Source organism: Sorex fumeus, unplaced genomic scaffold, assembly GCF_029834395.1.
Source record: "Sorex fumeus unplaced genomic scaffold, SorFum_2.1 ptg000161l, whole genome shotgun sequence".
Lineage (NCBI taxonomy): Eukaryota > Metazoa > Chordata > Mammalia > Eulipotyphla > Soricidae > Sorex > Sorex fumeus.
The window spans coordinates 828,742-969,151 of NW_026606218.1; the positions used below are offsets into that span (position 1 = coordinate 828,742).

The following is a 140,410-nucleotide window of genomic DNA, read 5'->3' on the forward strand; positions in this document are numbered from 1 at the left end:
CCTAGCCCCACTTTTGGGGGGCCACGCCTGACAGTGCTGGGGGACCGTATGACGCGAGAGATGAAATCACCCCCCCTTGTCCACATCCTGTTTCTGCATGCCAAGGGCCTAATGCGGTGACCCCAATTTTTGGGTGGGGCCATGTTTTCAGGGGATGATGTTGGGGACTGAGCTCCGGGGGGTCCCACGCATGAAGCCTGCTCTGTGATCCCTCCGCATCTCCCCAAAGCTGAGCCCCGCCCTGCGCTCTGGGTGGGGGGGATGTGCTCTGGGCATCTTTGGGGGTCACAAGCTCCTCACGGGGCTCTGCAGTGCCACCCCAACTGGTGGGAGCCGCGGATGGTGGGGTGCCTGCCAGAGGGCCCCCTCAGGTCCCCCATGCCTCCCGCATTCTGCCCCGTGCTCTGACATGGGTCCGGAGCTGTACCCCAAGTCCAAGACTCCCCAAGAAGACGGGCTGCCCTGGTTTGTCCAGCCCCAGGAGGACTGGGGGTCCAAGAGGACATGAAGAGAGGGGAACAGTCCTGAAGCACAGGCAGAAGCTCCCCAGTTCCTTCAGCCCTGTGGGACTCTACTCAGGAGACATCTAAAGTGGGGGCAAGACCCCCCAAGACCAAAGGGACCTCTTGGGACAGCACCTCTCACTCCCCACTCACTTCTGGCCCTGACCAGGCCAAGTGCACCCCTGGACTTGGGCAGCCCACCACATTCTGGCCGGTGCCGCACTGGGCCCCTCCACACCGTCCTTGCCCCTCCCCCAACTCTTAACTGCTGGTCCCCCCCACCCCCGACCCCGGGTCCCACGTGCAATCCCAGGAAGCTGAGCCCGGGTTCAGGGCACCAGCCTTTCTCCCGATGGTCCCATCGCTGTCGGGGCTCAGACTCACACTGGCTGGCTGGCCGGATTCCCAGGGCTCCCCCCACCCCGATAGCACCCTGCTCTGTTTCACTCGGGCCTGTGCTCTCGGCCTCCCTCTGGACACTTGTCACATGGCCCCCGGGACGGGACAGAAGGAGCCGCCTTGTCTGCACGCGGGTGACCCCCAGGAGGAGCGAATAAAGGAGGCGTTTGGAACACACCCTGCGGCAGCGTCTCGTTCTTGCCTGTGGAGGATCCAGGATGGTCTTGGTTCTGCCCTGATGCCAGCTGGCACTCCCCGGTGGCCCCCAGATGTAGCCTCTGTGCCATCAGGGGTGGGGGAGACTGGGGTTGGGGCAACCCTGGGTCACGAAGGCTTTTCGGATGCCCCCAACCTTGAAGCTCTTGTGTGATGCCCGGGCCTCAGAAATGGGGTCCCTCGGGCTGGAGCGATAGCCCAGCGGGAAGGGAGTTCGCCTTGCACGCAGCCGACCCGGGTTCAATCCCCAGCATCCCATAGGGTCCCCCAAGCACCTCCAGGAATGATCCCTGAGTGCAGAGCCAGGAGTAACCCCTGTGCGATGCCAGGTGTGACCCAAAAAGAAAAAAAAAGAAATGGGGGCACTCACCTGTGTGGAGTACTTGTCAGTGGCCTGGGGGGCCAGGTCTGGGATCTGCAGACAGAGGAAGCCCACAGGGTCCCCCAAGTACCACCAGCAGAGACTCCTGAGCACGGAGCCAGGAGTGAGCCCTGAGAACCGTCAGGTGTGACCCAAAGCCCTTCCTCCCCACCCCAAAATGACAATTCCCAGTCACTAAATAACTCATAGCAGTCCTCGTCCTTAAAATGATTTGCTTTGGGGGATAGATCGATAGCACAGCGGGGAGGTTGTTGGCCTTGCACGTATCAGACCCAGGTTCGAGAACCGGCATCCCATAGGGTCCCCTGAGCACCACCAGGAGTGATTCCTGAGAGCAGAGCCAGGAGTCAGCCCTGAGCATCTCCAGTTGTGACCCAATTATATATATATATATATATATATATATATATATATATATATATACACACAAATATATGAAAAAGAAAGATTTGCTTTCAGCATTGAGGCCCAAGCTGGACTATAGTGGAAGTATGTACTGCCCTCTACTGGTCGACTGTGTATTTTTTCAAAATCTCATTATTCTGCCCCAATTCAGGTTCTCAGCGGGTTGCCTTGATCTGACACTGTTAGAGTCAAAGCTCCTGTTCTTAATACTTTTGGATTCCAGCGTGTCCTTGTTTTCCTTTATTTTTTTTCACATCTGTAGCCGCTTTCAGGAACCCTGACAACTTCACCGCCGTGAAGGCTCGTGACGTGGCTTAAGCGATTTCTAAGCGAGTTCTTGTTTCACTAATCTGCAAGAACGAATCCGATTTTCAATCCTGATTCAGATATGGGAGAAAACGACCAACAGATTCATAGTTAGGGCGATTGAGAAATGGTCCAAACAGACGAGCATGTGCTTTGGGTGCTGGAGGCCTCAGGGGATTCTCTCCCTAGCACTGAACGACACCCCCAGAATGGCCGGGAGTGACCCCCAAGCATGGAGCAGGGGAAGAACTAGCCATGCTGTGGCCCCCTCCCCACAAAATAATCCCAAAATGAAGAAATGATGTTTGATCACTGATAGTCTTCTGTCTGTGTCTGCATACTATACAATATCAGGATCAGGATCATCCTGTTGTTCGTCAATTTCCTTGAGCAGGCACCAGTAATGTCTCCTTCTTCCTAGCCCTGAGATTTTAAAAGAGCCATTTCAATGCTCTTTCAGGATTAGGAGAATGAGACCCATCATGGTTACTGGTATTTGGCATATTGAGTACGACACGGGAAGTTTGCCAGACTCTGCCGTGCGGGCAGGATACTTTTGGTAGCCTGCTAGGTTCTCCAAAGGAAAAATAAGATAATAAGATGTCGTGCGGCCGCATTTGTGGCCACGCGCTTCCGGCAGCTGGGTTTTATAGTCTCTGCGTCTTGGCCATTGATGGGACCAACCTGGCGCTGGCAGCAGCTAGTGGGTGTGACGTTTACCTACTGGAAGATGGGGGGTCTGGGTGGAGAAGGCCCAGTCCCAATCCGAGTAGGCTTGGAGACCTCAGCCCTGGTACCCGCATGCCTGGGTTCTTCTGCCAGTTCTTTCATGCATGAGGCCCGTCCGGACGTGTGGAGAGTGGTCCCAGCATGGCCATGGTTGGCTCCGGAGGTCCTCAGCTCCTGGGGCTCTGCTTGGGGCGGGGGGGAGGGGAGAGAAACTCAACCCTCCCCACTCCAAGGGGCCCCGGTGAGGACAGCCAGGCGCAGAGGCAGGAGACTCTATATATTATATACCATATATAAACGGGCTGGAGTGATAGCACAGCGGTGGGCGTTCGCCTTACAAGCGGCCAACATGGCCGACCCGAGTTCGATTCCTCCGCCCCTCTCGGAGAGTCCGGCAAGCTACCGAGAGTATTCGATATGCCAGACACAGTAACAACAAGGTCTCCAATGAAGACGTTACTGGGCCCGCTCGAGCAAATCGACGATCAACAGGAGGGCCTTTACTTTTCCGGAGAGCCCGGCAAGCTACCGAGAGTATTCGATATGCCAAACACAGTAACAACAAAGTCTCCAATGGAGACGTTACTGCGCCCGCTCGAGCAAATCGACGATCAACGGGAGGGCCTTTACTTTACTTACTTACTTATATATAAACAATTATTCCTATGGAATGAGTAATAGTGTTCAAAGTACTTTAATTTTGAAAGCAGCAATGAAAAAAGAAAACGATTTTTAATATAGAAAACTATATTTCAAATAGAATACATTTTGCTCAAACTGGCAAACAAAACATCAAAATGAAGATTAGCATTTTCCATAGTCTACATGATATTGATTAAAAATCGCTTCTGTGAAGGAATCACAAAGGTGTTTTCTGGTCCATTTTTCCAAATGATTCTTATTTTCGGGGGACAAAAGGGCAAAGTCAGATCTTGCTTTCTGAAAGTATTTTTCTACAAATCAACTGGAAAAACCTACCTTTATTCGCATTAAATGCTACGCCTAGTGAGGTGAAATAATTCTTTTCTCTTTAATATTCACTTAGGTTTGCTGGGGATTTTTTTTGGAGGAGGGCCACACCTGGCAATGCTCAGGGCTTACTTCTGGTGATGCTCAGGGGACCAAATGGGATGCTGGGAATCGAACCTGGGTCGGCCGCGTGGCAGGCAAACGCCCTACTGCTGTGCTATCGCTCCAGCCCCCCAATCACTGTTTGAATGAGAAAGTGCTGAGATTCTGGTGAACCAAGAGTTTAGTACAGAGAGAGACATTTACCTCCATATTCAGCTTGAAAACGATTGATTGGAAAGGGCTGGTATAAAGTAATAGGCTGGACTCATCTTCTCATGAAAGTTGAACTATTAGAAGAAAAAGGAAGAAGCGGGTGGGAGGGAGAAGAGAGAAAGGAACTAAAGAAGTAAAAAACAGATGCAAAAGAGAAAACGCAGAAACTTGACACTGCTCTGAAACCAGAAATGGAACTACGAATACATTCAGACGAGATTTTAATGATCTGAAAAAAAATTTAAATACAATATAAAGTTTGGCTCTAAAAATAATCACCTTGTTCCTACGTAAATATTCTGCTTTTTTATTTTTATTTTTTAAATGACTTGGAAGTAGCAGCAGAAATACTGAAACATCGTTGCTTGGAATTACACTGAACCCTGGAGGTTTACAGAAGCGAAAACATTTTTTTAAAAAATTGGCGCTTTGAAATTTTTCTGAATCATACTGAAATGGAAAACCACATTGAATCAAACAGAGAAATTAGAAATCTTTGTTTCGACTTTGATCTGAGTTGATCGGAGCGGGCAGGAGCTGGGGTCAGCTCAAGGATGTCTCAAGGCACCTCTGGTACTAGGAGTCAACACGCTGGTATTGGGGGTCCCTGGTACTGCCAGGGGTCATTCCTGAGCACAGAGAAAGGAGCAGCCCCAGAACACTGCCAGGAGCGGCCCCCAAGCAGAACAAAATTAGTGCATCTATACAATAATCCTACATTATTTTATCTTTTTTGCTTTTGGGGTCCCACCCGGTGATGCTCAGGGCTGACTCCTGGCTCGGCACTCAGGAATCACTCCTGGTGGGGCTCGGGGGACCCTATGGGGACCTGGGGATCGAACCCGGGTTGGCCGCATGCCAGGCAAACGCCCTCCCCACTGTGCTCTCACCCTGGTCCTCCAATTTGTATTTCCTGATGGCGGTTTTGGGGGTGAAGTTTTTGGAAGACCACGTACCGCAGCACCCCCCAAAGAACAGAAGAAGATTCCTTGCAGATAAGCAGCTTTTCCAACTTAGCTCATTAACGGAATACAATCACAGTCCCTAGGGAGATTGCAGTGAAACACTGCGTTTCCTATTTCCTCATCATTCAAAAGTGCAAATCAACACCCGATTCCTTCCAGCCTGCAGGTTATCCAGGTGCCTTCTGAAAAACCACCTAGCATGCGCGAGAGCCTTTCCTCCCTCAAAATCAGCCTTGGCGTTGATGACAGGCCTGTGACAGCTCTGCCCACTGTCCCCCTCAGCCCCTAAGGCAAGGAGGGTGCGCTCTGTGCGATTACAGCCTCCCGGGGCTACGCCGGCTTTTGCTGACGTGAGTTCGGGGAAACTGCAAGGAAGGGTGGAGGTGCTCGGGGAAACTGCAAGGAAGGGTAGAGGCGCTCGGGGAAACTGCAAGGAAGGGTGGAGGTGCTCCCTGAACACCGGCGAGGAAAACGATCAGCTTTGAACTCGGTTCAGGGGCATCCTTCCCGTGCTTTCTCCCGCTGTCCCCCGAGTCTTAGGCTCCTGGGTGCCCCCCCCACGGGGGCCTAGCTGAGGGTCACGGGGCAGCCGTGCTCCTCAATGCCCGCCACGGGCTGGACGGGCAGCACCAGGTGGGAGATGCGACTCCAGAGGCCGCTCAGCTTGTCCGCGTCCATGCGGTCGTGGGAGCTGGGGGCGCCGGCGTCGGTGAAACGGGCCCAGAGCAGGTCCCGCACCTTCTCCTCCGTCTCCCGGGGGCCCAGGCTGGCCACCAAGCTCTCCTCGTCCAGCAGGACGGTGAGCACCAGCGCCACGTCCTTGAAGGCCGCGTGCTCGTGGTCGCAGTACTTGTAGAAGATGAGGGTGGCGCCGGCGGGCAGGGACTCGAACCGGTGGACCACGGCCGCCTTCTGGCCGCCCTCGAAGCCCCGGCTGAGCTCCAGGTCCACCCACAGCTTCACTGTGTCGCTGTCCTGCGCCCCGCGGGCTGCGCCGTCCAGGCGGATGGATGCTACCTTCTGGGCGGCCGTGTAGGCGTCGGCCACTTGGTGGCCCAGACAGCGGAGGGTCTCACGGCCGTCGCGGGCGGCGGCCAGCAGGATGGTGGCGGGCTCCGTGGGCCTGGAGGCGTTGAGGTGTTTCTGGAGGAACTTGCGGCCTCTCTGCCACAGGTAGGGGCTCTGGCCCGGGTACTTCTCCGGCAAGCGGCTGAACTGCATCAGGAAGGCGTCCAGGGCTGGTTTCCTCTCGGCCTGCTGGGCCGAAGACGAATAGAAGCTACTGAGAGGAAAGAAGACGACCAGAGCCACCATGGAGAGAAAGACGACGCCTGGTAGAGGGGATGAAAGACACAATTAGGGGCTGGAGCGACAGCATGGCAGGTAGGGTGTTCTTTGCCTCGCATGCGGCCTACCCGGGTTCGATTCCCGGCATCCCATATGGCCCCCCAGCACTGCCAGGAGTAATTGCTGAGTGCGGAGCCAGGAGTGACCCCTGTGCATCGCTGGGTGTGACCCAAAAAGCAAAATAAATAAATAAAAGACCCAATTAGGGACTGGAGCCATAACACAGTGGGGAGGGCGCTGGCCTTGCACGCAGCCGACCCGGGTTCGAGCCCCCGCATCCCATAGGGTCCCCCGAGCACCACCAGGAGTGATTCCTGAGTGCAGAGCCAGGAGGAACCCCTGAGCATCACTGGGTGGGACCCAAAAAGCAAAAAATTTAAAAATTTAAAAAAGACAGAGGGGCTGGAGCAATAGCACTGCGGGTAGGGCGTTTGCCTTGCATGCGGCCGACCCGGGTTCAATTCTCAGCATCCCATAGGGTCCCCTGAGCACCGCCAGGGGTAATTCCTGAGTGCAGAGCCAGGAGGAACCCCTGTGCATCGCCGGGTGTGACCCAAAAAGCAAAAATAAATAAATAAATAAATAAAATAAAAAAGAAAGAAAGAAAGAAAAAGGTTTATAAAAGAAAGATACAATTAGGGACTGGAGCGATGGCACATTAGGGAAGGCAGTGGCCTTGCACAAGGCCAATCCGGGTTCGATCCCTGGCATCCCATATGTGACCCAAAAAGACACAGTTAGGAACTGGACTGATAGCACAGCAGGGAGGGTGCTGGCCTTGCATGCAGCTGACCTGGGTTTGATTCCCAGCATCCCATAGGGTCCCCCGAGCACCGCCAGGAGTGATTCCTGAGCACAGAGCAAGGAGTCAGCCCTGAGTACTGCCAGGTGTGGCTACAACAAAATGTGAACTGTTATGGAGATGCTGACTATCAGTGATGACAAAGATATTCACACCTGTGGGGCTGGAGCGATAGCACAGCGGATAGGGCGTTTGCCTTGCATGTGGCCAACCCGGGTTCGATTCCCGGCATCCCATAGGGTCTCCTGAGCCACTGCCAGGAGTAATTCCTGAGTGCATGAGCCAGGAGTAACCCCTGTGCATTGCCAGGCAGGTCTGACCCAAAAAGAAAAAAAAAATATTCACGCCTCCTCCTCTGGTGCTTTGGGGAAAGTCTTCCTCTCCTTGTCTACCAAGGTGAGAAGGGCCATTTTTGCCTAAAGAGCAAAGCATTAAAAAAAAAAGAAAGAAAAAAAGGCCATTGGAACAGTCAAAACTGAAAAGGCAATATTTGGGTATTTTTTTCTGATTTATTAAAAGTCCTCCCTCTTTGGAATTCTCATTTTCACTCAGGATAGCCAAATATTAGCATCCCCATAAGAACAATGCCTAAATCTCAACTATTCCATTTCTAATTGGACTTTTTGTTTTTTAAATGATATGAAGGGGCTGGAGTGATAGCACAGCGGGTAGGGCACTTGCCTTGCACCCGGCCAACCCGGGTTCGATTCCCAGCATCCCATATGGTCCCCTGAGCACCACCAGGAGTAATTCCTGAGTGCAGAGCCAGGAGTAACCCCTGTGCATTGCCAGGTGTGACCCAAAAACAAAACAAAAAAATGATATGAATACCAAGTCAAAAATACTTAAGTCAGGGCCAGAGTGATAGCACAGTGGGGAGGGAATTTGCCTTGCACGTGGCTGACTAGGGTTCGAGCCCCAGCATCCCATAGAGTCCCCCAAGCACCGGCAGGAGTGAGCCCTGAGTGCAGAGCTGGGAGTCAGCCCTGAGCACTGACGGGTGTGACCCCGAAACCAACAAAAACCAAAGCTAGTCTACTCGCTCTGTTCTCTGTGGGCTTCTGAGCGTAAATCCACATGGTAGGAAAACCCTTCTGGTTCTCACCCCAGCTCAAAATACCCTTGGGACTGCTCTTCCTCACAGTGTCCTGGCCGGATTCTCTCTTTTCTTCCAGTCGCTGTGGCTCTTGGCGCTGACCTTCAGCTTCTGGTGGGGATAAAAATCAAACAGATTGTTATATTTAGATGTGAGAACGTGTCTGTCTCTCATTGGAGGTCTTCCCTGCACTGGAGAATTTTCTCTGATAGAACTGTGAGGCGGGGCTTGAGCGATAGCACAGCGGGGAGGGCATTTACCTTGCAGCGTCAGAGTTAAGAAAGTCGAATTCTCTAGCCAGAATCTGGAAAAAACCTGAGTGCCCGAGAACAGATGACTGGTTAAAGAAACTTTGGTACATCCACACAATGGAGTACTATGCAGCTGTTAGAAAAGATGAAGTCATGAAATTTACATACAAGTGGTACTACATGAAAAGTATCGTATTAAGTGAAATGACTCAGAAAGAAAGGGATAGACATAGAAAGATTGCATTCATCTGGGGAACATAAAGTAACAAAATAGGAGACTAACACCCAAGAGTGGCCGAGATTAGTACCAGGAATTTTATTCCATAACTTGGAGGCCAGACGCACACTCTAGGGGAAAAGGCAGCTCAGATAGAGAAGGGAGCACCAAGTAAAGGGTGTTGGGAGGATCCTCCCAGGATGGGAGAAGCACGCTGAAAGTAGACTATAGACTGAAGAGGATTGCCACTCAATGCCTCTTTTGCAAACCACAACACCCAAAAGGAGAGAGAGAACAGAAGGGAATGCCCTGCCACAGAGGCAGGGTGGGATGGGGGGATGGGGGGTGGGAGGGATACTGGGACCCGTGGTGGTGGGAAATGGGCACCGGTGGAGGGATGGGTATTTGATCACTGTATAATTGAAACCCAAGCACAAAAATTTGTAAGTCTACAACTGTACCTCATGGTGTCTCACTAATAGAAATTTTTAAAAATAATAATAAAATAAAAGAAACAGATACGATAAAAAAAAAAGAAAGAAAGAAAGAAAGAAAGAAAGTCGAATTCTCAAATCTCTGCGACCCTGGGGAGGCCCAAGGGCCTTCACACTCCTCTCCCTGGCCTGACATTCTTCTCAGCCAGTTGGCATTCTGGAACATTCTCTCACCTGATATCGGTGGCAGCCGCCGATGCCTCACTGTCTCCCAGGACTCCTGGGCAGCGGGCACTTCTGTGGGGGAGTCCCCTACTTGCTTGGGGGCTGTCTCGGCCCTGCCGACCTCTTCAGAGGGAAAGGCCTGGGGGTCTTCCAGCCTCTCGGCCCGGCCTGCCTCGTCATGGAGAGGACGGGGAGCCTCCCCAGGCTTGGACAGCTCCGGGCCCAGATTTTTTGAGGTGCTTCGAGGTTCGCGATCCTTTGGGGATTCTGCATCGTTGATTCCGGCCGGACCTTCTGACCGGTTCTCTGGGTCTACACTCTCGGAGTCTATATAGAGAGAAAAATCACCCTTGGAAAAGCTGAACCCAGATTGGTCTATTTTTTTTGGGGGGGGGGTGTTACACCTGGCCCTGCATTCAGGAATCACTCCTGGCAGTGCTCAGGGGAACCATATGGGATGCTGGAAATCGAACCCGGGTCGGCCGTGTGCAAGGCAAATGCCCTCTCCGCTGTGCTATCTCTCCAGCCCCCGATTGGTGTATTTTTAAAGGGCTTCCGACTGCTAGTAATTCCGTGTATTTTTGGGGCATCCAAGGTCCCCAAATATTATTTTTCTTGACTACCCCGCAGGTGGGCAGGAGCGATAGCACAGCGGGTAGGACGTTTGCCTTGCACGCAGCCGACCCGGGTTCGATTCCCTGCATCCCATAGGGTCCCCGAGCACCGCTAGAGGTTAATTCCTGAGCGCAGAGCCAGGAGTAACCCCTGAGCATTGCCGGGTGTGACCCAAAAAGCAAAATAAATAAATAAATAAATAAAAGATGATGATGATAAAATTCTGGGAGAGCTGCCCGCTCCCCACAGCCTTTTATAGAGTCCAGCAGTGGGCCAGGGGAGGGTGTTTGTCTTGCCTGTGGCTGACCTGGGTTCGATCCCCGGCATCCCATAGGGTCCCCTGAGCACTGCCAGGAGCTGGGTGTGACCCAAAAAGAAAATAAAAAAAGGAAGTCGAGTTCTCAAATCTCTGCGACTCGGGAGAGGCCCAACGGCCTTCATGCTCCGCCTCTCCCCGGCCTGACTTTCTTCTCAGCCATTCTGGCATTCTGGAACATTCTCTCACCTGATACCGGTGGCAGCCGCCGTTGCCTCACTGTCTCCCAGGACTCCTGGGCGGCGGGCACTTCTGCGGGGGGGTCCCCTGCTTGCTTCGGGGATGTTTCACAGCTGCTCTCTGAGGGGCCCTCAGCCCAGCCGACCTCTTCACGGAGACAGGCCTGGGGGTCTTCCAGCCCCTCGACCCGGCCTGCCTCGTCATGGAGAGGACGGGGAGCCTCCCCCTGCCTGGACAGCTCCGGGCCCAGATTTTCTAAGGTGCTTCGAGGTTCGCCATCCTTTGGGGATTCTGCATCGTTGGTTCCGGTCGGACCTTCTGACCCGATCTCTGGATCTACACTCGCGGGGCCTATTTCCTCCACTTCCACGTGGCCCAGGTGGGGATCAGAGTTGGGGTCCCCCAGCTGAGCTGCTTCCCCGGTGCTGGCGGGGGCTGGGGCCTCCTGGGCCATTGGGCGGGTCGCTGACTCTTTCTCCAAATCCTCGGAGTCTACGGAGAGAAAAATCACCGTTGGAAAAGCTGAACCCAGGGACTGGAGCAATAGCACAGCGGGGAGGGCGTTTGCCTTGCACGCAGCCGACCCAGGTTCGATTCCCAGCATCCTATATGGTCCCCCGAGCACCACCAGGAGTATTTCCTGAGTGCATGAACTCCTGTGCATCGCCGGGTGTGACCCAAAAAGAAAAAAAAAATGATGAACCCAGATTGGTGGTATTTTTTGTTTTGTTCTGTTTCGGTTTTTTGCTTTTTGGTCACACCTGGCGATGTTCAAGGTTTACTCCTGGTTATGTGGCTCTGCGCTCAGGAATCATGCCTGGTGGTGCTTGGGGGACCCTATGGGATGCCGGGGATTGAACTTCGGTCGACTACATGCAAGGCAAACGCGCTCCCCGCTGTACAATGGCTCTGACCCAGATCGGTGTAGTTTTAAAGGTCTTCTGACTGGTAGTAAATCGTGTATTTGGGGGGGCATATCTTGACTACCCCTACAGGTGATTTTAAAAATCTTAACCCTTTGGGCTGGAGCGATAGCACAGCAGGGAGGACGTTGGCCTGGCACGTGGCTGACCCGGGTTCGATTCCCGGCATCTCATAGGGTCCCCCGAGCACCGCCAGGAGTAATTCCCGAGTGCAGAGCCAGGAATCAGCCCTGAGCATCACCGGGTGGGACCAAAAAAGCCAACCATCCCCCGCAAGATATCCCCAAACAATTCCCATTTCTTTTATTGATACAGCTAAGAAATAACACAGCTGACACTGTGTTGGAAATCAACTTTTCCTTGTGTGAAATATATCTTCGTTTCTTATTTTTTGGTTTTGGGCCACAAACTGGCAATGCTCGGGGCTGACACCTGGCTCTGTGCTTAGGGCTCACTCCTGGCGGGGCTTGAGGGATCCTATGGGATGCCAGAGCTCAAACCTGGATCAGCTGTGAGCAAGGCAAGCGCCCTCGCTGCTGTGCTACCTCTCCAGGCCCCTAGGTCTGGTTTTTTTTTTTTTTTTTTGCTTTTTTTGAGGCTGGAGTGATAGCACAGCGGTAGGGCGTTTGCCTTGCACGCAGCCAACATGGCCGACCCGAGTTCGATTCCTCCGCCCCTCTCGGAGCTACCGAGAGTATCTCGCCCACACGGCAGGGCCTGGCAAGCTCCCCGTGACGTATTCGATATGCCAGACACAGTAACAACAAAGTCTCCAATGGAGACGTTACTGGGCCCGCGCGAGCAAATCGATGATCAACGGGAGGGCCTTTACTTTACTTTTTTTGGGTCACACCCAGCGATGCACAGGGGTTACTCCTGGCTCTGTGCTCAGGAATCACCCTTGGCAGTGCTCAGGGGACCATATGGGATGCTGGGAATCGAACCTGGGTTGGCCGCGTGCAAGGCAAATGCCCTCCCCGCTGTGCTATCGCTCCAGCGCGTTTTTTTTTTTAATTAATCTTTTTCTTTTTGGTATTTTGGGGTCATAGCCGGTGATACGCAGGGGTTCCTCCTGGCTCTTCACTCAGGAATCACTCCTGGCGATGCTTGGGGGACCCTATGGGATGCCGGGGATCGAACCCGGGTCAGCCGTGTGCAAGGCCAACACCCTCCCTGCTGTGCTATCCCTCTGGCCCCTAGGTCTGGTTTTGAACAAACCAATGGATATAAAGATATTGATGAGGTAAATCTGAAAAATATACATGCCAGATAGTTGATACTAAGGAATGACTCACATCTTTACATATGCTTAAGGTACTGTGTTGTATACATGTGTGTTTGTATATAATATATATGTATATATTTGTTGTTTGGTTTTTGGACCACTCCTGGCAGTGTGGGCTTCCCCCTCGTCCTGTGCTTGTGGGTCACTCCTGGCTCTACTTGGACAACTTTCATTCTATGCTATTTTTACGTTACTTTTGCTGGAATTCTCCCAAGCGTGCTCAGGAGTCCCCTCGTAGTGGTCCATGCCAGGGTTCAAGGACGTGGTGCTGCCAGGCGATGTGGTGGCCTGGATCACATAGCCACCAAGAATATAGCAGGGCCCCAGGGTGCACCAGGCGATGCTCAGGGCCGTATGAGACAGCGCTGAGTAGACCGATGCGCAGGGCCGACTCAGTTCGCCCTGGACTATCTTTCCAGCCCTGGTTGTGTTTGTTCTGTTTTAGGGCCACACCTGGTGATGCTCAGGCCTGAGTCCTGGCTCAGCCTCAGGGATCACTCCTAGCAGGGCCTGGAGCACAATAAGGGGTGCCGGGGATCGAACCTGGGTCGGCAACATGCAAGGCAAATGCCAGAAGGTGAGAGGATGAAGGAGCCGCCATCGGTTTCAGATGCAGTTCCCCTCCCCCGCACCATTATCTTTAAGAGACGTCCAGGAGAGGCTAGAGATGCATCTCAGTGCAGAGACAGGGCCTGCAGTTGGACAGTCCTGGGTTGGATCCCCAAAACTGCCTGTCTCCAAGCACCCCAGGACTAAATGGTGGCTTCAGACACTGCCCAGTATGTGCTCCCCACAACCGAGAGAGAGAGAGAGAGAGAGAGAGAGAGAGAGAGAGAGAGATAACTCAACTAAAAAATTTACAAATTGGGGGCCGGAGCGATAGCACAGCGGGAGGGCATTTGCCTTGCACATGACCGACCCAGCGTCCCATAGGGTCTCCCGAGCACCACCAGGAGTAAACTCTGAGCATCACTAGGTGGGGTCCAAATAAAAAGAAAAAAGAATTTACAAACTGGTGAAGGGATAGGTGTTGGAACATTATATGTCTGAAACCCAATCACAAACAGCTTTGTAACTATGAAAAAAAAAGAATAATTGAACTTAGAAAGAAATACAGAATTTACAAATAGACTGATAGATCAGATCTGCATTTCTGGGCTGAGGCCAACAGGAAAATCAGCATTCTGGAGGGACAGGCAAGGCAGGTTCTAAGCACTCAGGATTTTGTTGTATTGTTTTACTTTGGTGCATTTAAAAGACATCCTAGGGGCTGGAGCGATAGCAAAAAGCAAAACAAAAACAAAAACAAAAAATCCTAAAGTATGTATGTTACATAATAGATACATATAGGTGTACTGGTTTGGGAGTCACACAAGGCTGGTTTTGGGGGCTGCTCCCACAAGTGCTCAGGAAACAGTTAGGGACAGAACCCGGGCCTTCTGCAAGACATAGTTTTTTGGGTTTTTTTGTTTTGTTTTGTTTGGTTTGGTCATACCCGGCGATGCTCAGGGGTTCCTCCTGACTCTACACTCAGGAATTACTCCTGGCGGTGCTTAGAGGACCCTATGGGATGTCGGGGATCGAACCCAGGTCAGCCGTGTGCAAGGCAAACGTCATACATGCTGTAGTATCTCTCTGGCCCATAAATGATATTTTATTTTATTTTTATTTATTTATTTATTTATTTTGCTTTTTGGGTCACACCCGGCAATGCACAGGGTTACTCCTGGCTCTGCACACAGGAATTACCCCTGGTGGTGCTCAGGGGACCCTATGGGATGCTGGGAATTGAACCCGGGTTGGCCGCGTGCAAGTCAAACGCCCTACCCGCTGTGCTATTGCTCCAGCTCCCATAAACGGTATTTTAAATATTTATTTGTTGGGGTACTGGGAAAGAAACCCAGGGCCTCAGGTGAGGAAGGAGAGGGCTTTATTGCTAAGTCATATCCTCACGATGAAGAATTTATTATTATTTGTGGCACGGGGTGGGGGGAGGGCACACCCCGTTATGCTCAGGACTGACTCCTGGCTCTGCACTCAGGGATCACTCCTGGTGGTGCTTGGGAGAACCTCTGGCATGCCGGGGATCGAACCCGGGTCAGCTGTGTGCAAGGCCAGCACTTTCCTCGCTGTCCAATCTCTCCAGCCCCGGGATGAACAATTTAAATTTCATCTCTCCTGTCATTAGAAGATCCTCTCTAAGTATATAGCACGTCTCTTTTACTGGCATAAAAAAAAAGTAACTAAACTGTGTTTCCTGCCCAAGTTTGAAAGATGCACTGTAGAGTTACAAGCTAAAGGTTCCTACATCAAAGTCTGGAAGGATTTCTTTTTTTTTTTTGGATCACACTCAGTGATGCTTAGGGGTCTACTCCTGGCTCTGCACTCAGGAATCACTCCTGGTGGTGCTTGGGGGACCCTATGGGATGCTGGGAATTGGACCCAGGTTGGCCATGTGCAAGGCAAACGCCCTCCCACTGTGCTATTGCTCCGGCCTCCAGGATTCCATTTCTTTATGACTAGGGCTGGCACTGCATAAGATGTGGCAAGTATGAAGAAGTAAAATAGAGCCAATGGAAGCGGTTAGTTTTTTACCATATTTCACCAAGTAACCGTCAACCATCTGGGTGTCTGTTTTCAGTAATACCTGCAATAGTATTATTATAATTTTTTTTTGCAATATTATTTTTTAAGCTTCACGGAATGGGTGCACCCCACTTTTGGGGGCAAAATAATTTGGCATCAAATCGGTGGCAGTCACGCAGTGAAATACGGTATCTCCCAGCCTCGGGTGCAAAGCTGGTGGCAGGCTGGTCTTACCCTCCGGGTGTCCCCTAAGTCCTTCTCTGCCGGCCATGGCTGTGGGCTGCTAGCTCTTCGGGCTGCTCTGAGTTTAGTGCTCGCTTAGATCTTGCTGTCTTCAGGGCCCCTGTCCCAATATAGTCATGCTCCCCGCGGACCCAGCGCCAAGATGCTAACGGTGGCTGGAATGAAAGGGAGAAACGTGAAATGACTTTCCGTTCTCGGCACCAGGCGGGAAGTGCCCCGTTTCCGCTTCGTCGGTGATGCCAGCCAGCTGAACCCCTCTGACGCTGGACTAAAGAGAAAACCCAAAACCGGTCCTTGGGCTTCAGCGGGGGAGCCTGTTCCACATCCGAGAGAGAGCGTGACCTTGACACAGGTGCTGTGACCTGCCCCCTCTCCCCAGGTGCCAGGGTGAGGGATGGAGAGAACCCCAGAGCCCCCAAGGATAGGAATAAGTGCGATTCTCAGCGGAAATGGAAGCTGTACCCAGGTCATCACCCCCGTTTCTGCCCTCACTTTTTGTTGGTTTGTTTTATGGGTCCCACCTGGTGATGCTCAGGGCTGACTCCTGGCTCTGCACTCAGGAATCACTCTTGGAGGTGCTCGGGGGACCCTAGGGGATGCTGGGGATCGAACCCGGGTCGGTCACGTGCAACGCAAATGCCCGCCCTGCTGGACTAAAATTTCGTTGTAGAAGACAAAGGTTACCGTCTCTAGACACGCTCTTTTTATAAAAGCACCAGCAATTTATAAATAATATTTTTTTTCGGGAGGTCAGAGAGCATGCGGAGGGTCTAAGACTTGCCTTGCATGCAGGCAACCCAGGTTCGATCCCCGACATCCCATAGGGTTGCTGAGCACTGCCAGGAGAGATTCCTGAGTGCAGAGTCAGGTGTAAACCCTGAGCATTGCTGGGTGTGGCCCCCAAACAGAAAATAAAATTCCTTAAAAAGAATTAAGACGAGGGGCTGGAGCGATAGCACAGCGGGGAGGGCGTTTGCCTTGCATGCAGCCAGTTTGAGTTCGATCCCCGGCATCCCCTAGGGTCCCCCAAGCACTGCCAGGAGCGATTCCTGAGTGCCGAGCCAGGAGTCAGCCCTGAGCATCGCCGGGTGCGACCCAGAAAGAAAAATTAAATTTGGTTTTATAATTCAATCTTATTTGGGGGAAGAGTCAAAATAACAGTCACCCAAAGCTACTAAACCGTGTCTGGGAAAATGATGAAGTGGGCGGCGAGGATTGGATAGAACCAGCCAGGAAAGGGTTTTGTCAAGTGTTTGATGATCTGGTTGAGTGGCAATATCAGAGGTTCTGGAACTTTCTGTCCTGCGACCAGAGCGCTAGTACTGTGGGTAAGGCCACTGGACCGGGGTTTAAAACCACAAAAATCCCCCAAACACATCTGGCCTTCTGCCCGTTTGCAGGAAATCACAGGCCTGAGAGGACACTGTGCATTCAGGTGATGGGGGGCTCACAGAGCCCTGGGCAGAGGGAGCTGCTCTCGCTTTGGGACAATTGCTGCCTCTGGCGGGAACTGCCTTGAGGGCTGCAAACTGGTTTAAGCAGGAAGTCTTCTTGTGTGAGGATGGGGACCTCACTTCATTCTAAAGGGGGCTGGGGAGGGTACAATTCCCGGAGACACTGTCCTCCCATTGTTCACAGATTTGCTTAAGTCTCCACTTTGAGACTTGTTACTGTGTTTGGCATTAACGAATACGTCATGGGTAGCTTGCCAGGCTTTGCCATGCGAGCGAGATACTTTCGGTAGCTTGCCTGGCTCTCCGAGAGGGGCGGAGGAATCGAACCCGGCTCGGCCAGGTTGGCTGTGTGCAAGGCAAACGCCCTACCGCTGTACTACTGCTCCATCCCGGAGACACAAAACACAAAGTAAAAGGGACACCAATTGGTCCTATGCCTCAGGTCACTCAGGGTTGGATTTCCAGAACTTTCTGTTCTATCTCCTCCCACTGGGTGATACCCTGGTGCGTTTCACGCTCTGGGACGCTGATAGAACTGGAGTCCCACAGCATGGTCACTGCTTCCAGGAAACAGAACCCCAAGCTCTGTAGGGGGTGGGGGTGGGGGGGTGCGGTGCAGGGAGGGGGGAGTGAGGGAGCCAGGCTATCTGTGCCCTGGGCACTGAGCTGTGATGTTCAGAAACTTTGGCCTTTTAAAAATTATTACACTGCATTCTTTGCACACAAGGAAAAAGGGGTTTCGTTCTTTTAGGCCACACCCGGCGATGCTCAGGGTTTACCCCTGGCTCTGCACTCAGCTCCTGGCAGTGCTCGGGGGACCCTATGGGATGCTGGGGATCGAACCCGGGTCGGCTGCGTGCAAGACAAACACCATCCCCGCTGTGTTATCGCTCTGCATAGAAAAAGACTTAAAATGAACATGAGGGCTTAAAGGATGGGCCGATGTCATCAACCCTAAGGGCCCGGGGTTCGGGCATGTGGTGGGTGCCGGAAGTCTTGGGGTCCCTAATTTCCACCAGGGGTGCTCGCAGTGAGCCCCGGCAGAGGAACCAAGCAACACTGCATCCGTGGACTGAGGCTGACCTGCCCCAACCCAACTGGCTCAAGAATAGCCCCTGAGCACTGCTTAAGGAGTCTTCCAACCCAGCCCCCACCACCTCCAACCCATAAAGATCTGTGACGTGAAAATAGACTCTTCACCTTCCGTTTGGCGCTTGCCCTGTACAGAGGGGTTGGGGGGAGGGGGAAATAGCAGAACGGGGCAGGTGGCAGGTGGGGACTCACCTTGACGCATAGAAGCTTCGAGAAAGAACAGGTGTGTGCTCGAGGGCCTTACACCTGGGCACACAGGCCAGCGCTGCTTGCTGACTTGGGGCATTTTGTTGGGTGGGCAGTGGACACACTCACTTGCAGCCCAGTGCCCAGTCCAGTCCTGGCAGCGTTTAGGAGACCCCCATGTGGTGTCTGCACCCCTGTACTCCCTCCTTTATTTTTTTTTGCTTTTTGGGTCCCACCCGGTGATACTCAGGGCTGACTCCTGGCTCTGCACTCAGGAATCACTCCTGGCGGTGCTTGGTGGACCCTATGGGATGCCAGAGATCGAACCCAGGTCGACCGCGTGCAAGGTAACGCCCTCCCCGTTGTACTGTCGCTCTGGCCCTCGCTCCTGCTCTTGGGATCAAGGCTCGAGAGTCTTAATTTCTGAAAATGGTCCTAAGTCGGCTTCTACCAAAACACCAGGCTTGCCCTGAATTTTGGTCCAAGGTCTTTGTCGACCACCATCTCCCCTCCATATGGACAAAAACGAGGCTTGTTGAGTCCCAACCTTCACTGCATCCTCACCCTGACAGTTCTGAAGTCTCCAGAGACCAGGAAGAGCCGGACATGAACCCCGGCAGGGAGGCAAGGAGCAAGAAGGGCTGGAATCTGCCCTCAGATGCCAATTCAAGAACCAGCCTGAAGGTCAGGGGCCTCAGCTGGGACAAGGCCCTGCCGAGTCCCTTGATGATTTGTTTGTCACTGCATGGTGGGCCAGATGCAACTATTATGACCAGTGCACGGTCGTCAGACCCAACCGACGCTTTGTCTGCTTAAAAGCGTCCCACACTTATTATTTTGTGCCCGACGTCATCTTTTAGGTTCCTGAGAGCAAAGGGGGTTGCTCTGGTGGCCCTCAAAGCACCGTCCCGCTGGGGAGACGCAAGGAAACAGACGCAGCTGTGAGCCTTTATTAAGCGCCTTGTTTTGTGCTGGGACCACACCTTGGCGATGCTCAGGAGTTACTCCTTGCTCTGTGCTCAGGGATCACTCCTGGCAGTGCTCTGCGTACCATATGGGACGCTGGAGTTCGAGTCGGGGTGGGTTGTGTGCAAAGGAAGTACCCTCCCCTCCAGTCCATAACCCTCAGTCTTAGGGAGGCGCCTGGTCCTTCCCACCATATACATGAGGAAAAGTGGGTGCAGAGAGAGGGTGAGAATCTTGCCCAGGAATACACCAGGGCACCAGGCGTTAGGATTTGAACTCTGCCGGCTGTGTGCCCTGCAGACTTGGAACCAAGATGCCACACAGCTGATAGCAAACCTATTTTGGAGCGCCGAGTCTGGGTTTTTGCTTTGTTTTGGGGTGCCCCTGGAGATACTCAGGCTCTGCGCTCAGGAATTACTCCTGGCGGTACTCCGGGATACGGGATGCCTGGGATCGAACTCAGGTCAGCAGCTGTGCTAGTGCTGTGCCTCCGAGTCTGAGCTTGACGCGAGTCTCCAGACATCTGGGCTGGGTGGCTCCTCCCAGGGCACCCACTGGCCTCCCAACGTTACAGATTTCCGTGCTGTCGACACGCCCCTTTTCCTAAGCGAGACTGAAGTCATTCATCACGTCGGGCCACTTAGGCTAACACCGACTCCAAAGGCCCAGCCGAGGGGCACTGTGCTTTCGGGGAAGGTTTGGCTCTCCCTGACAAACCTCGAATCCTTCTCAGACACTCCCTGGCCTGTAGCTCTGACCTGTGCTGTGTCGCCCTGCACCTAACTTTCAGTGTTACCAAGCCGGAGGCAAGTTGGGGCACCCCAGTGTCACTGGATAGAGGTCCAGATAACAGAGCCAGTCTGTCTCCCTCTGCAGTGCATGGGTCGCAACTGCATCCCCGGGTTCTAGGGACCCCAAGGTCTAAAGACGGACAAAACGGGGCAGGTGGGACCCCGTGGAACTGTGGGTTGCGGTGCCAAGAAACGGTTTTCCTTCTGGGCCTGCCAGGTGAGGTCCCGTGGGCCTTTTCCTTCTCAGCCAGCCCGGCATGATTTCATCTGTTCTCGCTCCCTCCGGAGAGAAACAGCAAAGTCCTCTGAGGAACGGCCCCGCCGACAGGCCGCTGAACGAGAAGCCCTTCCGGTCTAGTCTCCCAAAGCAGTGTGTCCCCACGGGCCCAACAGCCGCCCACCCTCCAGACCTCCAGATCACTCGTGGTGAGGATTAAGAACAAGCCTTGGGGCCTTGAAGCTGGTTATTTGTACCGAGGACGACAGGGTGGGTTGGGGTAACCCAGTCCCGCTGGCTGCCTGTGCTCCTACGGTCCAGGGCTGGGCGGAGGAGCGCATCCTTGATCCGTGGGATGAACACGATGTGACTGCTGGGTGCTGGCCGACAGCAGGCAAGGAGTTAACCCACCTGAAGGCAAAGCGGCCCCTCTACTCCCATCTCCTGCCTTTTTGAGGTGCTGGAATCAAACACAGGAGTGTAATGCAGAAGTCTTACCTCGACAGCTCCCAAGTACCTTCCTACAAGTAACATGAAAAACGAGTGGGTTTTATTCCTTTATTTGGCCCAGAGGTCACGTCCATCGTTCATCTATGTTGGGGCCACATCTGGCGGTACTCAGGGCTGGCTCCTGGCTCTGTGCTCAGGCATCACTCCTGGCGGGGCTCAGCGGGCCAATGTGGGGTGCCGGGGATTGAACCCGGGTTGGCTGTGTTCCAGGCCAACGCCCTCCCCGTGGGCTCAGGATGATTTAAATGGGAACACTGAACAGAACTGTCTGGGAGGAGCATTAGAACTAGAATTCATTAGTCCTGAATATTGGAATAAACGAGAGAAAGGCAAGTTATCTGGAAACAGCGGCACAAGCGAAGTCTGACGTCAATAGCAAGGCCTGGTCATTGTCACCACCTGTACCTTTCTGTCCTATAACCAGACTTTGGGGTTCTCAAGCTAGAGTCTCTATATGACTTTTTTTCTTTCTGGGTCCCACCCGGCGATGCTCAGAGTTCCTGGCTCCACACTCAGGAATCACTCCTGGCGGTGCTCAGGGGACCTTATGGGATGCTGGGGATTGAACCTGGGCCGGCCACATGCAAGGAAAATGTCCTCCACGCTGTGCTATCACTCTGGCCCTTGAGATTCGAAACGAGAATCATCTACGGGACTATTTATAGAATGCAGATTCCTGGGTCCCCAGCGCAACCTTATGAAACAAGCCCCAAAGCATCAACCTTTCTAGAGAGCCAGGCATATGCACTGTTCGCCAAGCCCTGCCAGGGAAACACCAAAGCTCTCCTTCACTCAAAGGAGCGATGAGAGGCTGGTCTGGGGGGGATCAGAACCCCCCTCTCCTCTAGGGGGTGACGGCTCTGAGGCTTCTGCAGGTGCTGACGCCGTGGAATCCCCACGCCGCACCACCAATGGGCGTTTTCCCCCACTTGTCTGACAACGGACGCAGTGCATTGCTGGGCGCTCGCGAGAACACTGAGGGGTCTTAGGCAAGTCTGCAGTGCACACCGTTTATTGAGCAATTACAACAGCGTGAGACACGGGGTGGGCGCAGGGGAACAAGCGGCCGAGGGGCCACAGCACGGGGCAGGCGTGGACGGGTGACACACCGGCCAGTGGCTCCCCGCGCCTCACCTCTGCCAGGTCACCCAGCATCCTCCCTGCACCGGACTTTCTAACAAGACGCTGGAAGCAATCGGAGGCGTGCTTGGGGGTCTTCCACCCCGCTCCCAGCGCGGGCCAAGGACGGCGTCGAAAGAAAAGCCCCCTGCCCTCCACTTTGAGCTTTTTGCATGGAAGAACTGCAGAGAAAGCCATAAGCCACACGGGGGTCAGCAGGGAAACTGGATCCCGGGAGGAAGGGGGGGAAGGGCAGAAAGATCTGGGGCTTTGATAACAACTTGGGACTGAAAACCGGCCAGTGAGCTGCCAACACTTCCTGCTTCTCAGGCCTGCGTCTCCTTCCGGGATTCTCAGAAACGGGGGACAGGCTGGGTTTTGGGGAAGGCGTTAGTCGCCCCCTAGAGCTGCATCTTACATGCAGAGCCCAGCACGGGGACCCGCTGAGGTTCTCAGGGAAGCTGTTGGCTCCGGGAGTCCCAGAAGTCGGGTTGGCAGCCATCCTGCGGGTTCTGGTGGCACCTCTGGGGTGCCAACGGACAAAATGCCGATTCTCGGACGGGGACCAGTTCGCAAGAATGTCACGGCCACACTGAGAATGGGCCAGAGCCGATGAGATTAAACGTTACAGGGGGGAAAATTATACATACATTAATATACGTATCATTATCACTAATGTATAAAGGAAGGAGAATTTTTTCTTTTTTATTTTTTTTGGTTTTTGGGTCACACCCAGCAATGCTCAGGAGTTATTCCTGGGTGCTTCTGGGGACCCTCTGGGATGCCGGGGATGGAAACCAGGTTGGCCACACACCAGGCAAACCCCCTTCTTTCTGTACTATCGCTCCAGCCCCAAAGGGAGAATTTCTAACAGTGTTATTATTTGGGGACTTAAGAGTTTGGGCCACACCGGGCAGAGCTTGGGGGGTCCTATGCGCTGCCGGGGACCAACCCGGGGTTGGTCACGTGCCAGGCAAGGGTTTTAATCCCCGTCCGATTTCTCTGGCCCCACAAAGTCATCTGTTTGCTGGAATAACCTAGAAGCCAGCTATTATAAGGATGCTTCCCCATCAGAGTCAGGGGCCAGAGAGACCGTTGTCAAGACGAAGCACCCGGGAGGGGACTCTGCTGGGACCGCCTTGCCAGTGTGCCAATCGGGTTGCGGGGCTTTTTAGGCAGGCAAACGCTTAACGGTTCTGGGGGGGGGGGGGGTGGGTGGGGCGCAGCCCGGCTGGGATCCGCTCATCCGAGCCGAGCTGTGCCACCCACATGGGGACAGTCCCCGCACGTGCGCGGACAGGCCTTCCTCCCGCCAGGAACCGTCTCCCCAGCTGCCCCCAGCCCCGAGACGGCTCCGGGGCCGGGACCGGTCGCGCACAGACTCATTTGCTCTGGCCCAACTTTTTGTTCAAGGTTTTGTCCGTCCTGGTCAAGACCAGCTGCAGCGCGGGGTTGAGCCCGGCCAGCCTGGAGTCGTGGATGCGTTTCCGCACCAGGGGGGGCCCCAGCAGGAAGGGGTGGCAGGCCTTCTCAAAGGTCCACCTGGTGAGGTTCTGGGGCGCCCATTCCAGGGGGAAGGACCACGGGAGGACCAGGCTGCGGTTGGCGGGGTTGTCGGGGTAGCACTCGGGGCAGTAGTCGGCCCGGTTAATGCGGTCGAGGAAGACCTGGTAACACTCGTTCTCCACCAGCTCCGTCTGGTACAGCCAGTGGCCCAGCTCGAGGCTCGGGAACCACTGCTGGCCGCAGTCGGGGCAGTGGGAGTTATCGGAGAACATCGGGCCGGCGGGGGCGCGCGCGCACACACACACAGAGAGCGACAAGGCAGTGGGGACCGTGACAGAGCGACTCGGAGGGGCCCGCGGCAGGGCGGGCCTTAGCGACGCCCCAGTCCCGACATGACTCTGCTGCGGTCCCTCTGCCTCGGATCTTCACGACCCCCGCGGGGCCGCGTCTCACTCAGTGGCCGCTCAAGTCTCTGCCACCGCCTACAGCCCCGCGGCGCAGGACACGGGCCCTCTCAGGCTACGTGACGCCCGGGGTCTGGTGGCAGCAGCCGGTGGCGCCTTCTGGGTGTCCTGCGCTGGCGCTGGCGCGCTTGGCCGCTGTTAATGCACGTACCCAAGTCCCAAGGCCTCCGGTGGTTCTTCTAGACGGACGTTCGCTCGGGACCCGGATGCGGTGGCAGCTGGTGGCGGCGGGCGGGAAGGCAGCGGACACCTGCGGACGACAAGGCTTCAGACACGGCACCGTTTCCTTTCTGTTTTGGGGTCACAGCCGGTGATGCTCGGGGGTCACTCCTAGCGGTGCTCAGGGGACCACATGTGAGGCCGGGGATCGAACCTGGGTCGGCCGCATGCAAGGCAAATGCCCTCCCTGCTGTGCTACCTCTCTGGCTCCACAGCTTTTCTTCTTTTGGGGGTAGATTTTGGGGCTCCCCCCAGCTGTGCTCAGGGCCTACTTCTGTCTCTGAGGCCAGGGGGCCCGGACGGAGTGGCAGGAATTGAACCTGACGCTGCGTGCCAGGCCAGGGCCCACCCCTACGGCACTGTGGGCTGGTCTGTCGGGGTTTATTCTTACGCTTCTTCGGGAACTACAAAAGGCTTCACTTTAGATGCATAAACATCAATTTTTATAAAATTCGCTTTTTAAGTGAGGGGGGAAGATTTCTCTTGTTCTGCTTCTTTGCACCACAGAAATAACAAGATGCGTAAGATGCCGTTTTTTTTGGTTTGGCTTGGATTTTCTTTGGCGGTGCTCAGGGGACCCTGTGGGATGCCGGGAATCGAACCCGGGTTAGCCAGGTGCAAGGTAACCGACCAGCTGTACTACTGCTCTGGCCATAAGTGAATAGTCTAAGTGAATAATGTTAACAGCTAAGCCCAGCCCCTGACCTCTCATCCCCTCAAGCAAAAAAAAAAAAATTTAAAGCATCTTCCCTTTACAGAATAAGCCGAGGGGCTGAGTGCATGCCCAGTGAGTCCGGCACCCAATGGTCCCCAAAGCACCCCGAGGACTCGCCCCGCTTAGCATGGGCATGGCCAGGGAAATTCCTGGGGACAGAGGCCAGGCTGGTTTGTGCAGGGGTGCTGTTCCTTCACAGGGAGCCGGGGAGGGGTGCAAAAAACTCGCCCTCCAAGGGGGCCACTGCCCGGAGCCATGCCTGGCCAGGTCAGTTGATGAACCTGCACCCCCCCAGCAGCGAGGGGCTGAGTGCCCCTTTGTTTTTTTTCTTTTTGGGTCACACTCAGCGATGCTCAGGGGTTATTCCTGGCGGTGCTTGGGGGACCATATGGGATGCCGGGGATTGAACCTAGGTCGGCCGCGTGCCAGGCAAACGCCCTCCCCGCTGTGCTATCACTCCGGCCCCGAGTGCCCCTTTGAACCCTAACTCTCTCCACCTCCCGGCTACTGCTCAGGGCTCTGGAGAGGCTGCAGCCACCCACAGTCTGAGCTCACGGGGTGATTTATTACTCAGGCAGGGCCAGCCAAGTGGGGGTGCATCCAAGCCTGGACGCCAACACCCGGGTGGCCCGGAGGGAGCCGGGCGACTCAGGCTTGGCTGGGGCACAGAGATGCTTAAAGGCCCTTTCACAAACCGCCTGCAAAGCAGTTTCGATTCTGTGTGAGTGAACTGGGGGGGGGGGCGGGGGGGGGGGATCAGAGCTATTTCCCACTTCCGGGTGGCCTGGATGCCTTGGAATTTCATCGATCTCTCCTTCACGAAAGCTACGCGCCCCCCGCCGGTGCTCAGTGCTCATCCCTCCTGGGCAAGGGGGAGTACAGGGTGCAAGGCCTCCCCACTGTTATCTGTCGGGCCCCAGATCGCAGTTTCTAAAAGGAAGAAGCTGCAACCTGTCTCTCTAGCCCTGGGTCGGGCTTCTCAGGGGCTCCAGTTACAGATAACACGCAGTATGCTGATGTCAAAGCAAAGGAGCTTAATTTTGGGTGATCAGAGGTCAAACAGGCAATGCTGAGCCTTAAGAGAAATTCTGGGTGATTTTGTGATGAAGTTTTTGGTGATCTGAGGCAAATATACAATTATGAGAAATGCTGCAAAAATAACAACAACAACAAAACCCAAATCACCATTATTCTAATGACGAGGAAACAATGATTTAAATGACTGTGAAGACCATCATCACATATACTCTAAGGCCCAAAGCTAAGCATTAGGGGCACAGAGAAGAACTGGATTGGTCTTCTTCGGGAAATTCAGACCGAGACTGTGTATTTCAGGGCAAGGACTTATGATGAATATTAAAAAGAGATCACAGGAAATTCGGGAAGGTCCAAAAATTAAGGGGGAGGGGGCCGAAGTGATGGGACAGAGGGCAGGCGTTCACTTGCACGTGGCAGACCCCGGTTCGATTCCCGGCATCCCGTCTGGTCCCCCAGCACCACCAGGAGTGATTCCTGAGTGCAGAGAGTAATTGCCAGCGGTTAGCAAACAAATACTATTTCCTTCCCTGGAGTGTTCTATCCTTCAAAATTCTGGGTTCTGATCAGTATCTTTGGCCAGTTTCATACCGGGTAGGAATCTTAAGGGTTTTCTGTCACAGCAACTAGTTCTGAAGGGAGATGATGGGAAATTAAGTGTAACCACAGAGTCCCTCTTCTTTCTGAGCTCACCTCACCCAAAATAAATCTTTGGGAAAATAAGTCTAAAAATACGTACTCCTGGGGACGACCCGGATTTGATCCCGGCATCCCATAGAGTCCCTCAAGTACTGCCAGGAGATTCCTGAGTGCCGAGCTGAAGTAATCCCCAAGCGCTGTCGGGTGTGGACTCCTCCCCAAAATAAAACAAAAAAATGAAAAAATGAAAACTAAGCACCGGGGGTGGGGAAGAGTCTCCAGTCTGTTTTGTGAGGAACTACTTTTAAATTGGCCACCCTGAATGCCAGGGGGAGAAGGCAGGCGCTTCTCTTCTGCACAATTGTACATCACGGACAGATGCCCGCGTGCACACGCTGTCCCCACCAAGGGACAGATAAACCCGGGGGGAAGCAGACCGAGGCAGGAACAGCTGCAGGGTCCTCGGGCTGGAACTGTGGGCACAGGTGATGTCGGGCTTGGCTGGCAGCCCACAGCGAGAACAAGAGCCGAGAGATTTATGGGCGTATTTCAGGCCACCTTGCTTCCACGTCCCAAGTCCAAAGTGCACACTCCACCAAGTTTCGATTTAGCCTTGGGGCCACACCCAGTGATGCTCCTGGCTCTGTGCTCAGGAATCACTCCTGAGCGCCCTCCCCGCTGGACTGTCCCTGCGTCCCTAGCTGCAGATTTTCTTTTTGCTTTTGGGGGCCAACCCCAGCGATGCTCAGGGGTTCCTCCTGGCGCATGCACTTAAGAACCACTCCTGGCGGTGCTCGGGGGACCCTAGGGGATGCCGGGAATCGAACCCGGGTCGGCCACGTGCCAGGCCAGCGCCCTCCCCGCTGTGCTATGGCTCTAGTCCTCCTAGTTTCAGATTAAAACAAAACCCAGCAAGCTATTCTTGATGGTCGACAGACAGCGGCCAAGAGCGCGTTCTCCCCAAGCCCGAGTAATCCGTGAGCAGCCCAGACCCCTGGTCTTCGGGCTTGAAAACTGGACTTCTAGCTCGCACCCGCTGTCAGATCCCCAGTTTTATTGGCGCCCCAAGTTCCCGTGCATTGGAAACCGTCTCACAAAACTTGAACCCGAAAGGCCCCGCCCTGGTTCCTTCTGGGAGTTGCAGTTTAGGGACTGGACATCTCGAGTCCTTCCGGTACGACAAAAGGCACTTCCTCCAGGCTACTATTATTTTCATAATTTGATTTTTTTCTCTTTCTTTGGCAGGGGGGCGCAGTGAAACCCAGGTCTTGTCCATGCAAGACATGCGCCCTGCCACCTCTGGCCTTGGTTTTAGGGACAAAAATAACACCCCAGAGGGGGGCGGGCACTGGGGGTTTCAGAGCTGGTGCCCCGCGGTCTTACAAAGTACAGATAGCGCAGGAAAGGCTGCCCGACGGCCGGCAGGGCTTGGAAGTTTCTGGAATGGGGAAGCCAGAATGGCGCACTGTGGCATTCAAAGTGGACCTGGGGCGAGGCTGCAGAGAGCACAGCAGCTAAGTGCTTACTTTGCGTGCAGCCGACCTGGGTTCAATTCCCGCTACCCCCCTCAACCCCCCAGGAGTGAGTCCTAAGCGTAGAGTCAGAAGTCAGCCCTGAGCGTCGCCGGGTGTGGCCCCCCTCCCCCAACAAACCAAAGCAACACAAAAGTCAATTTGCAATGAGCCTAGCACATCACGTCTTTTTACATGCCGTCTGCCAAGGGTTCAACCCAGAGATCAAAACGACCTGATGTGTTGAGGTAGTGGAAGCGAAGGGGTTAATTCCCCCCCTTTCTAGTGAAAGGGGAAGGAGCCCAATTAAGTCATTAGCTTCCCTTTATGGAGCCCCTGGACTCTGCCTTTAGAAACTCCAATTAGGGACTGGAGCATAGCGGGTAGGGCATTTGCCTTGCACGCGGCCAACCCAGGTTCGATTCCCAGCACCCCTTAGGGTCCCCTGAGGGCAGAGCCAGGAGTAACCCCTGTGCATCGCTGGGCGTGACCCAAAAAAAAAACAAAAACAAAAAAACCTCCAATTAACTCCATGAAGCTCCGTTTCAGAGGCGACCGGGCAACCTGAGTCAGAGGCCAGAAAAATCCAATTTGGCTCTAGTCCCGAAATCGCCGCTTTAAATCCAGGCACGGGGCTTTTCGCCTGCTTTCCTGTGTTGGGGTGGGGGCTGGGGGTAGCACCAGCCCCAGTTATGGCCCGTCACAAACAACATATACCGAGTGCTTCTTGGGGGACACGGCCTAACAAGTCGATACCAAGATACAGAAATATTGACAAGAATCTGGGGACGGAGACAGGGGATTTGATTGCAGGCAGCGTGTATGGTTCCCCATCAGCATCGGTGAGGCCAGAAAAAAATTTTTTTTCTTTTAACACAATTCAAATTCCAAATGCAAATAAATAAATAAATAATCAGCTTATCTCTTTTTTCCCCCTAAGCTTCTAGGGGAAAAAAAAGTTCATCTGTTTTTTTCTAAGCTTCTTAGAAAAAACAACCAACCAACAACAACAACACAGTTGATTTCTCTTGCTTTCTAAGCTTTAACCCGAGGAATCGAAAGGACAAGGTCCCTTTGAGTAAACTTTGCTTTTAGAAATTTCAAGTGCCTTTTCGGGGAAACTGTGGATTTTCCTGGAAGACCAAATCAACGCTAAGCTCTAGGCCGACAGCAATCCTATGCATGTCATATGAGGCGCGGGCCCCAGACCCCTCCAATCGTGGGCCAAGGTCCAGGGTTGCCGCTGGGCTGGCGGCGGACCTCCAGCTCGTTCCTGGAGAAGGAAAGTGAAATAGCGTTTCCATGAGTCACTCCCTGGCGAGATAAGCCAGCGGCGGGGATGGGAACCCCATGGACTCTGCATCACACTCGCGAACAGAAAACTACCACTGTCAGTTGCTCCCACCAGGTACACGAAAACCTTCCCAGCCTGTTTTGTCGGGGGTCGCTTGCAGAATCCTCCCAGCCCGTGTTCGGGGGCTCTGACTTGCAGAATCCACCAAAGCCTGTTTCCAGGGGCTCTAGCCTGGAGAATCTCCCTCCCCCCAAATAAACTCATTTTATTCGAATAAACTGGCCGGTTACAAACTAATTCAGGACTGGGCTGGGGTGTGTGTGTGTAGGGGGAATGAGTGTGTGTGTGTGTTATAAACTAATTCAGGACTGGGCCGAGGTGTGTGTGTGTGTGTGTAGGGAGAATGAGTGTGTGTGTGTGTGTGTTATAAACTAATTCAGGACTGGGCCGGAGTGTGTGTGTGTCTGTGTGTGTGTGTGTGTTATAAACGAATTCAGGACTGGGTCGGGGTGTGTGTGTGTGTGTGTGTGTGTGTGTGTAGGGGGAATGAGTGTGTGTGCATGTGTGTGTACGGGGAATGTGTGTGTGTTATAACTAATTCAGGGCTGGGCAGATGTGTGTGTGTGTGTGTGTGTGTGTAGGGGGAATGAGTGTGTGTGTGTGTGTGTGTGTGTGCGTGTTATAAATTAATTCAGGGCTGGGCCGGTGCGTGTGTGTTTGTGTGTGTGTGTGTAGGAGGAATGAGTGTGTGTTATAAACTAATTCAAGGCTGGGCCGGTTTGTGTGTTGTGTGTGTGTAGGAGGAATGTGTGTGTGTGTTGTGTGTGTATAGGAGGAATGTGTGTGTGTGTGTAGGGAGAATGTGTGTGTGTTGTGTTATAAACTAATTCAGGGCTGGGCCGGTGTGTGTGTGTGTGTTGTGTGTGTATAGGGGGAATGTGTGTGTGTGTAGGGAGAATGTGTGTGTGTGTTATAAACTAATTCAGGGCTGTGTGTGGAGGAGAGAGAGAGAGAGAGAGACAGAGAGAGTGTGAGTGTGAGTGTGAGTGTGTGTGTGTGTGTGTGTGTAGAGGGGTGAATCCAGGCCCAAGGGCCTGAAGTCTTTGCAAAAAAAAAAAAAATCAGAAGAAATCCTCCTGCTTTAAACCCATTTATTTTCAACCCACTCCAAAAGATGCGGGTTAAAAACGAAATAAATGAATGGAAAAAGACAAGCGGCCGCGCTGGATCCGACGCAGGGCGCCGGGGCAGGGGTGCGGCCGGGCCTCGGGCGGGCCTGCGCGTCGAGTCCAAGCGGGCCCGGCGGTTCCGACGGAGGGCAAGGCCCGGGGACCCTTCTGGAAAGGGGCCCGGAGACCCTTCTGGAAGGCGAAATTCGGGGAAACCGGCTCGGGCAGCTCGCGGATGCGCCGCGGAGGCCGAACGGGCATCGCGCTGCAAACCTTTGCCCCCGAGGGGGTCGCGGACCTGGGAAATGGCACCAGGCGAGGATGTTTGTAATTAAAAATTTTTTTTTAAATAATAAAAAAGCGAGGCGGGGTCGCCGCCCCGAGGCCCGGCCCGCCCTCGCCCTCCCGCAGCGTCTTTTCTTTCTTTTTATTTTTTAACCAAACGCGGCCTCGCGCTGGGCTGCGTCTCGGGGGGTCGCGGGGCGCCCCGGTACTCACAGAGGCCGGCGAGGGGTCCACGGCCCGGCTGGGGGGGGTCCGCGGGGTCCTGCGGCGGCGGCGGCGGCCGATCGCGGCGTCGCCCCGAGCCCGCCCACGTGACCGCCCCGCGGAGGGCGGGCGGCGCGCGGGGCATGCCGGGACAGGCCGCGCCAGGCCCCGCCCCTCCGGGCCTGCGCCACGCCCCTCCGCGCCTGCGCCGCGGGGAGGGCGCGGCGAGCATGCGCAGTGGGGCCTCAAAGCCCCGCCCGGCGGCCGGGCCCGGCGGGGACCTGCTTTGATGGACAGACGTCCCGCCTCCCGCTGCCTCTGGGACGTGCAAGTCCCGGAGAGCCCGGGAGGGGGCGTCCCCGGCGAGCAAGGGGACCAGGCTGCGGTCCTGGGCCAAGAGGAGGGGAAAATTAGCTTTTGTAGATTATTTTTTTGGGGGGTCACACCCGGCGATGCTCAGGGCTGAGTCCTGGCTCTGCACTCAGGGATCACTCCTGGCGGTGCTCAGGGGACCCTATGGGATGCTGGGAATCGAACCCGGGTCGGCCGCGTGCAAGGCCAACGCCCTAACCGCTGTGCTACCGCACCAGCCCCCCATCATGAAAAATTTTAAGTCAAAAAAATCCTAAATCATATCCAGACAACACGGGAAACACCTGTTTCTTTTCTTTTTTTTTCTTTTTTGCTTTTAGGGCCATACCCAGCGATGCAAAGGGGTTACTCCTGGCTCATGCATTAAGGAATTACTCCTGGCAGTGCTCAGGGGACCCTATGGGATGCTAGGAATCGAACCCGGGTCGGCATTGTGCAAGGCAAACGCCCTACCCGCTGTGCTATCGCTCCAGCCACAGGAAACACCTGTTTCTATAAAGTCCCTCCCTCTCCTCCCCCTTTCCCCCCTCCACCCAGTATACAAATTATTTGTTTTCTTTTGGGGCCACGTCATAGTGCTGAGGTCTTTTTCTTGGTTCTGCCCTCAGGGATCACTCCTGGGGGTCCTTGGGGACCATCTGGGCTATGGGGGATTGAACCCAGGTGGGTCGTGTGCTGGGGAAGGTCACTTCAGTCCCTATTTAGACTTTTAGCTAGCTCCCAAAAAGCGTGTAAAGCCAAAAAAGGGGCAAGAAGGGTTTTCCTTTTCTTTTTTTTTTCCTATCCATTCATCCACTGCTGTATTTTCAGCGCCTAGCATGGGATGACGGGTACACAGAAGCTCAAGTATTTTTTGCAGTTCCCGTCACGTAAGCAGTGACCATGAATAGAACCTTCACCTCTGTTATCTGCCCTCTTTTGCCAGAAGGATTTGAGGACACTGTTAGGCGCTCTTTGATAACAGACCGATTTCCAGCACGTGTTATATTCCATGAGAAGACTATATATACTCAATTCACTTATTAAACATATTCTCGCCCGCGCAGCAAAGCCTGGCAAGCTACCCGTGACGTATTCAATATGCCAAACACAGTAACAGCAAGTCTCACAATTTGTTGTGAGATGTTACTGGTGCCCGCTAGAGCAAATTGAAGAACAATGGGAGGACAGTGCTACAGTGCTATATTCTGTGCCAAAATAAATGTTTAATTAAAAAAATTAGTAGGGGCCTGGAGCGATAGCACAGCGAGTAGGGCGTTTGCCTTGCACGCGGCCAATCCGGGTTCGATTCCCTGCATCCCATAGGGTCCCCTGAGTACCGCCAGGAGTAGTTCCTGAGTGCATGAGACAGGAGGAACCCCTGTGCATCGCCGGGTGTGACCCAAAAAGCAAAAATAAATAAATAAAAATGGTGTATTCTGTTGCTATCGTTTTAACATTTTTGTTTTGGGCTACAGCCAACGGTGCTCAGGAATCATTCCTGGTGGGCTTGGGGGGTCATATGTGGTGCTGAGGATTACAACTGATCAGCCGCCTGTCCAGCAAGCACCCTGCCCACTGTTCTATCACTTCAGCCCCTAACCCTTGTTTTGAGTCACTGATTTGCTTCAGACATCTCAAACTTCCACAGTAACATCTAAGGCCCTCATGCCTCTGCTGGGCTCAGGAGCCTGGCGATTCGCTTTCACCATTGTTTAGTCCCTACAAGGTGGTTGGAAACCGCAGAGAGCGGAGTAGCTGGTCTGACAGGTGTTTTGTATTTCGCCGCCGTTTGAGTTTGGTATTTGTGAGGTTGCTAGGTGTGGGAGCCGCTGAGAAATTAGGATTATGCATTATTACCTGCTCAAGGGGCGGGAGAAATCCTCCCATGGTCCAAATTGTTACCATACCTCTCCTATTTGAGGATCCTCAGGACCTATTTGAAAAGGCCATTCTGAGCCTTGCAGGCATTTTATTTTTTATTTGGAGGGGACACCTGGATTGAAGTTTTCTTCTTTTATTAAAGCGACACACTTATTTAATAATTAAAAACCATCTCATCTTCTCTGATCTTTAATGTCTATTGACCTTTTTTTATATTCCAATAATGTTATATAACCTCTTGTCCTTTTTTTTACAAGTGTGTATTCAAGTTTACCACCTATGCGGCCTGTGTTTTAAAGAGGCTCTTAAAATACACGTGAATTTAGGAGTAATATAAACGTTGTATATTAATGACTATTAGCTTCTTTAGTAATTGTTCTGTGTTATAGAAAGTAGAAAGTTTTATAAAACGGAAGTTAGGAATGAACACTTTTCAAAACTTTATCTGCTAAGTCCTCTGTTTCCAAATCATATTATTAAAAGGACCCCCAGGAAGTCCAGCAAGTAAGGTGTTAACCTTGCATTCATGCAGCCCACCGACTTCCACCCCAAATATCCTATAGGGTCTCTTGAGACCCGCTGACCCGCTGGGCTTGACCCTTACTCTTGATTAGGACCCGGGAGTTAGGGGCTGGAGCGATAGCACATTGGCGAGGGCATTTGCCTTGCATGCAGCTGACCCGGGTTCGATTCCAAGCATCCCATATGATCCCCTGAGCACCGCCAGGAGTGATTCCTGAGTGCAGAACCAGGAGTAAGCCCTGTGCATCGCCAGGTGTGACCCAAAAAAAGGCAAGAAAAAAAAAAGGACCTGGGAGTTAGCCCTGAGTATAGCCAGAAGCGGCCCCAAAATCTATTTTAAATTTTTATTATTTTGGTTTTGGGGCCACACCCGGCAATGCTCAGGGCTGACTCCTGGCTCTACACTCAGGAATTATTCCTGGCGGTGCTCTGGGGACCCAATGGGATGCTGTGGACTGAACCCGGGTCTGCTGAGAGCCAGGCAAATGCCTCACCCGCTCTACTGCTGCTCCAAACCCCTAATTTTATAGGATCCCCAGTTAAAAATAACAGTTCTGCCTTTATTATTATTTATGATATATTTTGATTCTGTTGAGATGGAAGCGGTCATAGAAGCCCTAGCCAATCAGGGCGTACAAACTCAATAAATACATCAGGATCCTTCGTGAGCTCTATTGCGGATTCACTACCAAGATCTCACCATTCTACAAAGAAGTAATCATCCATATCAAGAGAGGGGTTCGGCAGGGTGATACCATTTCACCAAAACTCTTCAGTGCCACCCTCGAGAACATCATGCGACGACTGGAATGGGAAAACATGGGAGTGAAGATAGATGGTCGGCAACTACACCACCTCCGCTTTGCTGATGACATCGTTCTAATAACACCAAACATCAACCAAGCGGCACAAATGCTGAACGACTTTGACCGTGAATGTGGAAAGGTCGGACTACAGCTGAATCTTGCGAAGACAATGTTTATGAGAAACAGCCTTGTTCCTGACGCTCCATTCGCTCTCAACGGAACCACCATCTCCGAATGCAACAGTTATATATACCTAGGTCGAGAAATCAACATGATGAATGACCTGGTACCTGAGTTGCGCAGGAAGAAGAGAGCGACTTGGAATGCCTTCAAGAGCATTGAAGAAATAACTAAAAGGACAAAGAACCTCCAGCTACGAGCACATCTCTTTGATTCCACTATTCTTCCTGCATTAACATATGCCTCAGAGACCTGGACCCTACGAAAACAGGATGAGAACACTATTCGGATCTCTCAAAGAGGAATCGAAAGAACTATGCTTGGAATATCACGATTCACTCAAATGAGAGATAGAATCCGGAGTTCTGATCTTCGTCAATGCTCAAGAATCAGGGACGCTGTCTCATTTGCCAAGACATCAAAAATCAGATGGGCTGGACACGTAATGAGGTTTACAGACAACCGCTGGACTAGAGCCATTACTGATTGGATTCCACGAGACATCAAAAGATCACGTGGACGCCCACCTATAAGATGGTCAGACTTCTTCGTCAAGACCCTAAATGATCGGTTTGAGGCTCTACATGTTCCTAAAACGAACAGATACCATTGGGCTACGCTAGCACGCAACCGGGATGAATGGAGACGTTACTGGCACCCGCTCGAATAAATCGATGAATAACGGGGATTAAGTGATTAAGTGATTGATATATTTTATATATATTTTTTTGCTTTTTGGGTCACACCCGGCAATGCACAGGGGTTCCTCCTGGCTCTGCGCTCAGGAATTACCCCTGGCGGTGCTCAGGGGACCATATGGGATCCTGGGAATCGAACCCGGGTTGGCTGCGTGCAAGGCAAACGCCCTACCCGCTGTGCTATTGCTCCAGCCCCTAGATTATTATATTTTATACTATTATTTTTTTGGCTTTTGGGGCCACACCCGGCGATGCACAGGGGTTCCTCCTGGCTCATCCGTTCAGGAATTACTCCTGGCGGTGCTCAGGGGCCCATATGGAATGCTGGGGGAATCGAACCGGGTCGGCCGCGTGCCAGGCCAACGCCCTCTCCGCTGTGCTATCGCCCCAGCCCCAATATATTTTATATTATTATTATAAATAATATATCTCGGCGAGGAGTGCATGCTGGGGAGGGGGGGTCGGACCCAGGGCCAGCGCGCAGCCTCCTCCAAGGATCCACCTGCATTCCTCCGGGCGGTGGGGGGGGGCGGGGGGAACTGCAACGCGAGAGGAGCTCGCTCCGCGCTCCCTGGCAGGTGCACAGCCGGGCAGCGGGCCCAGCAGGGGCGTGAGCGGCTCGGACCTTGCACGGGGGCGCGGCGTCGCCGGACCGCGCCGTCCTCCGCCCCCGGCGGCCGCGGGCCAGGAGGCGGGAGTGGCCGCGACAGCTGACCCGGCGCTGGCCCGGCCGCGCCCACAGCCCGCGGGACGCAGCGCGGGCCCAGATGCGCGCGGGCAGCGCGGCCGCGAGGACGCGGGCGGAGGCCTCCGGGGCTGCCGGCCGCCGCGCCGACCGCCGCGCGCCGCGCCCGACGCCCGCCAGCAGCGCAGCGAGCCCCGCGGGACGCGCCCGGGACCCCCAGCGCCGGCGACCCAAGTGCGTCAGCAGCGATGGCGGGCGAGGGGCGGTGGGCGGGGCCGGGGCCGGAAGCCCGGGGGGAGGTCCGCGTCGCCACGCCCCGACCTCCTCTGCGCCGCGCCGCCGCGCAGCCGGGCGCCGGCAGTGACGCACTTCCGGCCGCGCCGGCCTCCCCGGCGCCCCGCCCCGCCCGGCGGGAAGTGAGGTTCTCGGACGCGCCGCCGGAAGTGTACGGCGACGACGACGAGCCGCCGGGGGGCGGCGGGGATTGGCTTCCGGGCGGAACGCGAAGCCCGCGAGAAGAGTTCCGGGCCGAGGCCGCGCCGGAGCCAGTGCCCGAGAGCACCTATTACCTGCGCTCGCTGCGGAGCCCGCCGCGACCCCCGGAGCCCGCCGAGATGACGACGCGCCGGGTCACCCGCCGGCAGCAGCAGCAGCCGCTGACCTCGGCCCCGGCTCGCAGGGGGCTCCGGGACTCCCGCTTCTCCGACGGTGAGCGAGGCCGAGCGAGGGTCCCCGGGAAGGCGCCCCCCCCGCCCCCGCTTGGGGCCGAGCCTGGGGGGCTGCGGGCTCGGACCCCTCTGGCTTCCCCCCCATCGCCCAGCGCTTGCAGGGCACCCCCAGGGTCACGCGTGCTCGCGATCCCGCCTCCCCCCCCCCCAGCGTGGGCGGTGCGCGCCCAGTTTGCGAATGAATGAACTTGAAACCCCGCCCCCGCAATCGGGACCCCCCACCCCCCTCAAGAGGGCTAGACCCCCGCACCCCGCCTCCCGCATCCTCCCACGTGTCTGATAAAATCCCTCCACGGTCCTCTTTCTGGTCTGCGATGGCCTCAGGCAGCCACCGGGCGCCCCCTCCCCCCCAGCGCCCCCCACTGTGACATCGGGGTGGTCAGCGACCCCCACCCCCCACAGCAGGACAAGCGGGTCGTCGCTGGGGGGCTCTTGGTGGGGGTCGGCCTGGAGAGCAGGGTGAGGGGATGCCCCAGAGGGTGGGCCACGGAGCTGGGGGTCTTGCAGGCTGGGGCTGGGTGACACGTGGGACATTGTGTCAGTGGCTGAAACTGTTACTCATGTCGCTGTCCCATCTTTTATCTCATGAGAGGGTTAAACTACCGACGATCAGACATCCCAGGCTGCGCCTTTGAAGGACCCTAGTCCACCTTGGGGGGGCTGCAAGTGGCCTTGCCCTGGATAGGCGACAGATTTGTCACACCGATTTATTACACCTCATCTTCTCCATCCAGTACATTTGCATCAACTCAATGTTTCTGGTTGGATTCACTGCCACACCCATCAGCGTTCAGCCCTTACTCTTGTTTTTTATTTTATTTTTTTGCTTTTTGGGTCACACCCGGCAGAGCTCAGGGGTTACTCCTGGCTCTGCACTCAGGAATCACTCCTGGCAGTGCTCAAGGGGACCCTATGGGATGCTGGGGGTCGAACCCGGGTTGGCTGTGTGCCAGGCAAACGCCCTCCCCACTGTGCTATCGCTCCAGCCCCTCACCCCTGACTCTTGGATCTGCACTTAGGGGTCACTCCTAGTGGTCCCAGGGCACCCTATGGGGTACCAGGAATTAGAACCCTTATCTTCCACATGCAAGGAAAATGCCCTCCCCAGTAGACTATCCTCAGCTATAATAATTTTTTTTTCCTTTTGGGTCACACCCGGTGATGCTCAGGGATTCCTCCTGGCTTTGTACTCAGGAGTCATTCCTGGCAGTGCTTGGGGGACCCTATGGGATGCTGTGGATTAAACCCAGTTTGGCCACGTACAAGGCAAATGCCCTACCCGCTGTACTTTCGCTCCAGCCCCACAGCTAGAATTTTTAAGGAACAGGAAGGGGTTGCCTCTATTTTAGTGAACCTCTAAGGGGCTAACCGTGATTCACGCTGAGAGCTGCTTTCTTCCACATCGTCACCTTTTTTTTTCTCTTTGAGTCACACCTGGCAATGCACAGGGGTTACTCCTCACTCATGCACTCAGGAATTACACCTGGCAGTGCTCAGTGGAACATTGTGGGATGCTAGGAATTGAACCCGGGTCGGCCGCGTGCAAGGCAAATGCCCTCCCCGTTGTGCTATCGCTTCAGCCTCACACATCATCTCTTAAGAAGTGTCAATGTTGAGTAATAGATTTGCTCTTGAGGGTTCTAGCAGTGAAAGTCCTAAATTTCTTCCTAAATTTGCGTCTGAGGAAGTGAACTGTGATTCTGCTTATATACTGCTGTGAAAGTTTCTATTCTCTGCCTTCCCAATATGTTCTGAATTTGCACAATTTTTGTCATTCTTTAGAGGACGAGCCATCTCCACAACGTGCGTTAAGCCCAAGAGGCACAAGGAAAAGTATGAGGTCGCCCAAGGAGGTTCCGGGTAAGATCCATGAGTTTCTTCTGTTCATTTGCTGCCATTCTATATGTGCTTTTTGGGTTTTTGGTTTTTAAATATTGGGCCGCACCTATGATTCTAAGGGCTGACTCCTGGCTCTGTGCTCAGGAATTACTCCTGGCGCTGCTTGGGGAACCCGGTGCAATGTTGGGAATTAAACCTGGGTTGGCCACATGCAAGGCAAGCACCATCCCTGCTGTGCTATTATTCCAGCTCCTATATATACATACATGTATATAATATATGTATTTTTATGTGTTCACTGTGATAGTCTGATTCCTCAAAGCCCCACATCATACCCACATCACAGTTCCTGCATCTCATCCCAGTGGATGATCTTTGTCATTTACTTCTGGAATGCAGTGATCGCATCTAGGCCCGGGTTAAGGGAAGTGGGGCAGGGAGGACAGAGGGACAGGTCCCCGGGTAGCAGCCAGCGCGATGGCATAGTTCATACAACTGCAGGACAGAGATCCCACCCATCTTGGAGATGAGGAAACTGTGATTCTCAGTAGCTGTGGCACTTCCCAGGGAACACAGGAGACAGGTGACTGAGCTAAGCATCAGATGCAGGGTGGTCTTCTCCAAAACCCTTTCGTTTCCCCCCAGGACTGCACTGTTCTTGCCTCAGACTAGCCTGTCTGCGAAATCTGGAGAGGCAGAGGCCAGTGTCCTTCTGTCTTGAGGTTTCAGTGGGTATCACAGACCGCAAGGTCCAGCCGCGCTGTAATCTAGCCAGTGCCATCAAGTTTGTGATCAGACAGGTGGCTGACCCGTGGATGGATGGCTAGTGACAACCGATCTACTATACACATGGCTGGCGGAAGATGCCCAAAGGCTACCGAACAGTCGTGACAACGCCCTCTCCTATGCAGTGCCCTGGGTGAAGGAAACTTATCTGCATGTCCATGTCATTTTCTGGGTGCTGACACATTTACAGTGAGGCAGGGCGAATCACATACATCGAGGCCCAAGGTCCGAGACGGCTGGTGACACAACCAAAATCCAATGGTTTGTGCCTGCTCTCGTCGGTGAGCAGACAGGCTGAATACGAACCCCCCCCCCCCCCCCATGCTCCAGATCGTCTACCATAGAGCAGTTCTAGAATGTTCTATAGAAGCATTTTCTCAACTGGGGCCATATGGTCCTCTGTGCATCTCTGGGAGAGTTGAAGGGGGTTAATCTGAAGTTTTTACGTTGGTAGGGGGCACAGGAGGGAAACAGGGCTAGATGGGGTTCAAGGCTGGGAAAATGTTGAAAAATTAAGAAACAGCGGCCTGTAGGGTGGTGCACTTCTTACATCATTTTACTCAAACTCTGTGATTTTTTTTTGTTTTGTTTTGTTTTTGGGTCATACCCAGCGATGCTCAGGAATTACTCCTGGCAGTGCTTGGGGTACCCTATGGGATGCTGGGGATCGAACCTGGGCCAGCCGTGTGCAAGGCAAAACACCCTCCCTGCTGGACTGTTGCTCCAGCCCCTCCATGATTGTCATAAATCGCCTCTTCCACATTTACAATGCGGTAACTCTCTGCGTCTCCAGGTTAAATATACTGTGAACAAAACTTGGCAGCCAGGACTTTCCCGAACAGTCTGGACAATTCGATTTTAGTATCTGCTACTCAGAGAAGCATTCGATTGGTTTGTCGTTGGCCGTGCCAGGGATCAAACTTGGGGCCTCACCAGATGAGTCGTTATCCTGCTACTGGACATCTCTGGCTGGCTTCTGGGTATTGAGCGGCCTTTCAACTGTGGCCCATTTCCCTGGTACAAGGATGCAACTCTTTTAGCTTTGAAACGGGGACCCAAAACCATCTCAAAGGGAGATACTCTTTCTGTTTGTTTTGGGGCCTTATCCATCAATGCTCAGGGCTTCCTCCTGGCTCTAACACTCAGGGATCACTCTGGCGGTGCTCGGAGGACCCTATGGGATGCTGGGGATCGAACCCAGGTCGGCTGCGTGCCTAGGAAAACGCCCTCCCGGCTGTGCTATATCCGGCCCCAGGATATGCTGTTTATAGGGCCGCATTTTTGCCTTTTGGATGGGACTAGGAAAACTCAGCTAGTATTTCCTAGGACTGGCATCTTAGGTTCGACACCTGCCCACAGATCAGTGTGGGTCCGTGGGTGTAGAAAACTTAAAGACAGCTGGTCTCCGACTGTGGTTCTAACTGCCTGTTCCTGCTATGTACAGCAGTGGGACACTTGCCTTGCAATGTCCAGCCTGGGTTTGGTCCCCAGCATCCCATAGGGTCTCCAGAGCCTTATCAGGGGTGATTCCTGGTCAGTCTGTTTTTGTTTTTGTTTTGTTTTTTTTTTGGGGGGGGGGTCACACCCAGTAAAGCTCAGTGCTGACTCCTGGCTCTATACTCAGGAATTACTCCTGGCAGTGCTCGGGGGACTCTGTGGGATGACAGGGATTGAACCTGGGTCGGCTACGTGCAAGGCAAACGCCCTCTCCACTATACTTCTTTTTTTTTTTTCTCTTTTTGCTTTTTGGGTCCCACCTGGCGATGCTCAGGGGTTCCTCCTGGCTTTGCACTCAGGAATCACTCCTGGCAGTGATCAGGGAACCATATGGGATGTGGGAATCGAACTCGGGTCGTCCGCGTACAAGGCAAATGCCCTACCCGCTGTGCTATCACTCCAGCCCCTCTCCACTATACTATTGCTCTTGCCCATAAACACAGTCTGAAGTAAGCCCTGAGCACAGCCAGGCGTGACCCCAAACCAGGTATCTCTAGAGAATATATAACAAAGCTTCTAACATGAAAAGATGGGGCCTGGGATAGTCTGAGATTAAGTGAGAGGTTTTCATTTACCCTGTAAAGGGACAGAGCATAGAAAAAATTTTTTTTTCCTTAAGGAAGGTGAGTAAGAATGGGAGTAGTGATGAGTAATCGGGTGCCTTCATTAGTCAACCTAGGGGTTGATTTAAGACTTCAGTTGGGGCCTGGAGCGATAGCACAACTGGTAGGGCGTTTGCCTTGCCTGTGGCCCACCCGGGTTCAATTCCCAGCATCCCATATGGTCCGCTGAGCACCGCCAGGGATAATTCCTGAGTGCAGAGCCAGGAGTGACCCCTGTGCATCCCCGGGTGTGACCCAAAAAGCAAAAAAAACAAAACACTACAGTTGGGAGTTCTCAATAACCAATGCTAAACTCAAGCACCAACTCCAATTCTTTTCATTGTTGTCTTTTTTGTTTCAGGGCCATACTAGGACTGACTCCTGGCACTGCATTCAATAATCACTCCTTCCAGTGCTCAGGGGACCCTATGGGGTGCCAGGAATCGAACCCGGGTTGGCCGCATGCAAGGCAAATGCCCTCCCCACTGTACTATCGCTCCAGCCCAATGGACTTTAATTCTCTCTCAGACTCCTTGGGCTGACAGACCCAGGTAGAATTGCTGCCCTCGTTCCAGTTGTGCGGGCGACCTTCTGTTCAGGCCTTTTGGGTCTCTGTGTGACTCCAGGGGTTTGTAAACTATCCCCTCACTCATGCCCATCCGAACTGAGCACTGCCAGTTTGAGTCTTCCGACGTGTGAGGTTAAAACTTTTTTGTCTTGATCTGCATAGTAAATGAACCCGTTTGACGTCGTATCCTTTCAATTTAATTGATTGTGTTAACTGTGTGTGTGTGTGTGTGTGTTTTGTGTATTTTTTAAGACTCTTTTTTCTTTCTATATAGTTTTGATTGACGATCCCATCTCTGAGCTCCGAAGACCCCCGCTAAGGAGTCCGAGACTTGGTAAGAGGTTGTTTCTGTCTATTGGTTGGACATTGCAGGAAAGAGTCTTAGTGGTAATCCACGTGCTCACATGGTCCCAGGGTCGCAGGATACGCCCACAGGGACAGTCCCCGCACGTCCCTGCCTTTGCCCCGTCACACACTCCCCATCCTTTCTCGGGTCTTCTTTCCCAGAGAGAGTCATAATGCTAGAAAGGAATTCATGGCGGGGCTGGAGCGATAGCACAGCGGGGAGGGCGTTTGCCTGGCACGCGGCCGACCTGGGTTTGATTCCCAGCATCCCATAGGGTCCCCTGAGCATAGAGCTAGGAGTCAGCCCTGAGAATCGCCAGGTGGGACCCAAAAAGCAATCAATCAATCAATCAATAAAGAGTGATGAACCAGGGACTTGGGCAATATCACAGCAGATAGAGCATTGGCCTTGCATGCAGCCGACCTGGGTTCGATTCCCGGCATCCCCTAGGGTCCCCTGAGCACCGCCAGGAGTGATTCCTGAGTGCAGAGCTGGGAGTCAGCCCTGAGCATCGCCAGGTGAGACCTAAAAAGAAAAAGAAAAAAAAAAAAGAAATTCATGAGGGCTGAGAGATGGTGCGGCAGACAGGCCGTTGTCCTGTCTCCGGGTTCTGTCTCTGTCAGTCCACTCGTCCCCTGGTCCCTGCCAAGAGTGAGCCCTGGGCACATCTGGCTCCCAGACAACACAAAAATCCAAATTCATGGTCCTTTTCTCCGTTTCTAACACAAAATTGGAGCTGATACTCTTTTTGACCTGGTTTATATTTACTTGGCCTGTGTGCCTTCCTGCAGAAAGGACTTTGTCCCTTTTCTGCTCTTTTTAAAATTCTTTAAATTCTTTTTGGCTTTTTGGGTCATACTCGGCGATGCTCAGGGCTGACTCCTGGCTCTACACTCAGGAATTGCTCCTGGCAGTGCTCGGGGAACCATATGGGATGCTGGGGACCAAACCTGGATCGGCCTCGTGCAAGGCAAACGCCCTCCCCGCTGTGCTGTCGCTCCAGCCGCTAAAGTTCTTTTTTTTTTTTTTTTTTTTGGTCAGGGCACATTTTTTAATTCTTCAGCAGTATTATATTAATTAAATATTCACAACTGATGTTTGTTAGCTCAGAGGCATAATAATATTTCCCTTCAATTCCTTTTTTTTCCCTTTTTTTTGGGTACTCCTGCCTTAAGGATTAACACTGATATGGTCACAAAATGATACCAGAGTTGTTCTGTGCTCTGACTCTGACTTAATTCTGGGTCCGAGGTCCCACCAGGAAGCTTTAACCTGGCAGCCGAAGAGGCAGCTGACTGGTCTTCCCGTTAGGTTTTCGTTCCTCATTCTCTTTCAGAAAGAGTCACGTGGGGGCCAGAGAGGTGGTTCAGTGGTCTGAGTCCAGCTTGCTCGCAGAAAGGACCAGGGTCGATTCCAACACTGTGTGGTTCCTTGAGCCCCCCCCAGGAGCGACCACCCTGGGCACTGCTTGGTCAGCCTCTAGCTTCAAAATGAAAAAGAAGGGGCTGGAGCGATAGCACAGCGGGAAGGGCATTTGCCTTGCACACGGCTGACCCAGGTTCGATTCCCAGCATCCCACATGGTCCCCCGAGCACCGCCAGGAGTAATTCCTGAGTGCATGAGTCAGGAGTAATCCCTGTGCATCGCTGGGTGTGACCCAAAGAGAAAAAAAAATGACAAAGAAAAGAGTCATATTCAAATGTGTGGGCCCAGCCTGGGACATACCTCAGTAGGACTTTCTCAGCAGAGGTGATGCCCTGGGTTCAGGCCGCAACTGTGCAAAAAACTCAGATTAGACACCCGCCCTCCCCCACTCCCCTGAATCTTTTTTTACTTTTGTAATTTCTTTTATTAAATTTTTTTTTCTTTTTGGGTCACACCCAGTGGTGCACAGGGGTTCCTCCTGGCTCTGCACTCAGGAATTACCCCTGGCAGTGCTCAGGGGACCCTATGGGATGCTGGGAATCGAACCCGGGTCGGCCGCATGCAAGGCAAACGCCCTACCTGCTGTGCTCTCTCTTCAGCCCCTAAATTAAAATTTTTTTTATTATTATTATTTTTTTTTATTTCCGTGAGATACAGTTATAAAGCTCTCCTGTTTGAGTTCCTGTCATACAATGATCAATCACCCAACCTCCGCCCCTGCACATCTTCCACCACCAGGGTCCCCAATTCACCCCTCCCCCCTGCCTCTATGGCAGACAATGCCCCCCATACCCTCTTTTGTGTTGCTTGTTATGAATAGCGTAAAATGATCTCTGGCAGCGCTCTCCTGGAATTCTAAAATTTTAGATGGTCAGGGTCTGGAGAAATGGTTTGGAGATTCTTTTGTGTCTCTGGATCATGGCTATTAAGGAGTTTAAGTAGGGCGAGACCTCCAGGGTCCCTTGGAATGAGGAGATGAGAAGGACCGACCCGTTCCCTATCCCTTGGGGCCTGGAGTTTGCTGTCACTGAACCGCATAACTCCCCTGACTCTTGACCAACTCTTGGTTCTAGGCCCTTTCAAGCAGCCCTAGGATAAAGATCTGGTTCTGGGCTTGACGTGGCCTCGGGGCCGAGAACCAGGCGATGCATTTCCTTGTTCTGGCTAATCTCCTTCCTGTCTCTCTTTACAGGTTCGCCTTTCAAACCAAACGGAAATTCTAACCCCAGTGAACTAGGTTTGTGGATTATTTGTGGATTATTTCTTCTTCCTGCTTTCCTTCGAGAATGCCACTTCTTGCTGGCATCCCAAGCTCACCTCTGGTCTCTGGCCGAAGGAAATGTGACAGTTTCATGATTTCTTTTTTTTCTGGGTCACACCCGGCGAGGCGGTGCTCAGGGGACCTTATGGGATGCTGGGAATCGAACCTGGGTCGGCTGCGTGCCAGGCAAATGCCTTACCCGCTGTGCTATCTCTCCAGCCCCAACAGTTTCATGATTTCAAGCTGCCAGGACACAGGTCACTGCGGCCAGGGACTGTCCCGAGCGAGCGCCGGGGTTTCTGCCGTCTAAAAAATCAGGCCCTTCCCTGTCTTACCGTTTCCGTTCACGGCAGCGGGCCTGTTGCACATTGTTTTGATTGATTTGGATTTGGAGTGTGACTCTGTTAAACAGAGTCACGCCAGAGAGAAAAAGGAGACGCCAAATTAGCTCTGAAGGTTTCCCTTCGCTTAGAAAGTGAGTTTGAGGGAATGTGCCATCGTACAGCGGGGCGGGCGTTGGCCTTGCATGTGGCCGACCCGGGTTCGATTCCCGGCATCCCATAGAGTCCCCTGAGAACCGCCAGAAGTGATTTCTGAGTGCAAAGCCAGGAATAACCCCTGTGCATCGCTGGGTATGACCCCCCTCCCAAAAAAAAAAATTGAAAATGAGTTTGAGGGAATAGTACAGCGGGTAGGGTGTTAGCCTTGTACTTGGCCGATCCGGGTTCGATTCCCAGCATCCCATAGGATCCCCCCAGCACTGCCAGGAGTAATATTCCTGAGTGCCGCCCCAGGAGTGACCCTGGAGCATTGCCGGGTGTGACCCAAAAAGCCAAAAGTGAATTTGCGATGTTTGTCACCATTTGCCCTTCGCTCTGGGTCTCAGACTGGTCTGAATTCTTCTTCGTGTTTCACCGTGTGGAGGGCACAGGTGTGGTAAGGTCTGTGGCTGGCTGTGAGCCAGCGGCTGTGGTGAGACCTAGTTTGGGGCCAGGGTCCTTTTCTAAATTTGGAGATGAGTCGAAAGAGGGAAGCTTCTCTTGTCAGTCTACACAGCTGCCACTTCGCCTGCGACAGGCTTCTATCCCTTCCTCAGGCTTCTGGCTCTAGACTTGGGATTCCAAACATCTGAGCTCTGAACTGAACCTTGCAATTCGCGGCTTACCCCACCATTGACCTTGTTGAGAAACTTCATGGGATCGAACCCGGGTTAGCCATGTGCAAGGCAAACGCCCTCCCTGCTGTACTATCGCTCCAGCCCCTGCCTGTCACTGTTTTTTGTTTGTTTGTTTGTTTTTTGCTTTTTGGGTCACACCTGGCGATGCACAGAGGTTGCTCCTGGCTCTTCACTCAGGAATTACTCCTGGTGGTGCTCGGGGGACCCTATGGGATGCTGGGAATTGAACATTGAACCCAGGTCAGCCACATGCAAGGCGGACGCCCTCCCCGTTGTGCTATCGCTCCAGCCCTGTTTTTATTTTGTTTTAATTCACGGTCTTGGTCCTCCCGTTGTTCATCGATTTGCTCGAGCGGACCCAGTAACGTCTCCATTGTGACACTTGTTACTGTGTTTTAATTAAAAATTATTAATCATGAAAAAAATCTGCACAATCACCAGAATCTGCAGAATCTTTTTTTTTTTTTTGCTTTTTGGGTCACACCCAGCGGCAATGCACAGGGGTTCCTCCTGGCTCTGCGCTCAGGAATTACCCCTGGCGGTGCTCAGGGGACCATATGGGATGCTGGGAATCGAACCCGGGTCGGCCGCGTGCAAGGCCAACGCCCTCCCCGCTGTGCTATCACTCCAGCCCTCTGCAGAATCTTTTTACTCCTTCTGTTCTTCAGTCTCCAGCTCACTTTTTTGCCAGCGCCAACGTTGGCCTTGGCGGCCCCCCTGACTTCCTTCATTCTGTTCTTCCGTTCTTTTCTCTGTTGGCGTGAGGTCTTTTTCTTCTCATACAGGCCAGGTCTTGCCAGTCTGTGTTTGGGCTCATTTTTCTTCGCATGATCCAAAAGAATCGTAAATCATGCCAAAGCCCGTTGTCTTGCCGCCACCGAAATGGGTTCTGAAGCCAGACACGAAAATGACATCTGGAGTGGTCTTGCACATTTTTGGCAAGTTTCTCTCGGATTTCTGTCTTGGGTACCGTGGCCTTCGCAGGGTGAAGGACATCGATGACCATCTGCTTGCGCTGGAGCAGTTGGTTGGTCGTGAACTTCCTGGTGCGGATGGTGACTGTGTCGTTCGTGATGGCGGCACGGCTGCAGGAGGCCAGGGAGGAAGCTGCCTGTCACTCTTTTTTTTTTTTTTTGGTGTCACAGCCGGCGATGCTCAGGGGTTCCTCCTGGCTCTGCACTCAGGAGTCACTCCGGGCGGTGCTCGGGGGACCCTAGGGGATGCTGGGAATCGAACCTGAGTCGGCCGCGTGCAAGGCAAACGCCCTCCCCACTGTGCTATTGCTCCAGCCCTGCGTGTCACTCTTGAGCCTAGCATTATTCTAATCTGGTTCCATTGTGGCAATAGCGGCCGTTTTTCAACGGTGTCGTTCATACCTTTTGAAAGAGTTTTGCTCTCTTGCTCGCTCGCTCTCTCTCGGATACACACACACACACACACACACACACACACACACGTCACACACACACACACGTTTGGAAGACAAATTCAAACCAATAAAGGCAAAGGGCGGAATGCATCTCATTCCCATGGCTTCCCCTTTTCTGTTTACTCAGCACTATTTGGGCCTCTTGTGCAATGTTGGAATGGGCCTTCCTTTATTTTTTTAAAAAAAAAAAGGAAATTCAGAAAAGCTACTGTCCTCCACACCAAGACTCAGGCCCCTCACCCCAGTTTCCTGCCTCGAGAAGCCACGGGTGTGTGACCCTGCTGGAATGAGGAAACTTTCTTTTTCTCTGTTTTTTCTTTTCCTTTTTTTTTGCGGGTGCGTTTCATTTTTGCATCACTTCCGGCAACGCCCAGGGAGAACTTATAACTGGGTGCCGGGGGACCGTTTGGTGCCGGGACCGAATCCGGGGTTCCCACATGCACGTACCACGTGCCCGCCAGTGGTGCCGCCTCTCACAGGCACAAGCAGGCAGGCGACTTCCTTCTGGGCTGCAGCAATGCGTTTGAGAACCGTCTTGCCAGCTGGGCGTGGTAGGACTTTCGGGCGGAGTGGAGGGGCGCCTGGCAAGTTGGGGTGGGGTGAGACCAGAGTAAACCCTGCAGGATGGGGGCGTCCTGATTTTCAGTTTTGTTTTGTTTTGCTTTTTGGACCACACCCGGTGACACTCAGGGCTGACTCCTGCCTCATGCACTCAGGGATCACTCCTGGCGGTGCTCAGGGGACCCTATGGGATGCCGGGGATCGAACCCGGGTCGGCCACGTGCAAGGCAAATGCCCTACCCAATTATATTATCACTTCGATCCCTTGATTTTTATTTGTTTTTATTTTATTTTATTTTATTTTATTTTTGCTTTTTGTGTCATATCTGGCTTTTCACAGGGGTCCCTCCAGGCTCATGCACTCAGGAATTACTCCTGGTGGTGCTCAGGGGACCATATGGGATGCTGGGAATCGAACCTGGGCCAGCCGGGTGCAAGGCAAACGCCCTCCCCGCTGTGCTGTCGCTCCAGCCCCAAAGGTGGTGGGGGCGGGCGTCATGTTTTCTACAAACTCAGCTTCTCTGCGAGGGCAGACAGGCCCATGATGGTTTGTCTCTCTGACTCAAGTCCGTGTCTGACTTCCTGGTGGAATAATCTAGAACAGTGTCGCCTAGAGAGGGAGTTCTGGGACATTGGGGTGGGGGTGAGGGGGGATGAGGTGTGGGCTTGGAGGACAGTTGGGGGCTGCTTTCTTGGAAGGTGGACTTCTGGGGGGCGCCCAGTGCTGTGTATCTTCTGAAAAGGGTGTGGTAAACCACACTAGTTTTGAGGCCACGAAAGTTTCGGGGCCTTCTCTGCTCTAGAAGGAAGTAGTGATTTTGCTCATGATAGCGGGGGGGGAGGGGAGCATCTTTTTTGGAAACTTTATTATTATTATTTAATCATCATGAAATACACAGTTCCAGAGTTGTTCATGGTTTGGTTTCAGTCATGTAATGTTCCAACATCCGTCAGTTCACCAGTGCGCATGCCCCAATGCCAGTGTCCTGTTCCCTCCTGTCCCTGCCCCTGCCTCTGTGACAGGCACTTTTTTTTCCTCTCTCTCTCTCTTTCTCCCTCCCTCCCTCTTTCTCCCTCGCTCTCTCTCTCCTCTTCTTGACTCCAGTGCATTCCCTTTTGCCGTGCATAATGTGTGTGTGTTTAACGTTCTAGAAGCCGCCAGCGCCCAGCAGGGGCCCAGTTCTCCTGAAGGTACTTTTCTCTGAAAAAGCGCGCGGGGTATTTTGGGGTTCAGGGGCGCGGGGAAAGATGGGTGCCCCGAGTGGAAATCAGTACCCCTTGCCTCAGACAAAATCGGCTTCTGCAAACCCCCGCATGGATGGGTACGTGCAGGCCCAAGCAGGAAGGGGTCCCCTCACCCTGGTCCCCAGCGCCTGGCCTTGGTCAGTGGTGCTTAGTCCAGCAAAGGCTCAGTGTCACTGATGCCGACCTTTGATTGTGGCATTAAAATTGTTCCTTTTTGATAAAGAATATTTTTTGCTTTACCTTAGCAGTGATACAAAAATGTGGAATGTGGGACCAGAGCGATAGCACAGCGGGGAGGGCGTTTTCCTGGCACGCCGCTGACCCGGGTTCGATCCCCGGCATCCCATAGAGTCCCCTGTGCACTGCCGGGAGTGATTCCTGAGGTCAGAGCTGGGAGTCAGCTGTGAGCACCACCAGGAGTGATCCAAAAGACCAAAATAATAATAATAATAATAATAATAATAATAATAAATAAATAATAAGAGTCACAGGACTAGACAGATAGTTCCACAGGAAGGGTGTTTGCTTTGCATGCAGCTGACCGGGGTTTGATCCCATAGGGTCCCCCGAGCACCGCCAGGAGTGATTCCTGAGTGCAGAGCCAGGATTAACCCCTGAGCATCACCGGGTTGGTCCAGAAGAGCTCCCCTAAAAAAAATTTATTGCCATTTTATGGGGTTTTTTTGTAATAGTGAAAAATAAAGCAGTGTTCTGCCCACTTTTCCGCAACTAGTGGGCTTGATGCAGTACAATCTCATCATTTGTTAGTTCTTGAAATCTGGACCCCTGAATTTGGCATTTTTCAGGGCCGACGTTGCTCTCTCGCTGCTTCAGTTTTAGTAAACGTGTGAACCAGGAAGCACAAATTTTGTCTATTTTTTTAAAATTTTTATTTTATTTATTTTTGCTTTTTGGGTCACACCGGGCAATGCACAGGGGTTCCTCCTGGCTCTGCGCTCAGGAATTACCCCTGGCGGTGCTCAGGGGACCCTATGGGATGCTGGGAATCGAACCCGGGTCGGCCGCGTGCAAGGCAAACGCCCTACCTGCTGTGCTATTGCTCCAGCCCCGATTTTTGTCCATTTTTAACCTCTCCGTCATCCTAGATTAGTCCCGTCATAGAGGAAAGGGGCGAGCGTCAAGTGTTGTGAGCACACGCGCCCTGGCTGGTCCACAAGGCCGTAGCCGGGTCAGTCTGAACACGCTGTGTGTATCTCCTCCCGCCCGTCACGGGAACCTCTCCACCCTCTCACTCTCCCTTAAAGCCTGAGAACATTCTAGAATTTGCTTTGGGATACAGTTATGTGCTTTGGAGGTAGATCAATGAGTTCAATTTGAAGTTTGCTGAGAGTCACGTGATTCAAAATAGGAAGCTTAGCAAGGAAGTCACAGTTCTGGGTCTCACTTTTATTTTTATTTTTTGCTTATTGGGTCCCACCTGGTGATGCTCAGGGCTGACTCCTGGCTCTGCACTCAAGGAATCACTCCTGGCAGTGCTCAGGGGACCCTCTGGGATGCCGGGAATTGAACCCGGGTTGGCCACATGCAAGGCAAACGCCCTTCCTGTTGTGCTATCGCTCCGGCCCCTGGTTCTTACTTTTAAATTTTTTTCGATTTATTTGCTCGAGCGGGCCCAGTAACGTCTCCATTGGAGACTTTGTTGTTACTGTGTCTGGCATATCGAATACTCTCGGTAGCTTGCCGGGCTCTCCGAGGGGGGCGGAGGAATCGAACTCGGGTCGGCCATGTTGGCCGCTTGTAAGGCGAACGCCCTACCCGCTGTGCTATCGCTCCAGCCCCGATTTATTTACATTTTTTTTTAATTACCGTGAATGACGTATCCCAGAGTTACTTGCAGTGACGTTCCAGGCGTGCAGTGTCCCCAAGCTCATCCCTCCACCCATGTCCCCTTGCCTCTGCCCATGTCCCAGTGTCACTCCCACCCCCTCCTGACCCCTAAGTCAAACACTTTTTTTTTTCCTTTTTCTGTTTTGCTTCACTCTCATTTTTTTGGAGACAGTTTCATTGTCCTGCCAAGTCACCTCATTTGGGTTTGGGTATTAGATTGGGTGTCCAGATGTTCAAGGCCAGCCGTGCCCACCTGTTCTTTGCTTCTTTGCAGGCGACGAGGAGGAGGAGGAGGAGGAAGAGGCTGAGGAGGAGGAGGAAGAACCGGAAAGCTCCGACAGTGAGGCCTCGTCACCCCAGCTCCGTTCAAGGGAGGCTCTGGAATCTGCAGGTAACCAGGCGGAGACCCCAGGACCTTGGCATGAGCTGCCCCTTAGCTCATAGAGATGGGGGTTTGTGTGCTTGTATTCTGAAGAACGACTTAAAGGGGACAGAGAAAGGGTGAGGCACGTGCCCTGCACGCTGCTGACCCCAGTTCAGTCCCTGCCACCGTGTGGTCCCCTGAGCACCACCAGAAGTGATCACTGAGGGGCAAGAGCGATAGCACAGCGTGGAGGTTGTTAGTCTTGCACCCAGCCGTCCCAAGTTTGATCCCCGGCATCCCATAGGGGCCCCCCGAGCACTGCCAGGAGGGATCCTTGAGTGCAGAGCCAGGAGTCAGCCCTGAGCACTGTAGGGTGTGGCCCAAAAACAAACCAAAAAAGTGCTTGGCTCATAGTATACACTCACTTAGTTGCTTTTCCTGTATATGTATATTTTTTATATATATGCCTCAGACTAAACACAGTGAACTAATTCATATCGTCAGTAGTTTTTGTGCCGTGGCTCTTTGATCTTCCAGTAAATTCTTGGAGCCCATTGAGACGTGCACGACCAAATGCTGAGGACAGCTGCGCTAAGGGAGAGCCAGAGAACATTGTAAACGTGACAAGTGAGCTAGAATTTAAAACACTTTTTAAACAGTGGTTTTTTTAAACACTGAGATGTGGGGCTGGAGCAATAGCACAGCAGGAAGGGCGTTTGCCTTGCACGCAGCCAACCCGGGTTTGATTCCCAGCATCCCATAGGGTCCCCTGAGCACCGCCAAGAGTGAGTCCTGAGTGCAGAGGCAGGAGGAACCCCTGTGCGTCGCCAGGTGTGACCCAAAAAGCAAATAAATAAACAAATATTGAGATGTGTTTAGTACTCTTTGAAAAAGAGCAATTTGGGGCTGGCAGGAGTGATACTACAGCAGGGAGGACATTTGCCTTGCACGTGGCCAACCCGGGTTTGATTCCAAGCATCCCATAGGGTTCCCTGAACACCACCAGCAGTGATTCCTGAGTGCAGAGCCAGGGTCACACCCAGGGTTTCTCAGGGCTGACTCCTGGCTCTGCACTGAGGAATCACTCCTGGCGGTACTGCCAGTTTGTCCAAAGTAGGAATGAGATAATAAGATGTTATAATAAGATGTTGTGCGGCCACAAATGCGGCCGCGCGGTTCCAGGAGCTGGTTTTTATAGTCTCTGAGTCTTGGCCATTGATGGGATTACACGGCGCCAGGGGGCCAGTTGGTGGGTGTGACCCCCGCCTACTGGAATTTGGAGGATCTGGGTGGAGGATGCTCGGCCCAGATCCGAGTAGGCTTGGAGATCTCGGCCCCGGAACCCGCGTGGCTTTGTCCCTCTGCCAGTACCTTCATGTGTGCGGAGAGTGGTCTCAGCATGGTGGTGGCTGGTCCTGGAGGTCTTCGGCTGCCGGAGCCCTGGTCGGGGCGGGGAGGAAAGCTCAACCCGCTCCCCTCCAAGGGGCCCCGGCGAGGGCAGCCAGGTGCGGGGGCAGGAGACTGCACTGTTCTCTTCTGGGAGCTGGTTTTTCTAGTAAAGATTAAATTAAAAAAATTAAAAAATTTAAAAAAAGCTCAGGAGCAGTGTGATCACTTAAACAAGCTAGCTTAATTCAAATGTTGCTGTTTTTTTTTATTTTTGGGTCACACCCTGCGATGCACAGGGATTACTCCTGGCTCTGCACTCAGGAGTTACTCCTGGCAGTGCTCAGGGGACCCTATGGGATGCTGGGGATCGAACCCGGGTCGGCCGCGTGCGAGGCAAACGCCCTCCCCGCTGTGCTATCGCTCCAGCTCCCAAATGTTGACTTTTCTATGAAGAACACACAAACAAAAAATAAGAGGCCTAGATCAAAATACCTAATAGATTGACCATTTAAAAGAAACATTTAAGGCAAAAGTGGGATATTAATGATTTCAAGAAGATTCATCATTGTAAATTAAAAAAAAAAAGATTTTCCCCCTACCTTTTTGGTTTTGTTCTCTCCTTTACCTCATAGTATGCTTAATCTCTCTCTGTCTCTCTCTCTCAGTTCTTTCTCTCAGTTCTCTCTCTCATTCTCTTTCTCTCTGTCTTTCTCAGTCTCTCCCGTTTTTCAATAAGTGGTTAGAAGAATGACAGTTTGTTTTAGCTATAACATAACTTTTTTTTTTTTTTTTGCTTTTTGGGTCACCCCAGCGATGCTCAGAGGTTACTGCTGGCGGTGGCCAGGGAACCTTATGGGATGCCGGGGATTGTTCCCAGGTTGACTGCGTGCAAGGCTAATGCCTTCTCCACTGTGATATCGCTCCAGTCCCTAACATGAGACTCATTAGAAAGAGTTTTGCTGTTGTTGTTTGGGGCCATACTCAAGTTTCTCGGAGGTAGCACCTGTCTCTGTGCTCAGGAGCGAGCCTGGGGCGCGGGAAGGGGGTGCCCAGATGGAACCCCTCAGCTTCCAGACAACTGTCTTGCCTCTCTGGTATCCAGCCCCAGGAAGGGTTTTTCTAGATAACTAATGCACCTGTGTTTAATTCCCAGGAGTTAATTTGAGTATTTTTCCCCCTTTTGAAGACTCAGATTAGCCTATTGGAAAATGTGCGTTTTAATAGTTAAGAATGCTTTAGCGTGGACTGTATTTAAATTTCAGACCCGATCCCCAGATCAAGTCACTATGCAGATCGGCAGTCATCACAGTGTAAGTAAACCTATTTTTTTTGTTTGCTTTTTGGGTCCCACCTGGCAGTGCTCACAACTGACTCCTGGCTCTGCACTCAGGAATCACTCCTGGTGGTGCTCGGGGGACCCTATGGGATGCAAGCTCTGAGAACCACCAGGTGTGGCCCAAAACAGTTGGACCCACAAACTAAAAAGTCTTGGACATAGTTTTATACCACAGGGTAATTATCACATATAATACCCAAAGCGTCAGAGATTAAAAGGGCAAGAGAGAAAAATGACTTAACATCTCAATTTGGCTGGAAAGATAGGACAGTTGGGAAGTCTTACACATGACTGACCCAGGTTCGAATCCTGAGCACCGCCAGGAGTGATCCCTGAGCACGACCTGGCGTTAATTTGGTGGTTCTCAGATCTCGGGGATCAAACCCTGGTCAGCTGCATGCAAGGCAAACGCCCTTCCCCTGTGCAATCACTCCGGCCCTGTATTTGGTGTCTTGGTGTCCACGTACTCTGTCCCTCATTTCTGTTCTCTGTTGCAGATCAAGACTTTACAACCCGTGATCATCAACCTTCGGGGCTGAGTAAGTGGCTGGTTATTTGTTCTTTTTTCTTTTTCTTTTTTTTTTTTTTTATTTTGCTTTTTGGGTCACGCCCGGCGATGCTCAGGGGTTCCTCCTGGCTCTGCACTCAGGAATTACCCCTGGCGGTGCTCAGGGAACCATATGGGATGCTGGGATTCGAACCTGGGTTGGCTGCGTGCAAGGCAAACGCCCTCCCCGCTGTGCTATCGCTCCAGCCCCAATTTGTTCTTTTTTCAGTCATTTCGTGCCCTGCCTTATTTGACCCACAAGAAGTTCCACTAGGTGGGACCTGAGCGATAGTCAGCGGGGAGGAGGGTGTTTGCCTTGCACACGGCCGACCCGGGTTCGATCCCCGGCATCCCGTAGGGTTCCATAAGCACCACCAGGAGTGATTCCTGAGTGCAGAGCCAGGAGTCAGCCCTGAGCATCGCCGGGTGTGACCCAAAAAAGAAAAAAAAAATAAAATTTTGACTAGGACTTTTATTGCAGAGGTGGAGGGCACACACCGGGCCGTGCACAGGGATCACTCCTGGTGGTGCTCAGGATTTGAACCTAGGTCAGTCATGTGTAAGGCTTCCCAACTGTCCTCTCTTTACAGCCAAATTGAGGTGTTAAGTCATTTTTCTCTCTTGCCCTTTTAATCTCTTGACCTTTGGGTATCATATGTGATAATTACCCTGTGGTGTAAAAATATGTCCAAGACTTTTTTGTTTGTTGCCACACCTGGTCATTCTCAGAGCTTGCTCCTGGCTCTGTGCTCAGGCGTCACTCCTGGTGCGCTTGGGGGATCAGATTGGGGTGCTGGGGACGGAACAGGGGTCACTGCGTGCAAGGCAGGTGAAACCAGCGCGCAGGTTCGTTTTTGTTTTTATTTTCTTTTTGGGTCCCACCCGGCGATGCTCAGGGCTGACTCCTGGCTCTGCACTCAGGAATCACTCCTGGCAGGCTCAGGGGACCCTATGGGATGCCGGGGATTGAACCCGGGTCGGCCACGTGCAAGGCAGATGCCCTCCCTGCTGTGCTATTGCTTCAGCCCCATGTTTAAGACTTTTAATTTTATTTCTTTTTTTCTTTTTGGGTCACACCCGGCGATGCACAGGAGTTACTCCTGGTTCGTGTACTCAGGAATTATTCCTGGTGGTGCTCGGGCGAACCATATGGGATGCTGGGGATCGAACCCGGGTCGATTGCATGCAAGGCAAACGCCCTACTTGCTGTGCTATCGCTCCGGCCCCCTCACCTGTCCCTCTTGGCCTGTGAGAAATAGTCGTCTGCTCTACCCTTTCACATTCACTTGTACTTTGAAACTAAATGATTTTGTTATTTCACCCCCAACCCCTGCTCCCCATTTGATCTTTCTGTTGCATTTACCTTCTCTTTTATTTATTTATTTATTTATTTTGCTTTTTGGGTCACACCCGGTGATGCACAGGGGTTACTTCTGGCTCATGCCCTCAGGAATCCCTCCTGACGGTGCTCGGGGGACCCTAGGGGATGCCGGGGATCGAACCTGGGTCGGCCACATGCAAGGGAAACACCCTCTCCGCTGTGCTATCGCTCTAGCCCCCTGAATTTACCTTCTGATTTTGGGCTGGAGCGATAGCACAGCAGGGAGGGCGTTTGCTTTGCACGCTGCCAACCCGGCCGACCCAGGTTCGATTCCTCCGCCCCTCTCAGAGAGCCTGGTAAGTTACCTAGAGTATCTTGCCCGAATGGCAAAGCCTGGCAAGCTACCTGTGAAGCATTCAATATTCCAAACACAGTAACTACAATTCTTATGGGGCTCGAGTGATAGCACAGCGGGTAGGGCTTTTGCCTTGCGTGCGGCCGACCTGGGTTCGATTCCCAGCATCCCATATGGTCCCCTGAGCACCGCCAGGAGTAGTTCCTGAGTGCAGAGCCAGGAGTAACCCCTGTGCATTGCCGGGTGTGACCCAAAAAGCAGAATAAAAAAAAACACAAGTCTCACGATAGAGACGTTACTGGGCCTGCTCAAGCAAATCGATGAACAACGGGAGGACAGTGCTACAGTGCTACTTTGGAATACTGTGCACGTTTTTAAAAGTCCATGAAATGATCTCTCTGCATTTTCGTTTCAGGCTCAGGATATCCAAAAGTATCTCAGGAATGGAACGAACGGATTGGAGGGATAAGATCGCGGAGGCCAAGTAAGTGATCAACCTGTTGCAGAAATCGTCTTAAGTTTATTTACGTTTTTTTTCTTCGAGTACCTAACATATAAAAATATTCCAGTGTCCCAGTGAGCATTTAGATGTCTTCAATTATTCCATTAAGGAAAGTCAGCCAAGCTTCGCTAGTGGGGTAATTTCTATCATCTTGTACTGCAGAGATGGGCTAGTATAAAATACAGATAATGTTGTTTGAAGATCAACGAATTTTGGAGCATGTGGGGGGTGGTTTGTGGGGCTGGTGTAAAAGAGGGATCATTTTTCTGAAAAATCAATGAACTTTGGAGAGAGTCAGAGTGTGTGTGTGTGTGTGTGTGTGTGTGTGTGTGTGTGTGTGTGTATACGCGCGTGCTTTTCTTGGATTACACTCAGCAGTGCTCAGGGCTGACTCCTGGCTCTGCGTTGAGGGACCCTGTGCATTGTTGGGGTCAAGCAGGTACCCCACCTGCTGTGTGTCTTTCCAGCCTTGTTTAAAATAGCTACCTATAGCACTTGTTTTTTGAGGGGGGTTTTGTTGTTGTTGTTGTTGTTTGGTTTTTTTTTTGCTTTTTGTAGCATTGTATCACTGTCCTCCCGTTGTTCATCGATTTGCTCGAGCGGGCCCAGAAACGTCTCCATTGGAGATTTTGTTGTTACTGTGTTTGGCATATCGAATACGTCACGGGGAGCTTGCCAGGCTCTGCTGTGCGGGCGCGATTCTCTCGGTAGCTTGCTGGGCTCTCCAAGAGGGGCAGAGGAATCGAACCCGGCTCGGCCAGGCCGGCTGCACACAAGGCAAACGCCCTACCACTGTGCTATTGCTCCAGCCCATATATTTTTATATAATAATAATATTTTGAGATGAAGAATCGCACTGTCCTCCCGTTGTTCATTGATTTGCTCGAGCGGGCCCAGTAACGTCTCCATTGGAGACTTTGTTGTTACTGTGTCTGGCATATCGAATACTCTCGGTGGCTTGCCGGGCTCTCCGAGAGGGGCGGAGGAATCGAACTCGGGTCGGCCAGGTCGGCCGCATGCAAGGCAGACGCCCTCCCTGCTGTGCTATCGCTCCAGCCTTGCTTTTTGTACATGTTTTAAATAAGGGCTGGAATCTACTAAGATCAGGTTCAAGGGCTGTTTCATGCCACAGTTATTTAAATATTAAATACCAGAATTTTATTTGAATCGAATCACCATGAGCTCCAGTTACAAAACTTTCATGTTTGAGTTTCAGTCATGCTTCATTCATTCACACAATGATGGAACACTCATTCCTCCATCCGTGTACATTTTCCACCATCAATGTCCCCAGTATCCCTCCCCCTCGCCCTCGCCCCTCCCCTCCCCCAGCCCCTATGATAGATAATTTCTCTCATATTCGTCTCTACTTATGGAATACCAGAACTATTTACATGGCACGAGTAGATGTGTTGAAACAGTCATATATTGAACCATATGTCCCAGTTTCTCTAGCTGGGTGTAGACCTAAAATCTTGACTCTACTAAGAAAAAACAAAATTATGCCTTTCAGTGACCTAAGCTTGCTCCCTTTTAGCATCTAATCACAGTAGGTCCCTAGGGTCTAAGAGACTCTTTAATCTTAAACAATTATTATTATTTTGGCTATTTTTAGAGCTCACACCCGGCGATGCTCAGGGGTACTCCTGGCTCTGCAATCAGGAATCACTCCTGGCAGCGCTTGGGGGTCCCTATGGGATGCCGGGGCTCGAACCCAGGTTGATTATGTTCAAGGCAAATGCCCTCCCTGCTGTACAATCGCTGAAGCCCCATCAGAGACCCTTTATTATTTTTTTTAATTTATTTTTTCATTTTAGTGAATCACCGTGAGACACAGTTACAGACTTAACAAACGTTTGTGATTATGTTTCAGTCGCATAATGATCAACCAATGCCCATCTCCACCACCAATGTTCCCAGTATCCGTCCTGCCACTCCCTCCCCTTCCCCTTCTGCCTCTGTGGCAGGGCATTCCCTCTTACTGTCAGAAGCCCTTCAGAGGACAGCAGAATTCTACTCACTGTGTCTTCCTTAGGTGACAGACGGTGATTGGTTAGTATAACCTTTCAAGAAAACGGCTCGGTTTCGGGCTGGAGCAATAGTACAGCAGGGAGGGTGTTTGCCTTGCACACGGCCAACCCAGGTTCGATTCCCAGCATCCCATGGGGTCCCCTGAGCACTGCCAGGAGTGATTCCTGAGTGCAAAGCCAGGAGGAACCCCTCTGCATCGCCGGGTGTGATCCAAAAAGAAAAAAAAAAAGAATCGAGTAATTCTCAGCTGCTCTATTTCACCCACTCATGAATCATCCAAAACTGAAATCACTTTTCCCTTTTTTGTTTTTTGTTTTAGGGCCACATCTGGCAGTGCTCAGGGCTACCCCTGGCTCTGCGCTCAGGAATTGCTCCTGATCGCGTGGGAAGCCGGGGAGCGAACGCAGGTCAGCCGCGTGCAAGACAAACGCCCTCCCTGCTGTACCGCTCTGGCCCGAGATGTTTTTTTTAATTCATTTTCTAAACTGCCACCGTGTAAGGGGGTTGCTGGGAAATGTTTTGAAATTTCATAACCACAGATCGAAAAGTGACATGATGGCAGGTTCTTCAATGTCATCTTTACAATATCTAGCCGGGATGTGTAATGGTCAGAAAATCTGGAGGAAATACTTAATGTAGTTAAGTAAGACTCAGGGGCTGGAGCGATAGCACAGCGGGGAGGGCGTTGGCCTTGCACGCGGCCGACCCGGGTTCGATTCCCACATCCCCCCGAATACCTCCAGGAGTAATTCCTGAGTGCAGAGTCAGGAGTCAGCCCTGAGGATGGCTGGATGTTGCCCAAAAAGAGGGGGGGAAAAAAAGACTCAAAAGAAGGAGGCCAGGGAGACAGTATAGCCTTGCATTTGACTTGCCTTGCATGGGGCTGACTCGGGTTCGATCCCCGACACCCCCTAAGGTCCCCTGAGCACCGCCAGAAGTGATCCCCGAGTGCAGAGCCAGGAGTAACCCCCGAGCAATGCCTGGTGTGGCCCCAAACCCTCCCCAAGTCAAAACACTGTGCTCGAACGCCTGACCCGTGTCCTCACGCGTAACCGGCGCTGTCTGCGTTTCTCTCTCTGCAGTATCTTCAGGAAGCAAGAGTTCCGTGCCTGGCGGTTTTTCGGACGGTAAACGCTTTTCTTTCCTCCTCGATGCGCTTTTCGTTCTCACTCTGTCCCCGACGGCTGACCAGCTCTAATAGATAACGGGGGTCGACTGCTCCAAGTTTTTCCTCTTAAGACTAATGTACTGGGGGGCTGGAGCAATAGCACAGCGGGGAGGGAGTTTGCCTGGCATGCGGCGAGCCGGGTTCAATCCCCGGCATCCCATAGGGTCCCCCAAGCACCACCAGGAGGGATTCTTGAGTGCAGAGCCGGGAGGATCGAACCCCTGGGGTGGGACCCAAAAAGCAAAAAAAAAACAAAGATAAAACAAAAAAAAAACCTAATGCACTAATAGGCCAGAGCCGATTCCACCCACTAGGGGGCGCCAGAACAGCAGCGAGGGCTGGGGCAGGGGTGGGGGTGGGGCTCGCTGCGTCCGCCTGGACTGTTACTGTGTGTGAAGGACAGTTTCCAGGTGGTTCTGCGGTGATCTTTCCCCCCAGTGTGGGCAGTAGGCCACATCCGATTGGGGGTCTCTGGACCAGGGCTGATGGGGGCAGAGGTGACTTGTCCCGGGCCTCGGATCTTCCGCTTGTCCGTGTTCCTGGCTGACCTCCGCCCTCCCGCCTCTGCCGGGAGTGGGCCGGGGTGGACCACTGAGTGACCGTCCTTTCTGCCCTCCCTAGATGACAGCCTGCGGAAGCCAGAGCTCAGGAACCAGCGCCCGCCGAGCGCCGCCCAGCGTAAGTATCCCAGCGCCCAGATGGGCCAAGCCCCTGACCCAACACTCCACTTCCCAGTGTTGACATCGTGTGTGTGTGGTTTTCTTTTTTTTGGGGGGGGGGGTCCCACCCAGCGATGCACAGGGGTTACTCCTGGCTCTGCACTCAGGAATTATTCCTGGCGGTGCTCAGGGGACCATATGGGATGCTGGGAATCGAACCCGGGTCAGCCACGTGCAAGGCAAACGCCCTCCCCGCTGTGCTGTTGCTCCAGCCCCCTTTTTTTAATTTTTATTGTTGTTACTGGGCTGGAGCGATAGCACAGCGGTAGGGCATTTGCCTTGCACGTAGCCAGCCTGACTGAGCCAGGTTCGATTCTTCCACCCCTCTCAGAGAGCCCGGCAAGCTACAGAGAGTATCTCGCCCGCACGGCAAAGCCTGGCAAGCTCCCTGTGATGTATTCAATATGCCAGAAACGTAACAACAAGTCTCAAAATGGAGACGTTACTGGGCCTGCTCAAGCAAATCGATGAACAACAGGTTTGAAAGCATTGTTGTCAGAGACCGAGCCACAGGACAGCGGGGAGGGCGCTGGCCTGGCACGTGGCCGACCCAAGTTTGGTCACCTGCTCCCCTTATGGTCCCCCCGAGCACTGCCAGGAGTGATTCCTGAGTGTATAAGCCAGGAGTAACCCCTGAGCATCGCTGGGTGTGACCTCAAAAGCAAAAAAAAAAAAAAAACCCAAAGCTGGGAGCTGGGGGCTGGAGCGATAGCCCAGCGGGGAGGGCGTTTGCCTTGCACTTGGCTGACCCGGGTTCGATCCCCGGCATCCCATAGGGTCCTCTGAGCACTGCCAGGAGTGATTCCTGAGTGCAGAGCCAGGAGTCAGCCCTGTGCATCGCCAGGTGGGACCCAAAAAGAAAATAAAAACAAAAACAAACCTTGTGCCCTGCTCACCGAGCCACCGCTGATGACCGTCCTTTCCTGTCCGTTTCCTCCCGGACAGAAGCACCCAGGCCACCCAAAGCGCCATCCTCGCCGCCCAAAGAGTCGTCCTGGCCGGGTCCTTGTTCCTGGCCGCTGCTGCTGCTGCTGGCGGTGGTGGCCGGCGTCGCCCTGTACCTGATGGGGCCCAGCGGGTCCCCCGCGGCGGACAGCCCGGACGTCCAGGTGTTCCAGAGTCAGATGCAGCAGCTGCGGCAGCGCTACCGTGGGCAGGACGAGAAGCTCTGGCGACGCAGCGCGGCGTTGCTGGAGAAACACCTCAACGGCTCCCGGCCGCGGCCGCAACCTGCCATCCTGCTGCTGGCGGCCGCCCGCGACGCCGAGGACGTCCTGCACTGCTTGGGCGAGCACATCGCCGACGCCTACGCCGCCTCGCTGGACCACCGCGCCCCGGCCATCCGCATCGACGGCGCGGGGCTGGCGTCCCGGGACAGCGGCGCGGCCAAGCTGCAGGTGGACGAGGCGCTGAGCCGCGGCTTCGAGGGCGGCCGGGCGGCGGCCGTGGTCCACCGGTTCGAGTCCCTGCCGGCCGGCGCCACCCTCATCTTCTACAAGTACTGCGACCACGAGCACGCGGCCTTCAAGGACGTGGCGCTGGTGCTCACCGTCCTGCTGGAGGACAAGACGCTGGGCGCCAGCCCCGACCTCAAGCACGTCGAGGAGAAGGTGCGCGACTTCCTGCGGGTCAAGTTCATCGAGGTCGGCGCCCCCAGCGGGCACGACCGCATGGACGCCGACAAGCTGAGCGGTCTCTGGAGTCGCATCTCCCACCTGGTGCTGCCCGTGCAGCCCGAGCGGTCCCAGAAGCGGGGCAGCTGCTTGTGACCGGCCCCGGGTTCAAGGCCCGGCTGGCCTTCCCCCCACCCCCACCCCGGCGCCGCTCTGCGGAGGAACGGGTTTCTTTCCCAGGAGAGTCGGCTTCCACGGCCAACACGACTCGTGGCCCATCCCGCGTGCGGCCTCGTTTGTCGGACCCCTGAGCGCGGCCAGGGGGATCCCCCCGGGTGGGTCTGGACCTCAGGGTCTGGATCTTTGCTGCACCCCACTTTCTGTGTGCTGTTTTGTGTGTCTGCAGCTTGGGCTTTCACAGGGCAGGGGTCTCCCTGGTGGCGGCGGCGGCTTCTGTCCTGAGCCGCTTACGTGGGCAGCGACCCACGTCACCTGGGCTCAGGCACGACAGGGCGTCCGTCCTGGGGTTGTGGTAAGGATGGTCTCTGTGGGGTGTTTCGGGTTTTTTCTTTCCCCCACCCCTCCCCGCTTTGTTTTTGGAGTCGTAGGCAAGGAGGCGGCCCTGGGCAGAGCGAGACACTGTGAAAATGAATGACAGGAAGATTTGTCACCGCAGAATGTTTTAATCAGACCAGGCCAGACTGCTGCCACCGTGGGGAAGATGCTGGCCTTGTATGCCACCAACCCCGGTGCAGATACCCGGCACTGTAGAGGGTTCTCCTTGGACACCGCTCACACTCACGCCCGAGCACAGAGCCAGGAGTAACCCCTGAGCACCGCAGGGCGAGCACCCACACATATGCACACACCGACCAGGAAACCGGGTGCATGGAGCCACTTCCGGAATGTGCTTTTCACACGCTCTTTGCCTTTAAAGAAACGGTGAGGGGAGGGGTGGGGAGTGTTTCGGAAGCTTTTTTCGTCCTTGCCACTTTGATGCTGAAGCCCCCGTGAATCCTGAGTAGTTGCTCACGGGTGTACCCCAAAGTCTTGGTTGTGACTGAGGAACCGTAATTTAGGCAACTGCAAACCGTTGGTGTAACCAGCCCTTGAGAAAGGTTGATGTGCTCCGTGCCCATCTGTTCTCTCTGTAGCCTCTTCATAATGCTCTCGCAAGGGGTACAAAGATCGGCCAAGTACACCGAATTCCATGTGATTTGAGTTCCTCGGGCTCCACCCGGCCCCCGTTGGCTTCGTGTTGAAATGTTCTGTGGGGCCGAAGCGATAGCACAGCGGGGAGGGCGTTTCCCTTGCACGCGGCCGACCCGAGTTCAATCCCCAGCATCCCATAAGGTCCCCCGAGCACCGCCAGGAGTGATTCCTGAGTGCAGAGCCAGGAGGAACCTCTGAGCATTGCTGGGTGGGACCCAAAAAGCCAAAAAAAAACAAAAGCTATATGCTTTGACAGGGCTCATCTGTGCTCTGCTCTGCAATTCGTAGACCCTTCAAATTCTCAAGGCACATTTCTTTTTCTTTTTTTTTTTAAGTTATCAGCTAACTTCTATGTGAAATACTGTTTTCAGAGAACTAGAGCTAGTCTGAGGGTTTCCGCCTTTGTCTTTTTTGTCTCTTGGCTCTGCTCAGGGCTGACTCCTGGCTCTGTGCTCACGACCAACTCCTGGCTCTGTGCTCACGGTTGACTCCCAGCTGTGCTTGTTCCAGAGCTGACGGTAAATGAGGTGTTTGCAAACTTCGCGCCCTGGATTGTTCTTGGTTCCTGGTCTTATTTACAGAGCATTCTAAAAAGAATTTCGAAGAATTTATTTTATATATTATGTACATTATCTTTGGAGAAATGTTTTTATTAAATGTTTCATTGACCAAAATAAGACCAAAATAATTTGAAAATAATCAATGTTATATCTCTCAGAAAAAAGAATTATAATTTCTCATCTCTCTAGAAATACCTTTTGAAAGCTATTTTAGTAATTTAAATAAATTTACTTTTTTGGTTTGTACGCTCTGTATACTGTCTGATCTTAATGGTTTATCTATTTCTTTTTTGGGGGGGTCACATCCGGCCATGCTCAGGGGTTCCTCCTGGCTCTGCACTCAGGATCACTCCTGGTATTGCTTGGGGAACCCTATGGGATGCTGGGGACCGAACCCGGGTCGACCACGGGCAAGGCAAACGCCCTCTCCCCAGCGCAGGCCGACCCAAGTTCAATTCCCAGCATCCCATAAGGTCTCCCAAGCACTGCCAGGAACGATTCCTGAGTGCAGAGCCAGGAGGAACCCCTGAGCATTGCCGGATGTGACCCAAAACACACAAAAAAGTTACCATTTCTTATTTTTAAAAAATGTTTTTTAAACCTATAAAAGTGATTTTTGAGATCTTAGCTTCAGCACCACGGCAAGCTCTGGGAACTGAGATGAATGACAAGCCAGCACTCAGGCCTTGAGGATGTGAAAGCCCGTGGATGAGTACCAGGAGTGCAGCCTGAGAGCATGCAGGAGAGTGTGGGGACCCCACCCCCCACCCCCATGGACCTGGCCAGGCAAGTGTGTGACCATTGTCCTTACAGTGACAAAGGGGCAGGTGTGGGGTCAGTAGCTACATCTTGTTGGGTCAGAGGGTGAAGACGCTGGCCTTGCATGTGGCCCGCCTTGATTTTATCCCGGCATCCCATAGGGTCCCCAGGGACCACCAGGAGTCACTTCTGAGCACAGAGCCAGGAGTCAGCCCCTGAACATCACCAGGTTTGGGCCAAAAACCAAAAAGAAAAAAAAAAATTCTGGGGCCCGAGCGATAGTCCAGTGGGTAGGATGTTTGCCTTGCATGTGACCGAACCAGGTTCGATTCCCGGCATCCCGTAGGGTCCCCCGAGCACTGCCAAGAGTGATTCCTGAGTACAGGGTCAGGAGGAACCCCTGAGCATCACCGGGTGTGACGCAAAAAGCAAAAAAATAAAAAAGAAACCCCAAATTTGTGGGTCTGCGGCTGTGCCTCATGGTGTTTCACTCATGAAGATTTAAGGGAAAAAAATAAAAATAAACCCCCAAACTAAACAAAAACCACACAGAAACAAGGAAGCGCCATTCAGTGAGCAGATTCCAGTGGCACCTTGTCTTTGGAAATAGCCCCTGAGAAAGAGCTTTTCTGTTCCATATTAGTTTCTAGTAACTGAAGTTTGCTCCTCTGGGATATTTGTGATGATCTTGGCAATGGAGATGGACAAACACAATTGAAAAGGACCTTCTCATTGAGATACTACACTTGATCTTCGCCAAAAGGCCGAGAAGCAACTCCCTGTGTCGTACCCAATATGCCAAATACCAGTAACAATGATGGGTCTCATTCTCCTAAAGAGCCTTGAATATAATCTCAGGGCTAGGATGAAGGAGACGTTACTGGGGCCTGCTCGAGGCAATCGACGAATAACAGGATGATCTGTGATCTGTGTCTCATTCAGAAAATTTTGCCAACTTCCTGCCTCTGACTTTACCTCCAAGTTTTCTTCCCCCCACCCTTTTCTTTTTTTTCTGGTCACACCTGGCAATGCTCAGGGCTGACTCCTGGCTCTGCACTCAGGAATCACTCCTGATAGAGTCTGGGGGACCCTATGGGATGCCGGGGATCGAACCCCGATAGGCCACGTGCCAGGCAAATGCCCTCCCCGCTGGACTATTGCTCCAGCCGCACCTCCAAATTTTAGTTGTTGAATTAGCAGCTCTACTCTGAATAATTCCTGACATGTCACTTTGACCTTTGTGACTTCCCGAAGATTATCAGTCCATGTTACCCGGAAATTTCTTCGTAGGATTCAGATATTACACATCTTCATGTGATCTTATTCCTTTGACATGAATGCTTGAGTTGCAACACTGTCTTTAAGGCTTTTGTGAAGTATGGTGGGGGACAAAATAGATGCTCACTAAACATGACCTTCACGAGGCCAGAGAAATCGTACAGTAGGGAAGGTATTGGGTCAATGTGGACACCACCTATGGTCTCCCAGCTTTGCCAGGCGTCACACTTGAGCACAGAGCCAGAAATAGCCCCTGAGCACTGCCTTGCACGCCACTGACCTGGGTTCGATCCCCGGCATCCCATAGGGTCCCCTGAGCACCGCCAGGAGTGATCCCTGAGTGCAGAGGCAGGAGTAACCCCTGTGCATTGCCAGGTGTGACCCCCAAAACCAATAATAATAATAATAAAAGAAGTTTTTAAAATAAGATTATTTCTAATAAATGAAACCTCTAGAACTCAAACACGAGAGCGCTCCTTAGCACTGCCATCCGTAATGGGTAAAGCTGTTGAAAGGGTATTTTTTATAATTATTTTTTCTTTTTGGGTCACACCCGATGGTGCTCAGGGGTTACTCCTGGCTCTTCACTCAGGAATTACTCCTGGCAGTGCTCAGGGGACCATGTGGAATGCTGGGAATCGAACCCAGGTTGGCCACGTGCAAGGCAAACACCTTACCCGCTGTGCTATTGCTCCAGCCCCGAAACGTTTTTTTTTTTTTCAAAAAAAAAATTATTTCAGGGGCTAGAGCGGTAGCACAGCGGAAAGGCGTTTGCCTTGCATGCGGCCGACCCCGGTTCAGTCCCTGGCATCCCATAGGGTCCCCCAAGCACTGCCAGGAGTAATTCCTGAGTGCATGAGCCAGGAGTCAGCCCAGAGCATTGCTGGGTGTGACCCCAAAACAAAATAAACCTCTACAGCCATTTACCCTTTTAGAAACCAACTTTACCTCAATAAAAGGTTAATTAAAAGCTAAAGACCAAAAAATTACAAAGATCAAATCAATTACAAAACAAGAAAGATACAGCAGGTTGGGCTGGAGCAGCAAGACAACAGGCTGGGCGTTTGCCTTGCACGCAGCCGACCCGGGTTCGATCCCCGGCATCCCATCGGGTCCCCCGAGCCCCGCCAGGAGTGATTCCTGAGTACAAAGCCAGGAGTACAAAGCCCTGAGCCTCACCAGGTGTGGACTAAAAAAAAAAAAAACAGAAAAAGAAATACCCAAATGTTTCGCCTTCTGGTCGGAAGAATCTGTCTGAGCACTAACAAAGGCCAAACTTGGTTGGACAAGAGGACACTGTGTCCTTTGAACTTCAGAGCTGCGGGGGGGGGGGGGGCGGGGGGGCGGGGGGGGGCGGGGGGGCGGGGGGGGCGCGGTGTTGAGCACTCCTGGTAAAGTTCACTTTGCAGACAGAATGAGGTCATGGTTCAGATAACAAACCCTCCCTGGCGCCTCCCTCTGCGTTCTCCAAGGGACTCGCTGACGTTATCTTAGAGCAAATATTATTACCCCCATTTTAGAGGTTCAGAAACGAAGATACTCGGCGAGGAACTCGACTTGCTTTAAACATCGTCATCCTAAATCCGTGATGAAACCGAGAATTTATTCCAGGAATGCAGTCGGCTTCTCTATCAGATAGGCGAACTTCCTAGATAGCGAAAGGGTTTTATTGGCCCGAATTTGTATGAAACTTCTCGTGTGATAATTATCTTCTGTAAATAACTCAATGAGAAATGCTCCGGCTGTGTGTCGGCTCTCTTGGTTCATACCCAGCGATGCTGAGGGCTGACTCCTGACTCTGCACTCAGGAATTACTCCTGGCGATGCCCGGGGGACCCAATGGGATGCTGAGGTTCGAACCCGGGTCGGCCGCATTCAAGGCAAACGCCCTACCCGCTGTACTATCACTGTGGCCCTGTATGTCGACTTTGATGCTGGAGAGAGGTAAGAAATGATTTGTAAGGGCTAGAGCGATAGGACAGCAGGGAGCGCCTTTGTCTTGCACTTGACCGACCCGGGTTCGATCCCCGGCATCCCATAGGGTCCCCTGAGCCAATGCCAGGAGTGATTCCTGAGTGCAGAGCCAGGAGTTAGCCCTGAGCATCGCCGGGTGGGACCTAAAAACTGGGAAATAAAGCTGTAAAAGAAAATAAATGAAGGACTAGAGCTTTAGTACAGTGGGTAGGGCATTTGCCTTGCATGTGACTGACCCGGGTTCGATCCCCGGCATCCCATGAGGTCCCCAGAGCACCACCAGGAGTGATCCCTGAGTGCAGAGCCGGGAGTCAGCCCTGAGCATTACCGATGTGACCAAAAAAGAAAAAAAAATGAGTTTAAGAGAAATTCTTTCAGATAGAAACAAACGGGGGTGATGGTGGGGGAACCCAGAGAATTTATGTAGTAGAAGGCATTTTAGGTATTTATTTTATCCTTTATTTTTTCTGGGGCTTGGGGCCACACCTGGTGGTACTCAGGGCTTACCCCTGGCTCCGTGCTCAGGTTCTGGTGGGAACTAAAAACGGGGAATGGGGATTGGAGCAATAGCACAGCGGGGAGGGTGTTTACCTTGCATGCAGCCGACCCGGGTTCAATTCCAGCATCCCAAGTGGTCTCCCGAGCACCACCAGGAGTAATTCCTGAGTGCAGAGCCAGGAGTAACCCCTGTGCATCGCTGGGTGTGACCCCCAAAAGCAAAAAAATAAAGCAAAAAACAAAAACAAAACAAAACAAAAACAGGCAATGTGTGTGTATAACCAAGATGATGCAAGAATTCTTTACAGAGAGGCGTATGATAGGGAAGAGCAGAATTTTAGTGCAGAGAAGAGCATCAAATTATTCCCAGCCAATTGTTAGCATCTCTGTGCATTATCTTATTTCCAATTCTATGCAAACTTTTCTGTTTCTTTTTCTTTTTTTTCCTTTTTGGGTCACACCTGATGATGCTTAGGGCTGGCTCCTGGCTCCAAAGTCAGGAATTGTTCCTGATGGTGTTCGGGAACCCTGTGAGATGCCGGGAATCGAACCCGGGTCACCCGCGTGCAAGGCAAACGCCTCCCTGCTGTCCTATCGCTCCGGCCCCAGACGTTTGTATTTTTCTAGCCAGCTCCCCCTTCAATATCCCTTTGGCCTCTGCCTGTCTGTTTTTCTGCCTGACAGTTCCAGCTGCTCTTGCCCCCGTTAATAAATATCTGTTGGGTCTCCTGTAACTGCATCGGATTTGTAACCGAACGCTCCTCCGTGCTCAGTTCTTGTTCAACAGGTGGATGGTACTTCATCCCAGGATTCCAAGAGCGTTTTTAGTGGCTGATAAGCCTCATTAAAGCCTATGGCTCTTTTTCCATCCAGCCCGGGCACCCAGCTGCCTTTTTCTATTCTGGGAAGCGCCCCAGAAAACCGCCTGTCAAGAGGTTAAAACTTTCCACCACCTGCAAACAGGGACACTCACCCCTTGTAAAATAACAGCGTGGTTGTCTGCCGTATAATCCCACGCTGACTTATATAGTCTTTTATGCATCTAATTTTTTAATTGCTGCTGTCTGTGAGCGTATTCTAAGGGGGTGGGGGGGGGAAACAGGTTGCTTTTATGGAGTTAATTGTGGAATAATTAATGTCTGTTCGCTCAGCTACTTCAAAGCGATGGGAAACCAATAAAGGAAAGAAGAGGTTCAGCATTCGAAGGAACTAATCCTTGAAGGTTCCTGGAGATTAAGGACAGGAAAAGAAAATTTAGATATTTTTTATTTTTTAAAATTTTTCCATTGCGGTTACACCTGGCAGTACCGAAGTCTTACAAAAATCAAGGCAGACGGTCTGCCACGCATGTTACGTTCCTGGCTCTAAGGAAAATATAAATCCTAGGGCTAAAAATATTCGGGATATTTTCTCACACCTGACTCCTCTAGCTCTTAACAGGAAACACTTAATTTGGAGACAATGGAAACGAGGTAGAACGTAGATGGGAATATATCCGTTAATTCGTTCACTCGGGCAGGGATCTTGTTGGGGACGGAGAGTTCAGGGGTGAAGGAGTTTAATTTGCAGGAGCCCATCCCGTCCCCAGCGCGAAAGGGTCCCCCGTATTGCTGACTGTGCTCTACTTCAAAAGAGAAGGAAGCAAATCATCGCAAAAAAATAACAATAAATGGGCTAGAGCGATAGTATAATGGGTAGGGCATTTGTCTTGCATGCAGCTGACCCAGGTTCGATTCCCAGCATCCCGTATGGTCCCCCGAGCACCGCCAGGAATGATTCCTGAGTGCAGAGCCAGGAGTAACTCCTGAGCATCGCTGGATGGGACCCAAAAAGCAAAAAATAAAATAACAAAAACAATCAAGAATCAGCCTCAAACCAGCCCCTCTGATACCAGAGTTTGTTAGGCTCATGAATGTTGCATACGTGTATGTATGTATATCCGTGGAAAATGAAGAGTGATATTTTAAAAACAGATTTCAGATAACATACTAAGTGCACTGTTTTTTTTTTATTTTTGGGTCACACCTGTGATGCACAGGGGTTACTCCTGGCTCTTCACTCAGGAATTACTCCTGGCGGTGCTCCGGGGACCATATGGGATGCTGGGGATCAAACCCGGGTCGGCCGTGTGCAAGGCAAACGCCCTACCCGCTGTGCGATCTCTCCAGCCCCCAAGTGCATTTTTATACTCACAATATTTTTTTTTTACTTAAAAAAATAATTGAGGGGCTGGAGTGATAGCACAGTGGGGAGGGTGTTTATCTTGCACACGGCCAACCCGGGTTCGATTCCCAGCATCCCATAGGGGCCCCCGAGCATGGCCAGGAGTAATTCCTGAGTGCATGAACCAGGAGTAACCCCTGTGCATCGCTGGGTATGACCCAAAAGAGCCAAAAAAAATTGAAAAATGAGAGCAATAGTCCAGCAGGGAGGGCGTTTGCCTTGCATGCAACTGGCCCAGGTTCGATCCCCAGCATCCCATAGGGTCCCCCGAGCACCGCCAGGAGTTCCTGAGTGCAGAGCCAGAAGGAACCCTTGACCACTTCCAGGAGTCATCCCTGATCCCTGAGCACAGAGCCAGGATTTAGCCCTGAGCACTGCCAGGAGTGATCCCTGAGCACGGAGCCAGGAGTCATCTCTGAGCACCGCCAGGAGTGATTCCTGAGTGCAGAGCCAGGAGTAAGCTCTCAGCACTGCCAGGTGTGGCCCCCAAACCATATTTTTTACATGTGGAGTTTTGGGGCCACACCCAGTGGTGCTGAAGACCTAGTCCTGCCTCTGAGATGATCATAAGAGGTGTCGGGGATTTAACCTGGGTGGCTACATACAAGGTAAGTGCCCTGTTTGCTATACTATCACTCTAGTTCTAGTTCTAGCATCTACCCAGATGTTTTTATTAAACTTAATTTTATTGTTGCTTTGTTGGGATTGGAAAAATAGTAAAGTGACATACTATTTTTATTTTACTTTTATTATTATTATTTGCTTTTTGGGTCACACCAAGCGATGCTCAGGGGTTATTCCTGGCTCTGCACTCAGGAATTACTCCTGGCGGTGCTTGGGGGACCATATGGGATGCTGGGGATCGAACCCAGGTCGGCCGCGTGCAAGGCAAACGCCCTCCCCGCTGTGCTATCGCTCTGGCCCGATGTACTATTTTTATCCACACCCAGTGATGCTCAGGGGTCCTCTTGACTCTGCACTCAGGAATTACTCCTGGGTAAGGTCCTTGCCTGGCACAGAGTGACACTGGCTTGGTCTGCAGCACCCCACATGGGCCCTGAGCATAGCCAGATGTGACCCAAAACACTGGGTCCCGGGGGGTCGTGCGGTGATGATGGGACTCGAGGGACCAGGCAGTGACAGGGGATTACATGGGGTTCAGCACACAAAGCCCACACTCCAGCCCTTTGAGCTGTCTCTTAGGCCTTGCTGATTTATTTTGTTTTGGGGTCCCACCCAGTGATGCTCAGGGCTGACTCCTGACTCTGCACTCAGGAATCACTCCTGGCGGTGCTCGGGGGATCCTATGGGTTGCTGGAGATCGAACCCAGTCAGCCACGTGCAAGGCCAGCGCTCTCCCCTCTGGACTATGACCTTGGGCACACATCACGATCAGGATCATCCTGTTGTTCGTCGATTACCTTGAGCAGGCACCAGTAACGTCTCCTTCTTCCTAGTCCTGAGATTTTAAAAGAGCCATTTCAATGCTCTTTCAGGATTAGGAGAATGAGACCCATCATTGTTACTGGTATTTGGCATATTCAGTATGACACAAGAAGTTTGCCAGACTCTACCGTGCGGGCAGGATACTTTTAGTAGCCTGCCAGGTTCTCCAAAGGAAAAATAAGATAATAAGATGTCACACAGCCGCAAATGCGTTGACCACACATAAGCCTTATTAAACATTTTTTGAGATTGTCTCCATTTTCTCCCAATGGTGAGGACAGATCATCTTGAGACTATTGAAAAATGCATCAGCCTTGGGCCAAACCTTGCTTTGCTCTTAACCCTTAGCAGAAGTCGAGGAAGGAAGACTAGTATTTAGTCCACTGCCTGGCAATTTTCCAAGAGCCCTTCAGATCTCATCTTGAAGGAAGGATTAGCCTTCAAAAGGGAAACGGAGATTTAAAGCAATTTGCCAGACAGTCCAATCCTCCCAATTACTTTGATCTGAGCAGCCCCGTCTTTCAGAAGTGAACTTCGACCTGTTCCTTCTCCTTGTCTTCTACTTGGCCACCGTGAATTCATTCCATGAGGTTTTCGTGTTTGGGATTTGGAAGTCCCTGATCGCTAAATACCCAGCACTGTATTAAACACATTTAATACAGTTTTGTTTCTGATACGAAAGCAGGGCATGCTGGTCTTACCCTTTCCATGAGAACTTTACAAGTGATGAGGCTATATTTCCGAAATTCTAGTTATCTTGACCAACCAGTATGAGCCAGTAGCGAAAAAACAGGATGGGAGGGCCAGAGAGAGAGATTGTTCCAGGGTTAAGGTGGCTGACCCCCGTTCCATCCCTGGAATCACAGTTTCCCAAACATGGAAATAGCTGAGACCCCAACCAAAAATAAAAATAAACAGCATAGGAGAAAGGCAGTACCAAACGATCTCTCTGCCTGATACTTCCACCAACATTTCAAATTCTATACAGCCCCCTCAGCTATATACCCTATCACCCCAGCCCTAAAACCAGTGTTCAGGAGCTAAAGGTGCTTCCTTTGTATGCAGTCAACCCTGGTTCTATCCCCGGCACCCCATACGGTCCCCAGAGCCTTGCCAGGAGTGATCCCTGAGCACAGAACCAGGAGTCAGCCCTGAGCACAGAGCCAGGAGTATTCCCTGAGCACAGAGCCAGGAGTCAGCCCTCAGCATAGCTGGGCGTGGCCCCCAAACCATCATAAGATCAAAAACAGCCTGATTTGGGGCTGGAGCGATAGCACAGTGGGTAGGACGTTTGCCTTGCACGCAGCCAACCCAGGTTCGATTCCCAGCATACCATAGGGTCCCCTGAGCACCGCCAGGAGTAACTCCTGAGTGCAGAGCCAGGAGTAACCCCTGAGCATCGCCGGGCATGACCCAAAAAGAAAAAAAAAAGCTTGATTTTACCTTATCTCATACGAGAGATATAGCACTATCTGCAATACACAAAATATCAATAAGCTTTTTCTTTTTTTCTTTTTAAGTTTTTCAGGGCACACCCAAATGTGCCCAGGGTTTACTCCAGGCTGCGCTCAGGGATCACTCCTGGCAGGGCTCAGGGGACCATATAAAATGTCAGGGCTGGAGGCCAGGTTGGCCGCCTGCGAGGCAGACACCCTACCCGCTGGACTTTGCTCCAGCCTAGTCATCAAAAATAATTTAATTGGGCTGGGGCTATGGCTCGGAAGACTGCTTACTTTGCATGTATGAAGTCTGATCCCCAGCACTGCAACCAATCAATCAATCAATCAATCATTTCATCGCTTGATTTGAGTTCATTAAAAAAGTTGTCATCTTGGGGCTGGAGCAATAGCACAGCGGGGAGGGCATTTGCCTTACACGCGGCCAACCCAGGTTCGATTCCCAGCATCCCATAGGGTCCCCTGAGCACTGCCAGGAGTAATTCCTGAGTGCAGAGTCAGTAGTAACCCCTGTGCATTGCCGGGTGTGAAGCAAAAATTTAAAAAAATGTCATCCCTTTTGATTCAGGCCAGCTTCATTGGGTTGTAATGGACACGTCTGGTAGAGTTGGTGTTGGGGTCACAGATGAGACCGGCTTTCTTTCTTTGTTCTTTTTTTCTTTTTGGGTCACACTCAGCGATGCTCAGGGGTTACTCCTGGTTCTGCACTTAGGAATCACTCCTGGCGGTGCTCGGGGGAGCCTATGGGATGCTGGGAATCGAACCCAGGTCAGCGGCGTGCAAGGCAAACGCCCTGCCCACTGTACTATCGCTCCAGCCTGGATGAGACAGGCTTTCTTTGCATATGGAAGCAGTAGCTTAGAGTAAGAAATCTGGGATAATCAATCCCACACAGAGGCCAGAGAAATAGCACAGTGGGGAGGACATTTGCCTTGCTGACCTGGGTTTGATCCTCAGGGGGATTCATAGGGTCCCCCGAGCACTGCCAGGAATAATTTCTGAGTGCAGAGTCAGGGGTAACCCCTGAGCGTCACCGGGTGTGACCCAAAAAGCAAAATAATAATAATAATAATTCTACACATAGTTCAGATCCCCTTTTCTACATTGAAATGGCAGACAGGAGAGACTGGAGCAATAGTACACCGGGGAAGGTGTTTGCCTTGCACGTGGCCGACCCGGGTTCGATCCCCCGCATCTCATAGGATCCCCTAAGCACCGCCAGGAGTGATTCCTGAGTGCAGAGCCAGGAGTCAGCTCTGAGCATCGCCAGGTGTGGCCCAAACACCAAACAAACAAAAAGAAATGGCAGACAAAGAAACAATACTCTTTGGCGCCTTCTCAGACCTCAAATAAAACCTACCAAATAAAACCTACAGCTGAAAAGAACACCCACACTTTGCCTAGTCATGCAGGAGTTTCTTGACAAATATTCAACCTGTATGATGTGATTCCCAGGGAAGCTTCGGTTTTACAACGCCTGCTGGAAGGTCAGTGCTGAATAATGTTTTGGCTTTGATCGAAAAAGCAAAAATCTTGGGATTTCTTTGGGTTCACAGAACTGGTACTAATGTAGGTCTTTGGTAAAAGTGAGTGGTGCCAAGTAACTCTGAAAAGTACAAGCTGACTTATAATAATTGCCCCTTGCTTTCAACTGTGGTTAACTAATTTATTGTTTGGTTCTGGGGCCACACCCAGCGATGCTCAGGGGTTACTCCTGGCTCTGCGCCCAGAAATCACTCCTGGCGGTACTCATGTTACCATATAGAGGTGCCGGGGATTGAACCCGGGTCAGCCATGTGCAAGGCAAACACCCTCCCTGCTGTACTACCTCACCGTCTGGTTAATTTAATTAATTATTTTATTTATTTATTTTTTGCTTTTTGGGTCTCACCTGGTGATGCTCAGGGGTTACTCCTTGGTCTGCACTCAGGAATCACTCCTGGCGGTGTTCGGGGATGCTGGGAATTGAACCCGGGTCAGCCGTGTGCAAGGAAAATGCCCTGCCCGCTGTGCTTTTGCTCCAGCCCTGGTTAATTTATTTAATTTATTTTTTTAACCTTTTTTTTTCTTTTTGGGTCACACCCAGCAATGCTCAGGGGTTACTCCCGGCTCTACACTCAGGAATCACTCTTGGCAGGGCTAGGGGGACCCTATGGGGTGTCGGGGATCAAACTCCATCAAGTGCGTTCCCTGCTATACTGGCCAAACGAACTGTGGTTAACTTAACTGGCCAAACGAACTGTGGTTAACTTAACTCTGAGGAATTTGAATCTGCTTTTTCTTGACTTTTCTAACGGTTTAAACTCTGATCCAAAGCATGCTTGTCCTGTTCTGTCCAGTGTTACAAAGAGAGCTTGTGTTGAGTGCACCCATCATCTGAGGGAAGCCCGGGTTCCATCCCTGCCACAGCTTTGTCTCTTAGCCATAAGCTAATGTCACCCTGAACACTTCCGGCTAGCACCCCCACACCTCAATAGACTTTTTTTGGGGGGGTCATACCTGGCAATGCACAGGGGTTACTCCTGGCTCTGCATTCAGGAATTACTCCTGGCAGTGCTTGGGGGACCGGGGGTTGAACCCGGGTCAGCCATGTGTAAGGCAAACGCCCTTCCCGCTATGCTATTGCTTCAGCCCGGACCTCAATAGACTTTTTTTTCTCATAGTTTTATTTATTTATTTATTTATTTATTTATTCTCCTTATATTTATTTATTGAACCACTGTTGGAAAAGTTACTAAGCTTTCAGGTTTAAGTCTTAGCCATACAATGATCAAACACCTTTCCCTTCACCAGTACTCATTTTTCACCACCAAGAACCCCAATATAACCCCCCTCCCAATGCCCATGAGGCAGATGATTTCCACTTAACTCTTCTCTACATTGATTACATTCATTATTTCCACAAAAGATGCAAAATTATTGTTTAGAATTACCGCCTCCCAACAATCAGAATTGCTGAAAAGGCGTTGTGAAATACTTTGTTTTCTATAGCTGGTTATGAGAATCAAATAATGTCGCGTGGCCTAAAATTTGCTTTTATCTATCCTACTTGCCCTTGAACTTTTCCCTGATGCTTAGCACAGATCGTGTGATTAGTCCTCAGCTTCTGAGCCATGATCCTACAAGGGATGTGCTAGCCTCTATTGTTCCTGTTAGAAATGATACTTTTGCCAGAAAAAGTTGTGTATCCAGGGTGAGTTTCTTACCTGAGCGATTTAGTACAAGGCTGTGATGGGAGAAGGAACTGGTGATAGAGAACAAATGAACAGGTCAGTTCCTTCATCAGGAAATTCTTCCCGGGGCTGGAGCAATAGCACAGCGGGTAGGGCGTTTTGCCTTGCACGCGGCCAACCCGGGTTCGATTCCCAGCATCCCACATGGTCCCCCAAGCACTGCCAGGAGTAATTCCTGAATGCAGAGCCAGAAGTAACCCCTGAGCGTTGCTGGGTGTGGTCCAAAAAAGGCAAAAAAAAAAAAAAAAAGAAGAATGCGTTCCCTTCTCAGCAGATACTAAATGAACATTTCCAAATAAATTATTGCTGTATGTAAATATCTTATTATCTCATTCTTACTTTGGACAACCTGGCAGGCTACCGAATGTAACCTGCCCACACGGCAGAGTCTGGCAAACTCCCCGTGGTGGCGTACCCAGTATGCCAAATACCAGTAACAATGATGGGTCTCATTCTCCTAACCCTGAAAGAGTCTTGAATATGGGACTTTTTAAAATCTCAGGGCTAGGGCGAAGGAGACATTATTGGTGCCTGCTCGAGGCAATCGACGAACAACAGGGTGATTGTGATCGTGATGTAAATATTTAAAGTTTTTTTAAATTTTATTTTATATTTTTAAATTTCATTTTAGGGTTGGAGTAATAGCACAGCGGTAGGGTGTTTGCCTTGCATGCAGCCAGCCTGGCCGAGCCGGGTTCGATTCCTCCGGCCCTCTCAGGGAGCCTGGCAAGCTACTGAGAGTATCTCGCCCACCTTTGATGTATTCAATATGCCAAACACAGTAACAACAAGTCTCACGATGGAGACCTTACTGGGCCCGCTCGAGCAAATCAATGAACAATGGGAGGACAGTGTTCGTTTTGTTTTTTATTTTATTTTAATACCGAGAGTATCTCGCCCGCACGGCAGAGCCTGGCAGGCTACCTGTGATGTATTCGTATGCCAAACACAGTAACAACAAAGTCTCCAATGGAGACGTTACTGGGTCCGCTCGAGCAAATCAATGAACGACAGGAGGACCATGACCGCGACATTAATTATGAACAGCTTTGTAGGGGTCTATCTCAGTGATTCAATAAAAATAAATAAATAAAAATAAGAAAGTCTTCCCTCTCACAGAAAAAGGCAGCTGACCTTCGTAGTCAGTCTAGTGACATCCCTGATAACATATAATATATATTAAACAGATAATATATAATATATCCCTCAAGGTAATGCAGGTAAAAACAGTTTGAGAACTCTGAACGACATGAAGAGAGAACATTGGACCACTCCATCTTCCACTGTAATAATGCACGTTTATCTCTAAGCCGTTCTCCCAAATCGTGCCCGTTCATCCAAATTTAGAAGGACTAAAACTTCCCATTGTACACATCACCACCAGAAGAGAGTATTATGGGATATCTCTGCTTTTGCCAAGCTAGTAGGTGTGGGTTGGCACCTCATTACACAGGAGGTATTTATTACAAAGGTGGCATGGAGCTAGGTCATCTAGACCAAGTGCTTTACAGTGATAAATGCTGTCTGAGGGGGCTGGAGTGATAGCACAGCAGGTAGGGCGTTTGCCTTGCACGAGGTCGGCCTGGGTTCGATTACTGGCATCCCATCCGGTCCCTTGAGCACCTCTAGGAGTTATTCCCCAGTGCAGAGCCAGGAGTAACTCCTGTCTATCACCGGGTGTGACCCAAAAAGCAAAAAGCAAAACAAACAAAAAAAGTTGTCTGAGATGAAAGAAGAACCCTTGATGGGGTCTGGGGTGGGGTGGGGAATTAGAGCCTGAAGTGGGAGACACTGCCTGGTGGAGTTTGGGGTGTCAAGTGTGAACACTGAGGGGAATCTTAAAGTAGGACTAGCTTGGGGCTTGAACTTACAGGACATGGTAGAAATCGTGAATCACGGCTGGAGCGATAGCACAGTGGGTAGGGCATTTGCCTTGCATGCAGCTAACTGGGTTTGATTCCCAGCATCTCATAGGGTCCCCTGAGGACTGCCAGGAGTAATTCCTGAGTGCAAAGCCAGGAGGAACCCCTATGCATTGCCAGGTGTGACCCAAAAAGCAAAAAGAAAAATTGTGAATCAAGGGACTCTGAAACATGGTCTGGGGTGCCAAGATCTGAAAGGAGAAATTAGCAGACTGTGAAACCAGTTGGGTCCAAGCATGGAATTAGGAGGATCCTAAGAGCTTAATTTTTATCTTGGTCCTGAGCTCAGGGTAGTGCTTATTTCTCATCTGCCATGCCAAAGGGGGAGATGGTAACCTTGATCGAGACAGCCAAGTGGAGGTGTCCGAGGGGGTTCAGAGGATAGGGATGTGACTGGAGCCAAGATCTGAATCGGAGGCTCAGTGACACCATCAGCCGGGCCCTGTTTTTCACGTTCTGGGGAGACAGACGTGACTGGCGCCGCGTGGGGAAGACCTTGATGAGAGGTGAGGTATTTTTACTGACCCTGGCAGGCATGGACAAGGGCAGGGACAAAATTGGAACTGAACTCCGGGGAGGTTGTGGCAATCATCGGGCGGCAGGGGTGAGAAGCTGTCTTTGGCGAGCCGTGCAACTGGCCAAACTAGTGCATAGAAGAATCCATGTCAAAGATGTGGAGCAATTTACTGTCTGAGTCAAGCTGCCACGGCACTGAGAGGCGGCAAATCTGGCTCAGCGTGGGCGCTTCTCGAAAGTTCTCAGCTCTCTTAAGAGGCCTTCTGCAAGGGGAAGGAGCACTGGAACAGGACAGCAGGAGAAACCAGCTTTGAGGGATGAAAAAGAGGAAAAAATGGGTACATTGCATCTGGGATCTGGTGGCAAGACATTACGGTTCATGGGGCTGGAGTGATAGCACAGAGGGGAGGGCATTTGCCTTGCACGCGGCTGACCCAGGTTCGATCCCCGGCATCCCATAGAGTCCCCGAGCACCGCCAGGAGAGATCCCTGAGTGCAGAGCCAGGAGTCAGCCCTGAGCATCCCAGTGGGATCCAAAAAGCCAAATAACAACAACAACAGCAACAACACCAACAACAATAATAAAAAAGGAAGGGGGCCAGAGTAATAGCACAGCAGGGAGGGCACTGGCCTGGCACACGGCCAACCTGGGTTCGATCCCCAGCTTCCCATAAGGTCTCCCGAGCACGGCCAGGAGTGATTCCTGAGTGCAGAGCCAGGAGTCAGCCCTGAACATCGCTGGGTGTGACCCCAAAAACCAAAAAAAAAATTTATGTTTCATCTCTGTCCTTAGGTGGAGGAGGCTAATAGACATTTAAATGAGTCTCTGGTTAATCGGCGATTTGCTCGAGCGGGCGCCAGTAACGTCTCCATTTGTCCCTGTCGCGTGCTAGTGTAGCCCAATGGCGTCTGTTTGTTCTAGGAACATGAAGAGCCTCAAACCGATCGTTCATGGTCTTGATGAAGAAGTCTGACCATCTGGTAGGTGGGCGGCCACGTGGTCTTTTGATATTCCGTGGAATCCAGTCGGTGACGGCTCTAGTCCAGCGGTCGTCTCTAAATCTCATTACGTGACCAGCCCGTCTGATTTTTGACGCCTTGGCAAACGAGACAGCGTCCCTGATTCTTGATCGTCGACGGAGGTTGGAACTCCGGATTCTTTCTCTCATTTGAGTGAAACGTGATATTCCAAGCAATGCAACAATGCAGCATCAAAGTCCAAATAATCTCTCGAGAATACATGAATACATGGAGAACTATGATTGTGGGGTTCACTAGTTCAGGGGGTGCCTTATTGAATCCGCATACACCTTGGGGACTATTGGAAGCTCACAAGTCTTTCCTCAACTTTCCCATCTGATTCCAGAGACTTGTTACTCTCCTGACATCAGTAAAGAGTGAATTTTTTTTAAATTTTTATATGTGTGGAGAGCATAGCAAGCTCTCCGTGGAGTATTTGATATGCCAAACACAGTAACAATAAGGCTCACAATGGAAACGTTACTGGTGCCCGCTCGAGCAAACTGATGAACGGGAGGACAGTGCTACAGTGCTACGGTTTGTGGATCACAGCCAGAGATGCTCAGGGGTTCCTCCTGGCTCTGCACTCAGGGATTGATTACTCCTGGCGGTGCTTCGGGGACCCTATGGGATGCCGGGGATCGAACCCGGGTCGGCTGCGTACAAGGCAAACGCCCTATCGGCCGTACTATCGTTCCGGCCCCAAGAGTGAATTTTCAAAGAGTGAAAAGCAGGATTCCGGAGTGAGCTAACGCACGAACAGTTAGTGTTAATAGTTGTTGGAAGGAGTTTAATGTGGCCTGGGATTTTTGAGACGACAAAGAGCAGCTGAAGGCCAGAAAGCATAAGAGGTGACAATCACGGACAGTCTGATATGTGAGTAGATTTTGGTGCTTTCCCTGTTGACAGGAGGTAGAAGGAGGGGTGGAAAAAGAAAGTACAAGATTTTCTTTTTATTTTTGGTGGTTAGGGAGCGCCCAAAGCTCTTTTATTGACGATATATTTTTGTTTATTTATTTACTTATTTATTTACTTTGCTTTTTGGGTCACACCTGGCGATGCTCAGGGGTACCTCCTGTCTCTGCACTCAGGAATCACTCCTGGCGGTGCTCGGGGGACTATCTGGGATGCTGGGAATCGAACCCGGGTTGGCCTCATGCAAGGCAAACGCCCTACCCGCTGTGCTATCGCTCCAGCCCCTATTGACGATATAACATTGGGCTTACTACTTTGCCTTTTCAGAACCCATTTTCTCTTTTTCAAATAGAGAATCGGATACGTATTTAATAAGACGGTAGTATATATTCAGTGAAAGGACATATGAAAAACATTGATCCATTGATCCATAGCTTCCCGTAAGAAGAACGTGGAAAATCTAAATAATCTTTTTTTGCTTTTTTTTTTTTTTTTTTGCTTTTTGGGTCACACCCGGCGATGCACAGGGGTTACTCCTGGCTCTGCACTCAGGAATTACTCCTGGCGGTGCTCAGGAGACCCTATGGGATGCTGGGAATCGAACCCGGGTTGGCCGCGTGCAAGGCAAACGCCCTACCCGCTGTGTTATCACTCCAGCCCCTCTTCTGCTATTTTTCTTGATGCTTCTTTCACCATTGAGATACTCACAATTCCTGTCCTACTCTGTACAGCCTCTTGGGGACAGCACATGTGACTGGTATATAGAGACAAGATATATGGGGGTAGGGAGTGATAGCACAACAGGGAGGGCATTTATCTTGCACTTGGCAGACCAGGGTTCGATCCCCAGCATTCCACAGGGTTCCTGGAGCACTCCTAAGAGTAATTCCTGTGGAGGCTGGAGCAATAGCACAGCGGGGAGGGCGTTTGCCTGGCGCGCAGGTGACCCGGGTTCGATCCCCGGCATCCCATAGGGTCCCCCAAGCACCGCCAGGAGTGATCCCTGAGTGCAGAGCCAGGAGTCAGCCCTGAGCATCGTCGGGTGGGACTCCAAATAAAGCAAAAAAAAAAAAAAAGAAAAAAAGAAAAAAAGAAATTACAGTGTCCCTCAGATACCGGGGAAAAAAGAGAATCAAATCTGAGTCAATAGCCGTTGGGAGTTCAGAAGGTGGAAAAAAAAAAAGTGATGCGCGGGGAATTTGAGTGCGGTGACCACTGGGTGGAGGGGGCTGGGGGGCGTTATTTTCCGAGATGCACGTAAGCTGTCTTGACAGAAGACAGAATGCACCCTGCAGAGACTCGGGGTGGGGGGGGGAAGCTGGAGGGGAGCACGGGATGTCTCCAAGGACAGCGGGATTCATGCAAATCCTCCCGGGAGGAACTGCGTTTGCTTCGCTGTGCAGCGTCAAGCCATCTGATCGAGCACAGGCTGAATACTGTAACATAACCCGCGTGGAAAAAAAAAAAAAACCCCAAACCAAAACCCCCCCACCCCCAGGGGAAAAAAAAAAAAACCAGCCAAGAACGGGTAACTGCGGTAGCCGCAGAGCCGCAATGACTCCGGAGCTGACTAGGGCAAACGCAATTTTCTTTGCACGCCGAAGGGGAGAACGAGACACTGTGCGCCCGAAGACGCTGCAATTCCCAGACTTCAAGTTCATCCTTGTCGGAGCCCCCCGCAGCCCCGCAGCCCCTTTCCTCTGGCGTGGGGGGTGAAATGCGCAGCCGGGAGGCCCAATTAGCGTTAGAGGGGGCGCGGGGGGTGGGGAGGGAGGTCTCCTCTGCGGATCTCTCCTTTTCTCGCCGCCTCCCGGAGGAGCCTCCGCCACTCCCAACATGGCGCCCCGGAAGGCGGCCGGCCCGGCGCCTTTAAAGGGCCCGCCCTCTCCGGCCACACTCAACATGGCCCCGCGCGGAGGCCGCATTCCCGCGGCAGGTCTCGCGGGAGTTCCCGCGCGACTTGCCCGGGCCCGGCCCGCTCCCGCCCTGCCCCGCGCCGCCGCCTCAGCCGCTGCCGCCGGCGCCGCTCCTCCTCCGTGTCAGTCGTTGGGCCGTAATGGCGACCGGGTCGCCGCGGCCGGAGTGACTCCCGGGCGGGGGCGAGCGCGCCGCGCCGGCGGGGACCGCGGAGAGCCGGGGCGGGGCGGGGCGGGGCGGGACGGGGCGGGGAGCGGCGGCGGCCGGGGCGTCGCGTCGCGTCGCGTCGCGCGGAGCCCGGAGCCCGGAGCCCGGAGCCGGCGGCGGGGAGGCCCGGCCGGGCAGCCGTGGGGGCCGGCGGCGCCGCACCCTCCGCCAGGCCCCGCGGGATGCTCCGTGGGAGCCGAGGGCGGAGGCGACACTCTCAGGTGAGCCGCCGCCTCAGTCCGGGTCCCCCGCTGGCGGCCAGCGAGACGGCGGGGCGGGGCGGGGCGCGACCCCGCGGCTGTCGAGGGGACCGTGAGGGGACAGCGCTGAGGAGATGGGGGGGGCGGGCTGGGCGCGACCCGGCGACTGCGAGGGGACAGCCCCGAGGAGGGTGACCCGGGCTGGGGCGCCCCCGATCCCGCGGCGGTGAGGAGGGGACAGCCCTGAGGAGATAGCCCTGAGGAGATCGGGGCCCGGGGCGGCCGCGACCCGGCGACTGTGAGGGGACCCTCGTGAGGGGACAGCCCTGAGGAGCGTGACCCGGGCTGGGGCGTCCCCGATCCCCGCGGCTGTGAAGGGGGACCGTGAGGGGACAGCCCTGAGGAGATCGGGACCCGGGGTGGCCGCGACCCCGCAGCTGTGAGGGGACCCAACCCTGAGGAGACCCGGGCTTGGGTGGCCCCGGCCTGAGGGGGCTCTGAGGGGACTGTGGGGGGGGGGGACACAGCCCTGATTAGACCCGAGCTCCGCCAGGGTCTGCACCGGCTGCACCTGCCCGCGCCGCCGCCCCTCACCTCTGCGAAGGACGCAGCCCCTCTGCCCCCCTCAGCATCACGGTCCCCCCGTTCCTGGGGAAATTCCTGGCTCCCCGTGATCAGGGTGATGACGAGTTTCTCTTCCCTTTTTATTTTTTATTTTTTGCTGGGGATAAACAGCTCCAGTGTCGGGGAAAACTGATCTGCAGCTCCCGAGTGTGTGTGTGTGTGTGTGTGTGTGTGTGTGTGTGTGTGGTGTCCCTCCCCCCAGCGCGTCCCCCATGGATGCACCCGCCACCCAGGAGCGCTGCAAAGTTGTCAGGCTCTTTCCCCACCCGCCCCTTGTTGTCATCGGCTCCCCCCACCCCCCCCACCCCAAGCCGCCCCTGCCACCCGGTGGGTCGCCAGTGTCACAAAACAGGGACTCGGAATCCGTCTCCGTTGTCTTTCAGGCGTTTGGCATAGCGAGCTTGCCCATCCGTGTAGATTTTAATTTTTTTTTGGGGGGGGCAAGCAAAAATTAAAACCCCAACTAAACAGAAGCCAGCAGGTTGTCAAGAAGAGTGATCAGTCCCCACGGTCTCTCCCCGCCCGGGTGTTTGGTTTCCGTGGCTTGTTTTGAATGGGGGGGAGGGGGGGGAGAAAGTCGTTAATGATTTGTGTTGCCATGTTAACCAGCCCGGCTCCTGCGCTGTCGTGGATGGGTTTCGGGGAACGGCGGTTGCAATAGGCAGAGCGGGGAGCAATCAGGAGCGGCTTGGGGGGGAGCCGTGATGGACTGTGGAAGCCTTGCCTCCTCTCCTCCCAAGCCTACCCCCCTTTGAAAACATGTTTAAAAATATTGTTTTAAAACTAGGTAGCATTGTCGGATCTGGGGTAGAAGTTGGTACAAACCCAAGGGTGGGGAATCATGGCTTATTATTATTATTATTATTATTAATTAGCTTTTGGGGTCATAGCCTGCAATGCTCGGGGGTTCCTTCTGACTCGGTGCTTAGGAATTACTGCTGGTGGTGCTCTGGGGACCCTACAGGATGCTGGGGATTGAAACCCACATTGGCCACATGCAAGGTAAAAATGCACTCTTTGCTGTCCAATTGCTCCAGCCCTAATCATGACTTTTAGTGGGCTAAACGGACCAGCTTACACCCTAGGTGTAAGAAACTCCCCTGGAGCCATGAAACTGTCATGGCATGGAAGATACTTTGATCAGACAGTAAACATCAAGTTTGAATACATTGTATGTATGGAGAAATACTTGTGTGTATCATCTTTTCTTAGAGCTGGACTTTTTTTTTTTTTTTTGGTCGTGATGATCAGTTTCACAGCTATGTGGATTTCTCTGATTGAGATGCCCTGGGTGTGTAGAATGTGTGTCCTTAATACTCTGATAGCCTTAGGAAGTAGAACGTTCGGAGGTTTCTTTTTTCTCCAGGGTGCTGCTGATCACCACCTTTGGAGCATCTTGGGGGCATTCCTGCTATGTCAAGGATTGAGGAAAGATGCAGTTCCCCACAACCCATCTTGTGACTGGTGAAATTGCTGCAAGTTACAGTGGGAGTGGAGGAGCGCCCTTTTAAAATAACTGACATTAAAAAAAAATGTAATTTGGGGGCCACACCTGATTCTGCACTCCAGAATTACTCCTGGTGGGGATCAGGGGACCCGGTGGGGATCAGGGGACCCGGTGGGATCCGGGGATCAAACCGGATGCATGTAAGGCCAACACCTTGTTAGGTAGGTGTGCGCTCAGTCTTCAGAGCACTCTCACCCTCTTAGTTGTAGTGACTCAGTAAGTCAGGAAGTTGACTACTTCTGTGAATATTTCTCTTCTTTGTGCAGATGATCTAGAACAGACACTCCCAAACTTATTAGGTCTCCTGCCCCCTTTTCTGAAAAGCCAGAAATAAAGCCAAGTAAACCACCCGGCAAACCCCTTGGGAAACCACCCCCCAAATTCTAGGGATAGGGAAGCCCATTCTGGAGAAAATTTGCTCTAGAGGTCTTTTATTTGGGGGTGGGAGGGGAGTGTTTCAAATTATTTTTATTTGCATAATTTCTTTTTTATTGAAGGGTGATTGACTTGCAACAGTTTCATAATAATTTTATATTTATATTGTTAAAAATATAATTTTTATATTGATAAGAAGATCAATATTTATACTGATAAAAAGATCACTATATTGATAAAAAGATCACCATAAATCTAGTTAGCATCTTTGAAGTAGTTTAATTTATTCATTGGGTTTTTGGGCCCCACCCAATGGTGCTGAGGGGCTGTTCCTGTCTGTGCTGGGGGTACCACGTGGTGCTGGGATTGAGCCCAAGCTGGCAGCATGCAAAGCCAGTGTCTTAACCCCTGCATGATCCCCAGCTCTGTTTTAATGGACCATTAATATGACGACTTCTGGCATGTGGCACTTTTAAATCTGAAAAAAAAATTCTATTTTAGTTTTTTTTGGCATGCCACTTGTCCCTTATACTAATGCTTATTAGTTTTTTAAAAAGCAGTAGTATTTTTCAGAGCTTTTTTTTTTTTTTTTTGCTTTTTGGGTCATAACCCAGCGATTCACAGGGGTTACTCCTGGCTCTGCACTCAGGAATTACTCCTGGCGGTGCTCAGGGGACCCTATGGGATGCTGGGAATCGAACCCGGGTCGGCCGCGTGCAAGGCAAACGCCTGATGCGCTGTGCTATCGCTCCAGCCCCTTTTCAGAGCATTTTAAAAATTATTGGCAGGTCTGAGTTATTGGATTGCTTCACTCTGTGGGGAAGGGGGGATTTGGGCCGTACCCATGGGTACCTTGGGGGCTCTTTCTGTTCTCAGAAGTGACCCCTGACTTCATATGGGCGACCATATGAGGTGCTAGGGATGGAATCTGGCTTGCCTGCAAACAAGCCAAGTGTCTTAAACCAGGACTGTTTCCTCTGGCCCATGGGTTGCTTTATTTCTAGATGCACTTTTATCTTGAACAGCATTCCTGCAAAGTTGTCGTTAATTTGTTCTTTTTCCATTTTGGTATTCAGTTCTGCTCTCTTTAGTACTTCAAATCATGTATATTTTGCTTATAGAAAAGATTCAGACCAACCATGTGGTCAGGAGCGAGACTTAAAAGGAAATTTTGGTGATATTATTGTATGGACCACTGACTGCTTAAAAAGTTAATGCAGCCTTCATATGTGTGATTGCTATTTTTGTAGCTTGGGGCGAATTGTGAAATAATTTTCTTCAATTTTTTTTCTGCTTCTGCACCAATTTTTAGTGTCTCTAGCAGTTCAGAATAATCATCATAGGATTGAGGGTTTTTCCCTGCACTAATTTTTTATTCATTTTGTTTTAGAGGTACACCTGGCGATGCTCAGGGCTTACTCCTGCCTCTGTGCTCAGGGATCACTCCTGGCAGTGCCCCAGGGGGCCATATGGAAATTGAGCCCATGTTGACCACCTGCACTAATTTCCAATACTTTCTCTGAAGCCTAACATCTTCACTGGTGGTTAATTTAGGTTATTTACATGGCTTTCCCATCTATTCTGGAGGTTCTATAGTGTCAGAGAGCCCCTCTGAACTACTGTGCACCCAGCTCCCAGCACAGAATAAAATAGTCAATAAACATTGATCGAATAAATTGATTGTTCTCAGTTATCATGTTTTAAAAAGAAACAGTGAAATAGCGGTTCTTGATTCGTAGGCACGCTTCAGCTCTTAAGACTGTCCTCCAGAGGTACATTCAGATTCTCTGGAGTAGGGAAGTGACATTTTGGGATCAAAAAGCCACTGAGAAAAACCTACAGGTGGATGCTAGAGACTCGTTTTAATGATTTGCCTAGGTGTTCTGCCAATAATTATTGTGATTTAAAGAAAATAGGAGCTTTAAGACACTGACTTGTTATACTAGTACTGTAATTACAGGCCTGTAATAACTGTAAGTCACTTCTTAATTATACCACTGGGAATTTGAAGTCTTGAAGGTCAGCTAGTCCACTTCCCACATTTTTTAAATTAAAACATAATACACACGCGCACACACATATATGTATGTAAACAATCTCATATGGGAGGAAATAACTTGTTCATAGTTGTTTTCATAACTGGATGAAGAATCCACTATACGGCTGCTGGATTCGCATTTGTTTAATGTGTAAGATAATTATCAAATCAGATGATAATTGAGAACAACCTGGCAATCTATTTGGCATCAGTGTTAATTATAAACTTGGGACATTGAGATAATACTGGGATTAAGGCACCTGCCTTGCATTCGACCCTGGTTTGAGTCTCTGTCTCTGCCACCTATATGGTCCCCAGATACAGAGCCAGGAATAACCCCTCTGCACCTCTAGGTATGGGTCCCCCCCAACAGAAAAAACTCAAAACAAAGTCTCAAGAGAGGATTTGCCTTTCATGAATCTGAGATGTTTGCTAATTTCTGCATGAATCACACTCTCTTTGGTGCCCTTGGCACTGTCTTGGACAGATGAGACAGACTGTGACAGAGACCGAAACTTTTTTTTTTTTCTTTTGGTTCACACCTGGCGATGCACAGGGGTTACTCCTGGCTTTGCACTCAGGAGTTACTCCTGGCGGTGCTCAGAGGACCATATAGGATGCTGGGAATGAAACCCGGGTCGGCCACGTGCAAGGCAAACGCCCTACCCGCTTTGCTATCTCTCCAGCCCCTGGAACTGTGTTTTGGAAGGAACTTTGAACGTAATGCTCAAAATTTAAAATGTACATTTTCCGTGGTGGGCATTTCATTGTTAGTAACTGATATAAATTTTATCATTAATCAATAACCAAGAAAGTCCTAAGTGATTGTTAGTGGCTCTGAGTGCATAGCCAGGAGTAACCCCTGAGCATCGCTGGATGTGACCCAAAAAGAGAGCACCCCCCCACCAAAGAAAATCACAGTATTGTAGTGCCATGGGGGACTGCACACATGTTAACAAGTTGAGAAGTATCTTTGTGGGCAGCATTCAGGAGCTGTTTCTTACTCTTTGCTTAGGAGGGATCCCTGAGTGATCCTTGAGTGATCCCAGAGACCGTAAGTGGTGCTGGGATTTGAACCAGAGCTGCCCGCCTTACCCTGTTACAGTCTCTGCCTTACCCTGCAGGTGCATTACCCTGTTACAATCTCTGCGACCCCTGGGAAGTGCCTCTTTAAGAAGTATGTCAGCTGCCCTTGGCCATAGTGACCACCAGCGCACTTTCCGGGTTCAGTTTCTAGCTGCTGCCATTCAGGTGCTGTGACCAGTTACTTAGACTTGTTTACAGAGCAGACATCTCCTTCTCTAACTTGGAAAGCTGTTGTGAGAAATTAAATGAGTTAATGTGTAAGCCCTAAGCAAGCACCAAGTGCGTTCAGTTCTTTATGTACTGACATTGGCGAAGTCCATAATGTTGTGCAAAGAAAAAAATTGTGCTACCTCACTGTATATTCAGATTTTCAAATACACATAGGCCAAAAGCGTAGTTTGTTCTTGTTTTTCTATAGGAAAGGCTTGTAACAGTAGGCAATTGACTGTTAGCTGTGTTATCCCATGGGAAGTACATAACTTTCCTGTTTGTACTGTAGATATTTGTGGTGCTTACTATCAGTCCTATTTTATCTTTTTTGAAAATGTTTTCCTAAAAAATTTTAATGTGGAATTTTATTCCTGCTAAACAGTCATATTAGCCTTTTAAAATACAGTTATGATATCTACTGTTTTCATCAGTGAATATTATATTAAATTCTGTCAGAACTTGGAAAGTTAAAATTAATCTGAAAATTCTTCATAAATATTATTCTACTAGCTTTCTGACCTTATGTCACATTTCCTATGTATGTTTTTAATGTTTGGACCACACCCGGCAATCTTAGGGGTTACTCCCAGCTCTGCACTCCTGGTTGGGCTTGGACCAAATGGTTTGCTGGACATCAAACCTGGATCGGCCACGTGCAAAGCAAATACCCTACTTGCTGTACTATCACTCCAGTCCACATTTCTCACTTTACAAATTCATCAGTACATTTTTTTTTTTGATTGAACCACAACCAGGAGTGTTCAGGGGCTTCTCCCAGGTCTGTGCTTGTGGATGAAGGTATTGTCATTCTCTGCGGTGCTTGGGGGACCATGAGCTGGGGATCAAACTTGGGCCTCCTGGACGTGTCTCTGGTCGAGTAGTGATTCCTTCAACTCAGGATGTTTAACCTGTACCCAAGCTCACTTGGAACCTCTTAGTGAACTCACGGGCACTGTGGGGTGTTCAGACCTTTTTAGGGAGCAGTAGTATTTGATAGCTGTGGTATTTGGTGTGCTTGCATACATCTCTGTGGCACTGCTCTTACTGTTAGTTTGAAGTCGGGTGTATGAGGTAGCACTTAGATTCCTTCTGGGGATCGTAAGTTTTCAAGAAGTGAGACTTGGGGGGTGTGGTGCCAAGCAACGACGGCACACCAGGCAGTGTGAGAGAGAAAGTGAGCATGGCAGCGGCCAGATGAGTGCAGGGTTTGAGAAGCTGTTGGATGATTAGGTGCGCAGACACCGGTGAGAGACCATTGTGATTACCTAGTGAGATGACAAATTTCTTTTTTTTTTTTTTTTATTAGTGAAACACCATGAGGTACAGTTGTAGACTTACAAATTTTTGTGCTTGGGTTTCCGTTGTACAATGATTGAGTACCCATCCCTCCACCAGTGCCCATTTTCCACCACCACTGATCCCAGTACCCCTGACAAATTTCTTTTTTCTGTGATGCCAGGGCCTGAGTCCAGGGCCTCACACAGGCAGCCAGTTAGCTTCGGTGCTAACCTCTGGCCGTGACAAAGGTGTTTTTTGGTTTTGTTTCTGTGTTTCATGCAATCCCATTTATCTTTGCATCCAGAAGATATGAAAAGGCCAGGAATAAATGTAACATTGCAGGTGGAAGGCCTATGTAGTGAACTTTTCATTAAACACACGATTAAAAGACATAGGATAAGGCGTTATGAGATGGAAAGGCTTTCCATGGACATGGATGGGAAGATGAATATAACTAAAATGGGCCTTTTCCAACAATCACGATCACGATCATCCTGTTGTTCGTTGATTGCCTCGAGCAGGCACCAGTAATGTCTCCATCCTAGCCCTGAGATTTTAAAAGAGCCATTTCAATGCTCTTTCAGGGTTAGGAGAATGAGACCCATCATTGTTATTGGTATTTGGCATTTTGAGTACGTCACGGGAAGTTTGCCAGACTCTCCCATGCGGGCAGGATACTTTTTGTAGCCTGCCAGGTTCTCCAAAGGAAAAAAAGAGATAATAAGATGTTGTGTGGCCGCAAATGTGGCCGCGCGCTTCCGGGAGCTGGGTTTTTATAGTCTCTGCATCTTGGCCGTTGATGGGACCAACCTGGCGCTGGCGGCAGCTGGTGGGTGTGACGCCTTCATACTGGAAGATGGGGGGTCTGGGTGGAGAAGGCCTAGTCCCAATCCGAGCAGGCTTGGAGATCTCAGCCCCGGGACCCGCATGCCTGGGTTCCTCTGCCAATTCTTTCATGCATGAGGCTTGTCTGGACGTGTGGAGAGTGGTCCCAGCACGGCCGTGGCTGGCTCCGGAGGTCCTCAGCTGCTGGGACTCTGCTTGGGGGGGGGGAAGGGAAACTTAACCCGCCCCCCTCCAAGGGGCCCTGGTGAGGACAGCCAGGCACGGGAGCAGGAGACTCTGCCTTTTGGCCTTTTCCAAAATATATAAATTTAATACATCCCCATCAAAATCCCATTGAGGGCCCATCGGAGAGCCCCGGGTCTTAGCAGCCCTGTCTTGCAAGCAGAAGGACGTAAGTTTGATCTCCGGTGCTACCATGGACACGGAGCATTGTCCTGCTGGTGTTACTGCTTGTGCCTGGTATAATCCTGACTGCCACAGGAAGCCCACATGTGCAAACACTGCAACTTAAATAGGTGAAGGAATTGTGACCCCTCGCAGTGTGAACACTGTGGCCAGCCCTGACAGGTTCAACCAGAACTTGGGCATATACCACAATATAAAGGAAGACAGCCCCCAGGGAGCCCCAGACTGGTGTGTGCCAGCTCTGCGCCCTGACATGTGGGCCCCAGAGAGAGCACGACTACATGTGTGAGCAGCATGGGGACTCTGTGTACATGTGTACATGCACAGCCAGGGACATGTATGTGCATGTTTGGATGTATGTGTGCATGCATAGACAGCCAGGGACCTGTGTGTGTGAGCATGTGCATGTGGGTGTCTGTGTGCCGCGCGTGTGTGTGTGTGTGTGTGTGTGTGTGTGTGTGTGATCATAACAAAACTTCAGTTACCACAGTCCTGGGTGAAAGGAAAAAAAAGGCTATCATGTTACTTATACTCTAGCTTCTTAAACTGTGGGTTGTGACTGTGTATGAAACTGTGTAACTGAATTGGGGGGTGGGGCGGTGGGGAGCGGTGTTTCCAAAAAATCTGGCAATTGTCTGTGTACATGCAGTGACCTAGAATTAATGAAACATCAATAATGCCATGACTTTGAGGTATTTCTGCAAGTGTCTGTATTGCATTTCTCCAGTGAAATGTGGTCCCAGCTAGAAAAGTTGAAGGGGGACTGTCGCAATAGCACAGTGGGGAGAGCACTTGTCTTGCATGTGGCTGACCCAGGTTCAAGCCCCAGCAGTCCATATGGTTCCTGAACCATTACCCTGGCACAGAGCCAGAAGTCAGTCCTGAGCATTGCTGGTTATGGCTTAAAAAAGAAAAAAAAAAGTTGAAGAAACCCCGACCATACCAAACCACAGATCTGTATGGTATCAGAATAGAAAGGCATCCCTATTATAGAATAGAATTGGAAGTCCAGACATAAGTTCGCATATATTGGTATTTATGATGAAGGACTTCAGACCATAAAATGGAGAAAGAAAAGGCTCTTTAATAACTGATCTTCAGAACACTGGACAGCAAAAGACGGAAACTGGATTCCTCACTAACAGAAATAAATCCAAAATGAATGAACGACCCGACATAAGATCTGAAATTGGAAAGTATGTAGAAGATAACAAAGGGGGAACATTCCTTGACTTTAGCGTTAAAGATGAGTCAGCCCCAATAAAAGAAATAGAAGTTCAGGTAAAGAATTGGGACTACATTAAAGCTTCTGGACAGAAAAAGAATAAAAAGGAACAAAAGATGACCTGCTGAATAGGGAAAGGTATTTTCTCATCATACACGTAAACTTACTAATATCTAAGCTATAAAGAACCTAGACAGTGTGATAAGAAGCACATAACCCAATAAAGATGGCCATCGATTTAAAGACACACTTCTCCCAAGACACATGGACAAAAACAGTCTCATCTCCGATCATGGGGAAAATGCACATTAAGACTGCAGAGTCACCACCTCTGAGAATGGCTCCCACCCAAAGTGGCAGTCACCAGTGTTGGCGAGAGGGTGGAGGAAAAATTCACTTGGAAACGTGCCTCAGTGCAGCCGTTTGGGAAAAGTGGACTTCCTCAAACAACCAAAAAGCTCCCACGTGATCCAGAAACCCCACTTTGGGGCACCTCTGGGAGACAGAAATCATTGACACAAAAAGTTGTGCTCACCACATTGTTGCGGTCATTTGCAGGAGTTAAAATATTGAAACAGTCACAGTGCCCAAAGGGACATGATTGGACAAAGAAGATATGTCCATTTATAGGATGGTACACTGCTCAGTTATGAGCAATGAAAATTGCCACTCAGGGACAGAGAGTTGGTACAGTGGGTAGAACATTGCAGGTGGCCGACCTGAGTGATCCCGGGAGCCCTGTCTGGTTGCCCAAGCACTGCCAAGGAGTAATCCCTGAATACAGAGACGAGTAAGCTCTGGGCACTGCTGGGTATGACCCTAAAACCAAAACAAAGAAAATTATGCTGCTTGCAGCAAAGGGGAGGGAGCTCGAAGAAACAAAATAAGCCTCAAGGGAAAAGGCAAGTATTGGGTGATTTCGCCTTTGTATGCAGCATAAGGATATGAGATTGATGTACTTACTGAATAAAATGTGAAAAGCCTGAATGTTGAGATCGAGCCGAGATGACCTGGGAAGAAGAAGGTGGCAGCGTTGAGCTAAAGTATAAAATAGTGTTATTGGGCTGGAGAGGTGGTACAGTGGGTAAGGTTCTTGCCTTGGCATATGCTGACCCGAGTTTGATCCCCAAATTCCCAAAGGGTCCCCTGAGCACCACCAGAAGTACTTCCAGAACACAGTCAGGAGTTGCCCCTGAGCATCGGTAGGACATAACGTAATAGGTTGTTGGACCTCTTACCTAATAAATGGAAAATGGCTCAGTGGTTTTGGGACCTGGAGTACCCAAAACAAACTTCACAGAGAGATAGTGCAGGAGTGTGAACATAGATGCTTGCATACGGCCAGCGACCAACTTCATTTTCATTCCTGGCATGGCGGCAGATTATCTCCTGAGCACCACTGGGTGTGGCCCCAAAACCAAAAAAGAAAAAGAAAAACTCCCCTGGGTAACTAAGGGTTCTGAGCACTAAGACCCTGTAACACTGTAGCATTGTCCTCCATTGTTCATTGGTTTGCTCAAGCAGGCACCAGTAACGTCTCCATTGTGAGACTTGTTGTTACTGTTTTTGGCATATCTAAGATGCCACAGGGAGCTTGCCAGCCTCCCTTGTGCAGGCGGGATACTGTTGGTAGCTTGCCAGGCTCTCCAAGAGGGACAGAGGAATTGAACCCGGGTTGGCCGCGTGCAAGACAAACGCCCTACCCTCTGTGCTATCGCTCCAGCCCTGAGAGCTGCTTTAATTCTTTGACCAGGGTACCCGCAGTGAGATACATTTTCTCTGCCAACCTCAGATGTACATGTGAATCCATCTGTATGTAAAGTCAAATACAACTTTCACACAGACACACATACTATAAGTATATCTAGATATCTTCGGTTCTACTTGGGTGCATTTAATTAATTAATTTATTTTTTGCTTTTTGGGTCACACCCAGCTGAAGCTCAGGGGATACTCCTGGTTCTGCACTCAGGAATCACTCCTGGCGGTGCTCAGGGGACCCTGTGGGATACTGGGAATTGAACTCGGGTCGGCCACGTGCAAGGCAACCACCCTACCCGCTGTGCTATTGTTCCAGCCCTACTTGGGTGCATTTTAAAATGCTAGCTCCGGGCTGGAGAGATAGTAAGAGGATGTAGGCCAGCGACCAACTTCATTTTCATTCCTGGCATGGCGGCAGATTATCTCCTGAGCACCACTGGGTGTGGCCCCAAAACCAAAAAAGAAAAAGAAAAACTCCCCTGGGTAACTAAGGGTTCTTGTCTTCTTATGACTATCCCCAGTACCACTTACGGTCCCCCGAGCACTGCCCGGGGTGACCCTAAGCTCTGCTGGATGGTCCCCTGTCCCCCAGTAAATGTTAGCTCCAACCCATTGGATTGGTTTCATTTTCTTTACCTGCTGTTTGGAAAACATCAAGTTCGGTGACCCTTCAGTATGCCTAGTTTCTGGCTTGCTTATAGATGAAGTTTGACTATACTTATGTAGATGATGAATCTCTGAAATTCTGGGCGAATGAAACCCAGGACCTCACCCATGCAAACTACATGCTTTACCTCTAAATTTAAAAGTTTTTTTAAAAATTTTTATTAGTGAGACATCATAAGGTACAGTTGTAGACTTACAAACTTTTGTGCTTGGATTTCAATTATACAGTGATAAAATACCCATCCCTCCACCAGTGCCCATTTCCCACCTCCATGGGCCCCAGTATCCCTCCCACCCCCCATCCCCCCTATCCCACCCTGCCTCTGTGGCAGGGCATTCCCTTTTGTTCTCTCTCTCTTATTGGGTGCTGTGGTTTGCAAAAGAGGCAATGGGTGATAATCATGTTTGGTCTATAGTCTACTTTCAGCATGCTTCTCCCATCCTGGGAGGATCCTCCCAGCACCCTTTACTTGGTGCTCCCTTCTCTATCTGAGCTCCCTTTTCCGCTAGCATGTGTGGCTGGCCTCCAACTCATGGAGCAAAATTCCTGGTACTAATCTCGGCCATTCTTGGGTGTTAGTCTCCTATTTTGTTACTTTATGTTCCCCAGATGAATGCAATCTTTCTATGTCTATCCCTTTCTTTCTGAGTCATTTTGCTTAACATGATACTTTCCATGTTGTACCACTTGTATATAAATTTCATGACTTCGTCTTTTCTAACAGCTACATAGTACTCCATTGTGTAAAAATACCAAAGTTTCTTTAACCAGTCATCTGTTCTTGGGCACTCAGGTTTTTTTTTTTCCAGATTCTGGCTATTGTAAAGAGTGCTGCAATGAATAAACAAGTGCAGATGTCACTTCGACTATACTTTTTTGCCTCTCTGGGATATATTCCCAGGAGTGGTATTGCTGGGTCAAATCAGAGCTCAATTTCTAATTTTTTGAGTATCGTCCATACTGTTTTCCAAAAGGGCTGAACCAGTCGGCATTCCCATCACCAGTGAAGGAGGGTCCCTTTAAAAGATTTTTTTAAAAAGAATTCCCTACAAGGCTCTTTTTTGCAAGCAGAGTAATATGATTAAACTTTAGTAAGCTTGGGTTTGGGTGATTGTTTAAAGCATGTTTTCCCCCAAATATAGGAAATAAAGTCTTGATGTTTATTTTTTGGGGGGGGGTCATACCTGGCAATGCTCAGGGCTTATACTCAGGAATTATTCCTGGTGGTGATTGGGGACCATATGGGATGCCGGGGATCGAACCTGGGTCAACTGTGTGTCAGGCAAACACCCTACCCACTGTACTATAGCTCTGGCCCTAAGTCTTGACACTCTTAACTGAAGGTGGTTCAGATAATGTAGAAATCAGGGAAAGAATCTCTTGTTTGATCCATGAGGACAATAACCGGCAAACCCTGAGGACCGTTGCCTTTAGGAGTATCTCACTTGTTCCCCACCGGCAGGAACTGCTTTTCCTATTGCTGGAGCATCTCCAAGCTTGCCCCACCCTGGCCCTGCTGCCTAGGCTCCTGAATACAAGTTGAAGGAGCTCTTGGGGGGGTTCTGCAGGCCGGGACCTTCCAGAGGAAGGCGCCAACGGGTCGGGTCACTTGCCGTTTGCTACCTTGTTAACATTCTCACTGGGAGAAGCTCCAGATCTCTCCGTGGGATGCCTCAGGAGGACTTGTTGATTGTTGATTCCATTGGGATTTTGATGATTAAAAACAAAAAACTTAGCCACTTACAGTTCCCTTGGCAGGGGCGGGTGAGGCAGGGAGGGGGAGACAGACACGAAATGATTGCAACACCTGTCCCTTTTATTTTACAGATTATTATTATTTATTAGCTTTTTTTTTGTTTTTCGGGTTCCACCTGGCGATGCTCAGGGGTTACTCCTGGCTTTGCACTCAGGAATCACTCCTGGCAATGCTCAGGGGACCGTATGGGATGCCGGGAATCAAACTCGGGTCGGCCGTGTGCAAGGCAAACGCCCTACCCGCTGTGCTATCACTCTAGCCCCCCCCCCCCCCCCCGTCCCTTTTATTTAAAAAAATCAATGATTTTTGGTTTGGGGGCCATATCCAGTGACACTCAAGGCTGACTCCTGATTCTGCATTCGGGAATCACTCCTGGCGGTGCTTGGGGGAGCTTATGGGAGGCAGGGGATTGACCCTGGGTCAGCCGGCCGTGTGCAAGGCCAACGCCCTTCCCGCTGTGCTGTCGCTTCAGCCCCAGCACCTGGCCCTTTTGGAGGCGAGACATAGGGCCAGGGCTTTGGTGAAGATGGCAGAGCACTCAAGCCTGCCAGGCCAGGGACTGGAGAGAGAGGACAGCATGTAGGGTAGTTGCCTTGCACGCAGCCCACCTGGGTTTGATCTCTGGCATCCCATAGGGTCCTCTGAGCACCGTCAGGAGAGATTCCTGTGTGCAGAGTCAGCCCTGCCCGAGCAGTGGCCCCAGAACAAAACAAAACAAGACTGCCTGGCCTGCGAGCACCCCAGCTGAGGAGGATGGCTCCCTGTGCAGGCGTCCCAGCCTTATGGGTGTGGGATACCAGCGAGCCCCATGTGCTAGATGTGTGAGCCCCACCATCACGACAGCCTCCACATCAAGGAGTGATGAAGGAAAGAGGAAGTAGTGGGGTAGGGGGTGTCAAGACAGTATCTGCACTGCACTGTCCTCCCGTTGCTCATCGATTTGCTCAAGCAGGCCCAGTAACATCTCCATTGGGAGACTTGTTGCTACTGTGTTTGGCATATTGAATACGTCACAGGTAGCTTGCCAGGCTTTGCCTTGCGGGCGAGATACTCTCAGTAGTTTTCTGGGCTCTCTGAGAGGGGCGGAGGACTCGAACATGGGCCAACTGGGTCGGCCGCGTGCAAGGCAAACGCCCTACCCGCCGTGCTATCGCTCCAGCCCAAGACAGTATCTACACTCACATATTTCAAACGTGCGGTCGTCTCACATTTTACAGGTTAACATAGGCCCGTAGGTGAAGATTTCCAGCTGCAGAACGCAATACCTGCTCTTGTGCCTGTTTTCACCTAAGAACTGGATTCTGACACTCGCCAAGTGGGACACTGGCTCATTGGACAGGCCTGAGTGCCCAGCCTGGGGATGGGCTTAGGGCCACCAGGAGGCCAAGAGCATCGGACCGCTCACAGCCCTGACAGAGAGGACCATGTCAGTCTGAGCAGGGGGAGTGATAAAGTGCTGGGGGCCTGTTGAGGGGGAGGGAGCGGCGACCCATGCCAGGAGCCCCTTAAACTTAGTACAACAGAGGCAGGATTGTCCTCATGTGGTCAGCTGCCATGATTGTTCTCGAGGCTAGGACAGAGACGAGGGAGCAGAATTGTGCCCTCTGGTAGGGGACCGTCAACAGTGACGGGCAGAATAAAATGTTTCTTCCATCTTCTGACCCCCGTGCACATAACTGAAGACCAATGAACATGAAGTGGATTGAGTCTCTTGTGACCAAAAGGATTATCAATAATTCTGAAAGGAAAACTCACTGTGAGAAGGTTCCTGAGGATTGGCAGGTTCTGAATGTCATCTTACATCTTGTGTCTGTATCACAGAAAGAGGTCAGCATTTCTCAGAGGAGTCCTTGGTGGCAGGACTACTTTATACTCTTGTTTTTCACTACTTCAGACTTTCGAGTTCCTGAGAATTCAGTTTATATTTATGTGGGCTACATCTAGTAGTATTTGTTAGAACTTATAAGCATTTTCATATAAAGTTATTTATATTAGGTATTTATTCCATCTTCTATTTATTTTTGGTTTGGGGACCACACCCAGAGATGCTCAGGTAGGTTACTCCTGGCTCTGCACTCAGCAGTTACTCCTGGTGGTGCTCAGGGACCATATGGGATGCCTGGGATCGAACCCAGGTCAGCCACATGCAAGAGAAGTGCCCTACCCATCGCCCTATCTCTCCAGCGCTAAGACATATAATGTCTTAATATATTGTGGAAATTGTTTGACTCTCAGGGGTGGAGGTGTGGGGGTTGGGGCCAGACCCAGTGGTACTCATGGGCTAGACCTGGAGCTATTCAGGCTGCCACATGGGGTACTGGGGCTCAAGTTTCCTGCATGGAAGTCAAATGTCTTACCTCCCAAAATATATGTTTTAACTTCAAAGATAACCCCACTCTTTATATATCTCAGCAATTCCTGGATCCCCTTCTCAGACCGGCATAGATAATAAATTCAGAGTAGAAAAGGACCTTATTCATCATCTAGTATAATCACTTTGGTGACTCTCTTTATATTCCTTTCTTTTCGTTTTTTTCTTTGGCCACACCTAGTGGTGTTCAAGGATCACCCCTGGTGGGGGTCGGGGATCCTTGGGCTGCTGGGAATCAAACCCTGGTCGGCTGCATGCAAGGCGAGTGCCCTCCCTGCCGTACTATCACTCCGACCCCGACTTTTGTGACTATTTCTTTTTTTTTTTTTTTGCTTTTTGGGTCACACCCGGCGATGCACAGGGGTTACTTCTGGCTCTGCACTCAGGAGTTACTCCTGGCGGTGCTCAGGGGACCATATGGGATGCTGGGAATTGAACCCGGGTCAGCCACATGCAAGGCAAACGCCCTACCTGCTGCTGTGCTATCTCTCCAGCCCCTTTGTGACTATTTCTGACTTGTGCAACTGTATGAGAGGAACTCAGTGCCTCCTTTTTGGGGGAACAGTGAGCTGGCATTTGGACATGTTGAATTGGAAATACGTCTGTGGGGAACCAGCTGTTGGAGCTGTGGGTTAGGACCTCAGATCAGCTCCAGGCTGGAGTTTTGGCAGCCATTGGTACCTGGACGGTGTTTGAAGCCCTGGGCATGGCTGAGTCCCCCAGGGCAGGTCGAGTGTCCGAGCAGAGCCCTCAGTCAGCACTCCTGAGCCTCCAGATTCCAGATCTGAGATCTATGTCAGGAAAACCCAAGAGGAGTGGAACGCCCGAGTGTAGACGGGTGAGGCAAGGGGAAGAGTTTTCAGGAGAGACAAGCTGCTGACAAAATACCCTCACCAGGGTTGGGGAGTCGATGGTTTTTCAGAGAACCTAAGTGGAGGCACACAGCTGGTGGCTATTCTGATATTGCTTGGCGGAGGGATCAAAAGTCTGTCCACCTGGGTGTGGCCAGCGTTCTGGGGGACGTTTGTGCATAGAAAGAGCAGCAGTGACAGAGGACTTGGGATGAGGGAATATATTTGCCTGCCATAAGATTTGATTTTCTGTTTGTTTTGTTTATGGGTCACACCCAGCAATGCTCAGGGGTTACTCCTGGCTCTGCACTTAGGAATCGAACCCGGGTCAGCTGTGTGCAAGGCAAGGACCCTTCCCACTATGCTGTCACCCTAGCCCCAAGAAGACTGGATTTAGAGTAAATCTCATAGAAAGAAACTCTTGGAAATGCAGGGAGACTCGAGAGTCACAGGAGAGAAATTACCGTTGGTCCAAGTTTCATGAGAATCCGGTGATGGGAAATTTGAAACAGAGGAAGGATTCTTGAGTCCTTCCTCTTATGCCGCTTCTCCTGTTCTATTCTTAATCCATTAACGCTTAGCCTGAATGGGAAATAAAATTTCCGGTTTCTTGGCCGTGTTTCAGTTTTCTATGAGCCTTTGTCACGTACTTGGGAAATAAAGCCATGTTTTGATTTGGGGCCCCATCTGGGAGTGCTTGGGGACCACTCCTGGCTCTGTGCTCAGGGTTGCTTCGGGACCCGTGCAGTGGTGAGGATCAGACCAGCTTTCTGGATGCAAAGCTCAGAGGACCATATGGGGTACCAGGGATCGAACCCAGATCATCGGTGTGCACAGAAAGGGTTGTATCTACCATATTATCTCTCCATCCCCTTTTTATTTTTTTTTTCTTTTTGGGTCACACCCAGCAATGTTCAGCGATTACCCCTGGTGGTGCTTGGAGGACCATATGGGACTCAGGGATTGAACCCATGCAAGGCAAACACTATGGATCGGGCCCTTAAACTGGATTCTTTTTATGTCACTTGTTACAACTTTAGTGAAATTGTGCTTTCACTTTCTACTGGCAAGTTAGTTATCCTTTGCAAAATTTGGAAGTTGATTGTATTTTCCATAACACAGACTGGGTTCAAATACAGTTACTCTCGTCTTTAAGAAGCTTAGAGGAGACCCAGCATAATAAAATGATCTAGATTTTTGTCATGGGTTTCTGAAAGTGACACGAGAGCATCTAAGAGAAGTGGAAGTGGCCAGCTTTGATCCTTGAAATGTGCAGATGCAGGCCAGAGCGATATCACAGTGGGGAGGGTGTTTGCCTTGCATGTGACCAACCTGGCTTTGAACCCCAGCATCCCCTAGGGTCCCCCGAACACTGCCAGGAGTGATTCCTGAGGGCAGAGCCAGGGGTTACCCCTGAGCATCTCTGGGTATGACCCAAAAAGCCAAATGAACAGGCAAACAGAAAAAGCACAGATGGGAGAGCCCGGCCTGATTTTGTCCCTTCCTTTCTGCTTGCCTCACGGTTTCCTGTGCAGCCCTCGGGGCCTTCTGTTTTCTGAAACTCCTTCGTCATCGTGATTTCATTGGGAGGCCATGCCTCAGTATTGCTCCATTGCCCGGGGTTCTGTCCGGACTTAGCTCACTCCTTTAGGTCATAGATGGAATGACTCCCTTGTCTCCTTCCCAGGTGACCCAGTTCATTTGTTATGTGCTGCTCTTCCCTACCTGCCTCCATGCCATTCGTCAGACGCGTTGATTGTTCAGTTTCTGAGCCGGCCTCCTGACTCCTTGGGCGTGGAGACTGTGTTTGCTCGGGTCACGCCCGTGCCCGCTGCTCAGCATGGCTCATTCCGGCTACCTGCTTGGCACCCGGCAAATACTTGTTAGATGAGTAGATGGCATGTGTCAGGGAGAAGAAGGTTTCGTGGGAGCAGGGAGGAATACTGAATGATGTAGCAAGGAGGGAACCAAAATAGAGGGCGTTCCCTGCCCTCTTTTTTTTTTTCTTCTGTCTTTTGGGTCACACCCAGCAATGCTCAGGGGTTCCTCCTGGCTTTGCACTTAGGAATTACTCCTGGCGGTCCTTGGGGGACCATATGGGATGCTGGTGATCAAACCTGGGTTGGCTTTGTGCATTTCAAATGCCTTCCCTGCCTATAATCGCTCTGGCCCCACCCTGCCCTCTTTAGGAGGGGAAATTAAAGCCTTGGTCTGTGGAGGGCTGCAAGGAAGCCCTTTCCTCGGGGGTGTGTTCGAGAACAGTTGTGGCTGTGACTCCAAGACGCTTTACTCCAAAGGAGCCAAAGGAACCGGAGTGCCATGTCCCCCGGCTCTCCCCGTTACCTCCTCAGGCATCCCAGTGCCCACACGTCGTCAACCAGCGCTGGCTAGCGTCCGTTTCAGGGCTTTATTTCCCAAGGGAAAATGCGGATGTTGGGGCTGGAGTTTGCCTTGCATGTCGCCGACACGGGTTCGATTCCCAGCATCCCCCCAAGCACCGCCAGGAGTGATTCCTGAGTGCAGAGCCAGGAGTAACTCCTGTGCAACGCCGGGTATGGCCCAAAAAGCAAAAAAAGAGAAAAAAGAAAGAAAGTGCGGGTGTTGGATCATCAGAAACTGAAAAAGTGGACATACAACTTTTGGAGCTGGTAGTTCTCTCTGGCCCTGTTCAGTGACCACTGACGGTGTGGTTTCTTGCAGGTAAAGTGGCAAGATGACGAGCAGCACGTCAAAAGAGGTGCCTTTGCCCAGCGCACGCAGCTTGCAGAGTAAGGAGGCCGCTCAAGGTAGCGTTTCACTTCCGATTGCTGACCGTCAGTCGCGTGGTTATCTGGCGTTGCGCTGTTAGGTTCTAGGCTGATGAGTGTAAGGAGGCAGCACGTGCTTATTTAAATAATATTTCAAGGGCTGGAGAAATGGTCCAGGGGTTCCGGTCCTTGCCCTGCCCGTGACTCATCCCGCTTTGATTCCGTCCATCACATATGGGCCCCTCTGCACTGCCAGGAGGAAGCCCTGAGCACTGTGTGGGCGTGGCCCAAAACCGAAAGAAGGAAAACATGTTTAATTTTTTTTTGGGGGGGAGTCACACCCTCTGCACTCGGGAATTACTCCTGACAAAGCTGGGGCACTATATGGGATGCCAGGGATCGAACCCCAGGTAGGCCATGTGCAAAGCAAATGCCCTATTTGCTGTAGTCGCTCTGGCCCCCAACAGGTTCAATTTTGGTTTGAATGCAGCTCGTGTCTTCCCTTCGGGGCAGCCTGTGGTAGAAGGGAGGGGGCCTATGTCCCAGCCCAGTGCCCGCGTGCGCGCGCGCGCGTGTGTGTGTGTGTGTGTGTGTGTGTGTGTGTGTGTGTGTGTGTGTGTGATCTGGGTGACTCCACCGACCTTTTCGGGATCTCTGGCTGCTGGAACAGGAGTTCGTGACCTCCAGACGCCGCTGCCAAGCGTGTGCCAGAATAGCCACGGGAAGGGGGCGGCCCCTGTAAATGCCACGCTCAGTGTTTGGTGCCTAGTCATTGCAGCAGAGGTGACTGTCAGGGGCACTGGGTGGCGGGGGGGGGTGGGGGGGGCGGGGAGTGGACTAAGGGATCCTGGGATGTCATCAGAAAAGACGCTGCTGGGGCCAGGAGGAGCACTGAGCAGTAGAGCATGTGCTGTAGTGCTGTGACTGTGTGAGACCCTGGGTTTGATCCCTTGTACCACATGCCCTCCAAGTCCGTAAAATGAAACAAGTTTGTGAAATTTTCACACAATTAGAAACTGATTTTTTTTAATTGAATCACTGTGAGATACATAGTTACAGGGCTATTCATGATTGGATTTCAGTACTATAGTGTTCCGATGACTGTCGCTTCACCAGTGTACATTTCCCACCACCAAGTCTCCAATTTTTCTCCCGCCATCCCCTGCCCCCCCAGCCTGTCTATGGAAGATAGTTTTCCTCTCTCTCCCTCTCCCTCTCCCTCTCTCTCTCTCCCCCCCCTTTCAGGCACTGTGGTGTTTGTCATACATGTCCTGGAAGATGATGTTGTTATAACAGTTAGAAATTTTGACTTAATAAATAGTATGACTCCTAATGAAAAAATAGACTTGTAGGGCACAAATCAATAAAATTGATTCTCTCGCTGAATTCTCTTTCTCTTCTCTCTGAGCCACACCCCTCCCCCTGACCCCCCAAGTATTTCTTTTTTGGCTAATGATGTATTGGAGGTGACTTGCCTTCAGGGTCCATTATCTTTGGAGGCCTGTTAAGACCTGAGAATGCAAAGGCTGGGAGGGGTCTGGAAATCAAGTCACAGGAGTTTCGGGTCTCTCGTGTATGCCCTGGGGACATTCATGGCTCTGCATTATCCCGAAGGCCTTTTTCTGAGAGAGGGGATTCTGGGCTAGTTTTCTCATCTTTTCACCTCGTAATGGCCATACAGTATAATGCAAAAATTTTGCTTTGGTTCAACTCCTTGAAGTAGACTAAGCAGTTACTGGTTAGTGGGAATGTCAGTCCAATTTGCCTTAAGAGGAAATGGGTTTCTTTCTTCTTTTTTGTGGGGGTGAGGGGGGCCACACTGGTGGTACTCAGGTTTTACTCCTGTCTCCGTGCTCATGGATCATGCCTGGTGGTGCTCAGAGGGACCATATGGGATGCCCGGGATTGAATCTGGGTCAGCCACATGCAAAGCAAGTGTCCTACTCATTGTATTATGTCATTGCTCCGTCCCCTGGTCTTTTTTGTTTTTTTTTTTTTTTGTCTTTTGGGTTAGATCCAGTGATGCCCAGGGCCCAGGGGTCACTCCTGGCTCTGCACTCAAGAATTACTCCTGGCGATGCTCAGAGTATTCTATGAGATGCAGGGGCTTGAACTCAGGTCGATCGCATGCAAGGCAAATGCCCTACCCTCTGTGCTATTGTTCCGACCCCTATTTTTTTAATATAACACTCAGCCCTATATTGGAACCCTCAATTTTTTGGGATGGGAGGAAAAGCATGTTGCAACTCAGTATGATACAGCACGTCCTGAGAGGTGCCTCTGCCCTGTGAAGCGTGTCTCGAATGTGTGAGTCGGTCTGGGGGTCTATTAAAATGCTGATGCAGGCCACTTCAGAGATTCTAACTCAACAAATGTCACTGTTTCCAGCAGATATAACCTCAACTTGGGATGCACTTTATCAAACTAAGGCTGCTGTAAGTACTTGGAGCTGCTTTCTCTCTTATTTCTAGTATTGGTTTTTCTGTTATGATTAAATTAGGTATAATTTTTCCATACTGCTTTTTATTTGTGTGTGTGTGTGTGTGTGTGTGTGTGTGTGTGTGTGGTGGTGGTGGTGCTGATGCTGATACTGATGGGTTTGGACCACTCTTGGCTGTGCTCAGGACTTACTCCTGGCTCTGTACTCGGAGTGGGCTCTGAAAACCTATGGTGCCAGGGATTAAACCTAGGTTGCCCACGTGCAAGCAACCTCTCTGTCCCCTATTCGCTTTTATATATGTATACATAAAAAAAGGATCAAAGCTGGCAGCACTTGAGGATCTTGGGCCTCTCTGTGATGCCAGGTGTGGGGGGCATTAGGATCATGCCAGCAGTGGTGGGGATCGAACCCGGGGCCTCAGGTCTGCTTGCCATGTGCTCTGCCACTTGAGCGATCTCCCTGGCTCCCCAGAGTTACATCCTAGGCCACTTGCCCCACACACAAGAAACTTGTTTTACGCATAAAAGACTTTAGAAAGTTGTGGGTCTGGAATAGTCTTACACTTAATGCAGAAGAATTATGTTCTCCTGGATTTTTTTAATGTAAATTGTATAAGCATAATGATATGCAGCATGTAATGTAGAGAACTGACTGCTTCAGAGAACTCAGCTCACCTGTTGGAAAAAAACAGCCAGTTGGTGGTAGGGGAGCTGCATAACATTGTATATCAGAAGCATAAACCTGCACACTTGTATTAAAAGTGAATAATCGGTCAACGAGATAAATAGAAACTCTTTGCTATTTTTAGAATGTTTCATTTTGTTGACAGAACTGGGATAAGGCTGTATTAGCTGGTTCTCATAGCTAAAGCGATAAAGGGAAAAGGAAATTGCAAGAAAGCATTCCTGAGTTTTCTGTTTTGGAGGAAGGTGTAATTTTACAAAATTACGTCGCCCAGTGGTAACTGGGTTATTTACAGAATTAACGTGTTGTGGTGATGGTGTTCGTGTTTTAGTTGAGACACATCGAGAACAAATTAGAAGTGGCCCCGACCAGTACAGCTGTGTTTGATTCTGTCATGGACACCAAGAAATTGCCAGCAAGTGCAACTCGAAAAATCAGTAGAAAAGGTAGGACTGCAGTTGCTTTTAAAGATACGTGTATTAATTGAAAAGGTTTTGTTGGTTATATTTCCTGTTTAGTTTTTGTTTGGGATCCGCACCCTGTAGTACTCAGGGCTGACTCCTGGCTCTGTGCTCAGGGATCACTCCTGGTGGGGCTTCCTGGAACACATGGGGTGCCAGGGGTCGAACCTGGTTGGGTCACATGCAAGGCAAACCCCTTTCCTGTGTACTACTGCTCTCTGGCCCTCATTTTTGTTCTTTTCTTCTTCTTCTTTTTGGGGGGCTGCAGGACTTACTCCTGGCTCTGTGCTCAGGGATCATTCCTGATGGTGTCAGGGGACCATATGGGATATCAGGAACTGAGCCCTGGTGGGCCGCGTGCTAGGCCAGCGCCCTCCGATGGTGCTGTCGCTCTGCCCCTTCGGTTTTATTTAATAAAGACCCATTAAGTCCCCAGCTGGCTGCTTTCACCAGACTGTTGTCAGAAGCATTTCATTCCCTTTTCTTTGAGACTGGCTGGTTGGAAGGCAGCCTGTCTGCTGTGACTGTGGACGATGTTCTGCCTGCCTTAGCAGTGACTCGTGCTGCGAGCACTGTTCACACGTGCTTTTTTATTTAGTGATCAGAATTTCATTTTGAGCCTTTGGGGTTCTTGGGTCCTATGTCTCCCTTTTTTCCTCCCTCCCTCCCTCCCTCCCTCCCTCCCTCCCTCCCTCCCTCCCTCCCTCCCTCTCTCCCTCCCTCTCGCCTTCCTTTTTTCTTGCCTTCCTTCCTTTCTCCCTCCCTCCTTAATTTTTTTTTTTCTTTTTGGGTCAAATGGAGACGTTACTGGGCCCGCTCGAGCAAATCGACGATCAACGGGAGGGCTTTTACCTTTGCCTTTACCTTTACCTTTTTGGGTCACACCCAGCGGTGCTCAGGGATTCCTCCTGGCTTTGCACTCAGGAATCACTCCTGGCGGTGCTCGGGGGACCATATGGGATGCTGGGAATCGAACCCGGGTCGGCCGCGTGCAAGGCAAACGCCCTCCCTGCTGTGCTATTGGCTCCAGCCCCCCTCCTCTATTTTTTTAACTTCACAGTTGAATTATATTGCTTTGAAATTTTGTTGACTTAGTGAGATTTATCTTTTTTTATTGGGGTTTAGAGTCATAGCTGGAATGTATTTTATAGACACTGCCAGACATTGACATGCCACATTTTCTTTTTACTTACCATATATCTGATTTCTGTGGTCTTTAAGTGGACCAGCACTTCCAGATTAGGACTTTTCACCAAAACCTTTTTTTTTTCCTTAAGCCTGAGCATGTGTCGTTTTTATCTGCTCCGTCTTCTTGAGTGAGAGTCTTTGCCAAGGGGGAATTTTGTATATAAAATTTTCTTTCCCGTAGTGTGCTCTCACTGCGGTCTTTCTAGACTGAGGACCTTTAATACCTTAACCTGCACATTTCCTTATACTTAGAGACGCCAGAAGTGATCGACGCTTCAGTTGTCTTCTCAGGTGCTTGGAGACATGCCGTGTCCTCACAGGTTTCCTTTTCCTCCAGATGGCAGGTACCTGGATGACCCCTGGGGCAGTGCTCCAGCCTCCAAAGCTTCCAAGTCGCGGAAAGAGAAATCCCGCAGCCCGCTGAGAGCGACCACACTGGAGAGCAACGTGAGGAAAAGCAACCGTGTGGAATTCCGCGAGCCTTTGGCTTCCTACAGGTCAGTCGGAGAAGGAAGCCACCCAAGCAGGGCCAATCGGAGGGCTCAGGAATAAGCATGACTTGGTTTCCAAGTTTTTCATAACACTCTGATCTAGTAGAAAACTTTGAGGGGCCAGAGCAGCAGCACAGTGGGGGGGTGGAGGGCGTTTGCCTTGCATGCAGCTGACCCGGGTTCGATCCCCAGCACCCCATACCATAGGGTCCCCCAAGCACACTACCAGGAGTAATTACTGATTTGCAGAGCCAGGAGTAACTTCTGAGCATCACGGGGTGTGACCCAAAAAGCCAAAAAAAAAATTTTTTTTCACTCTTTTTTGGGGATGGGAGGTGGGGCTGTCTTGAGGGTTGCTCAGGGACTGTTCCTGGCTCTTTTCAGGAGTGGTGGTGCTCAGGGTACCATGGTTTGGAATACCTCACCCCAGACTCTCCCTCTGACTCAAGATTGATTTTCTACTCTACTCTTTTTGTTGTTGTTCAGGTATTTTGGGAGGAGGAAGCTAGTATTTTCCCCCGTCTGCCACCATTGTGAAAACACAATATGTTTCCTGCATGACTTATTCACACTCTAGAAGTGTGGCTTTCTTTCCTTAACTGTCTCAGGTTAAAAGCCGTCTGCATCATGATTTTTGTATAGTATAATTAGTCAGTCACCCAAAGTTTATTTCTTATTGAAAATATAATTTGGTTTTTCTTTTCCTTTATTGTCAGTGATCCCTTTCAGGAACTTAGTACAATATTCAAGACTGATATATACATGCTTATAATAGGAATAATATAAAATGCTTTGTATTTTTCCCCCTTTTTATGGCTTTTTGGCTCACACCCAGCGATGCTCAGGGTTACTCTGGCTCTGCACTCAGGAATTACTCCTGGTGGAGGTTAGGGGACCCTTGTGGGATACCCGGGATCGAACCTGGGTCGATCACATGCAAGGCAAACATCCTTCCCGCTGTCCTGTGATTCTGGCCCCAGACACCTGCTGTTTCTACCTGCCTCCTCGCCTCCAGTCTCTGTCACCGTCTTGTGTGCTCTCAAAATACCCAGTCTCTTACTCTGCAGCAGCTTTTTTCTACTGTATGATTTTGATTCCAGTTACACCCATCACATTATTTTATGTCTGGCTCTAAATTTGTCTTATTCTTAAGGCATTTGCTTTACACGTGTGCCATTCACTATGCATCCCATTAATATTGCTCCCACATCTTATTGCGGAAAGTTCATTCCAGAAGATTAAAACATTGTATCATGAACATCCTGATTTGTTATTTATGATAAAGGCCCTGGAGCTGGAGCGATAGCACAGCGGTACGGCGTTCGCCTTACACGCGGCCAACATGGCCGACCCGAGTTATTTATGATGCATTGCATATTTCATGAGTCTCTATGAAATTACTTTTGGGGGAGCAGAGGTCAGTTGATCTTCCCTTTTTAAGACTGAAACCGGATATAGAACCGACTGTTTTATGCCTTATTATTTTGTTTTTACATCTGCTAATTTTAGACCTGAATTATTTAACTGTAATTAAACAGTAAAATTGGGGGCCGGAGCAATAGCTCAGATGGTAGAGCAGTGCCTTGCACGAGGCCGACCCGGGTTCGATCCCCAGCACCACATATAGTTCCTGAGCCCCACTAGGAGTGATCCTTGAGTGCAGAGCCAGGAGTAAGTCCTGAGCATTGCCAAGTATGGCCCTAAAACCAAAAAAGTCAAATAAAACCCAAAGCCAGAAGGTGTGGACTCCAGCCCTCTGGGTGATCCCCCTGGTCACTGAATGTTTCCTTTATGATCCTGGGTTTTCTTTGTCTTCGTTAACCTCCCTTTTAATAAACTACTGCTTTTCCTGAAATGCAGCCTATTTGAACGAAGGGTAAAGTGTAAAACAGTCTCTGAAATAAGATCTTGGTGTGCTCACACCCCGCAGTGCTCAGGCCTGACTCCTGGCTCTATTTTCAGGGACCACTCTGGGTGGGTCTCAGGGACCAGCTGTGGTGCCGGGGGTTGAACCCAGGTCAGCTATGTGCAAGGCACATGCCCTCCCCACTGTACTATTGCTCGCCCCCCAACTTTGGCAATATTTTTTACAAATACAGAATATGGGTCTGATGATAGGGACTTGGGCTCTGTTGTCTTTGCTTATGCTGGAATGTGTAGTTTGGCTTTGCAGAGTTTGAAGCTGCCAAAACAAGTGGCTTGTGGCACAGAGAATTCGAACTTTACTAATCTCAGATATTTTTTTTAAATTTTAAAATTTTTTTTGCGTTTTGGGTCACACCCAGCAATGCTCGGGTTAGGCGGTGCTCGGGACAGTATGGGATGCCGGGATTGAACCCAGGTCAACTGCATGCAAGGCAAACTCCAGCCCCTAGATTTTTTGGATATAATCTTTCCTCATTTTATTTCTTCTCCCTGTATTTTTTGTTAATTTGACGCATTATTTAGAAGTTAGGGGCTGGAGTGATAGCACAGTGGTAGGGCGTTTACCTTGCACGCAGCCAGCCCGGCGGAGCTGGGTTCGATTCCTCCGCCCCCCTCGGAGAGCCCGGCAAGCTGCCGAGAGTATCTCGCCCGCACAGCAAAGCCTGGGAAGCTCCCCGTGGCGTATTCGAGATGCCAAACACAGTCACAACAAGTCTCATGATGGAGACGTTACTGGGCCCGCTGGAGCAAATCGATGAACAACGCGAGGACAGCTTTTGTGTTTGTTTTCAGAAGTTAAAAGAAATGCCATAATGTTTTGTCCCTAAGACTTTATAGAGGAGAGAAAAATACCTGTTGGTAACGGGTCCAAAGTCATACTGTATTCCCATTTTCTGAAATTTTTAAGTTCCCTTCTAAGGGCTGGAGCGACAGCACAGCGGGTAGGGCGTTTGCCTTGCGCGTGGCAGACCCGGGTTCGATTCCCAGCATCCCATTGGGTCCTCTGAGCACCGCCAGGAGTGATTCCTGAGCATCCCCGGGTGTGACCCAAAAAGGAAAAAAATGTTCCTCTCTATAATCTTTTGTGTGTTTCCAATTGTATGGCATGTGCATTATGATTTAGATTATCCTCCATGGGGCCTAATAGAAGGGGCTTTGAGCACTGCGTTTTATTACTGAGTGTGATGATTGGTTATTGGATCAACTGGAATTCGTGGGCGTTAGCGTTCTCTGAGTATTCGCCGCAGAGAGCTCCATCCAGCTTGCTGCGGTGATGGTCTCAACTCAGCGGGCGACCGCACCGTTAACTTGAAGCTTCTCGTTTGGCACAAACAGGGAAATCCACGGCCCGCCCTCCAGCGTGAGCCCCAACCCGCTGGAACTCAAGCACGGCTGCTGTGTGGGTGCTGCCGAGGACGTGGGCGAGGCGGGGCGCCGGGCGCGCAGCAGCCGGGAAGAGTGGCCCGGCCGAGGCTGTGACCTGGACAGCGCCCACCCGCCCGCCCTCCACGAGACCGTCATTCGCTTCCTGAACGATCGGCCGGCCATCGCCGCCTTGCAGAACGCGGAGAGCGCCACCACTCTGGCCGCGCTGGCGCGAGCGCAGGGAGAGCACCCCGCCAGGGCCCTGGGGAGCGAGAACAGCGCCCAGGCCGCGGGCTGCAACGGGGCCCCCGACGCCGAGTCGCGAGCGCTGCGGCTGGCCGACTCGTCCCCCTCCTCCACCAGCACGGCCAGCTCCCAGCGGCTGGAGCTCCTGCGGCGGCGCCAGCATGACGTCAAGCTGGAGCGGCTCAAGGAGAGGATCCGGAAGCAGTGGGAGCACTCGGAGGGAGTCGGCGGGCGGGGCCTGAACCTGGGCCGCCTGGACCATCCGGTGATGCTGGTGAACGTGGACAGCGCTGTGACCGCCAAGGTTCGGAAGGTGGCCACCGCGCCCCCTGCTCCGATATACCGAGGTGGGTGACTCGCTCCTCCTCCTGCTCCATCCCTCTGTCTTCCCAGAATTGTGTTGGGGAGGGAGGGGGTGGTGGAAGGGTTGTGACTCTCAAGTCAGAGACACAAGGAACGAGTTAAGAGTGTATTGCTGAACGGTGTGACCCAGCCCCCCCAAATAAAAAAGAAACATTTATATGTTATATATCACACATTTGTGTGTGTGTGTGTGTATTGTATCCATAAGTTAGAAGATTATTCCGCAATAAAAATAAATAGACCCTGATACCTGTGACAGGGCAAATGGACTTTGAAGACAGGCGCAGTGTAAGAAGCCAGTCCCAGTTGACCGTAGACCATGTGATCCTATTTATTTGGTATGTCCAGAGCAGAAAAGACCTTGGGAACAGAAACTAGATGGTCACAGGGGAGAGCAGAGCAGTGCAGGCACACCCTGTCGAGGCAGCACGCAGAGGTTACTGCTGGCTCTGCACTCACGAATCACCTATGGGATGCCGGGGATCAAATCTGGGTAGGACACATGCAAGGCAAATGCCCTACCCACTGTACTATTGTTCTGGTTCCCACTGTTGCTGTTGGACTATTTTCATATTTTTATTTTTGGCTTTTTGGGTCACACCCGGCGATGCGCAGGGCTGACTCCTGACTCTGCAATCAGGAATTAATCCTGGCGGTGCTTGGGGGACCCTATGGGATGCCAGGGATCAAACCCGGGTAGGCCACACCCTACTCACTGTGCTATCACTCTGGCCCCAACTGTCCGTCTTCTTAAAAGCCTTTTTTTTTCCTTTTTGGGTCACACTTGGCGATACAGAGCCAGGAGGAACCCCTGTGCATCACCAGTTGTGACCCAAAAAGCAAAAAAAAAAAAAAAAAGTTTTTTACTGGTTCTGCACTCAGGAATTACTCCTGGCAGTGCTCAGGGGACCCGATAGGATGTTGGGAATCGAACCCGGGTCGACTGTGTGCAAGGCAAACGCCCTCTCCGCTGTACTATCACTCCAGCCCCCAACAGAGTGACTTTTGTGATCTGTTCATTCCTTCTCAAGAGAGGCGTGTCTAGACTTCATAATAAGGCATCTCTGATAAGAACGTTCTGTGTGATGGTTCACCATGCAGGGTTCAATACTTCAGAGACCAAGATCCGGACGCCCGACGGGAAAGTGTGGCAGGAGGCCGAGTTCCAGAGCCTGAGCCGAGAGCTGTGTCGAGACCTGGCGCTGCACCTGGCAGGTGGGAGCCCCCACACGCGCCGAGCGGCCCCTCCTGTGCTGTCTGCTTCCGCTCTGGAGGCAGAATTCTCATCCAGCCGAAGCGGGTTTCCTTTCCTGGTGGGAAACTTCTTACTAACAGAGTGGAGTGATTTTTTTTTTTTTTTTTTTTTGCTTTTTGGGTTACACTTGGCGTTGCACAGGGGTTATTCCTGGCTCTGCACTCAGGAATTACTCCTGGTGGTGCTCAGGGGACCCTATGGGATGCTGGGAATCGAACCCGGGTTGGCCGCGTGCAAGGCAAACGCCCTACCTGTTGTACTATTGCTCCAGCCCCCATATTTAGTTTTAAATTAGTTTTAAATCTATTTTTTTGGGGGGGTGGTAAGGGGGTTGGGCCACACCTGGCGATGCTCAAGGCCTTACTCCTGGCTCTGCACTCAGGAATCACTCCTGGCAGTACTCAGGGGACCCTATGGGATGCCGGGGACCGAACCCGGGTCGTCTGGTGTGCAAGGCAAACACCCTCCCCACTGGACAATCGCTCCAGCTCCCCTGACTCTCCCTCTTAAGCTCTTTATAGCAACCTTCTCTCCTCCCATAGAGAGGCTGTGAATAAATCTTCTGGCATTGGATTTTTCATGCTACTTTATTGTAATAATATATTCAGGATTTTTTTTTTCTTCATGGGGAAAGAAGGCTGATAAAACCCTAGCTGAAGTAAAGATTTTGGAGTTGGCAATTTAGGAATCAGCTTATAAGTTTCAGATTCCGGCTGTGCCGTATGCGCGGTGAGGCCTGTTGTCTCTGGGGGATGGCGCCTCCTCCCGCTTCCCTTATCTGTGAAATGGGGATTGTCGGCTCTGTCGAGGCCGGCAGATCTGTATGTCGGGATTCCTGCAGAGGTCTGCCTGGTAGGATTGGTCTCATCTTTGTCATGGGCTGTCTCCCATGACAAAGCCTGTTTCAGCCTGTCTCCCTGTGTACCCATTTCCATTTGTTCTTGTGGATTTAAGGCTGTTCGTCCAGTCCCTTTTCTTTCCTGGCTTATCAGTAGCTTGTCCCTCCCACACACTGTTGGACCAGAATGTTCCCTCAGCCATCTCATAAGAAGCTCCGTTTTCATTTTATTTGCTGTTTTGGTCTACACCTGGCGGTGCTGGGGGGGGGGCAGTTTGTGCTGGCTCAGTGCTCAGGGGTGCTTCTGGCAGTACTCAGGGCACCATGTGGTTTGGGGGCTTGAACCCGGGGCCCCCTGCATGCAGAGATGTGCTGTATCTCCAACCCCCGAAGCCCCCTCCCCCTCCTTTCTCTTCCGCTGCGCCCCATCTCTGTCCTCCTCACTGCAAAGCTTGGGAAAGTCGCCGTACACTCGGCTTCTGCTGTCTCCCTTCTCGAATAGTTTCTGAATTGTTCTGCTCCCGCTACCCTGTGGACCGTAGACCTGGGCGCCGCGCTGAGTCGCTCCCTGCCCCATCCTTGCTCAGCTCCCAGCTGTCTCCCTTGCCATCTCTCGCCATGCTGCGTGTGGTCAGTCCCTTCTTCCTGGAAACTCTCCGTTTGGCATGGAGGACGCAGCGTCATTTCCTCCTTTTCAAAACACTTGCTTGCCAGACTACCTGGGTCTCTGGGCATTGGCGTGCTGTGGCCTCAGGACTTGGCTCCGTCTTTCTTTCCTCCTCTTCTGGCCCCGCTTTCCCCAATTTGCTTACGTGCCTTTTTTTTTTTTACCTCCTCTTCTTCCTCCTTTCCCCTCCTCCTCCTCTCTCGTCTTCCTCCATTCAAAAAAAAATCTACTTTTGGGACTTTAAGTATTCTGGTGCGAATAAATAGTTCCCAGATTTATGTGCTTGATTCACAGTTCTTTGAACTCAGATTTTTTTGTTTTGTTTTGTTTTTAGTGGTGTCAGGAATTGAACCTAGGGCCAACACATCCAAGGCAAATGCTCCACTGGTGAACCGTGTTGGGCCAGAGATCAGATTCATGGACAGCAGCTAACTCCCTCCCTCCCTCCCTCCCTCCCCCCACTTGTATGTCGGAGAGGTTCATCACGCCATTTTCATGTGCTCAAAATAGAACTAAAGAAATAGGATTGTCTTGTGCCACTTAACCCTTCTCCTCTGTCTGTCTCTGTATCATGATCTTACCCTTCCCAGGACCCAGATCTCAAGTCACTCTTCCATGCTTCGTTGAATCTAACACTGTCTGAAGTCTCAACCACTCAGGGCCGGAGCAACAGTATAGTAGGGAGGGCATTTGCCTTGCATGTGGCCAACCTGGGTTGGATCCCTGGCATCCTTTAGGGTGCCCCATGCACCACCATGAGTGATTCCTGAGTGCAGAGCCAGGAGCAACCCCTGACCTCAAGAACCAAAACCAATAAATAAAATGCGGCCACTTTCTCTGCCTCTCACTAACCCCTGGAATCTTGCCACCTGCCTGGATTCTGCAGCTGCCTTCTGACTGGTCTCCCGGGCCAGCCCTCTTCGCGAATCTGCACTTCCCGATGACAAAAGTTGCATTTCTAAAATGTAAACTTAGATCCTGTAACTCCTTTGATTGAAATCCTCCCCAGATTTATCTTCTCACTCTTGAGTGAAAGCTGAGATTCTGCACCCCTGGTCTCCCAGCCCGGTCTTGCGTCCTCGTTCTCATTGTGTTTCTCTCCTCCCCACCCCCACCCCGCCCCCTCACTATTCCTTAGACATGACGGATGTGCAGGCCAGAGGCCCTTTGGCTCCTGCTCACGTCTGCTTTGCCAGGATATGGTGCTTGAGATGTTCTTGATTTCCTTATTTATTTCATTGGGGTCTTACCCAACAGTGCTCAGGGGTTATCCCTGGCTCGCGTGATCCTGGCGGTGCCCTGGGGACTGTATGCAGTGCCATAGAATCAAGCTAGGCTGGCCACATGCAAGGCAAGTGCCTTACCTCCTGTGCTGTCTCCAGCTTCCTGGGATATGCTGTAAAGCACATTTTGTCCGGATCTGTAACTGGGGGTAATTTTCACCCTTACATGTATATGTCCCCAGGTTGGAATTTTACAAATCAGTACTAGTCTGTATGTGAAATAGCTCAACATTTTACTGGCACTGGAGGGCCTAATGTAGGAATATATTATTGACTGTTTCTGCATCTTTTTTGCTTTTTGGGCCATACCCAATGATGCTTAGGGGTAACTCTGCACTGAGGAATTAGTCTTGGGGGTGTTCAGGATATCCTATGGGATGGCAGGGATTGAACCAGGGGATTGAACCCTGGTTGGTCACATGTAGTGCAAACGTCCTGCCTGCTGTCCTATTGCTCTGCCCCCCCCAACCCCCCCGTTGTCTGTTTCTGTAAGGTTTATTTTAGCAGCTCACAGATACTAAGTTATATAGGCATATTTAGATGGACCAGTAATTTCTGAAAGTGGATGCCTCTGAGATTCTACAAATAGGATCATCCTGAAAACAGGAACAGTGGGAACTCAATCTTCAGCCCTTTCTAAGTCAGGGGTAATATTTGACTATGCCACCAGAGAAGGGACAGTGGCAGTGTGCAGGTGAGAGAAAGCTTCTCAGTGGAGAATTCTCTTTCCACTGCCTGACACAGATTCCGATAATTGGGGGACAGTGGCATGGACGAGTAGGAATCATTCTAAGTACACGATGGTCGATCCTGCTTTTCAGATGATGTCTCTGTGAAAGACAAGCCTGCTGACAGAAACAAGGAGAAGAAAATCGTCAAGCCGGTCCGGAAAGTCCAGAAGGTAGCACAGTTTTCGAGTTCGGAATGCAGAGCAGGTCAGTCCCTCCTGCACCCCTGCCCAAACTCTGTGGCATCAGCACGTTCTGTGGTGTTTGCTCCCTGGAATCCTCCTGGCGAGGCACACACAGCTCCACTGCCCTTTGCTAAAATTCTTTCATTTGCGTGCATTTTACTGAGTGCATAACTGATGTTGAAGAAACTCTACGTGCCTAGAATATACATGGTAAGTTTTCATGTCTGTTTACACCACACATTCCCCGTGATGGCAAACTTCATTTATCACCCTCCGAATTATTATTCCTATTTTTTTTTTCTTTCTGGGTCACACCCTGCGATGCTCAGGGGCTACTCCTGGCTCTGCACTCAGGAATTATTCCTGGTGGTGCTCGGGGGACACTATGGGATGCCGGAGGTCGGACCCGGGTCAGCCGCCTGCAAGGCAAACGCCCTTCCTGCTGTACTACCACTCCGGCCCCCTGTTCCTACCATTTTCAGTAGAAGTCAGGCAGAGTCAAGGTAGAATAAGATGTGAGGGTTGGGGACTCCTTACCATGTTGAACCTGGGCTTGAACTTTTGGCTTCGAGTGTGGCCTTGCGTGCACAAGGCGTGGGCTCCAGCCCCACGAGCTCTCTTCCTGGCCCTGGTGTCCGAGGGACATATGGGGTGTCGGGATGGAACTTGGGGCTCCTACATGCCAAGCACCAAGTCCAACTCTTGGAGTTCCCCCCCATCCCCCACCCCCACCAATCCAGATCAGTGTTTTTCACCAGGTGTTTTGTTTTTCTAGGCATAGACTAATCAATAGGAGGGCAAAATTTCTTCACATCTGCTATTCTCGAAGTCATAATAGAAGGATCCTCTCTGTGTAGAAATACATTAAAATTTCCCAGTCGTTAAAAAAAAAATGTGGCATCCACAAAATAAAAAATTCTAGTTTAAAAAAAAAAATTTCCCAGTCGTGTAAGTAACTTTCCTGAGTGTGAAGTAACTTAATTCTTGTCTTTCACCAAATCAGACAGAGTATTTCTTTCTTGAGTGATATTTCTTTCTTGAGTGATACAATACAAAACTAGTGTCAAAGCTGAACTTTGAAATGAGATGCCGGGCAATTTTGACCTTGAGTAGAGGTCAGAACTCTTCCAGTTTTGTGGTGGTGTGCCAAGGCTATACTCTGGCAGTAACTTAAGAGTGTCGTTAAATGTGCTCAAGCTATATTAATACTTCATCTATGCTAAAAGTCTGCTTTACTGCCAACAATGCATGAAGCTACCCCAGAAAACCAAAATTTGAAAATAACTATGCGGCATATTCAGAGGCCATTATTTATAAATAGTTGTCCAATATATACATGGGTGCTTGCTTTTGGCTGAGAATATTAGGCTAGGGTTGCAGAGAAGCCTATTCTTTTATTATGCTTATGAACATAACATTTCTTATTAACGGAGACCTAAAACCTTTTGAAGTATTTTAAGAGAGAGGACCAGAGAGATAGTCTGGGGGTCAAGGGGCTTACCTTGCAAACATCTGACCTGGGTCCAGTCCTGGACTTTGCAGATGGTCCCGCAAGCCCCACCACGAATGATTCCTGAACACAGCCAGAAACAAGTCCTGAGTATTGCCAGGTGTGGACCCAAACCAGAAAACCAAGACAAAACCACACAAAATATTTAGCTAGATTGTTTTAGATTCATAGGGTGCAAAAACATTTCAAAACTGAACTGTAGTATAATGTTTTTACTAAAACTGTATTTATGTTTGAACTTTCAAGCCCTTTTTCAATGCCTAGAATGAACACATTTTCTGTTAGGATATTTTGTCAACAGAAAGGGAGCTTAGACTTTTTGCACTAATCCATCAATTCCTAGCTCTTTACTGTGCCATTGGGTGTGTATTTTTAGTGCAGCCAAACTAGGTGGTTTTGAGTGGCAACTTCTGGCACAGGTCTTGGGGCTGGGGCTTGAACCCTGGTGGTGCTGGCAGGGGCCACTCCCAACAGTGTTCAGGGGAGCTGGCAGTACCTGGGGTTGAACCCAGGTTCCCCAGGCCTTCCTCTGCATGTACATTGAAACACTTCTCTTCCTGGTCCAGTGAAACCCTCTTGATACAGAGCTGGGAAACCTTTTCCCCCGCCTACTGCGTTTTGGATATTAGAACATTGTCCTCAAGCCACCTAATACAGGTGGAAAGCTACGGGAAACATACATGTCCCGTCATGCACCAGAGCCAGATCCTGTGATTTCATGGGACACATTTTCTCCTCCTTGCTCTGCTAGAATGCCTCTTGTAGATATGTTTAGTTTTTTGGGTCATGCCTGTCGGTGCTCAGGGCTTACTTCTGGCACTGTACTCAGGAATCAGTCTGTTAAGGGACTCAGGGAACTATCTGTGGTGCCAGGGATCAAACCTGGCAAAGGCAAGGCAGGTTCCCTCCCCTCTGTACTATTGCTCCTGCCCAAAATTATTGTTTTAAAATTTTTTTTTTGGCTTTTTGGATCATACCCAGTGATTCTCAGGGCTTACTTTTGGCTCTGCACTCAGGAATGACTCCTGACAGTGCTCAGGGGACCGGATGGGATGTCGGGGATTGAACCCTGGTTGGCGGGCTGGCTGCATGCAAGGCAAATAACCAACCTGCTGTACTATCACTCTGGGCCCTGCCCACAAGTCTTTTGTTCACTGTCACTATCACTGTCACCCCATTGTTAATCGATTTGCTCGAGCAAATTGAGCAAAAAGTCTTTTGTTACATATAATAATAGAGTGTCACAGAAGGTGCCATTGAAAAATAGCCATGGTGGGGCTGGAGAGATAGCACAGCTGGCAGGGCGTTTGCCTTGCATGTGGCCAACCTGGGTTCGATTCCCAGCATCACATAGGGTCCCCTGAGCACCGCCAGGAGTAACTCCTGAGTGCAGAGCCAGGAGTAACCCCTGTGCATCGCCAGGTGTGACCCAAAAAGCAAAACAAAAAAAAAAAAAAAAAGAAAGAAAGAAAAATAGCCATGGTATGATTTTGTATATATTTTTTTAAATTAAATTTTTTTATAAAGTTGTTCATGATGATTTATTGCATTCAATATTCCAACATCAATCCCACCACCATTGTGCCTTCCCATCACTATTATTGCCAATTTCCCCAACCCTCACCCAAGCCTGCCCCAATAGCAGGCCCTAAATAATTTATTTTATATTACTTGTTATGGATAATTTGCTAAAAATGATTTTAAAAGATTTCCTTAGAAGAAAAAGTGTAAAGATTATTGAATCTCACCCAGGAGCCATTAGGCCCTTGTGTAAGAGATTAACATGTTGTTACAGGTTAAGCCTTGTGTGTTAATATCTTCTTAATTGAGACTGGTTGCTGTCTATTTTGCATTTTATCCAATGTGGTGTGCTGCTCCGGTATTTTCGTAGTATAGAGTATAAGATGTCGCATAGTTGAAAATGCAGCCACATGCTCCAGGAATTCTAAAATTTTGAAAGGGGTGATAGGGCTGTGGTTAAATTTTTATTGGGATGTTAACTTTGGGGTCCGGAAGCATCTCTGCAGCTCGCTGATCTCTTTTGAGATTTATTTGAGTCTCTGGATCATGGCCATTAATGAGCTTATATGGCCCCAGAGGCAGTTCACGGGGTGACTGCCAGGATCCCGGAAGAACGTGAGATGGGGGGTGGTCGCCCATCTCCTGCTCCATGAGAGTCTGGAGATTTCAGTCACAATTCCTGAGTTTTTCAACAGATCAGTTTCTGGCTGAGACTTGTGCAGAGTCCAGCCAGGAGCGTGGTGATGATTGGGTTGTGGAGGTTTTCGGCTGTCAGGGCCCAGTTTGGGAAGATGGGGACCCCACCCACCCCCCTCTAGGTGCCCCAGATGAGACAGCCTGGCGCGGAAGCATCTCTGCAGATTTTGTCTATGTATTTTTATAGCAGCTTTGTGGCCGTAATGCTATTAACTGCAGTCATACGTGAGCACCTCTCTGAATGTGTAAATATTTTAGGTAGCAGTCGTCTGATCAGTACGTCCTCCTGGCGAGATGGACAAAAGTTGGTCAAGAAGATTCTGGGCCCTGCGCCCCGGATGGAGCAGAGAGAGCGCAGGACAGCGTCCAGCGACCGTGGTGGGAGGGACAGCGCTGTGGTGCCTGGTGGGTACTTCCCCGGTCAGTCAGAGAGCGGGCCTAGAACTGCAGTGGTCACTGACAGCCGACTGTCCACAGGGGCCACCTTGGGGCGCGCCGACTCCGAGCCCAGGTTAGACGCTGCGCCCAGGCGCCTCCCACGCAGCATGGAGCGGGCCCGGAGCAGGCCACGGGCCGAGAGCAGCACCCGGAAGGCCGCGCCGGCCCTCACGGACCCGCAGCAGGAGGACGCGGCGGCCTTAAACGCAGACTTCCTCCCCGACGCCATCCGCGGCATCCTGGACGATCTGCAGCTGGAGCCCGCGGCCCAGGCGCCTGGGCCGGACGCTGGAGGGGACGTCCCAAACCAGGCGGTGGCCGCCCCGGCCCCCGTGCCCAGGAGCCAGAGCCCCGGGAAGAGGAAGCCCGACAAGGTGGCGGCCGGCGACGAGCCGCCCGTCACCTCCAAGAAGCGCCACTACGATTCGGACGAGGTGCGGCAGTACATCGTGCGGCAGCAGGAGGAGCGGAAGCGGAAGCAGAGCGAGGAGAAGCGGGCGCAGAAGGAGGCCACGGAGCAGAAGAACAAGCGGCTGCAGGAACTGTACCGCAAGCAGAGGGAGGCCTTCGCCAAGGGCCGCGCCGCGCCCCCCGAGCAGGCCCCCGCGCCCCGGCGGCTGCAGGACACCTACTCCAGACTGCTGCTGGGCAGGGGCCCGCTCGAGGAGCCCGCACGGACGCAGGCCGGGCCCGACACGCAGGTACAGGGCGGGACTCGGCCCGGGGCTCCGGGTGGGGACAGGCTGAGATGGGGAGCGGGGAGGGGGCAGGACTCAGGGCATCCTTCCTGACCGAGCAGCCGCTTCGCTGCCCTTTCTGTCCAGTGCCCCAGGCTGGCTCAGCAGTTACTGCTACAGTGATGACTTCCATGAAATTGGTATTTGGTCATTATGATGGAAAATTGGTGTCGGGCGGTCCTTGGAGGGATTGTTAGTGATAGCTCCCGTCATTGCGGTTTGTTGCAGGACATGTACCAAGTTTCGTTCATAAACTGCCAGATTCCCATCCTAGAGCCGAACAAATAAAGGCCTAGTTTTACAGTCTGTGCTGAAGCCAGAGTGTGTGTGTGTGTGTGTGTGTGTGTGTGTGCATAAATATAGAATTTATTTAATCCTGTTTTAAGATTGGTCAGGATGGCTTTGAGACCACACATGTGCATGATCTACTGCAGTTCTTTTTTTTTTGGCCACACCTGGCGATGTGCAAGGGTTACTCCTGGCTCTGTACTCAGGAATTACTCCTGGCATTGCTCGGGGGACCCTATGGGATGCTGGGAATCAAACCTAGTCAGCCGCATGCAAGGCAAACGCCCTCCCCGCTGTGCTATTGCTCCAGCCCCTGTAGTTTGTTTTAAGGACTTTTTTTTTTTGGCTTTTTGGGTCACACTGGTGATGCACAGGAGTTACTCCAGGCTTTGTACTCAGGAATTACTCCTGCCAGTGCTCAGGGACCATATGGGATGCTGGGGATCGAACCCGGGTTGACTGCATGCAAGGCAAACCCGCTATGCTATCGCTTTAGTCCAGTGACAGCTGTTTTTCAAACTAAGCTTGAACTGTTTTCTTTGCGAGCGGGAGACGTCTGCAACTCAGCCGTTGCAGACTGGAAGGACTCGGTCTTTCTCTCGCGTGGTCCCTGCGTGCCTGCCTCTGTGGGACTCAGAGTGCCGATGGGTTTTCTCCTAGGTCAGACCAGGGTATCAGCCCTCCGGGGAGTCGGACAAAGAGAACAAAGTGCAGGAGCGTCCCCCCAGCGCATCGTCCAGCAGCGACATGTCCCTCTCTGAGCCCCCACAGCCTCTCACCAGGTAAAGCAAGATGGGCGTGGGCGAGGGTCTTGCTTCCCCTGAAATGGAGCCCAGCGGTCTGGTCTCAGTCCATCTTGTTGGAGGCCTTCTGGGAGCGCAGAGCTTAGTGTTTCTTAGGATTTTCTGGTGACCTCTGAGCCCTGGGCATGCCCGTTCGTGAGTGGACCTCGCATCTTTGTCTGTTGTCCAGTTTCTACCTGACTTTTAATAGCCCATGGATGTGAACTTGGCTCTGACCAGCCGCAGTCAGAACCATTCTTGCTTTCCCTGAACTAAACATAGTAGAAAGTATGTTGAGTCACAGATGAATTAATGTAAGAGCATTTATGCTGAAAAATTTTTAAAAAGGCACTTTATCACCTTTTGTATTTATAGTTTGTTCCGGTGGCTCATACCGACTTAGCACTCTCACCACTCAGCACCCTATATTTGGATATGCATAGGAACAAGGATTTGGACAAGATTAGATTTGATTTCAGATAAGCAAGGGTGGGCTATTTTGCCTGAAGTTTTCTTAAAAAATGTTTTACTGTGATACATTATTTTCAAAACCGTGATGTAGACTGTGCATAGAAAATGAGATGATTTCAAGATTGCGTGGTCATAAATTATAGTTTACAGTAATCGTTTTAGGAAGAGAAAGATTTTGAGACTTTGGGGAATGCACAGATAAAATTTAGATCAATGTCCAGTTTTGAATACATTATCCTCTTGCCTTCTTCATCCCTACTCCCCAGCAAGGAATAATAATGACAAAAATAATATTTACTGAGACCTTTTTAGATTCTAAGCCCTGATCTAAAGTATTTCAAGTGTATATTCTTATTTAATCCTTGTACTTCCTCAAGTTTGGTGCTGGTATTATTCCTGTTTCACAGGAGAGGTAACTGAGACCAAGAATCTTAACTTTCTCAAAGGTTTAGTGTTACTCATAAAGAAAGATTCCAACTTAAACAATCTGATTCCAGAGACCTGTGCTGTTTTGTTTTTTTTTTCTCCTGGGTCAGGAGGGGGTCACACCTGGCGATGCTCAGGGTTTACTTCTGGCTCTGCACTCAGGAATCACTCCTGGGGGTGCTCGGGGGACCCTGTGGGATGCTGGGGATCGAACCCTGGTCAGCTGTGTGCAAGGCAAACGCCCTCCCTGGTGTGCTATTGCTCTGGCCCTAGACCTCGCCTGTAAACCACTCTATGGAGTATCTTCCCAATTCGAAGTTCAATATGATTTTGTTTAGTTTGTAAAGATATCTCAGATTTTAAGCATAGATGAATCCCAGCCGTTTCCAGACTGTGGGTACGTTTAGTGATGCACACGCTTCCATTCCTCCAAATCCTGTTGCAGACCTGCCTCACTGGCTTCCGATCTCCAGCCTTGACCTTCGCAGCATTTCCGGCTAACGCTGAATAAGTCACAGGCCGTTCAGCAGCCAGGCGTCCACTGCCATCTGGACCCTGTTACCTGCTCTGCCCTTTGAGAGCGAACTTCTGTCAGCCTTATCTGATTCACACACTCATTGTCTTCCCAACATTCCCTTTTCCTTTCCTGTTCACAGTCATTTGTCTTCTTCCAGCTGCTTGGGGACAGACTCGGTGGTACCTGTGGTGCCAGGGATTGAATTTGGGGCTCCTGCATGCACAGCTTGCACCCCAGCCTCCCTGCCTTCAGATCTCCAACCTGTTCATAGTTTTTTGTTATTTTGGCTTTTTGGGTCACACCCGGCGATGCTCAGGGATTACTCCTGGCTCTGCACTCAGGAATTAGTCCTGGCGGTGCTCAGGGGACCCTATGGGATGCTGGGGATCGAACCTGGGTCGGCCGCGTGCTAGACAGATGTCCCACCCGCTGTGTTATCGATCCAGCCCCTGCTTGATTCTTAAAGACCTGGTATTTCAGTTGTTTGCTCATCTCAGTCTCTGCTTGGATTTATGATACTGAAGAGTAGAGGTTAAGTCTGTTTCTTATTTTGAAATAGAAAAATTACTTTGGAAAGTAGAAGGGAAAGGGAAGGAATTCCTCAGCTGGGGAGGAGCTTAGTATAGATTTAGATAGTCTTTTTTAAACTGAATTTTAATTCTTTTTTTTTTTTGAGCCATGGTGATGCTTAGGGGCTACTCTCAGCTCTGTGGTGGGTGTCACTCTTGATGATGCTCAGGACCACATAGTCCTGGGGATCAGATCTAGTCCGCCTGCTTGCAGAGGATGCCCTGAGCTCTCTGAACTGGCTGTTCAGCTCCTGAATGGGGATAAATCATCACTCTGCCAGTCCTTCCTTTCTTTCTTCCTTCCTTCCTCCCTCCCTCCCTCCCTCCTTCCCTCCCACCCTTCCTCCCTCCCCTTGCTTAGCTTTTAGTAAGTAATTTGATTAGGGGACCAGAGAGGTTGTACGATGGTTAAATGGCTTGCTTTGCATGCAGCTGACCTGTGTTCTTTCTTTGGCTTTTTGGATCACACCCAGTGATACTCAGGGCTGACTCCTGGCGCTGCACACAGGAATTCCTCCTGGCAGCGCTCCGGGGACAATATGGGATGTCGGGGATCGAACCCGGGTCAGCCGCGTGCAAGGCAGCCCTCCCTGCCGTCCCATCACTCCGGCCCTCCTTCCTTTTCTGTCTCCCCATTCATTCTCTGCCAGGAGCAGCACCTGCTTGAAAATGAGCACTCTGGAAGGTTTTGGATTGTGATCCAAGATACTTCATTTCTGTTTATAAGTCCCCCCCCCATTATTTCATCTTTGTTTGGGTTCTGCTAACACCTATCACTTTGTGGGGTGGAGGGTGAGGGACCCCTCTCGCCTGGGCTTCCCGAATTGCAGAACCTGTGCCTGGCCCTCTGAGTGTCTCTGTGACCCTGCTCCTTTGATTAGTCTGTGTCCTGCCACGTGGCGTCTCATTTTCTTAGGTGACCGTGACAGGGGCCAGGGAGATAAAAGGCTTAAAGGGCTGAGCGAATGCCCAAGCTCAGTCCCCTGCACAGCTTCTTCCCTGAGCGCGATGGCAGCACACCCTAATTAAGGCCCCCCAGTACTGCCAGGAAGGGCCCCCAAACCCAGTCACAACCAAGACTGCTACCCTGTAACTCCATGTCAAGCCATGCATGATATGCTTTTCAAATCAGGATTACCTGGTTCGGGATGGTTTTGTAAAATTCAGTGGGTCAGACTTTGTATTCCACCATACGGATTTCGTCTGAGTTGACGGGCTGTCAAAACAGCCTTGAATCGTGATCGGATTCGGTCGTGCTGGCCAGGTTCCTGTTGTCTGCACATCTGATAACTCTTTGTGTTACCATCCCGAAATGATGGACAGGGGTGAGGACAAAATTTCTTGTTATTTTTCTAAGATTGCCTTTTTCTTCTTTTTTCTCATTTTTGTGATGCTTGGGATTGAACCTAGGACCTCAGGCATGATTAGCATGCCCTCTGTCACTGAGCTACATGCCTGCCCGGGAGCTTCGTAATACTCGGCATCAGCTTTGAGTATTTTTACAGTGTCCCTTCATCTACTTCCCTTTACTCCGGAAACATAGGTGACTTATGTAACAACATTTTTATTCAGTTCCTAAATTTTGTGGACAGCCTGCTCTCAGTGTATTTCTTTCTAGGTCACACCCGGGGATGTTCAGGGGTTACTCTTGGCTCACGCACTCAGAAATTACTCCTGGCGGTGCTCGGGGGACCCTATGGGATGCTGGGACTCGAACCCGAGTCAGCCGCATGCAAGGCAAACACCCTACCTGCTGTGTTATTGCTCCAGCCCCCTCAGTATATTTCTACTCAAAACTCATAGTTTTACATTTAATTGCTGGAGGTGCATCAATTTTTTTGGTGTGATATCTTTATTTTATTGTGCTCAGTGTGTTACATGCTGAGCTTTTGTTTTTTATTTTTTGGGTTTTTTTTGTCATACCCAGTGATGCTCAGGGGTTACTCCTGACTCTGCACTCAGGAATCACTCCTGGTGATGCTCAGGGTTCAAATCTGGGTCCACTGTGTACAAGGCTAACACCTTACCTGCCGTACTATTGCTCACGCCCCATGCTTAGCTTTTAGTAAGTAATTTGATTAGGGGCCCAGAGAAATTGTACAATGGGTAAAGTGCTTGCTTTTCATGCAGCTGACCCGTATTCGACCCTTGGCACCCCGTATGGTACTCTGAGCCCTGCCAAGAGTGATCCCTGATCTCAGAGTCAAGAGTAAATCCTGAGCACCACGGGGTATGGTCCCCAAACTAAAAAAAAGTTTAGAATAATGTATAATATGTTTGTGTAAATAGTTGACAGTCTGAAGCGTTTCTCTTTATATTGCATTATTTTTCACGGACAGGAGGCAGCCAGTATTGTCTGCAGAATTGTGCCTGCAGCTTTAAAGCGACTTTAATTAGTAGCTTTCAAAAAATACGTCTTGGGGCCGGAGCTGTAATACAATGGGTAGGGCATTTGCCTTGCACAAAGCCAACCCGGGTTCAATCTCTGGCACCCCATATGGTCGCCTGAACCCCTCCAGAAGTGATTCCTGAGTGCAGAGCCAGAAGTAGCCCTGAGCATCACTGGGTGTGACCCCCAAAGACCAAAATAAAGCAGGGGAAAAATACAGTGTCTTAGTTGAAGAATGCAGCTTGCAGAACAATATAGTAAGAGCATTTTTTTTGGGGGGGGGTCACACCCGGCGATGCACAGGGGCTATTCCTGGCTCATGCACTCAGGAATTACTCCTGGCGGTGCTCAGGGGACCATATGGGATGCTGGGAATCGAACCCCAGTTGGCTGCATGCAAGGCGGCCTACTCGCTGTGCTATCGCTTTAGCCGCTGGATCTGCTTTGATAATGGCAAGAAACCTTAACTTTTAATAACTGACAGCTTCCCTGTGAGTTGTTGCGGTTTACTGACGTTTCGTGCCTTTTGTCTGCAGAAGGGACGTGGTGGAATCCACATGGGTGCAGCCTGACAGATTGAGTCCCCGAGGTCTCCAGCCGCAGCCGCAGGCCCCGCCTCTCACCAGCGCGGCCGGAAGTTTACTCTCTCAACTCCTGAATCTGGAGCATGTTGGAATCTCGCATCAGGATCTTGAATCTATTTTCCCAACCAGGAAAACTCCCAACGTGGCTTCAGGACAATTGACTTTTCTGCCTCAACCGTACGTGACCTCACCAGCTGCTGTTCCCGATGCCTTGCTCAAACCGAGTGCCAGCCAGTACAAGAGCAAACTGGACCGAATCGAAGCCCTGAAGCTCACAGCCGCCTCCCTGTCCAGCAGGATCGAAAGCGAAGCCAAGAAACTAGCCGGCGCCAACATCAACTATGGGTCCGTGTGGAACTCCGACGCCGACGTCCATCCACCGCCCCACGAGGCTGGACCGTGGGCCAAGCCTCCTAGTCCGCCGGTCAAAGAGGACGCCGAGGACGTCTTCTCCGCCCGAATCCAGAAGATGCTGGGAACCTGTGTGTCTCACGCGACGTTCGATGACGACCTCCCGGGCGTGGGCAACCTCAGCGAATTCAAAAAACTTCCAGAGATGATCCGACCTCACAGCGCCATATCGAACTTCCGAATCCGATCTCCCACCCCCAAGGCAGAGGGGCTGCTGGCCCAGCTGTGTAAGAGGTCAGCGGACTCTTCCGGCTCCGAAGTGCCAACTTCCTCCCAAGACAAGACCAGACGGTCCCTTGGTTCCAGCACAGAGTCTGTCAGTGAGGGGCTGCTGCTTAGCGAGGGGGGTCTCTCGGAAGAAGAGGGGAGCCCCACGGGACGGCCACCTCTGAAGGTGGCCGAGATCCTGAAGGAGAAGGAATTCTGTGCCGGGGAACGGAATGCTTATGACCCTATCAAAGAGTTTCAGAAGGAAGCTGAGAAGTTCTTACCACTCTTTGGTCAGCTGGCTGGCAGATCGAGCCCAGGACCGTGGGAAGAACTGGCCAAGGGAAGTCCGCATAGTGTCATTAATATTTTCACAAAGTCCTACCAGTTCCATGGCAAAGGTGAGAGAAAAAAAGGGAGCCTCCCTGAGCTTCTAGACCCAGACCATAAATCAGTCCAGGACAGTGTTTCTGCAGGGATTGTGTGTAAGGACAGTGGGGACTTCTCTTTTTTTTTTTTCTTTTTGGGTCACACCCAGCAATGCTCAGGGGTTCCTCCTGGAACTGCACTCAGGAATCACTCCTGGCTGTGCTCGGGGGACCCTATGGGATGCTGGGAATCAAAACCGGGTTGGCCGTGTGCAAGGCAAACGCCATACCCGCTGAGCTATCTCTCCAGCCCCCAGTGGGGACTTCCCTTTTTCCTTGCTTGGCATCGTTTAAACTCTTCGCAGCCTTCCACTAGATTTTTAGGAGTTGGGACTGAGTGAGATTGAGCAGGAGATCCAGGTTCGATCCCCGGTCTCACCTCAGCTACGGAGCCTCACAGCGGGTGGACTCCCCAGTGTTGCCAGGCGTGGCCGGGAAATCCCCAGCATCACACTGTACCCCCAGCCCCAGGGGTTGGGAATCACTGGGCGGGGCCTCTGGGCTTCCTGGGAGGTTGGTCCCCAGGTTCTCCCCCGCCCATCCCCCCAAAAAAGATAAGTTGAAAAGAGCAATGCTGGAAGCAAAGAAGGGCGTCCTAACCCGTGTTGGGCCATCCATACTGTGGGATGCTTGGCCGCCAGTTCTTTTGACTCTTCGATCCAAAACGCGTCCACTCATTCCTTGGGACAGGTCTGGAGGACAGGCTGGAAAGAGGAGCATCGGGCTCTCGGCTGGAGCACGCTGCGGCCTCCCCACCCAGCAGCGCATCCTACGAAGATGACTTTGTCTCGTCCTCGGGGAATGAGACTCTGACGGACCGAAAATCAACTCTGGAGCCTAAGTAAGGGCGTGCCGACGGCGTGGCCCACACTCCCGAGGCGGAAGGCAGCCGTGCAGTGAGGGTTGTCTGCCCGGCAGGCGTGTGGCACGGGCTTGCCCTGTCCACGTCAGGGCTTCGGGACACTGCACCTACTCAGAGTGGGCCGGGCCGCAGGGGCTTGAATCCTGCTTCTCCCAGGTGCCTGCAGCCCCTCGGGGTCCTTAGCCAAGAAATAGCAGCAGCCTCGTGGCATTGAGTAGCTATTGGGGCCTCCCGTGTGATTGATGGAATAGAACTCAGAGTCCGAGTGACTCTCGGGGGGGGGGATGGAGGGACCACTCCCGGAGGTTGGGGGGGGGGGTCCTATAAGAGCAAGAGGCCCTGACTCTGTGCCCCCAGCGCTTTTGTTTGTTATTTTTGCTTTTTGGGCCCCACCCAGAATTGCTCAGGGGTTACTCCTGGTTCTGCACTCAGGAATCACTCCTGGTAGTGCTCAGGGGACCCTAAGGGATGCCAGGGATTAAACTCAGTTCTGCCCTGTGCAAGGCAAACTCCCTTCCCTCTGTGCTGTTGCTCTGGCCCCTGTTTTTGTATAATAATGGATATTGAATTAAAATTTCAATAGCACAGTGGTCACAGAATCCACTTAGAGGCGTTGATCATGTTAACTGATAGCTGTGGGGGCTTCTCTGCTGGGTGGTCTCGTGCCCTGCTCCTGTGGGTGCTGTTTCTCTGATGATGGTGCATGTGTTGGCAGCGTTGGCAGCAGCCTCGGTGTCCCGGAGGAACATTCCAGCAGGAAGTCGGCCTATGACCCCTCCTCTCTGGACCTCACCTCCCTGCCTTCGTCCGGGGTCCCGTCAGCTGCGTCCTCGCGTTCATCGTCCTCGAAAGGGAAGAAGGTGAAGAAGGAGAAAACGGAGTGTAAGCAGAATCCCGCGCCGTGCTCGGAGCTCCTACCCCATGCCCTTCATTGGCTGCGACACTTACTTTCATTTTTGTTTTTTTTGTTTTTTGGATCACACCCAGTGATGCTCAGGGCTGACTCCTGGCTCTGTGCTCAGGAATCGCTCCTGGTGCTGCTCGGGGGACCCTATGGGATGCCAGGAATCGAACCCGGGTCAGCCATGGCCAGGCAATCGACCTCCCCGCTGTGCTATCGCTTCGGCCCCTGTGGCACTTACTGTTTCGGTTTATTCGCGACCCCGTTCCCTTATTGTCGCTGTGGCTGTGGGTCTCGCACACGTGGCTTTGGGGCTCACTGGGGTTGGGACACTGGGCAGGGGCCCTCCATGGGGGTCACACTCCTTGGATCGTGCTCAAACCCATTTGCCAGTCGCACGTCCCATTCGCGATGTTCGGGCATCCCTGGGAAGTCCTTCCTGGCCCTGAGCGCTGGGCACGCACTGTCCGGTTACTGGCACCTGACCCAAGGGTCAGCGTTCGGCTGGAGGCTCCCGAGCGTCAGCTCAGCAGGCCGTCGGCTTTTCAGGGCGGGAGTCACTCTCCGGAAGTGTCCCGAGTTCTGTCCCCGCTGAGGAACGGCTGCATTCTGGTGCAGAGCGCGGCTCTCCCCGAGGGAGCAAGTCAGGGGCCAACAGCAGACTCTCAGCCAGAGGCCACGAGCAAGCCCCAGACTCTGACAACACTCTGGAGGAGCTCTCCGGGCACACGCTGAGGTAAGGCAGTCGATATTCTTGGATAATAACGGACATCGAATTCAAATTCCAATAGCACAATGATCACAGAGTCCACTTAGAGTTGTTGTACTTTGAAATAGACTGCCATGTTGCATGTACTTGTAGTCTGTATATTTTAGAGAGGATGGATACAAGCCCTCCCCTGCAGCCCTGACACTCAAAGTCTCTCCCTCTCTCCGCCCCTCTCTGTTCTCTGTCTCTGTGTCTCCTGTTGTTTCTTTGACCAAGCCCCTATCATCAGGAGGGTGCTTGGAGTCTGTGACCTCCAGAGATTGATTCTAACAACTCAGCTCCTCTGCACAAGTAGTTTGTTTCCTTTGTTTTCATGTGTGCTTCTGTGTCCTGCCCTCTTTCAGCAAAAACCTTCTGCTTTTTTTTTTTCCTTGCTCTTTGGGTCACACCTGGTGTTTCCTCCTGGCTCTGCACTCAGGAATCACTCCTGGCAGTGCTCAGGGGACCATATGGGGTACCAGGAATTGAATCCACGTTGGCCGCATGTAAGGCGAGCGTCCTCCCTGCTGGACTATTGCTCCAACCCCATTTTTTTTTCCTTTTTTTTTAACATCGCTTGTGATGCACTTAGACTGTTGCTTACAAATCACCTTAAGTGACTGCTTTTCATCATGAAAATACTTTGTTCATCACTGCCTTCTGCTCAGTTTTTGTCCTGGGTAGTCTTAAGTTAAAAAGAAAAATTACTTTATGAAATAAAATTTAAATTATTTTTGTTTTAAAACGTTTTTGAGTATAATTATCACGTCCAATCATGTTTAATGCTTTTCTGTTCTGCATAATGCATCCTTGCTAGCCAGTTGTTTTTCAGTTTCTTTGTGGGTGTTTTTTGAATTCCGAAAACTTAAAGATGAGTCTATTGACGAAATGACAAAGTTAAGAGTTCTAAAATAGAATAGCCAAACAAAGTTGATAAATGCTTCGTGCTGTATAGTTTAGACCATGGGTTTTTTGGTTGTTGTTTTGGCTTTTGGGGGGCCACACATAATGACTCTGTTATGTAAGTGCCCAGATCACAGTTTTAGAAACGAATGTTGATAGGGTGATGCGTGCTGCCTTGTGAAGTGATTCTCTAGTTCTTGAAGTGGTTTTCCTTTCTTTCATAATGTCCTTATAACACAAAACTCTCCAGTGTTTCATCAGACAAGGGACGGTCTCAGAAAACTCCGACTTCTCCCCTATCTCCAAGCTCCCAAAAACTCCTTCAGTTCGACCTCCCTGGAACATCCTTAGAAAGATCGAGATCGTCGGTGATGATGCCGTCCGCCTCCTCAGGGCTCGGTCCTGCTGCTGCCTTCCCGGATCTGGCGGGCAGCAGAGCAGCGTCAGAAAAGGCGCCCTCACCAGGCAAGTCTCGAGCTGGGGGCTGCTGCTGGCCATTGTTCCCTCCACTCCCTTTCCTCTGGCCCTCGGGAAGTGTTTCACTTGAGCATGACTTTTTTTTTTTTTTGGCTTTTTGGGTCACACCCAGTGATGCACAGGGGTTAGTCCTGATTCTGCACTCAGGAACCACTCCTGGCGATGCTCAGAGGACCCTATGGGATGCTGGGAATCAAATCCGGGTCTGCCGTGTGCAAGGCCAACGCCCTCCCCGCTGTGCTATCACTCCAGCCCCATGAGTGTGATTCTGGTCGAAAGCGTTGAACACGGTGCAGGAAGCAAACATGGAAAAGCATGAGAGAAATTCTGTGGGGGTTTTCTTGAATGCTGTGTGCCCACGTGCATGCCTGAATGTCTGTAAATGTAGCATGTGTGGATGTGTACACATATACATACACATGACGTAGCGTAAAGTAGGGGCGAGAGAAGGTATGGGGGCTAAGGTGGGCAGCTGACCTGGATACTATTCTGGACTCCCCATATGGTCCCCAAACACTGCCAGGAGTTATCCCTAAGCACTGAGCTTGGAACAGCCCCTGACCACCACTGGTAAGATCAAAACACCAAAAACAACCCCCACTTCCTTCCAAAAAAACTTCATAGAAATCACTGTCTTTCCTGCAGATCGCTGACTTTTCTAGTTTAGACTCAAAACAAACCGTTTAGGAAATGGAGCTGTCAATATATGTCAAAATATTTGAACCTTTGTTTTTGGGCTGGAGCAATAGCACAGCAGCAGGATGTTTGCCTTGTGCGTAGCCAGCCTGGGTTTGGGAATCGAGCCGGGTTCAAGTCCTCTGCCCCTCTCGGAGAGCCCAGCAAGCTACTGAGAGTATCTCGCCTGCACAGTAAATCCTGGCAAGCTACCCGTGATGTAATCAATATGCAAAACACAGTAACAACAAGTCTCAAAATGGAGATGTTACTGGGTCCGCTCAAGCAAATCGATGACAACGGGAGGAGAGTGACAGTGACAGTGTTTTTTGGAGGTTTTGTTTTGTTTTGTTTTCTCTTTGGGTCACACCAGGTGATGCTCAGGAATGACTCCTGGCTCTGCACTCAAGAATCATTCCAGGCATTGCTCGGGGGACCCTGTAGGACGCCAGGGATCGAACCCTGGTCAGCTGCATGCCAGGCAAACGCACTTCCCGCAGTGCTATGGCTCCCGCCCACATCCTGAGCCTTTGACACTTGTCTGCCCTCCAGGTTCTCAGCGCTTTTCTCCTGCCGGCCTCCAGCACCGCATGGCCGCCGAGCTCAGCTATCTGAGTGCCATTGAGGAGTCCGTGCGCCACCTGACAGATGTCGAGCGGGTCCGTGGCGTGTCACTGGCTCAGCAGGAGAGCGTGTCCCTGGCGCAGATCATCAAGGTATTTGTGGAGTTTTCCTCTGTAGCTTTCAGTGGCGTTGGGGTTCCCCCCATTTTCTTTTGATTAAAATAACCACGGTGGGGGGTGGGTGATTGGTGGGGGGAAGCCAACTCTGACGGTGGCTGTGGGGTTAGAACACTGTAGGAGATAGATATCGTGAACAGTATGGAAGTCACAGCATTGCAGTAACATTTGGAAAACATCACAAATCAGTAAACGAATTTGGGGAAAAAACAGAGATCAGCTTTCACGCGTGAAGTAGCAGGAGTCTGCTCTCCAGCGGCTCTGCATCACTCTGTGAGAGCGGATGGGGGGAGAGAGGAGGGCAGCTGGGCACATGCAAGCAGGTACCCAGCCTGGCTGTGGGCCCTGGCACAAGGCGGCCTCCCGAACATCGCCGTGGTTATCCTTGGATGCCCCCACGCACTGCTTGTGTGTCCTGGCTGATTTTTTTTTCTTTTTGGATCACACCCAGCCTGCTCAGGGCGGGGTTCCTCCTGGCTCTGCACTCAGGAATCACTTCTGGAGGTTCTTGGGGGACCCTATGGGATGCCGGGGATCAAACACGGGTCGGCCATGTGCAAGGCAAACGCCCTCCCCACCGTACTGTCGCTCTGGCCCCTGGCTGATTCTTGAGGCCTGTGCATGCAACACCTTCTTGGTCAGGTCCGTTTGGCTGAGTGTGTCTGCGAGGGGCCTCGGAGACCCCAGTGGCATGGGAAAATACTGAAAGGAAACAGCAGATGCCTCTTGTCAGAAAGGCAATTCTCGAAGGATTCACTTCTCATGTTTTTCCGTGTTTTTTTTTTTTTTTTGATGACAGAAAACACGTTGATTAAACTTAAGTTTTCAAATGCAGTGCCTGGGGTCGAACCCAGGGCCTCGTCCTCACCAGGCAAGAGCATACTCCAGACCCTGTTGAATGATTCTGCCGATTAATGGTCGCTCTTCTCTTGTTTCGAAGGCCCAGCAGCAGCGCCATGAGAGGGACCTGGCCCTTCTGAAGCTGAAGGCCGAGCAGGAGGCCCTTGCGTGTCAGCGACAGCTGGAAGAGACGCGGAGTCGCGCTGCTCAGGTGCCACTGCCCACCGCCACTTTGTCATGCCAGCCTGAAGTCGTGTCTTTGCAACAACTCCAGTATTTCTTAATTTGCTTTTGGGTCGCACCCGGCGATGCTCAGGGGTTCCTCCTGGCTCTGCACTCAGGAATTACTCCTGGCGGTGCTCGGGGGACCCTATGGGATGTCGGGGATCGAACCCAGGTCGGCCGCGTGCAAGGCAAACGCCCTTCCCACTGTGCTATCGCTCCAGCCAACAACAACTCCAGTATTTCAATGTAGCGTTTTGCGTGTTTGAGGAGTTAAAAAGAGGGCAATAGCGTTTCATGAACTCGGCTACATGGGTTCATTTCTGGCGAAACCACTAGAAGTTGAGCCCAGGGACTTGGCACTGGGCAAGTCATTTGGTGACTGTACAGGATCCTGTGAAATCAGGCCTCACGCCGGAAGTGGGAATGGAGGGTCTTGGTGGTCACCTGAAATCACAGTCCAGGGGTAGCACCCTGAACCCCAGCACTGATTTTACAAGGCTTCAGATTTTAGCCTGTAGAGCTTGAGACACGATCCAGATCTTTTTCAAGTGTGGTTGGTTTTTATCTATGTTGGGTCCAAGCCAGCAGTGTGCAGGGCTTACTTACTCCTGGCTCTGCACCCAGGAATCACTCTTGGTGGAGTTCGGGAGACCCTATGGGATGCCGGGGGTTGAACCTGGGTGGGTCGTGTGCGTAGTGAGCGCCCTCCCCGCTGGACTATCTTTCCGGACCCTTAAGTGTTGTTTTGAGAGTTGGCAGATCCATCAACTTTCTTTGACTTGGGCGAGGAGGGATTAGACGTGGTTTCTCCGTTTGCGTCTCCTCCCGCAGGCCCACTCGGAGTCCTTGCAGCAGGTGGTCAGGTCCCAGAGGGAGGCGGCCGAGGTGCTGCAGGAGGCCACCAGTAAGATGGCCGCTCAGCAGACGGAGACGGCTCGGCTCACCACCGATGCAGCCCGCCACATCTGTGAGGTGAGCATCACACCGGGAGTCCAGCCCGGGGCCGGGCGCTGGGCAAGTCACTTGGTTGTTGGACTGATCCTGAGTTTCAGCAGCAGCCTTCGGGGACAGGCACCCCCTGGGGAAAACCGAGGCAGCGTTTATGGCGTGTGTTGGCGTGGGAGTAAGACAGAGGAATGTGATCAACTCCATTTTCTTGTTATTGTTGGGTTCACACCCGGTGGTGTTGGAGGGGCTTTGGAGGTGCCATGTCACACGGGGGATGAAGTCCAGGCCACGCCCCGTGCAGGACACATGCTGACTTGAGCCAGCTGGCAGGCCCCTCTGTGCATTTTGTTTTCACCCTGAGCAACACTCGTTCTTACCCAAGACTTGGATGGGAACTTGTGACCGAGGTGGCGCCTTTAGGGACATTTAGGACTTAACAGACCATGGCTCATTTTATTTTATTTTATTTTGCTATTTGAGTCACGCCCGGCGATGCTCAGGGGTTGCTCCTGGCTCTGCATTCAGGAATTACTCCTGGAGGTGCTTGGAGGACCCTATGAAATGCTGGGAATCGAACCTGGGTTGTCTGCGTGCAAGGCAAATGCCCTCCCCACTGTGCTATTGCTCCAGCCCCTCCGTGGCTCATTTTAGGACTTGAAGCTTTTCCGTGTGATTCGTCCTTTTTTCCCATCTGAGCGGAATCTGAGAAAGCATGGGGTCCAAATCTTTGTAGAAAGTTGTTGAGACTCAGAGTCCAGACGACGGACTCCGTGCTTTCTCGATGACTCACTCGCTGCCACCTGCTGTGTCCAGGGCTCTGTGCCCCCCGCAGTCCCTGTACTGTCCTCATGTTCACATCTGCTCTCACCACTGTGTGTTTGCATTTAGATGGCGGAGTTGACCCGGACGCACATCGCGGGGGCCATCAGTGCCTCGGGCGCGCCCCTGGCCATGCTGTATGACCACCAGCGGCACCACCCTTCAGACATGGCCAGGCAGCTGCGGGCCAGAGCCGAAACGGATAGGTGAGCACCCTCATGCACGGGCATGGATAGGATCCTGCCCATGGGCATGGATAGGACCCCGCACTCGGGCACAGATAGGATCTCATGCATGGGCACAGATAGAACCTTACACACATTAAAGCTTTTAGAAGCTTTTCTAGAAGCACTAAATACTACTAGCGAATTTTGTTTTTGTTTTTTTTCTGGGGCCCCACCAGAGGTGCTCAGGATTTACTCCTGGCTGTGCCCCTCAGGGATTACTCCTGGCAGTAATATGTGGTCCTGAGGATTGAACTCTAGTCAGGTGTATGCAAGGCAAACACCCTACCTGCTGTTCTGGCCCAACCGAGTATTTTTTAGGCAGGATGAAATGATAAGATCATATTTTTGTGGGGTTTTTTTCTTTTTCTTTTTTTTTTTTAAATCAGTTTGACCTTTAATTCATGTGTTTAATTTGGTGGTGGGGCGGGGGAGTTGGGCCATACTGGCTGTGCTCAGTGCTTAATCCTGGCTGTGTGCTCAGGGACTGCTGAGACTCAGGGGACCCTGTGGGGTGCCAGGGATCGAACCCAGATCAGCTGAGTGGACTATCTCTGTAGACTCAATTCTAATTTTTTTGGTTCATATTTCTTGAAATTGGGAGTGGTTATGTTTATTTCTTATAGAAGATAAGTTAGTTTTAGTTCTTTTCTGTGGTTGAATCCCTTTCCTCAGGGATTTTGTAACCGGTTCGTCATGGTATCTGTACTATAAAGATAGTTCCTTAATGATCAGGAGTATTAAAATTTCATATTTGTGACTTCAGATGCTTACTCAGTCTTCCTTTCCTTTTCCATCTATAGGAAAAATCAGTCCGTTTCACTTGCTCAGAGTAAGGAAGACACCTTTGACTCAAAGCACCCGAAGTTTGACAGCTACTCCGAGTCTCACAGATACAAGCATCGTGACCGCAGGTAGGGGCAGCGAGCAAGTGGCCGAGGCATTGCTCAGTCGTAATCCTGTTTCTTTACATAAATGGTGTGTTTCTCCAAGTGAAATAGTTCTGGCGTTGAGCTGGCAGTGTAGTTCAGTGTGGTGTGTGTGTGTGTGTGTGTGTGTGTGTTTTCCTGCGTTCAGTCCCCAGCACTGGCTTTTCCTTATTTAATGAGCAAGTGTACAGAACAGTCACGCCAATAAATAATGTGCTGCTTTCTCAGCGGACTTTATTGTATAATTCCCTGGGACCCCAATTGTATAAGCTCTGCATGCTTTTCTCAGAGTACATTATCTTCAGAGCAACCTCCCACGACAGGCAGATCATCCTTGTAGCTGAGCCCCCGGGGTTCAGTCGGGATGCCGAGCTCCCCCTGGCCACACAGAGTGTCACACCCGGGCACTGACCCGCTTTATCTGGCTCCAAGCCTGTGTGACTGCTTGTGGGATGCTGACATCTGCGTTTCTTTTTTTTTCTTTTCTTTTTTTTTTTGTTTTTTGGGTCACACCCAACGATGCACAGGGGTTACGCCTGGCTCTTCACTCAGGAATTACTCCTGGCGGTGCTCGGGGGACCCTATGGGATGTTGGGAATCGAACCCGGGTCGGCCGCGTGCCAGGCGAACGCCCTCCCTGCTGGGCTATCACTCCAGCCCCATCTGTGTTTCTTGATGTTCCCCTGTGTTTTAATATCACCATTGCAAGATAAGATTGTCATTAGTATCTGTATAGAAGCAGCACAGTTTCCAGTTTGGGTTCCATTCTTAAGTGAGAAGGTTCTCGATGCTACTTTGAGCATTCTTTGAAGTTCTGGCTACCTCCACTGTCAAAATGTTGTAACACCTCAGTAAGACAGAAAATCCCGAGAATGCAGAACTTCGCAGTAGTGACTGAGTACTACTACCTACTGTGTCTGCAGACACTGTAATAATTGTCCTTTATGGGGCTGGAGGGATAGGACAGCAGGTAGGACACTTGCCTTGCACACGGCCGACCTGGGTTCAGTCTCCAGCACCCCATACGGTCCCCCAAGCCTCACCGGGAGTGATCCCTGATCATTCCGAGCCAG

General features: G+C 51.2%; 4 protein-coding genes and 1 pseudogene across 6 annotated transcripts in view; 2 read left to right on the forward strand and 3 right to left on the reverse strand.

Annotated features, from left to right (window-relative positions):
* Positions 1 to 4,428: 4,428 nt before the first annotated feature.
* Positions 4,429 to 31,202, reverse strand: LOC130016604 (torsin-1A-interacting protein 2-like). Of its 2 annotated transcripts, none has more exons than XM_056107313.1 (7): positions 31,095 to 31,202; positions 24,166 to 24,264; positions 15,701 to 15,864; positions 10,682 to 11,164; positions 9,571 to 9,888; positions 8,459 to 8,545; positions 4,429 to 6,520 (listed from the first exon to the last, which is right to left on the reverse strand). In XM_056107313.1, exons 3-7 carry the CDS (start codon positions 15,735 to 15,737, stop codon positions 5,757 to 5,759), a joined length of 1,689 nt encoding a protein of 562 aa, XP_055963288.1. In that variant the 5' UTR covers positions 15,738 to 15,864; positions 24,166 to 24,264; positions 31,095 to 31,202; the 3' UTR covers positions 4,429 to 5,756. The 2 variants fall into 2 exon arrangements, with proteins under 2 accessions (XP_055963288.1, XP_055963287.1); XM_056107312.1 differs by having other exon boundaries at positions 8,444 to 8,545.
* LOC130016608 (torsin-1A-interacting protein 2) lies at positions 23,299 to 24,041 on the reverse strand. Its single transcript, XM_056107316.1, has one exon. It carries the CDS (start codon positions 23,820 to 23,822, stop codon positions 23,427 to 23,429), a length of 396 nt encoding a protein of 131 aa, XP_055963291.1. The 5' UTR covers positions 23,823 to 24,041; the 3' UTR covers positions 23,299 to 23,426.
* A 4,975-nt stretch (positions 31,203 to 36,177) lies between the features above and the next one.
* TOR1AIP1 (torsin 1A interacting protein 1) lies at positions 36,178 to 64,887 on the forward strand. Of its 2 annotated transcripts, XM_056107310.1 has the most exons (12): positions 36,178 to 36,919; positions 38,722 to 38,799; positions 42,506 to 42,565; positions 45,195 to 45,239; positions 49,583 to 49,621; positions 51,798 to 51,914; positions 54,539 to 54,586; positions 55,110 to 55,151; positions 57,251 to 57,319; positions 60,451 to 60,495; positions 61,158 to 61,214; positions 62,201 to 64,887. In XM_056107310.1, exons 1-12 carry the CDS (start codon positions 36,460 to 36,462, stop codon positions 63,022 to 63,024), a joined length of 1,884 nt encoding a protein of 627 aa, XP_055963285.1. In that variant the 5' UTR covers positions 36,178 to 36,459; the 3' UTR covers positions 63,025 to 64,887. The 2 variants fall into 2 exon arrangements, with proteins under 2 accessions (XP_055963285.1, XP_055963286.1); XM_056107311.1 differs by lacking the exon at positions 49,583 to 49,621.
* On the reverse strand, positions 46,146 to 48,929 carry LOC130016613 (40S ribosomal protein S24-like; annotated as a pseudogene).
* Positions 64,888 to 84,100: 19,213 nt separating the features above from the next.
* Positions 84,101 to 140,410, forward strand: part of CEP350 (centrosomal protein 350) — a 93,626-nt gene continuing 37,316 nt past the window's right edge. The window contains exons 1-21 of the mRNA XM_056107323.1: positions 84,101 to 84,226; positions 103,906 to 103,991; positions 106,341 to 106,387; positions 107,408 to 107,522; positions 109,063 to 109,222; positions 112,478 to 113,100; positions 114,218 to 114,331; positions 117,981 to 118,094; positions 122,058 to 122,204; positions 122,277 to 122,938; positions 123,923 to 124,044; positions 128,953 to 130,019; positions 130,737 to 130,887; positions 131,624 to 131,790; positions 132,359 to 132,545; positions 133,711 to 133,925; positions 135,165 to 135,328; positions 136,293 to 136,403; positions 137,249 to 137,389; positions 138,254 to 138,390; positions 139,212 to 139,322. Coding sequence (XP_055963298.1) covers positions 103,919 to 103,991; positions 106,341 to 106,387; positions 107,408 to 107,522; positions 109,063 to 109,222; positions 112,478 to 113,100; positions 114,218 to 114,331; positions 117,981 to 118,094; positions 122,058 to 122,204; positions 122,277 to 122,938; positions 123,923 to 124,044; positions 128,953 to 130,019; positions 130,737 to 130,887; positions 131,624 to 131,790; positions 132,359 to 132,545; positions 133,711 to 133,925; positions 135,165 to 135,328; positions 136,293 to 136,403; positions 137,249 to 137,389; positions 138,254 to 138,390; positions 139,212 to 139,322 — 4,628 coding nt within the window. The 5' untranslated portion in view covers positions 84,101 to 84,226; positions 103,906 to 103,918. The remainder of the gene's footprint in view (positions 84,227 to 103,905; positions 103,992 to 106,340; positions 106,388 to 107,407; positions 107,523 to 109,062; positions 109,223 to 112,477; positions 113,101 to 114,217; positions 114,332 to 117,980; positions 118,095 to 122,057; positions 122,205 to 122,276; positions 122,939 to 123,922; positions 124,045 to 128,952; positions 130,020 to 130,736; positions 130,888 to 131,623; positions 131,791 to 132,358; positions 132,546 to 133,710; positions 133,926 to 135,164; positions 135,329 to 136,292; positions 136,404 to 137,248; positions 137,390 to 138,253; positions 138,391 to 139,211; positions 139,323 to 140,410) is intronic.

Coding starts and splice junctions, on each gene's coding strand:
- LOC130016604 (XM_056107312.1), bottom strand. CDS start 15,737: ATGGCCGGCAGAGAAGGACTTAGGGGACACCCGGAGG. Junction 8,546..9,570: donor GCGGCTGCCACCGATATCAG/GTGAGAGAATGT, acceptor TATCCCCACCAG/AAGCTGAAGGTCAGCGCCAA. Junction 6,521..8,443: donor CAAGGGTATTTTGAGCTGGG/GTGAGAACCAGA, acceptor CCCCTCTACCAG/GCGTCGTCTTTCTCTCCATG.
- LOC130016608 (XM_056107316.1), bottom strand. CDS start 23,822: ATGTTCTCCGATAACTCCCACTGCCCCGACTGCGGCCAGCAGTGGTTC.
- TOR1AIP1 (XM_056107310.1), top strand. CDS start 36,460: ATGGCGGGCGAGGGGCGGTGGGCGGGGCCGGGGCCGGAAGCCCGGGGG. Junction 38,800..42,505: donor GTCGCCCAAGGAGGTTCCGG/GTAAGATCCATG, acceptor CTTTCTATATAG/TTTTGATTGACGATCCCATC. Junction 45,240..49,582: donor TTCTAACCCCAGTGAACTAG/GTTTGTGGATTA, acceptor TTAACGTTCTAG/AAGCCGCCAGCGCCCAGCAG.